Below are 127,193 nucleotides of genomic sequence, written 5' to 3' on the forward strand. Positions count from 1 at the left end.
GTTGAAAGTTTAATGCAGCAGTTTATGTGTCTAGTTGAAGCCAGCAGCTAATACCTGGTGCATTGGAAAAATGAAGAGGCCAGGAATAACTCTCAGAGGAAAAGAAGGTGTTCTGTGTCTCTGAGTGTGGTGCAAGCACCCTAAAGGAGCAGCCAAGGGAAGTGCTGAAAGCAGACCTGCTGTTCTTGTGCATGTTCCATTGCTGTTTCTGTGGGGTCCAGAGCCACCAGGGCAGCAGTGCCTCCGCAGCCCTGCTCCAGGAGACGTGGCCACCCTCCCCATGGTGGCCGCAGCTCTGCGGGCCCAGAGCTCTCTGTCAGGGGGCCTCAGTCACAGCACCTGGCCTGGGCAGCCGCGAGGGCCCGGGCTGGCAGCCAGCCCTGCCTCTGCCCCCTGCCCCTTATTGGCAGCAGCCAGACAACAGCTGTAGGGAAGGATGGATAAATATAATTATTAATAAATAATACAGCCAGGATGAGAACAGTCCTCTCTGCTAGCCGGACAATGCCCCTGCCTACGGATGGGTCCTGGGGTCAAGTGGACTGTTCCATCTCACCCCCCAAAATGTATGGTTCACCCCGCACCTGTAACCCTCCCCTGAAACATCAAGTGCATGTAACCCCATTGGCCCAAGCCTTGTTCCAGCCCACCTTGAAGCCCCCTGATAAGGGGGCTCTGAGGGGCCAGACGCTGTTTTGGAACTTCCCCTCCTCATGGAACTTCCCTCACCCTCTCAAGCCTCGCCACGTGCTGCGTCTGGCAGCTCAAAGCAGGACCTTTCTCCATCCCTAATAAACCTTATACCCCAAGAGCAGCCTTCAGAGATCTCTCGTCTCCATTCATCTAAACCGTCCTGGAGCCGGCAGCGCTCTCTACAAACAGCGCCTGCAGGGCTCCCCTGCCCACCGTGAAGGTGCTGGCACCAAATCCTGGCGCTGGCCCTGGAGGGGCAGAGGGCCGGCTGCTGCCCGGGGAGCCGCGGTGCCGCCCCGCAGCCCCGCCGGGCCGCGGCTCCATCGGCCCCGGCTGGGCCGCAGGAGCCTGGAGCAGAGCCCGCGCGGCTTCTGGGAAGGGAGCAGCATGTGCAGCACGGGCTGGTGCCCCTGGCTGCAGCACTGCACACGGACTGACTCCAGAATTCAGACCTTACAGAACATGGTTGCACAGTTACATTCACACAACAATAGATCTCTACAGCTTCAGGCAATCACACAGCAGGTTTTTGTTGCCACGTGGCAGGGTGCTAGACATGCTGCAGCCTTCTTCAAAGTGTCACCTTCAGAAGCTGCTCTGAGTAAGGCCACAAGAACAGCCATTTCAAGTCCGCACACACACATAGCCCAGCAGAGGAAAGACAGGAAGGGTCTGTTTATGATGTATTCCAGCAAAGGTTTATTGCATCCACCTGGCTGAAGGGATCAGGGACAAAGACCTGGCCATGTGCTCTGCACAAGGTTAAGCAGGGGTCAGTGGCCAATGGTCTGAGGGCACAGGGGCAGCACAAAGGGCAGAGCAAAGGGCATTGGCCTACAGGGAAGATGGGGCCGGCCACCAGGGATACCACAACCAATGAGGAAACAGGGAAAGGAAAAAATGCAAGAATTTGGGACACGGGGAAAGGAACTGGGGTGGATCCTGGTGTTGCAAGGCTCCATGGCAGAAGTCTTCTCTTTAAGCCTAGGTGGAGAGTCTATTGTATATTCTTCCAAGACAAGGCCCTTGGGATTTCCCAGAAGGGTTTAAAGCATTCCACAGGTTTTATATAGGAAGGGAGTGAACAAAAAGCACAATTTTCACATCCAAGGCAGACAAATGATATGGGAAAAATAATTTCCAGAAAGGAACCTTATCTCAAGAATTTATGATGCAGCTAACTGCCATGTGAATCAGTGAAAGCCCAGCTCCTTTACTTTTCAGCAGAAAATATTTCCACATGAAAACAAATACCACTGCTATTGTTAGTGCTGGAGCCCCCAGGATGATGTCATGCACAGCATACAGTACAGTTGGGTGATAAAATGCAGGGAGAGAAGAGCAGCAACCTCTCTGAATGTATCATAAGGACATAAAGCCTGCAGAGAGTATCCAAAGAGGGGAATGAAGATGATGAGGGGCCAGGAGGGGAAGCTGTATGAGGAACAGCTGAGGTCAATTGGCTTGTTCAGCTTGGAGAGAGGAGGAGGTCTCAGCATGACTGGCAGCTCTCTCCCAAAGGACAGCTCCAATCTCTGCTCTCTGTGACAGGGACAGCACCTGAGGGAGTGGCTGGAGCTGTGTCAGGGCAGGGTCAGGTGGAATTTTAGGAAAAGGTTTTCCCAGATGGTGCTGGCACACTGACCAGACGCCCTCAGGGAACGGGCACAGCCCCAGGCTGACAGAGCCCAAGGAACATTTGAACAATGCTCTCAGGGATGCATAGGATAGGACTGTTGGGATGTCTGTGCAGGACCAGGGGTTGGACTCCATGATCCTTGCAGGTCCTTTCCTCTGGTGAGTCTATGATTCCATGATTCCTAGACACTGGGAAGGAAGCTTGATACAATGCTTTGCCATGTAAATAAATGCTATTTGTAGTGCTTTCAGTTGGCTATGCTCTCAGCTATACAAAAAAAAAAAAAAAATAGTGACAGAATTCAGCTGCTATTTTAGACAGAAAGAGCCACCTCACCATATCAAGCACTGCTCTGTTTAAAGGTTCCAACAATCTCTTCTCCATTTCCAGCTGCAAACATCAGCAAACACACATTGGAAAAGTCAAATGAATTCCAACATTCCCAGAATACAAATTTTCATGATTGAAACCAAGGAAGGATTGCCCACAAAGCCTTAGAAACAGTTCCTAGATAAATTAATGTCTCTCCCATGCAGGGCTGTAATAGCTGAACTTCTGCACTGCTGAAAGGTTCCGGGTAGAGGGGGAACAAGTCCACAATGTTCCTTTACAGTCTGAAATAGGGATGCAGGGTTGGACCAAAGGCTTTCCTTGGGGGGATGATGCTGAAATCCACTACATTCTGGCACACCAGCATTCCAGACCCCAGCAGGTCTGACAGCCCGTGCAAGGAACAAGCAAGATCCAGCTACTACGGGGCAGAACAGGAAGGGAGATTGATTCATTCAGACATGCAATTAGTGCTTGAAGGGAACCCATGCACAGGTCCCTCCAAGTGAAATGGAAAAGCAAAGGGATTTTGGCAAGAGCAGCAGAACTCTTGGAAATAGGAGTGATTTGCAGCAGCAGCTTAACAAGGACTAATTGCTGCCACTGGACCTTAGGGCAGATGAGAAGATTTTGGGTAACACAGGAATCATGTCAGGAGATAAGCAGCCATCTCCAGTTTCACCACAACCTTGCAACAAGCAGAAAGGGCTGTTTGATCAACAAAAATAAAAATTGCAAGAAAATCCTGCTGACTCCTGCTGAGACATTGATACTCTGGTGCCTCCATTACCATCTGCTTGGGGGTTGCTGCCAGCTCTGAGCAATTATTCTTCATGAATTGGTACCTGTGTGAGCAACAGAAAGAATTGGTGAGTAGAACTCCCAGCCCACCTCAAGGCTTTGCTTTCATCCTCTCGACATCAGCTTGGGTGACTGGATGCCTTGTCCAGGGGAGGGTGTCCCTGCCCATGGCAGAGGGTGGAACTGGATGAGCTTTAAGGTCCCTTCCAACCCAAACCGCTCTGGGATTCTAGGATTCTTCTGAAGGCACTGCCATCCATCATGAGAGGTCCCTTTCCACAAGCTCCACCATAAACTACTGTCCCTTGTCCCAGGCTGCCCCCTGTATCTAATTACAACCTGTTTTCCAGCCACATTGCAGCTCCCTTTGATCAGCGCTGGCACTGTTTGAGCAGCACTGGACTAAATGGCCTCCAGAGTTCCACTATTTTACAGCCTATTTTTTAGGCAACTTGGAGTCCAGCACATCCCAGAAGCACCCAGGAACTGGTGATCCTTGTAGATTTTATTAGGTGGTTGCAAGTCATTCATGACTAAAAGGCACTCAGTTCAAGTGAATATCCAGTTCTCCCAGGAAAAGAGTGAGCGGACTGGGAAATGTTTGGCACAGGTTTAAGGTTTCTTGGACGAAACCACTCTGTGGAAGAAAGAGCCAAGCCGTAATGTCCGGGCTGATCAAGTTGTTCCAGATTATCCCATTCAACAGTTACACTTCTTAACCTGCTGTCTCTAAAGGTGACAGTGTTCTCTGCATCAATATTCTGTCTGCTTTTCACATCCCACTGTGGGACCCAAAACAATTCTTTCTTGAAACTGGAGGCAAAAGGACACAAGGCTGATGACCAGACACTCAAACTGGACCTGAGGCTTTGGGTCAGCTCCTCACACTGCAGCTTATTGTACAGGACACAGGAAGGCTACAGCAATCCAGCCTAATGCCCCACTTTGATAGTGGAAAAATAAACCTTACTCCTGCCCTCACTTCTGTCTTTTCTATTTGGATTGCCTGCTCTTCAGAGTTAAAAGATACCAAGGGTAAAGGATCCAGCACAGCAGCTCCTCAATTTCTAGAGGCCCTCCAACAAAAAGACAACTAAAATAACCTTGGGTTAGTCACAGTTATTCAGAGGCACGTGGCAAAACAAGGTATCTTAAACAGTGCCAAAAATTGATAGAAACCCCAGATAGAAAACTGTATTTTTCATAAAGAAAAACACAAATGAGGAAGAGAAGTTGGGTCTCGTTTCTTCCCCAGTATCAGACAATATGAATACAACCATCAACAATTAATACTAGCTCTTCTTTCAAAGACACACCAATTTAACACCACAAATGCTGGTAATTTTTTCAAGGCAGACAATGGATTTAAAGAGGGCTTACCCTGCTCCAGTAGCTGCTCTTGAATTTCAGTTCCACTTATTTAATTTTACTGGAAATCTCTTTCAGAAGGCCTTTCAAATCAGAGAGCTTAAAAAAAAAAAAAAAAGGAGGTTATTTTTGTAAAGTCCATCTAGCTGAAGGAATGCAATGCTAATGAGCAATGAAAGTAACAAGTAATTGCCTCTGCAAGTATTACACCAAATGCAAGAGTGCTCGAGAGGACAGTACCAAGTACAATGTTCATCAGGGCAATTAATGCAGCAAGCCCTGACGCCTCTATTTCAGCGAGTTAACCAGCAGTTACCAGACGAGAAAAGCAAGAGATGGGTATTTATTTTCAGGAGAGAATTAAGGTTAGCAGATCTCCTTTCAGTTTCAAGAGCAGCATCATACTCACTCACCACTTCCCCTTCAGTCTGGAAGCAAGCTATTATTTTGCAATCTAAATTATTTGACAGTAACCAAAAAAAAAATACTCTGAAGTATATGTGGGTCTTTTCACCTGAGCTTCCCAAAAAGTCTGTGCTTCATACCAAAGCCACTCCCCACTTCAGAGGCCAAACAGATAATTCAGTCAAGCCTCAGAAAATAACCATTGTGAACACACATACCCATTTCAACATCACAGTCATAAAAAATTATTTGTATGGCAATTCTCATAATGTGCTCTCTGGTATATGGGTAGCCTTATATTGCTTAATTACACCATGCCAACACCACCAGAAGCTAAACTTGACAGACACCTTTGGGACGGGGACATGTCAAGTGTGTGACACCCCTTCTTCCCACTGGCGTTTCATGGACCTGTTAGACAGCGGAATGTTGCAGTTTAAGATGGAAATTACTTCTGCTTTAGTCCATCCCACAAGGAATATTGAGAAACACTCCTCCAGTGCTAAGCAAGTGTCTTTGTTTCATTTCCCTGCACATTAGAAAGCTCTTGTGGCTTGGAAGGGATCTCACAGCTCATTTTTGGCTGCTCCAACCCCATCCAGCCTGGCTTTGGATACTTCCAGGGATCCAGGGGCAGCCACAGCTTCTCTGGGTACCCTGTTCCAGGGTGGGCCCAAACTCACAGCCAAGAATTTCTTCCCATTATCCCATCTAATCCTCCTCTCAGTTCAAAACCATTCCCTTCTGTCCTAATCACTACACGCCCTACACACTCCTATCTATGGAATCAAAAGAGCACAGTAAAAAAGCCCAATTAAAATGGGGTCCTGGTGACAGTGACAAAGACTGCACACAACTCTGGGAGTCTCATTTTCCTTGCCATGGCACACCCCCTGCTTTACCAGAGAGAATCACATTTCCCGGAGCAATCTGGGACAGAAGTACCTTTGCATCCAGTTGTCTGAATCGATGCACTATCCTAGAAGCAGAAGGAGAACATGAAGCAATGGGATCAGTCTGGATACCAAGGAAAACTTGGCTAATTACCACACCCCAACTCCCCCCAGTGCTCCATCCTCCCAGGGAGGCAGGGCTGCACGTGACTGGCATCATTTTTAGTACAAGTAAATTAACTAACATGCAAATTACTATTAGTAGGATGCTATTACATTTTCCTTCTCAAGACATTTTTGCTTCCAGTACCAAGGAAATGTTTTTGGTATTTGTTTGGCTTCTTATGCAATGCTGTTTGTCTCTGGGTAGTCTTAACCTAAACACTTATTTGTGGATGGCAATGTTGATGCCCACAGATATGGAAGGGTCTGGTTTTTCTTGTCCATTCCTATCAGCTCTCTCTGATTAAGAGAAATATTCAAGCTGCCAGAAGTTAGCAAAATTAAGCAATTATACAGAGCAGGTTTTGTTCTCTAGCAGTGTTCCGTTTTCTTGCTTTCTTTCAGTTTTTGTTGTTTTTTTTTTTCCTCTTAAACTGTTACTCTGAAAACAGTGAGACAGATCCCAAATGTTTCCATGAGCTGGCAGTCAAAGAAATATCCAAGCGTAAGTCTCCAAAGTTTCAAATACCATGATTCTAAAGACCATCTTCCCCTCCTCAGAGGTCTGCACAACTCATGCTACTAATTACACATCTCCATTTGGATTACTGCTGTGGGAATGTCTGAGATTCCAGGTCCAACAGTAAACATTCTCTGCTAAATGTAAAATCATAGAATTATTTGAGTTGGAAAAGATCAAGTCCAACCAATTCCACCACTAACTCAGGTCCCCAAGTGCCATATCCACACAGCTTTTAAATCCCCACGCCGAGATGGGGGTGCCACCACTGCCTTGGGCAGTCTGTTCCAGGGCTGGACAACCCTTTCCATAAAGAACTTTTTCCTAATATCCAGCCTAAACTAATGCTACAGCAAGAGTCAGCTGTGGCACTGCTTCCCATGATAAGATCTCAAAACACCATGGGAAGACTTTTTTTTTGTCTTCTCTTCAGCAAACAAAAAAAAGCACCATTTCACTTCAGAAATAAAAAGCACATTTATGCTGAGTTTATTTACTTACTCATTAGTTTGTAAACACCTAGAGCTGCTGAAAATGTGCCTTCACTAGAAATGTTCAAGAGAAAAGTAAGAGAATGAAGACAAAGATAGGCAGGCTTACTCTTCTGATGAATCATTTGCTTTTGTATTGATTTTGACAAGGTAATTTTCCTTCATGACAGCTTCCCATGCCAGGATTTCATTGTCCTCATTTCTTGAGCCTGGGAAATGTATTTGAAAGAAAAATACTTAATTTGTGTTCGAAAGCCAAGGTGCAAAGCGGCTGGGTCAGTGTGTGCATTCAGAGGTTAATGATTCCCTTCTCCACATCCTGAGCACTCACAGCCCCACTGCCCACCTGTGACTCAGCTCTCACAGATGTGACACTAACGCCTTTCACTGAATGCTCCTGGCAACCAGAGTCACTTAAAAACACAAAATACGAGCAAACATAAAACCCAAAACCCACCAAATAAGCAAACACAAAACCAACCCACAACCTTACAAGCTCCAGAAGTCTTTCTGTACTTTTTTTGAGTCTTGGTTAACACAGGTGCCTCTGCTTCAACAGGTACAGGATATTCTAGCAAGATCCCATCTGGGTTTGAGCTTTCCATTTGTTTCTACATTACCCCATATTGGATCATTAGGAGTAACACTTCTAAGGACCATGATATATGATTTTTGATTGAACTGAAACACTCCAGAATGATGAAGAATTGTCTTCTCTAAGAAGCATTTTATGATGGTGCTGTAAATTCAAGAGCTGATACAGAGGAGCCCACTTTGAGGCATCATAGTCTTCCAGGGTAATACTTCAGCATTTTGTCATGTTCCAAAAGGACACAATACACCACAGGGGTTTAAATAAAAAAATAAAATAAACTGAGACAGAAGAAGCCCCAGGCTGGTGAATGGATGAAGTCCCTTTCTTCCACCCAGTGCTCCTCTGACCTCACAAACCCCTCAGCTGTTCCCCCACAATCCAACAAGCATCTAAGCACTCAAATCCCAACCATTTCCATAAGAGTTAAAGGGGAAGGCAGGATTTTACCACAGTCAATACATCAGTGTGCTTCCTCTGCAGTTCTCAGTTCCTATCATCAGCAAAACCACAACCATTTTCTGGCTCTAATTAACTCTCCCATTCTTTCAGAGCTGCAACATCAACTGTGCATCATTTGAGCAGGAATTTCTGCTACCCAACAGCTTCCCCAGCAAGAAATCCACACAGCAATTTAGACAGCCAAAATGATTTAGTGCTAAACAATTTTATATGCCAAAGAAGGCCCTTCCTCCTAAACTGGTAACAAATCCAGCTTCTGCTGCAGGGCACCAGGCAGGTTACTGATGGATGGGAAAAAGCCTGTCAATTAATTCAATTTATTCTCTCTCAGCTGAGAAAACATCATATTTGCTGGAGAGGCAGGGGGGAAGGCTTGTTAAAACAATTCCTATCTGTGTCCCCCAACAGAAAAAGGAGAAATAGCTTGAGCATTGACTTGTCACATTTTTGAGGTGGTTTGGCTACATGGAAACTGTTTGTTCTCTTTCAGTCACTCCCTAGCAAGAAGAATGAATTACAAAAAAGCCAAACCCACAACCTTGCAAAGCTGAGAAACAGCATAAGCAGCCCTAAAGAGTTAGGATTAATCTGAAGTCTTAATGAGTTACACACACAAGGCAATTCTACATGGAAATGGCTTAGATAAGAGAGCACTGGATAAATATCACTTGAAAACTTGAATCTTACTGAAGAGATTTCCAGCAGCACAGTGGATTTGCATGACAGAGGTCTACATGGCCCTTGGAAATCTCCCAGCACAGCACAAAATGCCTGGAATAAGCACAGGATGCCACGTAGGAACTGCAATGCACCTGCTGCAGAGATGACTTTTGGTCAACAAGGAAAAATCCAACTCACAACAAATGGATGGCTCTTTGCTTTCTTTGTTACAGCAGCACTTGAAGCATTTCCTCAGCACCATGAATATGTAGGCAAAGATGACAAAGGGGAAGGGGATGGTCAGGCGACTGCAGTATTCCTGCACCAGGAAAAAGCGTTGGAACTTCCACACCTGGTCATTGTTCTCTTGCACTGATCCAACAGTGTAACTGATGGGAAAGAGAGAACACAACCAGGATGAGTTGGTCACCAAAGAGCTGCATCAGAGCCAACAACAGAGCATTCCTGTACTGTACCAGGGCATGGTTTTATAGTCACAGAATCCCAGAGTAGTTTGGCTTGGGAAGGACCTTAAAGCTCACCCCATTCCATCCCCTGCCATGGGCAGGGACACCTTCTATCATCCCAGGTTGTTCCAAGCCCCATCTAACCTGGCCTTGGACACTGCCAGGGATCCAGGGGCAGCCACAGCTGCTCTGGGCACCCTGTGCCAGGGCCTGCCCACCCTCACAGGGGACAATTCCTTCCCAGTATCCCATCCATCCATGCTCTCTGGCAGTGGAAGCCATTCCCTGTGTCCTGTCCCTCCATGCCTTATCCCCAGTTCCTCTCCAGCTCTCCTGGAGCCGCTTTAGTCCCTGCAAGGGGCTCTGAGCTCTCCCTGGAGCCTTTTTCTCCCCAGGTGAGCACCCTCAGCTCTCCTAGCCTGGCTCCATTCCCTTTGAGAATCTCCTCTGGACTCATTCCGGCAGCTCCATGTCCCTCTGATGTTAGGAGCCCTAGTCATTCTGAAGGTAGTAATTTTTATTAACCAGGAGGTTATTTAGTTTGTTCTCCTCCTTAGAGAGTAATTCACAAATGGGTGGAATTAAAACAGTAGGAAAAAAAACCCTTGAAGTTACAAATAAACAGGAAAATATATGAATAGGAAGAAAATACTCCATGTATTTTTACTACCTCAGCTCTAACCAGTCTTCTTCTAGCCTAGACACATGAGAACAGGATGCTTCTTCACAAGATATTGTGTCTTATTAACTGAGCAGATAACTGCTTTCTTAGGAAAAAGCCCAAACCTAAAATGAGAACACTTACAAGAAATTTAAAAGCTCCTGAGATTTATAGTAGACGTATTAAGGACACTGCAGGCACAGATCAAACCCACAGCACAAGGCACTGTATGGACCCTGCAAAGCAACAACCACAGGTGCAAGCAGCTCCCAGGCTGCCTGACCTTTCAGTGTGACATTAAGTGGCAGATGGATGCTCCCAAAATGCCTCTGCTCAGAGCCTAATGCACCTTTATGTGAGATAAATGCAAACCTTCACCTGGTGGAGATTCTCTTTTTGTGTAAAAGATAGATGCAACTGGTGAAAACTAGAGGGTTTTTTACTGGCATAACAGCATAAACCAGAGCATTTACCATCAGGTACTGTTAAAGTAAGTGTTCTAGCAAATATTAAAGGTTTTAGGGTAGAGCTGGCTTACTGCTGTATACTTTCCTTCATTGTTGAAAGGTACTTGCACCCTTCCTAGGGAGTATGAGCATGCTTGTCTCTCCCCAGGCACAGATATGCTTTACCTATCTTGGATGCCTTGCCAAAAATAGTATTTCTGATTTTCTTTAGATTCTAGGTCAGCCTGGGGAAGAGGGGTCAGAGCAGAACCTAAATCTGAGGTAATCTCAACTTACCACTCTCTAGCATCTCATCTCAGGCCAGGAAACACTGGCAGCGTCATTCAGCTGAGAGATGCTTTGAGCAGCACCAGGAGTCCTGTCAATACTCCTGTTGCCAAAGCAACTTCCTGCCAAGGTACCATCAAATCACAAAAATAAACTTGTGGTCCTCAAGAAGGCTGGTCAGAGGTTTTGAGTACTCTTGTCATGAGTGTAAAGCAGAAAAGGACAAGGGCTGGGAATGGGAACAGAGGCACAACACCAATCCAGCTGCATTCCCAAGTGAGACATGAAGGCAACACACCCCCAAAATCTGATATGAGGAACTTCCCATGATTAAATCAACTCTGTGCCACAGCTTGCAGAGGATGCAACAAAGATTTCTGGGAGAAGCTGAGGAAGACATTCCCTGACCTTGCTGGTCTAGAGGTGATGGCACTTCTCAAGACAAAGTCCTTTTGCATGTCCCAGGGGGATGTGGCCCATTGCCTGTGGTCTAAGTCAGAACAATAAATGGCAGGTCCATCAAATCAGTACCAGACTTATCCTCACCACACAGCTGCTCAGGTTAATAAAACCACAGTGTCCTGAAGAGTGATGATAACTCATTTACTCACTCTGCTGCTCAAGCAAGGTCACTTGTGCAGCAACTCACATTTCGGTAAGGCTCTGACCCAGCATCACCCCCTGTGATGGGTTTGCTGGGGTTTGCACCACACCCACAGTGCAGAGGATGCTTAGAGATGGAGGCAAAGGACAGGCAGCAATCCCTCCCCAGGACACTGCACCAGTTTCCCCCAGGCTGCTGTGACAGATGCAGAGGCGAGGCTTGGCTTCCTGCTGTTTTCCAGCACTCCAGTCTCTTCCCCAGAGCTATGTCAGTGCAGGGATGACCAGGAAGCCACGGCTCCTTCGTTACGTACCCGAACATGGCCACGAGCAGGTTGACCAGGAGGATGTTGGTGGAGAGCATGTAAATGCACACAAGGGGAATGGTGATCCACTCCGGGAAGCGGGGCTGGTTGTTGGCATCCAGCTCCACGCACAAGGGCTTGGACTCGTTCCCAGAAAAAGTGCAGTGGTCGAAGTTGTAGGTGGTACCTCAGAGAGGGGAGAGCAAACAGGGAGCTCCTCGTTCTGCTGGTCCTGCCCTCATCCCTCCATTTCTGCTCCCCGTTAGACTTGGAGGCAGGGGGCAAATGCAATTGGTACAAACAAAACTAGTGATAAAGTCCACAACCTGAGGATTCGAGGTATTGGTAGTAGTCCGGTTGAAATGATAGCTGCTCCTCTTGCAGTGGCTGATGAATTGCAGCTGAAGTGGTGATCTTTAGAAGGGTATAGTTTTCTCTGAAGATCTGGTGGCAGTGCAGCCGGTCTTCCTCTGCGCCGGGGCCGCCTCCGAGCTCCACCGCCGCCGCCTCACCGCGCTCCAGCCGCTTCTCTGGGAATCTTGCCGAAGGAGCTGCTTCTCTGGGAAATCCTGCAAAGAGAGAGAGCTGCTTCTCTGGGAATCCCGTAAAGAGAGAGAGAGCTACTTTGTCTCCAAAAAGGTACCACTTTATACAATAAAAGAGTGCTTGGCTTCCCCCTCTGGGTGGAGCATCTCACAATGGGATGATGTTAGGTTTACCAGCCCTGCAAGTGAGTCAGTCAATGGCCCATTAACAAACCATTACCTCTTCGGAGCAAACCATTGTTCTTGGAAGAAATAACAAACCTGCCCAACCTCCAACAGATGGCAAATAGAATACAAGCTTATCTTACAAACCAGGACAGTACTTTAAAATCTAAAACTCTAAACTATGCTCCACTTAGCTGAACATGTCTGCTTTAAAAGATAGATTCACATTCTCAATTCAAGCACCTAAGTTTGGAAGCCTTTTCCAAGGTCTCACATCAAATCCTGTAAATCTGAGGATTCTAAGCCTTCACTTACAGGCCCGAAGATCTGAGAATTCCTTGCATTTCGTTTTCCAACACTGATGGTGTTAGAGAGTGCCCAGGATCTGTTTTATAAGTCAGCTCTGGCAGGAACAAATTGGCTGCCTGAGGGCTGCTTGTGGCCTCTGACACCCAATTGCTCAGGGCTTCCCACTGCCCCAGTCCCTCCGGGTCTCCCCCAGCCCGGCCAACCTGCCCGGCAGCGGTGCTGCAGCCCCACAGGAGCTCCAGAGGAGCCCCACCAAGAGGCACCTCAGAGCCCTCAACCATCCAGCCAGCAACACACGGGCAGGAGGATACGGATGGCGCTTCCTGCCTGGGACAGGGCTTGTGGCCATCTCCAGGCACCGCTCTCGCAGGGATCCCTGCAGCTCTGGCCTTGCCCACCCGCTCTGTGGGCAGCAAAAGGCTTCAGCAGAGCCACCAAAGGCCAAGGGGCTTTTGGCCATTTTCCCTGCAACCCTGCATGCCTGGGCACCTTGCTGAGCACAAGCAAACTTTTCCCCCTTAAGGGCCTCAGGCCCCCTCTGCTTGCTGTGCTACTGAGCACAAGCACCCTTTTCACCCTTTCCTCCCACTTGCCCTGCAGACCCTGTGCAGCAAAGAATAGCTCTTGGGCATCTGCGTATTCTAACACATTCTTTATTTACTCAGGATAAAAAATGGAAGGGAAGAAAATAAACATCTTAGAGAAGAGGAAAATCCCACTGGCTCAGGTGGCCCCAAGAAAGAGAGCTTCCTGAATCAGCTCTCCTCCGAGCTCCAACAGTGCAGACATCCGAGCCCTGACAGACAAGGCCATGTCGTCCATTTCCGGCGCAGCTGATCTTGCATCTTCTGGAAGATGGAGTATCGCCCACACTGTATTGCCTGGAGGACATGCAGTGTTTGAAGTGCCAGCTCTAACACGGCAGTACTGACATCCTCTGTCAGACATTCAAGGGCTGCAAGAGAAAGGAACAGAGCCACGGTCAGATCCCGACTCTGCGGGGAGCCGAGGGGAGTCTCCCGTGCCAGGGCCATCCCAGCCAGCTCTTGCCATGGCCGGGAGGGATCAGGGACCAAGGGGATCAGCCCGAAGCTGCTGGCCACGAATCCCACACGTGTCCCTGAACTCTCTGTGTGCTCTACCTAGGAGAGCAGAGCTCTCCGCAGCCGGGGCAGGGCTTGCAGCTCGCCCCACAGCCCCCGCTGTCAGCCCGCTGCCCTCTCTCACCATTGCAGATCAGCTGGAGCTCTTCTTGCTGTCCCCTCAAGCTCCGCCCGGCCGTCCCTGGGAACACAGAGCCTGTCAGGCCCAGCGGCACAGCTCCTGCCAGCGGCGCTGCCAGCCCTGTGCCCACACGGCCTCCTGGCCCGGCAGGGCTCATCCCGGGCCCTGGCCGCTCGCTGCCGAACCCAGGGCACGGCTGCCAGAGGCGCCGGGCCCGGGTGGCGCTGCCGGGGCAGCAGGCGGGGCTGGGGCCGAGCTGCGGCGGGGCGGGGAGGGAGCCCGGGCTCGAGGCTCACCCATGAACCTGACGGCCGCCTCTCGCAGGGGCTCCTGTGGGCTCTCCAGGTAGGGCAGGGCTCGGCGCAGGAGCTCGGCCGCGCTGCTGCTGTCCTCTGCCAGCTGGAGAGAGCGGCAGCAGAGAAGGGTTGGCGCGGGCTCAGCCCCTGTGCCGGGTGCTCCCCGCGCCAGCCCCGGCCTCCCCTGCCCGCACAGCCCTGAGGCCCGGCCAGCAGCCGCTGGCGCCGGGCTCAGGAGGGGGCAGAGGGCCGGCTGCTGCCCGGGGAGCCGCGGTGCCGCCCCGCAGCCCCGCCGGGCCGCGAATCCATCGGCACCCGGCTGGGCCCGCAGGAGCCTGGAGCAGAGCCCGCGCGGCCTCGGGCTGCAGCAGCGGGCAGGGGCACAGCTGCCAGCCCGCACACCGAGCACCGCGCTCAGGGGCTTCTCCAGGCTGGGGCTGCGGCTTCCCCGCCCTTCTTACCAGGATCTCAATGAACCTCCATAGCTTCTCCTTCTTTACAGATTTTTCAAGATCTCTCCTCTTCAGGAATTTGGCCACACAAAGCAGCGTTTTCCAAGAAGCCTGGAGAAGAGCAGAAACATGGAAATGCCCCGCAGCCAAGGGCCCCCAGGATCAGCGTCTCTGTGCCAGGGCCTGTAGGAGGCTACAGCCCTCCAGGCACCAGGGCAGGAGGCAGCTGAGCCCCCTCCCAGGGGGACAGCAGCAGCCCTTGCGTCCTCACCTTTGCCACCTGCCAGTTCTCATCATGGCAGTGGAAGAAGAGTGGGAGCACACTGTGGCACACTTGTGCCTTCAGGTCCTTTCTTCCCTTTTCCAGTGGAAGATTCAGCAATGTTCTCAAGAGCAATATGGAGAGCAGCTGTACCTGGCTATTGTCCTGTGTGAAGAGATGAAAATAAGACCTCAGCATGGGCTGCAAAGGGCTCAGCTGGGCACAGGCCTGAAAATCCACAGGGCACCAAGTGTCCTGGCATCAGCCAGTGGCTGTGGCTGGGGGTACGGAGCCTTACATGGTCAAAGAGAGGCAGGAGGGACTCAGCCAGCTGCAGGACAGTGGGGCTGGGGATCCACATGTCCTTGTCCATGATTATAAAGTTGAGTACCATGACTGTTATCTTAACAATCTCTCCATCTGCATCCTGCAGGAGCTCCACAAGACGTTCAGTCAGGTTCCACATTTTTTTGGTCTGTGTAGAACACAAGTTTGTGAAAGGCAACTCTGCTGCCGCAGGGCCCAGAAGCCAAAGGCCTGTCCCGAAGCACTCGGGCAGCTGAAGCGGGAGGCAGGAGAGCTGGGAGCGGCTGTCCCAGCGGACGAAGCCCTACGCAGCCCAAGCGACAGCGTTCCCCAGCCCCACGCTGCCTGCATGGCTTCAGCTGCTGCCCCCTTCTCACCCTTGAGGGATCGTCAGTGAGCTTGAGAAGGGCCTTGAGTGCCAGGCAACGCTTCTCCCTGCACTCGCTCCACAGGTGCCTTGAGAAGATTTGCTGGACTCTGTCAGCATTGTGTTCACTCAACTCCAGGTGCTCAAGGACCTGAAAGGCACAGGGCAGTGACAGGGGACCCGGCTGGCAGGAGCCCAGAACCGCACAGGGCGGGGCCCAGGCAGCAGCACAGGGCGTGGGCACCGTCCCAGGCAGCTGCGGCTGCGAGAGGGCAGAGAGCTGGGAGGCAGCAGAGCCAGGCAGCGCTGGCCAACAGGCTCACCTCCACAATGAAGGCCAGGGCAGGCAGATCCCAGCGTGGCTTCTGTGAGCTGAGCAGCCGGAGCAGATAGTGAAAGATGCGGGAACATGAGGATATGGAGATGCAGGACATCTCCCTGTCAGGAGTAAAAGTCGCTTAATTAAGACTATGAGCCAGGGGAACAGACCTCTCCCCAGAACTAACTCACAGTGGTCTGATCATTCCCCAGCACACAGAAAGGAGAAATGGGCCATTAGGAAGGTGACTCTTTGTGGGCACCCTGCTCTCCCAACCTTCTCCAGTCTCCTTGGCTGTCCCTCAGTGACAAGGCCCTCTGGCCCCTGACCAAGGGACTGTGAAGGACACCCCAGACACAGAGCACAAATGCCAAGAGCAATGGGAAAGGGCTCCCACCTGGCCAGCAGACCCACAGCATAATGGTGGGTGTCAGCACAGAGCAGCGTGTCCCAGCCACGCTTGCGTTCCATTGACACCACCACATGCTCATACTGCTTTCGGCACAGCAGGGACTTCAGGGTTCTCACTGCAAACCTGAGTGCAGAGCAAAGCCCGGGTCACACTGGGAGCACTGGCTCCTGCCCTGTCCATGTGGCAGGAACAGAAGGACTGGGATGGAGCACCTGTTGGGGCTGGTAGCAAGGCTGTGTTCTTCCTGGCATCCCTTCCAAAAAGTATCAACCGCCTCTGACATCTCTTTGGTGCTGAAGAACACTTGGAAGAGCAGATGCACAAATAACTGCGGGAAATGCACCATCACTTTACGTGGGACACTGGGCTCCTGGAGGATCTTCCATATCACCACAGTTCCCTGCAAAGGACAAAGCCCCCCAAGACAGCGCTCAGTGCTGAGGTGTCTGTGTGACTGGGACCGAGCGTGGCAGGGAGAGGCCCAGAGAGACACAGGGGGAGCAGCAGGCCTGGTGGCCCTGCAGCTGTCCCTAGGCCAGCTTTCAAGCCAGTGCCTGAGGCAGGGAGATGCAGTGGGGGAAGGAGGATGGAGAGCTGTAGGACAGGCAGCCTTGTGGCCAGCAAAGGCCACTGGCAGAAACTCACAGCCAGGGCAAAGACACCCATTTTGTCCCCATCGGAGGTGCATGTGCTGTGCTCTGGCCAGCTCCCCAGCACATCCAGGAGTATCCGCTGTGCCAGCTCTGCAGTCCTGGGCGTGCACATGATGGTCTTCCACATGGCCATGGCAGCTCTGCAGGGTTAGAGCTCTGTCTCAGGGCATCTCAGACACAGCACCGTGGCCTGGGCATCTCTAGGGGCCCGGGTTGACTGCCGGCTCTGCCTTTGCCCACTGCCCCTCTCCAGCAGCAGCCAGGCAGCCTAGCCCTGTGGGGACAGGCCCCTGTGGGGCAACAAGGGAGCATGACAGCAGGCTCAGGGGTGACACGCCAGGGCTGGGAAAGGGAGCAGCCAGAGGGCCCTGAAACTCTTCTGTTGGTCAGACACCTGGCACAGGCTGTACAGGGCGATGGGTTGGGGTGAGCCCTGAGCCCTCTAGGCAGGTGGGCCCCTTACCTGTCACAGGATGGGGCCACACGCAGGAGTGTCATTACTGTGTCTTTTGGCTGCGCTTCTGTGAGATACAGCAGGGCGTTGTCCAGCCTGTGCTCAGCAGAATCATTGGCCATGAGCCACTGGTGGATGTATCTCACCATGGCAGGGACCTGGAGAAGGCACGGGGAGACTTGGAAAGCTGCCAGAGGGAGCAGTGTTCCCAGTGTCCCCAGAGAAGTGCTTCCCTTCCCACCGCACTGCGATGGCCTCAAAGGCTCACCAGTGGCCTCCTTAGGAGGCCAAGCAATTCCTGGGAGGACCAAACCCTGGCCACAGGCTGCTTACTTGCTTTGGATTGTAAAAACCTTCCTGTACAAGCAAATCCAGCAGGGCAGCACTGGTCTTGGTTTGGAAGATGGGCGAGTATGCTCTGAGCCCAGCGCCCCTGGCAATGTTCTCTTCCTGCCGAATTGTCTTGATGAATTTGCAAACGAGCTGAAGGAGAAGGGCAAAAAGCCATGGATGTTACATGGAGTGCTCCACACACGGTGCTCGGTGCTCGGCTGAGCAGTGACAGCAGGCCCAGCCCAGGTGGGGATGGCTTCAGGTACCTTTGCTGTTCTGTGGAAGCGGCCATGGTTGGGTTTCTGTTCTTGTGTCTGGTCCAGGGCTGCATCTGGCAAAGAGCGAGCGCAGCCAGGGCTGAGGGGCTGCAGGAGGGGCTGGAGAACACAGGCCCGCCCTGCGCTGCCGAGGCAGGGACAGCCCCAGGATGCCACAGGTGGATGGATCACGGCCACTGTGGGGTGTCTGCCAGGGCCCCTCTTCCGTCCTGTCCATGGGCACGTCCCCAAGGGATGGGATGGGATGGGATGGGGTGGGGTGTGATGGAGCCAAGCTGTCTGAAGGCACCAGCCCTGCGGCCTGGCTCTGCCACTTACCCTCCTGTGGTGGATGGAATGGCACCACCTCTTCAGTCTCCTGTGCTGGGGCAGCTGCAGGGCCGCCTTCTTCCTCCTCTACCCAGGTCAGCTTGGGCACTCTCAGGGCTCCCTGCCCCATGTCTCTGACCGGATTTCTGGCTACCCTCAGGAGAGATGCCTTGGAAAAATCTGGGGCACCAAGTCCCACGGTCTGCCCTCAAGGGCACCTGCAGAATTGAAGCCTTGGAAGGCCACAGCTCACCGAGTCCTGTGGTCTGGCCTCAAGGTGAGCTGCAAGAACTATGCCTCAGAAACACTCCGGGTTGGACAGGAATGAGCGCGCTGTGTGGGGGCTCCTCACAGCACCGCTCTGTCCCGTCCTCTCTGGTCGCCTGCTCCGAGCAGAGTGGCGTGCTCTTGCCACTTCCAGCTCCTATGTCAGCACGTGTCACAAAGGGCCCTTGGACACCGGGCTCCGTTCCATGCTGCACCGTGTCACGAAGGGCCCTTGGACACCCAGCTCCATTCCATGCTGCACCGTGTCACAAAGGGCCCTTGGACACCCGGCTCCATTCCATGCTGCACCGTGTCACGAAGGGCCCTTGGACACCCAGCTCCATTCCATGCTGCACCGTGTCACGAAGGGCCCTTGGACACCCAGCTCCATTCCATGCTGCATGTGTCACAAAGGGCCTTGCATACACTGCACCTGCCCTGGGGCCACCCCCTGCCCAGCCAAAGTGGCCCAGGTTGGCAGGAATCCCTGGCCCCAAGTGTCTGAGACAGCCCAACAGGATCTTTAGGAAGGGCTCAGACCATCAGCAAACGCTGCCCTGCTCTGCGGGCTCAGGGCAGCAGAAGCAGCCCCCAGGGCTGCCGACGAAGCCGCGCTGGGAAGGGCACGGGACCTTCCATGGAAGCTGCCACGGTCCATGGTCATCCTAAACCCATGGGTGTGGCACACACAAGGAACTGTGGCACAAGGAACTGTGGGCCAGGGCAGGAATGCTGCTCTGAGCCCTGGGGCCTGGGAACGCTGACACCAGCAGCTGTGGCAGAGTCCCCGCCCAAGCAGACCTGCCAGCCCCCGAGCCCTGGCAGGGCTGGTGCCCGTCTCCTGCCCCAGAGACCTGTGCCCCTGGGGCCTTTTGTGCCATAGGAAACCAAACCCACGTGCACTGGGGACTGTGCTCCTTCCTGCAGGGGCTGTTGGCAGGAACACCTGGAGGAACTGCTGGCAATGCTTGGTGTCTGTCAGATGATGTTGCTCTTCTCTAGAATTAATTTTTTTCATAGAAGGGATTAGCAGCAACACAAAAGCTCCAATAGCTAGTGAGATTCACAAGACAGAGATACAATCACGTCTCATTGGACTTTTCTGCACATTTTTAAAGCATTCTGGATTAAAAAAACAGCTGAGTTGAAAGTTTAATGCAGCAGTTTATGTGTCTAGTTGAAGCCAGCAGCTAATACCTGGTGCATTGGAAAAATGAAGAGGCCAGGAATAACTCTCAGAGGAAAAGAAGGTGTTCTGTGTCTCTGAGTGTGGTGCAAGCATCCTAAAGGAGCAGCCAAGGGAAGTGCTGAAAGCAGACCTGCTGTTCTTGTGCATGTTCCATTGCTGTTTCTGTGGGGTCCAGAGCCACCAGGGCAGCAGTGCCTCCGCAGCCCTGCTCCAGGAGACGTGGCCACCCTCCCCATGGTGGCCGCAGCTCTGCGGGCCCAGAGCTCTCTGTCAGGGGGGCCTCAGTCACAGCACCTGGCCTGGGCAGCCACGAGGGCCCGGGCTGGCAGCCAGCCCTGCCTCTGCCCCCTGCCCCTTATTGGCAGCAGCCAGACAACAGCTGTAGGGAAGGATGGATAAATATAATTATTAATAAATAATACAGCCAGGATGAGAACAGTCCTCTCTGCTAGCCGGACAATGCCCCTGCCTACGGATGGGTCCTGGGGTCAAGTGGACTGTTCCATCTCACCCCCCAAAATGTATGGTTCACCCCGCACCTGTAACCCTCCCCTGAAACATCAAGTGCATGTAACCCCATTGGCCCAAGCCTTGTTCCAGCCCACCTTGAAGCCCCCTGATAAGGGGGCTCTGAGGGGCCAGACGCTGTTTTGGAACTTCCCCTCCTCATGGAACTTCCCTCACCCTCTCAAGCCTCGCCACGTGCTGCGTCTGGCAGCTCAAAGCAGGACCTTTCTCCATCCCTAATAAACCTTATACCCCAAGAGCAGCCTTCAGAGATCTCTCGTCTCCATTCATCTAAACCGTCCTGGAGCCGGCAGCGCTCTCTACAAACAGCGCCTGCAGGGCTCCCCTGCCCACCGTGAAGGTGCTGGCACCAAATCCTGGCGCTGGCCCTGGAGGGGCAGAGGGCCGGCTGCTGCCCGGGGAGCCGCGGTGCCGCCCCGCAGCCCCGCCGGGCCGCGGCTCCATCGGCCCCGGCTGGGCCGCAGGAGCCTGGAGCAGAGCCCGCGCGGCTTCTGGGAAGGGAGCAGCATGTGCAGCACGGGCTGGTGCCCCTGGCTGCAGCACTGCACACGGACTGACTCCAGAATTCAGACCTTACAGAACATGGTTGCACAGTTACATTCACACAACAATAGATCTCTACAGCTTCAGGCAATCACACAGCAGGTTTTTGTTGCCACGTGGCAGGGTGCTAGACATGCTGCAGCCTTCTTCAAAGTGTCACCTTCAGAAGCTGCTCTGAGTAAGGCCACAAGAACAGCCATTTCAAGTCCGCACACACACATAGCCCAGCAGAGGAAAGACAGGAAGGGTCTATTTATGATGTATTCCAGCAAAGGTTTATTGCATCCACCTGGCTGAAGGGATCAGGGACAAAGACCTGGCCATGTGCTCTGCACAAGGTTAAGCAGGGGTCAGTGGCCAATGGTCTGAGGGCACAGGGGCAGCACAAAGGGCAGAGCAAAGGGCATTGGCCTACAGGGAAGATGGGGCAGGCCACCAGGGATACCACAACCAATGAGGAAACAGGGAAAGGAAAAAATGCAAGAATTTGGGACACGGGGAAAGGAACTGGGGTGGATCCTGGTGTTGCAAGGCTCCATGGCAGAAGTCTTCTCTTTAAGCCTAGGTGGAGAGTCTATTGTATATTCTTCCAAGGCAAGGCCCTTGGGATTTCCCGGAAGGGTTTAAAGCATTCCACAGGTTTTATATAGGAAGGGAGTGAACAAAAAGCACAATTTTCACATCCAAGGCAGACAAATGATATGGGAAAAATAATTTCCAGAAAGGAACCTTATCTCAAGAATTTATGATGCAGCTAACTGCCATGTGAATCAGTGAAAGCCCAGCTCCTTTACTTTTCAGCAGAAAATATTTCCACATGAAAACAAATACCACTGCTATTGTTAGTGCTGGAGCCCCCAGGATGATGTCATGCACAGCATACAGTACAGTTGGGTGATAAAATGCAGGGAGAGAAGAGCAGCAACCTCTCTGAATGTATCATAAGGACATAAAGCCTGCAGAGAGTATCCAAAGAGGGGAATGAAGATGATGAGGGGCCAGGAGGGGAAGCTGTATGAGGAACAGCTGAGGTCAATTGGCTTGTTCAGCTTGGAGAGAGGAGGAGGTCTCAGCATGACTGGCAGCTCTCTCCCAAAGGACAGCTCCAATCTCTGCTCTCTGTGACAGGGACAGCACCTGAGGGAGTGGCTGGAGCTGTGTCAGGGCAGGGTCAGGTGGAATTTTAGGAAAAGGTTTTCCCAGATGGTGCTGGCACACTGACCAGACGCCCTCAGGGAATGGGCACAGCCCCAGGCTGACAGAGCCCAAGGAACATTTGAACAATGCTCTCAGGGATGCATAGGATAGGACTGTTGGGATGTCTGTGCAGGACCAGGGGTTGGACTCCATGATCCTTGCAGGTCCTTTCCTCTGGTGAGTCTATGATTCCATGATTCCTAGGCACTGGGAAGGAAGCTTGATACAATGCTTTGCCATGTAAATAAATGCTATTTGTAGTGCTTTCAGTTGGCTATGCTCTCAGATATACAAAAAAAAAAAAAAAAAAAAATAGTGACAGAATTCAGCTGCTATTTTAGACAGAAAGAGCCACCTCACCATATCAAGCACTGCTCTGTTTAAAGGTTCCAACAATCTCTTCTCCATTTCCAGCTGCAAACATCAGCAAACACACATTGGAAAAGTCAAATGAATTCCAACATTCCCAGAATACAAATTTTCATGATTGAAACCAAGGAAGGATTGCCCACAAAGCCTTAGAAACAGTTCCTAGATAAATTAATGTCTCTCCCATGCAGGGCTGTAATAGCTGAACTTCTGCACTGCTGAAAGGTTCCGGGTAGAGGAGGAACAAGTCCACAATGTTCCTTTACAGTCTGAAAAAGGGATGCAGGGTTGGACCAAAGGCTTTCCTTGGGGGGATGATGCTGAAATCCACTACATTCTGGCACACCAGCATTCCAGACCCCAGCAGGTCTGACAGCCCGTGCAAGGAACAAGCAAGATCCAGCTACTACAGGGCAGAACAGGAAGGGAGATTGATTCATTCAGACATGCAATTAGTGCTTGAAGGAAACCCATGCACAGGTCCCTCCAAGTGAAATGGAAAAGCAAAGGGATTTTGGCAACAGCAGCAGAACTCTTGGAAATAGGAGTGATTTGCAACAGCAGCTTAACAAGGACTAATTGCTGCCACTGGACCTTAGGGCAGATGAGAAGATTTTGGGTAACACAGGAATCATGTCAGGAGATAAGCAGCCATCTCCAGTTTCACCACAACCTTGCAACAAGCAGAAAGGGCTGTTTGATCAACAAAAATAAAAATTGCAAGAAAATCCTGCTGACTCCTGCTGAGACATTGATACTCTGGTGCCTCCATTACCATCTGCTTGGGGGTTGCTGCCAGCTCTGAGCAATTATTCTTCATGAATTGGTACCTGTGTGAGCAACAGAAAGAATTGGTGAGTAGAACTCCCAGCCCACCTCAAGGCTTTGCTTTCATCCTCTCGACATCAGCTTGGGTGACTGGATGCCTTGTCCAGGGGAGGGTGTCCCTGCCCATGGCAGAGGGTGGAACTGGATGAGCTTTAAGGTCCCTTCCAACCCAAACCGCTCTGGGATTCTAGGATTCTTCTGAAGGCACTGCCATCCATCATGAGAGGTCCCTTTCCACAAGCTCCACCATAAACTACTGTCCCTTGTCCCAGGCTGCCCCCCTGTATCTAATTACAACCTGTTTTCCAGCCACATTGCAGCTCCCTTTGATCAGCGCTGGCACTGTTTGAGCAGCACTGGACTAAATGGCCTCCAGAGTTCCACTATTTTACAGCCTATTTTTTAGGCAACTTGGAGTCCAGCACATCCCAGAAGCACCCAGGAACTGGTGATCCTTGTAGATTTTATTAGGTGGTTGCAAGTCATTCATGACGAAAAGGCACTCAGTTCAAGTGAATATCCAGTTCTCCCAGGAAAAGAGTGAGCGGACTGGGGAATGTTTGGCACAGGTTTAAGGTCTCTTGGACGAAACCACTCTGTGGAAGAAAGAGCAAGGCCATAATGTCCGGGCTGATCAAGTTGTTCCAGATTATCCCATTCAACAGTTACACTTCTTAACCTGTTGTCTCTAAAGGTGACAGTGTTCTCTGCATGAATATTCTGTCTGCTTTTCACATCCCACTGTGGGACCCAAAACAATTCTTTCTTGAAACTGGAGGCAAAAGGACACAAGGCTGATGACCAGACACTCAAACTGGACCTGAGGCTTTGGGTCAGCTCCTCACACTGCAGCTTATTGTACAGGACACAGGAAGGCTACAGCAATCCAGCCTAATGCCCCACTTTGATAGTGGAAAAATAAACCTTACTCCTGCCCTCACTTCTGTCTTTTCTATTTGGATTGCCTGCTCTTCAGAGTTAAAAGATACCAAGGGTAAAGGATCCAGCACAGCAGATCCTCATTTTCTAGAGGCCTTCCAACACAAAGACAACTAAAATAACCTTGGGTTAGTCACAGTTATTCAGAGGCACGTGGGCAAAACAAGGTATCTTAAACAGTGCCAAAAATTGATAGAAACCCCAGATGGAAAACTGTATTTTTCATAAAGAAAAACACAAATGAGGAAGAGAAGTTGGGTCTCGTTTCTTCCCCAGTATCAGACAATATGAATACAACCATCAACAATTAATACTAGCTCTTCTTTCAAAGACACACCAATTTAACACCACAAATGCTGGTAACTTTTTCAAGGCAGACAATGGATTTAAAGAGGGCTTACCCTGCTCCAGTAGCTGCTCTTGAATTTCAGCTCCACTTATTTAATTTTACTGGAAATCTCTTTCAGAAGGCCTTTCAAATCAGAGAGCTTAAAAAAAAAAAAAAAAAAGAGGTTATTTTTGTAAAGTCCATCTAGCTGAAGGAATGCAATGCTAATGAGCAATGAAAGTAACAAGTAATTGCCTCTGCAAGTATTACACCAAATGCAAGAGTGCTCGAGAGGACAGTACCAAGTACAATGTTCATCAGGGCAATTAATGCAGCAAGCCCTGATGCCTCTATTTCAGCGAGTTAACCAGCAGTTACAAGAAGAGAGAAGCAAGAGATAGGTATTTATTTTCAGGAGAGAATTAAGGTTAGCAGATCTCCTTTCAGTTTCAAGAGCAGCATCACTAACCACAGACTCACTCACCACTTCCCTTTCAGTCTGGAAGCAAGCTATTATTTTGCAATCTAAATGATTTGACAGTAACCAAAAAAAGTACTCTGAAGTATATGTGGGTCTTTTCACCTGAGCTTCCCAAAAAGTCTGTGCTTCATACCAAAGCCACTCCCCACTTCAGAGGCCAAACAGATAATTCAGTCAAGCCTCAGAAAATAACCATTGTGAACACACATACCCATTTCAACATCACAGTCATAAAAAATTATTTGTATGGCAATTCTCATAATGTGCTCTCTGGTATATGGGTAGCCTTATATTGCTTAATTACACCATGCCAACACCACCAGAAGCTAAACTTGACAGACACCTTTGGGATGGGGACATGTCAAGTGTGTGACACCCCTTCTTCCCACTGGCGTTTCATGGACCTGTTAGACAGCGGAATGTTGCAGTTTAAGATGGAAATTACTTCTGCTTTAGTCCATCCCACAAGGAATATTGAGAAACACTCCTCCAGTGCTAAGCAAGTGTCTTTGTTTCATTTTCCTGCACATTAGAAAGCTCTTGTGGCTTGGAAGGGACCTCACAGCTCATTTTTGGCTGCTCCAACCCCATCCAGCCTGGCTTTGGATACTTCCAGGGATCCAGGGGCAGCCACAGCTTCTCTGGGTACCCTGTTCCAGGGTGGGCCCACCCTCACAGCCAAGAATTTCTTCCCATTATCCCATCTAATCCTCCTCTCAGTTCAAAACCATTCCCTTCTGTCCTAATCACTACACGCCCTACACACTCCTATCTATGGAATCAAAAGAGCACGGTAAAAAAGCCCAATTAAAATGGGGTCCTGGTGACAGTGACAAAGACTGCACACAACTCTGGGAGGCTCATTTTCCTTGCCATGGCACACCCCCTGCTTTACCAGAGAGAATCACATTTCCCGGAGCGATCTGGGACAGAAGTACCTTTGCATCCAGTTGTCTGAATCGATGCACCATCCTAGAAGCAGAAGGAGAACATGGAGCAATGGGATCAGTCTGGATACCAAGGAAAACTTGGCTAATTACCACACCCCAACTCCCCCCAGTGCTCCATCCTCCCAGGGAGGCAGGGCTGCACGTGACTGGCATCATTTTTAGTACAAGTACATTAACTAACATGCAAATTACTATTAGTAGGATGCTATTACATTTTCCTTCTCAAGACATTTTTGCTTCCAGTACCAAGGAAATGTTTTTGGTATTTGTTTGGCTTCTTACGCAATGCTGTTTGTCTCTGGGTAGTCTTAACCTAAACACTTATTTGTGGATGGCAATGTTCATGCCCACAGATATGGAAGGGTCTGGTTTTTCTTGTCCATTCCTATCAGCTCTCTCTGATTAAGAGAAATATTCAAGCTGCCAGAAGTTAGCAAAGTTAAGCAATCATACAGAGCAGGTTTTGTTCTTGAGCAGTGTTCCGTTTTCTTGTTTTCTTTCAGTTTTTGTTGTTTTTTTTTTCCTCTTATACTGTTACTCTGAAAACAGTGAGACAGATCCCAAAGATAATGTTTCCACGAGCTGGCAGTCAAAGAAATATCCAAGCGTAAGTCTCCAAAGTTTCAAATACCATGATTCTAAAGACCATCTTCCCCTCCTCAGAGGTCTCCACAACTCATGCTACTAATTACACATCTCCATTTGGATTACTGCTGTGGGAATGTCTGAGATTCCAGGTCCAACAGTAAACATTCTCTGCTAAATGTAAAATCATAGAATTATTTGAGTTGGAAAAGATCAAGTCCAACCAATTCCACCACTAACTCAGGTCCCCAAGTGCCATATCCACACAGCTTTTAAATCCCCACGCCGAGATGGGGGTGCCACCACTGCCTTGGGCAGTCTGTTCCAGGGCTGGACAACCCTTTCCATAAAGAACTTTTTCCTAATATCCAGCCTAAACTAATGCTACAGCAAGAGTCAGCTGTGGCACTGCTTCCCATGATAAGATCTCAAAACACCATGGGAAGACTTTTTTTTGTCTTCTCTTCAGCAGACAAAAAAGCACCATTTCACTTCAGAAATAAAAAGCACATTTATGCTGAGTTTATTTACTTACTCATTAGTTTGTAAACACCTAGAGCTGCTGAAAATATGCCTTCACTAGAAATGTTCAAGAGAAAAGTAAGAGAATGAAGACAAAGATAGGCAGGCTTACTCTTCTGATGAATCATTTGCTTTTGTATTGATTTTGACAAGGTAATTTTCCTTCATGACAGCTTCCCATGCCAGGATTTCATTGTCCTCATTTCTTGAGCCTGGGAAATGTATTTGAAAGAAGAATACTTAATTTGTGTTCGAAAGCCAAGGTGCAAAGCGGCTGGGTCAGTGTGTGCATTCAGAGGTTAATGATTCCCTTCTCCACATCCTGAGCACTCACAGCCCCACTGCCCACCTGTGACTCAGCTCTCACAGATGTGACACTAACGCCTTTCACTGAATGCTCCTGGCAACCAGAGTCACTTAAAAACACAAAATACGAGCAAACATAAAACCCAAAACCCACCAAATAAGCAAACACAAAACCAACCCACAACCTTACAAGCTCCAGAAGTCTTTCTGTACTTTTTTTGAGTCTTGGTTAACACAGGTGCCTCTGCTTCAACAGGTACAGGATATTCTAGCAAGATCCCATCTGGGTTTGAGCTTTCCATTTGTTTCTACATTACCCCATATTGGATCATTAGGAGTAACACTTCTAAGGACCATGATATATGATTTTTGATTGAACTGAAACACTCCAGAATGATGAAGAATTGTCTTCTCTAAGAAGCATTTTATGATGGTGCTGTAAATTCTGGAGTTGATACAGAGGAGCCCACTTTGAGGCATCAAAGACATCCAGGGTAATACTTCAGCATTTTGTCATGTTCCAAAAGGACACAATAAACCACAGGGGTTTAAATAAAAAAATAAAATAAACTGAGACAGAAGAAGCCCCAGGCTGGTGAATGGATGAAGTCCCTTTCTTCCACCCAGTGCTCCTCTGACCTCACAAACCCCTCAGCTGTTCCCCCACAATCCAACAAGCATCTAAGCACTCAAATCCCAACCATTTCCATAAGAGTTAAAGGGGAAGGCAGGATTTCACCACAGTCAATACATCAGTGTGCTTCCTCTGCAGTTCTCAGTTCCTATCATCAGCAAAACCACAACCATTTTCTGGCTCTAATTAACTCTCCCATTCTTTCAGAGCTGCAACATCAACTGTGCATCATTTGAGCAGGAATTTCTGCCACCCAACAGCTTCCCCAGCAAGAAATCCACACAGCAATTTAGACAGCCAAAATGATTTAGTGCTAAACAATTTTATATGCCAAAGAAGGCCCTTCCTCCTAAACTGGTAACAAATCCAGCTTCTGCTGCAGGGCACCAGGCAGGTTATTGATGAATGGGAAAAAGCCTGTCAATTAATTCAATTTATTCTCTCTCAGCTGAGAAAACATCATATTTGCTGGAGAGGCAGAGGGGAAGGCTTGTTAAAACAATTCCTATCTGTGTCCCCCAACAGAAAAAGGAGAAATAGCTTGAGAAATGACTTGTCACATTTTTGAGGTGGTTTGGCTACATGGAAACTGTTTGTTCTCTTTCAGTCACTCCCTAGCAAGAAGAATGAATTACAAAAAAGCCAAACCCACAACCTTGCAAAGCTGAGAAACAACATAAGCAGCCCTAAAGAGTTAGGATTAATCTGAAGTCTTAATGAGTTACACACACAAGGCAATTCTACATGGAAATGGCTTAGATAAGAGAGCACTGGATAAATATCACTTGAAAACTTGAATCTTACTGAAGAGATTTCCAGCAGCACAGTGGATTTGCATGACAGAGGTCTACATGGCCCTTGGAAATCTCCCAGCACAGCACAAAATGCCTGGAATAAGCACAGGATGCCACGTAGGAACTGCAATGCACCTGCTGCAGAGATGACTTTTGGGCAACAAGGAAAAATCCAACTCACAACAAATGGATGGCTCTTTGCTTTCTTTGTTACAGCAGCACTTGAAGCATTTCCTCAGCACCATGAATATGTAGGCAAAGATGACAAAGGGGAAGGGGATGGTCAGGCGACTGCAGTATTCCTGCACCAGGAAAAAGCGTTGGAACTTCCACACCTGGTCATTGTTCTCTTGCACTGATCCAACAGTGTAACTGATGGGAAAGAGAGAACACAACCAGGATGAGTTGGTCACCAAAGAGCTGCATCAGAGCCAACAACAGAGCATTCCTCTACTGTACCAGGGCATGGTTTTATAGTCACAGAATCCCAGAGTAGTTTGGCTTGGGAAGGACCTTAAAGCTCACCCCATTCCATCCCCTGCCATGGGCAGGGACACCTTCTATCATCCCAGGTTGTTCCAAGCCCCATCTAACCTGGCCTTGGACACTGCCAGGGATCCAGGGGCAGCCACAGCTGCTCTGGGCACCCTGTGCCAGGGCCTGCCCACCCTCACAGGGGACAATTCCTTCCCAGTATCCCATCCATCCATGCCCTCTGGCAGTGGAAGCCATTCCCTGTGTCCTGTCCCTCCATGCCTTATCCCCAGTTCCTCTCCAGCTCTCCTGGAGCTGCTTTAGTCCCTGCAAGGGGCTCTGAGCTCTCCCTGGAGCCTTTTTCTCCCCAGGTGAGCACCCTCAGCTCTCCTAGCCAGGCTCCATTCCCTTTGAGAATCTCCTCTGGACTCATTCCGGCAGCTCCATGTCCTTCTGATGTTAGGGGCCCTAGTCATTCTGAAGGTAGTCATTTTTATTAACCAGGAGGTTATTTAGTTTGTTCTCCTCCTTAGAGAGTAATTCACAAATGGGTGGAATTAAAACAGTAGGAAAAAAAAAACCTTGAAGTTACAAATAAACAGGAAAATATATGAATAGGAAGAAAATACTCCATGTATTTTTACTACCTCAGCTCTAACCAGTCTTCTTCTAGCCTAGACACATGAGAACAGGATGCTTCTTCACAAGATATTGTGTCTTATTAACTGAGCAGATAACTGCTTTCTTAGGAAAAAGCCCAAACCTAAAATGAGAACACTTACAAGAAATTTAAAAGCTCCTGAGATTTATAGTAGACGTATTAAGGACACTGCAGGCACAGATCAAACCCACAGCACAAGGCACTGTATGGACCCTGCAAAGCAACAACCACAGGTGCAAGCAGCTCCCAGGCTGCCTGACCTTTCAGTGTGACATTAAGTGGCAGATGGATGCTCCCAAAATGCCTCTGCTCAGAGCCTAATGCACCTTTATGTGAGATAAATGCAAACCTTCACCTGGTGGAGATTCTCTTTTTGTGTAAAAGATAGATGCAACTGGTGAAAACTAGAGGGTTTTTTACTGGCATAACAGCATAAACCAGAGCATTTACCATCAGGTACTGTTAAAGTAAGTGTTCTAGCAAATATTAAAGGTTTTAGGGTAGAGCTGGCTTACTGCTGTATACTTTCCTTCATTGTTGAAAGGTACTTGCACCCTTCCTAGGGAGTATGAGCATGCTTGTCTCTCCCCAGGCACAGATATGCTTTACCTATCTTGGATGCCTTGCCAAAAATAGTATTTCTGATTTTCTTTAGATTCTAGGTCAGCCTGGGGAAGAGGGGTCAGAGCAGAACCTAAATCTGAGGCATTCTCAACTTACCACTCTCTAGCATCTCATCTCAGGCCAGGAAACACTGGCAGCGTCATTCAGCTGAGAGATGCTCTTGAGCAGCACCAGGAGTCCTGTCAATACTCCTGTTGCCAAAGCAACTTCCTGCCAAGGTACCATCAAATCACAAAAATAAACTTGTGGTCCTCAAGAAGGCTGGTCAGAGGTTTTGAGTACTCTTGTCATGAGTGTAAAGCAGAAAAGGACAAGGGCTGGGAATGGGAACAGAGGCACAACACCAATCCAGCTGCATTCCCAAGTGAGACATGAAGGCAACACACCCCCAAAATCTGATATGAGGAACTTCCCATGATTAAATCAACTCTGTGCCACGGCTTGCAGAGGATACAACAAAGATTTCTGGGAGAAGCTGAGGAAGACATTCCTTGACCTTGCTGGTCTAGGGGTGATGGCACTTCTCAAGACAAAGTCCTTTTGCATGTCCCAGGGGGATGTGGCCCATTGCCTGTAGTCTAAGTCAGAACAATAAATGGCAGGTCCATCAAATCAGTACCAGACTTATCCTCACCACACAGCAGCTCAGGTTAATAAAACCACAGTGTCCTGAAGAGTGATGATAACTCATTTACTCACTCTGCTGCTCAAGCAAGTTCACTTGTGCAGCAACTCACATTTCGGTAAGGCTCTGACCCAGCATCACCCCCTGTGATGGGTTTGCTGGGGTTTGCACCACACCCACAGTGCAGAGGATGCTTAGAGATGGAGGCAAAGGACAGGCAGCAATCCCTCCCCAGGACACTGCACCAGTTTCCCCCAGGCTGCTGTGACAGATGCAGAGGCGAGGCTTGGCTTCCTGCTGTTTTCCAGCACTCCAGTCTCTTCCCCAGAGCTATGTCAGTGCAGGGATGACCAGGAAGCCACGGCTCCTTCATTACGTACCCGAACATGGCCACGAGCAGGTTGACCAGGAGGATGTTGGTGGAGAGCATGTAAATGCACACAAGGGGAATGGTGATCCACTCTGGGAAGCGGGGCTGGTTGTTGGCATCCAGCTCCACGCACAAGGGCTTGGACTCATTCCCAGAAAAAGTGCAGTGGTCGAAGTTGTAGGTGGTACCTCAGAGAGGGGAGAGCAAACAGTGAGCTCCTCGTTCTGCTGGTCCTGCTGATACAGGGACCTGACCTGTTCAGAACTACTTAAGGGTTAAATGACTAGAAAAGAATTAAGTGAAGAAAACATTATATGCCATGTATATGCACCAGTATCCTGTTATTCTAGACATTAGCAAACAGATGTAGAAACTTTGTCCTTGGCTATGTACTTTACTCTGATAAGCTTCCTGATTATATGTAAAGAATGCATACTCAGCAGATGGACTGTGGTCAGTTGAATAGGCCATATATCATAAAAGGAGGAAAAGATGGGGCCCAGAGCACAGAAAAACTACCACGCATGCTCGAGATAAAAGTTCAACTAGCGGACAGAGTGATGAAGACTATGGACGACCACCAGAGGACCCCTGACGACCACCGAAGACCACCCAAAGATGCAACTACGCTTGCGCATCCTTTTCTCGGAATAATCATGAATATATAAATGATTTTCAGGAATTGTAATGAATATGCATGTTTTAGTAAGATAAAGCACAGCTTTCTCAGCTGCACGGTGCACATGTTAGGAGGAGAGATCCCCCATGTGCCCAGCGCTGCAATAAAGAATATCTGCTGCCCGGATTGCTTCCGTCTTTGATTCAATTTGGCGAGCCAGGCAGGAGGACTCTCTGCTCGGCCGCGGGACCCGCTGGGAACAGGACTCCCTAGGGTACCCCCGGGATCTTCCCGGAGGGGCTCCTCGCCTCATTCGGATCACCGCGGGAGCAGACAAGAACTCCGTTCGCCCCGGCGGCACAGGTATTCTTTATTATTATTTGTTTGGGACCGGTCATTTGAATAAGCTCCCCACAGAGTGGGGTAGCGTTTGTTATACGATTGTATTTGGTTTTGGATAAGCTCCCCGCAGAGGTAGCGTTTGTTATACAATCGTATTTGGTTTTGAATAAGCTCCCCGCAGAGTTTGTGTTTGTTATACGATCGTATTTGGTTTTGGTCTACTACTTTGGTATATTAAGATATACACTTCTGAGTTAATGGTTTGGGAACTGTTTAACACGTACTGGGTTTGGTTGCTTATTTTTGGAATTATTCTGATTGTTGTTGGAATTTTGTGTTGCTGTAAAAAGTGTCCTGTTTGGTGTATAGTATAATGGGTGGACGACAGAGCGGGGGAATCGTGAAGAAGAGCCCTTTGGGTTGTATTTTAATGCATTGGAAGGAAATAGGTGGGACTCCTGGAGGGACGGTAAATAAGAAAACATTAATTAAATATTGTAACCAGTGGTAGCCTTTGTATAAGTTGGAAGATGGTGAGAAGTGGCCGTTCAATGGAACTTTGCAGTATAATACTTTGTTGCAGTTAATGTTGTTTTTAAGGCGAGAAGGAAAGTGAGATGAAGTGGGATATGCGGATATGTTTTTCACTTTGCGGAATCACCCTGAATGGCAGAAGGAATGTGGGATAAACGTAGCACCCCAAGATCCTTTGGTGTTAGCTATGGAAAAGGAACAGAGAAAGAATGGGACTAGGTTAAAACAGTGTTGTTCGGCTTGCAGTATAGGGCAAAGGTGTGTAAAACTTAAAGAAACAGAGGAAAAAATGGAAGATTATATTTCCCCACCCCAACGCCCTTCTCCCCCGGAAACCCCTCCCCCCCCTAGATCCCGACCTTCTACCTCATCAGATGAATCAGATAAAAGTAATCGCATAGAAGAATCTGGTGAGGCTGTCCCTGGAAAAATGAGCTTTTCTCCCATCACAGCTCGAACTCGGAGTAAAATGGGGCCGATAATTCAAGCCCCGTTGAGGCAAGCGATGGGAGCAACAGGACCCACCAGAATTAAGATTCCCTTTTCTATGAATGACTTGGATGTTTGGCGAGAAGTAGTGAAGGGATACCGAGATGATCCGGAAGGGGTGGCAAAACGATTTGAATTAATAGTTAAAAATCAGGATCCAGATTGGAAAGATATAGATTTGATGTTGGATGCCTTAACTGAAACAGAAAAACAATTAATAATTAAAAGTGCTCGTACACAAGTACAAATTCAAATCACGGCAGGAACCCTTCAGGGTACGGTCGAAACCCACGTCCCTAGAGATGACCCTAATTGGGACCCAAATGATGACCAAGATTACAGGCTACTTAAAAGATACCAAGAATGAATTAAGATTGGTATCGGGACGGCCGTACCGAAGGCAGTAAATTAGTCAAATTTATATGAAATCAAGCAAAACTCGGCAGAAACTCCTACGGAGTTTCTTGACAAATTACGGACTGCTATGAGAAAATATACCACCCTAGATCCCGCTTCTGATACAGGCAGACAACAGCTAGTTTCCTTATTTTTGGAGCAGTCATCAGAAGACATAAGGCGAAAACTCCAAAAGCTGAAAGAACCTGATATTAGGGAGTTAGAAAAGCTGCTAGAAGAAGCCTGGAGAATATATAGAAACCGAGAGGAGCAGGGCAAGTATAAGATGAGACAGGTAATTGCGGAAGCCACGGTGGCCGCATTGGAAAAGCAGAAAAGTAGAACTCAAAATAATAGAGAAAGGAGGCAGCGCCCAACCTTACAGTCAAATCAGTGTGCATACTATAAGGAGATAGAGCACTGGAAGGGGGAATGTCCTAAGTTGGCAAGAAAGCCCCCTTTGTTAGCCCAGATGGGCTCAGACCAGTGAAGAGGACCGGGGGAAACCACCCTAGCGGATCCCCTGGTTAAAATTGAGCTAAGGAAAAAGAAGAAAAAAATAGATTTCCTTGTTGATACCGGGGCTTCGTATTCGGTATTGAACCAACAATTAATGCCGAAAGACAAAGATTTTATCACTGTAATTGGAGCTACAGGACAAAGGGAAAAAGCTTATTTCCTTAAACCACTTAATTATCGGCTTGGAAAACAAATTGGAATTCATAGGTTTCTATATTTACCAAATTCCCCAAAGCCCTTGCTAGGGCGAGATTTGCTAGAACAACTTGAGGCGAAAATTGTTTTTCAGAAAGGGAAAATTGAATTTCAAATTCAAGAAGAACAATTGGTAGAAGTTTTGAGTCTAGCCTTAATACAAACTCAAAGCCATTCTGAAATACCTAGAGAGGTTCTGGACCCGGTATATCCAGGGGTTTGGGCCAGTGAAGTTCCGGGGAAAGCCAAAAATGCAAGCCCTGTCGTAATCAAGTTGAAACCAGGAGTAAAGCCGGTAAGAATTAAACAATATCCCTTAAGGTTAGAAGACAGGGAAGGAATCAAAAATATTATTAATCGATTTCTGCAATACAATTTGCTAACGGAATGCGAATCAGAATACAACACTCCGATTTTACCCGTTAAAAAGGCAGATGGAAAAAGTTATAGATTAGTACAAGACCTAAGGGCAATTAATAAAGTAGTTAAAGACATCCACCCGGTTGTAGCCAACCCATATACACTATTAACTAAATTCAGAGATACCTTACATTGGTTTACTGTACTGGATCTCAAAGATGCCTTCTTCTGTTTGCCGCTGGCCTCAGAAAGTCAGAAGCTATTTGCTTTTGAATGGGAAAATCCGGATTCAGGAAGAAAAACACAATTAACTTGGACAGTATTACCACAAGGATTTAAGAACAGCCCCACGATTTTTGGAAACCAGTTAGCTAAAGATTTGGAAAATTGGACTCCCCCAGATGGTAAAGGAGTCCTCGTGCAATATGTTGATGATCTTTTAGTAGCCACTGAGAACAGGGAAGAGTGTCTCTCATGGACTATAGAACTTCTCAATTTCCTAGGAATGAATGGATACAGAGTATCCCAACAAAAGGCTCAAATAGTGCAACAGCGAGTAACTTATTTAGGATTAGAAATTTCCAGAGGACAAAGAGAATTGGGAACTGAGCGAAAAGAGGCAATTTGTCGCACCCCGGAGCCCCAAACAGCCAAGGAATTGCGGACGTTCTTGGGAATGGCAGGTTGGTGCCGCTTATGGATATACAACTATGGTGTAATAGTTAAACCTCTATATGAACTGCTAAAGAAAACCCGACTTAAAATAGAATGGACGGCGGAGGCTCGAGCCGCCTTCAAGAAACTTAAAAAGGAACTGATGAGGGCTCCGGCCCTTGGCTTACCAGATGTCTCTAAACCCTTTTTATTATTCTCACATGAAAGACAGGGGATGGCACTTGGAGTATTAGCCCAAGAACTTGGCCCTTACAAGCGGGCAGTGGCGTACTTCTCCAAGCAGCTGGACGAGGTAAGCAAAGGATGGCCAGGATGCCTACGTGCAGTGGCGGCGGTTGTAATAAACATTCAAGAAGCACGCAAATTCACATTAGGGCAGAAGATAACGGTAATGGTTTCCCATACTGTCTCAGCTGTGTTAGAACAAAAAGGGAACCATTGGCTCTCCCCACAGAGATTTCTGAAATACCAAGCCATCATGGTAGAACAAGATGATATAGAAATAATTGTTACTAACATTATGAATCCAGCTTCTTTTCTCAGCGGTGCCCAAAGAGAACCACTGTCCCACGACTGCATAGAGACCATCGAAGCCACCTATTCGAGCCGTCCAGATCTCCAGGACACCCCTCTGGAAGACGCTGAAGACTCCTGGTACACAGATGGAAGCAGCTTTGTGAAACTGGGACAGCGGAGAGCGGGATATGCGATAACCACTACTCAAAAGGTAATCGAAGCCAACCCTCTTCCTGCAGGAACCTCGGCCCAGAAAGCAGAAATAGTGGCCCTTATAAGGGCACTAGAACTTGCAAAAGAAAAGAGAATAAATATTTGGACTGATTCAAAATATGCTTTCGGGGTGGTGCATGCGCATGGAGCAATTTAGAAAGAACGAAGACTGTTGAACACCCAGAAGAAACAGATCAAACATGCAGAAGAAATATTGAAATTATTGAAAGTGATTCAACTACCGGAAAAAGTAGCTATAATGCATTGCCGAGGACACCAAAAAGGTAACTCTGACCAAGAAATAAGAAATCGATTGGCTGATAGTGAGGCCAAGCGAGTGGCAGAGGAAGTTAAGGTATGTGCTTTGATACCAGACGGTAAACCAATTGATCTAGAACAGTCACCTAGATACTCAAAGGAAGATTTGAAATTGGCTAATGATCTAGGAGGTGAGCCCGGAACAAAGGGCTGGATACAGTTGAAAGAAGGTCGCATATTAGTTCCTTCTAATATTTTGTGGCCCCTAATACAAGCAGAACATAGAAAAACCCATTAAGGAGCAGATGCATTATACAAAGAAGTGACCAAAAGAATAGTAGGGCGAAATTTGTATACCACAATAAAACAGGTAACGCAGCAATGTGAAATATGTCAACGAAATAATCCAAACACAACTAGCAAAATAAAATTGGGAATGATAGATAAAGGAAACTGCCCTAGGCAACAATGGCAAATTGATTTTTCTGAGCTCCCCAGAAAAGGGGGGTATAGGTATCTTTTAATCCTGACAGACACTTTCACAGGATGGCCAGAAGCATATCCCTGCAGAACTAACAAAGCGCGAGAAGTGACTAAAGCGCTATTGAATGAAATAATTCCTCGTTTCGGAGTTCCATCGACAATATCCTCCGATCGAGGACCACATTTTAATGCTAAAATTGTTCAACAAGTAGGAAAAGCATTAGGAATAGACTAGCAGTTACATACCCCGTACAGACCCCAAGCAAGTGGCCAAGTTGAAAAGATGAATCATATGCTTAAACAACAGATAGCAAAGATTAGTCAGGAGGCAAATTTAACTTGGCCCCAAGCTTTACCATTGGCATTATTGAGAATAAGAATTAAACCTCGGACAAAGGAAAATTTAAGCCCTTTTGAGATATTATATGGGCGACCCTATCAACTTCAATTTAAGAGTGAAGAATTGGCACAAATTGGGGAAGGATATTTATTAGAATACATGAAAGCATTGCAGAGACAATTATCAGAAATACATAAAAATGTTTTGGGTACTAGAGTAAGAGAATTAGATCACCCCCTCCATGCCTTTGAACCTGGTGATTATGTATATGTTAAGAATTTTTCAGGACAACCCTTGGAGGAAAAGTGGAAAGGTCCATATCAAGTGCTGTTGACAACATTCACTGCGGTGAAGATTAAAGAACACCCAGCTTGGATTCACTACTCGAAAATAAAGAAGGCCCCTACGAAACCATGGACTGCTACTCCCGTAGGACCTACCAGATTGCGATTTTCCAGATTATCTTGACCTATGGGGGAGCCTGGGCACGGTGGGATTTGAATCTTCATCTTTCACTGACGGAAGGTATATCTCGAACTCTGAATAGAACTAATTGTTGGATATGTACACATATGCCTGAATACAGTGGAAAACAGATCTTGTTAATAGGCATCCCCATACCTGGTAATAATCCGTGGACGAGATATTGGGAGAATACCACCTGGGTAAATTATACACATAGAGCTCAGCCATTAAAAATTCATAACCCTCCAATTAAAAAATCTTACTATAAATGTGTGCAGAGGTGTAACCCACCTAAAGGATTAGATAAAGTTAGGAGTTGTAATAACGCCCTATATGTAGGAAATCAAACGGGTTGTAATAAAATAAAATATATCGGGTCCCCCACCTCTATTAATAGTACCCTCTGGCCAGTTCCAGAAGGAAAAGGATGGTATTGGCTGTGCAATGATACTGCATAGAAAGTATTACCTGAAAATTGGGTGGGAACATGCACCCTGGGAGCCGTAGTCCCAAACATAACTATACATAATCGTTTATCCGAAGGTTGGCTTCAAACACATATTCGAAGAATTAGACGGGAAGTAGAAAATCCCCTAATAAAAAGACAGAATGCATTTCATTCCTTTGCTAGATGGTTTCTCCCTTGGCTAGGGGTAAGCGAATTAGAAAAAGCTATAATAAATATTTCAGCAGTAGTAGAAGACATTGAAAATAAAACAATAGATGCAATTCAAGCACAGCAGATTGAGATAAATAGCCTTGCACAAGTAGTACAGCAAAATAAAATGGCTTTAGATTTATTATTGGCTTCACGAGGGAGGGTTTGTACCATTGTAAATACAAGTTGTTGTGTATACGTAGATCAGAATAATCGAATTGCTACAGATTTAAGTAAAATATGGAAACAGACTAAGATACTCCATGAAGTAACCAAGGATGACACCTCGTGGGGATTTGAAAAATTGTGGAAAGTCTTAACATCCTGGTTACCTAATTTAAATTGGTTAAAACAACTTTTTATTTCCGTAATACTTATAATATTGTTAATTATCATAGTCTGGGTTTTAATTAAGTAAGTCTTACTTTGTAACAAAGAAGCAACTAATGTTAGAAAATATAGACATGGAGGCGTAATATGATTGCAAAAGAATTTGCAATGGTTATAGAAAAGGGGGGACTTGATACAGGGACCTGACCTGTTCAGAACTACTTAAGGGTTAAATGACTAGAAAAGAATTAAGTGAAGAAAACATTATGTGCTATGTATATGCACCAGTATCCTGTTATTCTAGACATTAGCAAACAGATGTAGAAACTTTGTCCTTGGCTATATACTTTACTCTGATAAGCTTCCTTTACTCTGATAAGCTTCCTGATTATATGTAAAGAATGCATACTCAGCAGATGGACTGTGGTCAGTTGAATAGGCCATATATCATGAAAGGAGGAAAAGATGGGGCCCAGAGCACAGAAAAACTACCACGCATGCTCGAAATAAAAGTTCAACTAGCGGACAGAGTGATGAAGACTATGGACGACCACCAGAGGACCCCTGACGACCACCGAAGACCACCCAAAAATGCAACTACGCTTGCGCATCCTTATCTCGGAATAATCATGAATATGTAAATGATTTTCAGGAATTGTAATGAATATGCATGTTTTAGTAAGATAAAGCACAGCTTTCTCAGCTGCACGGTGCACATGTTAGGAGGAGAGATCCCCCATGTGCCCAGCGCTGCAATAAAGAATATCTGCTGCCCGGATTGCTTCCGTCTTTGATTCACTGCCCTCATCCCTCCATTCCTGCTCCCCGTTAGACTTGGAGGCAGGGGGCAAATGCAATTGGTACAAACAAAACTAGTGATAAAGTCCACAACCTGAGGATTCGAGGTATTGGTAGTAGTCCGGTTGAAATGATAGCTGCTCCTCTTGCAGTGGCTGATGAATTGCAGCTGAAGTGGTGATCTTTAGAAGGGTATAGTTTTCTCTGAAGATCTGGTGGCAGTGCAGCCGGTCTTCCTCTGCGCCGGGGCCGCCTCCGAGCTCCGCCGCCGCCGCCTCACCGCGCTCCAGCCGCTTCTCTGGGAATCTTGCCGAAGGAGCTGCTTCTCTGGGAAATCCCGCAAAGAGAGAGAGCTGCTTCTCTGGGAATCCCGTAAAGAGAGAGAGAGCTGCTTTGTCTCCAAAAAGGTACCACTTTATACAATAAAAGAGTGCTTGGCTTCCCCCTCTGGGTGGAGCATCTCACAATGGGATGATGTTACGTTTACCAGCCCTGCAAGTGAGTCAGTCAATGGCCCATTAACAAACCATTACCTCTTCAGAGCAAACCATCCTTCTTGGAAGAGATAACAAACCTCCCCAACCTCCAACAGATGGCAAATAGAATACAAGCTTATCTTACAAACCAGGACAGTACTTTAAAATCTAAAACTCTAAACTATGCTCCACTTAGCTGAACATGTCTGCTTTAAAAGATAGATTCACATTCTCAATTCAAGCACCTAAGTTTGGAAGCCTTTTCCAAGGTCTCACATCAAATCCTGTAAATCTGAGGATTCTAAGCCTTCACTTACAGGCCCGAAGATCTGAGAATTCCTTGTATTTCGTTTTCCAACACTGATGGTGTTAGAGAGTGCCCAGGATCTGTTTTATAAGTCAGCTCTGGCAGGAACAAATTGGCTGCCTGAGGGCTGCTTGTGGGCTCTGACACCCAATTGCTCAGGGCTTCCCACTGCCCCAGTCCCTCCGGGTCTCCCCCAGCCCGGCCAACCTGCCCGGCAGCGGTGCTGCAGCCCCACAGGAGCTCCAGAGGAGCCCCACCAAGAGGCACCTCAGAGCCCTCAACCATCCAGCCAGCAACACACGGGCAGGAGGACACGGATGGTGCTTCCTGCCTGGGACAGGGCTTGTGGCCATCTCCAGGCACCGCTCTCGCGGGGATCCCTGCAGCTCTGGCCTTGCCCACCCGCTCTGTGGGCAGCAAAAGGCTTCAGCAGAGCCACCAAAGGCCAAGGGGCTTTTGGCCATTTTCCCTGCAACCCTGCATGCCTGGGCACCTTGCTGAGCACAAGCAAACTTTTCCCCCTTAAGGGCCTCAGGCCCCCTCTGCTTGCTGTGCTACTGAGCACAAGCACCCTTTTCACCCTTTCCTCCCACTTGCCCTGCAGACCCTGTGCAGCAAAGAATAGCTCTTGGGCATCTGCGTATTCTAACACATTCTTTATTTACTCAGGATAAAAAATGGAAGGGAAGAAAATAAACATCTTAGAGAAGAGGAAAATCCCACTGGCTCAGGTGGCCCCAAGAAAGAGAGCTTCCTGAATCAGCTCTCCTCCGAGCTCCAACAGTGCAGACATCCGAGCCCTGACAGACAAGGCCATGTCGTCCATTTCCGGCGCAGCTGATCTTGCATCTTCTGGAAGATGGAGTATCGCCCACACTGTATTGCCTGGAGGACATGCAGTGTTTGAAGTGCCAGCTCTAACACGGCAGTACTGACATCCTCTGTCAGACATTCAAGGGCTGCAAGAGAAAGGAACAGAGCCACGGTCAGATCCCGACTCTGCGGGGAGCCGAGGGGAGTCTCCCGTGCCAGGGCCATCCCAGCCAGCTCTTGCCATGGCCGGGAGGGATCAGGGACCAAGGGGATCAGCCCGAAGCTGCTGGCCACGAATCCCACACGTGTCCCTGAACTCTCTGTGTGCTCTACCTAGGAGAGCAGAGCTCTCCGCAGCCGGGGCAGGGCTTGCAGCTCGCCCCACAGCCCCCGCTGTCAGCCTGCTGCCCTCTCTCACCATTGCAGATCAGCTGGAGCTCTTCTTGCTGTCCCCTCAAGCTCCGCCCGGCCGTCCCTGGGAACACAGAGCCTGTCAGGCCCAGCGGCACAGCTCCTGCCAGCGGCGCTGCCAGCCCTGTGCCCACACGGCCTCCTGGCCCGGCAGGGCTCATCCCGGGCCCTGGCCGCTCGCTGCCGAACCCAGGGCACGGCTGCCAGAGGCGCCGGGCCCGGGTGGCGCTGCCGGGGCAGCAGGCGGGGCTGGGGCCGAGCTGCGGCGGGGCGGGGAGGGAGCCCGGGCTCGTGGCTCACCCATGAACCTGAGGGCCGCCTCTCGCAGGGGCTCCTGTGGGCTCTCCAGGTAGGGCAGGGCCCGGCGCAGGAGCTCGGCCGCGCTGCTGCTGTCCTCTGCCAGCTGGAGAGAGCGGCAGCAGAGAAGGGTTGGCGCGGGCTCAGCCCCTGGGCCGGGCGCTCCCCGCGCCAGCCCCGGCCTCCCCTGCCCGCACTGCCCTGAGGCCCGGCCAGCAGCCGCCGGCGCCGGGCTCTGGAGGGGGCAGAGGGCCGGCTGCTGCCCGGGGAGCCGCGGTGCCGCCCCGCAGCCCTGCCGGGCAGCGAATCCATCGGCACCCGGCTGGGCCCGCAGGAGCCTGGAGCAGAGCCCGCGCGGCCTCGGGCTGCAGCAGCGGGCAGGGGCACAGCTGCCAGCCCGCACACCGAGCACCGCGCTCAGGGGGCTGCTCCAGGCTGAGGCTGCGGCCTCCCGGCCCTTCTTACCAGGATCTCAATGAACCTCCATAGCTTCTCCTTCTTTACAGATTTTTCAAGATCTCTCCTCTTCAGGAACTTTGCCGCACGAAGCAGCGTTTCCCGAGAAGCCTGGAGAAGAGCAGAAACATGGAAATGCCCCGCAGCCAAGGGCCCCCAGGATCAGCGTCTCTGTGCCAGGGCCTGGAGGAGGCTACAGCCCTCCAGGCACCAGGGCAGGAGGCAGCTGAGCCCCCTCCCAGGGGGACAGCAGCAGCCCTTGCGTCCTCACCTTTGCCACCTGCCAGTTCTCATCATGGCAGTGGAAGAAGAGTGGGAGCACACTGTGGCACACTTGTGCCTTCAGGGCCTTTCTTCCCTTTTCCAGTGGAAGATTCAGCAATGTTCTCAAGAGCAATATGGAGAGCAGCTGTACCTGGCTATTGTCCTGTGTGAAGAGATGAAAATAAGACCTCAGCATGGGCTGCAAAGGGCTCAGCTGGGCACAGGCCTGAAAATCCACAGGGCACCAAGTGTCCTGGCATCAGCCAGTGGCTGTGGCTGGGGGTACAGAGCCTTACATGGTCAAAGAGAGGCAGGAGGGACTCAGCCAGCTGCAGGACAGTGGGGCTGGGGATCCACATGTCCTTGTCCATGATTATAAAGTTGAGTACCATGACTGTTATCTTAACAATCTCTCCATCTGCATCCTGCAGGAGCTCCACAAGACGTTCAGTCAGGTTCCACATTTTTTTGGTCTGTGTAGAACACAAGTTTGTGAAAGGCAACTCTGCTGCCGCAGGGCCCAGAAGCCAAAGGCCTGTCCCGAAGCACTCGGGCAGCTGAAGCGGGAGGCAGGAGAGCTGGGAGTGGCTGTCCCAGCGGACGAAGCCCTACGCAGCCCAAGCAACAGCGTTCCCCAGCCCCACGCTGCCTGCATGGCTTCAGCTGCTGCCCCCTTCTCACCCTTGAGGGATCGTCAGTGAGCTTGAGAAGGGCCTTGAGTGCCAGGCAACGCTTCTCCCTGCACTCGCTCCACAGGTGCCTTGAGAAGATTTGCTGGACTCTGTCAGCATTGTGTTCACTCAACTCCAGGTGCTCAAGGACCTGAAAGGCACAGGGCAGTGACAGGGGACCCGGCTGGCAGGAGCCCAGAACCGCACAGGGCGGGCCCAGGCAGCAGCACAGGGCGTGGGCACCGTCCCAGGCAGCTGCGGCTGCGAGAGGGCAGAGAGCTGGGAGGCAGCAGAGCCAGGCAGCGCTGGCCAACAGGCTCACCTCCACAATGAAGGCCAGGGCAGGCAGATCCCAGCGTGGCTTCTGTGAGCTGAGCAGCCGGAGCAGATAGTGAAAGATGCGGGAACATGAGGATATGGAGATGCAGGACATCTCCCTGTCAGGAGTAAAAGTCGCTTAATTAAGACTATGAGCCAGGGGAACAGACCTCTCCCCAGAACTAACTCACAGTGGTCTGATCATTCCCCAGCACACAGAAAGGAGAAATGGGCCATTAGGAAGGTGACTCTTTGTGGGCACCCTGCTCTCCCAACCTTCTCCAGTCTCCTTGGCTGTCCCTCAGTGACAAGGCCCTCTGGCCCCTGACCACAGGGACTGTGAAGGACACCCCAGACACAGAGCACAAATGCTGAGAGCAATGGGAAAGGGGTCCCACCTGGCCAGCAGACCCACAGCATAATGGTGGGTGTCAGCACAGAGCAGCGTGTCCCAGCCACGCTTGCGTTCCATTGACACCACCACATGCTCATACTGCTTTCGGCACAGCAGGGACTTCAGGGTTCTCACTGCAAACCTGAGTGCAGAGCAAAGCCCGGGTCACACTGGGAGCACTGGCTCCTGCCCTGTCCATGTGGCAGGAACAGAAGGACTGGGATGGAGCACCTGTTGGGGCTGGTAGCAAGGCTGTGTTCTTCCTGGCATCCCTTCCAAAAAGTATCAACCGCCTCTGACATCTCTTTGGTGCTGAAGAACACTTGGAAGAGCAGATGCACAAATAACTGCGGGAAATGCACCATCACTTTACGTGGGACACTGGGCTCCTGGAGGATCTTCCATATCACCACAGTTCCCTGCAAAGGACAAAGCCCCCCAAGACAGCGCTCAGTGCTGAGGTGTCTGTGTGACTGGGACCGAGCGTGGCAGGGAGAGGCCCAGAGAGACACAGGGGGAGCAGTGGGCCTGGTGGCCCTGCAGCTGTCCCTAGGCCAGCTTTCAGGCCAGTGCCTGAGGCAGGGAGATGCAGTGGGGGAAGGAGGATGGAGAGCTGTGGGACAGGCAGCCTTGTGGCCAGCAAAGGCCACTGGCAGAAACTCACAGCCAGGGCAAAGACACCCATTTTGTCCCCATCGGAGGTGCATGTGCTGTGCTCTGGCCAGCTCCCCAGCACATCCAGGAGTATCCGCTGTGCCAGCTCTGCAGTCCTGGGCGTGCACATGATGGTCTTCCACATGGCCATGGCAGCTCTGCAGGGTTAGAGCTCTGTCTCAGGGCATCTCAGACACAGCACCATGGCGTGGGCATCTCTAGAGGCCTGGGTTGACTGCCGACTCTGCCTTTGCCCACTGCCCCTCTCCAGCAGCAGCCAGACAGCCCAGCCCTGTGGGGACAGGCCCCTGTGGGGCAACAAGGGAGCATGACAGCAGGCTCAGGGGTGACACGCCAGGGCTGGGAAAGGGAGCAGCCAGAGGGCCCTGAAACTCTTCTGTTGGTCAGACACCTGGCACAGGCTGTACAGGGCAATGGGTTGTGGTGAGCTGTGAGCCCTCTAGGCAGGTGGGCCCCTTACCTGTCACACGATGGGGCCACACGCAGGAGTGTCATTACTGTGTCTTTTGGCTGCGCTTCTGTGAGATACAGCAGGGCGTTGTCCAGCCTGTGCTCAGCAGAATCATTGGCCATGAGCCACTGGTGGATGTATCTCACCATGGCAGGGACCTGGAGAAGGCACGGGGAGACTTGGAAAGCTGCCAGAGGGAGCAGTGTTCCCAGTGTCCCCAGAGAAGTGCTTCCCTTCCCACCGCACTGCGATGGCCTCAAAGGCTCACCAGTGGCCTCCTTAGGAGGCCAAGCAATTCCTGGGAGGACCAAACCCTGGCCACAGGCTGCTTACTTGCTTTGGATTGTAAAAACCTTCCTGTACAAGCAAATCCAGCAGGGCAGCACTGGTCTTGGTTTGGAAGATGGGCGAGTATGCTCTGAGCCCAGCGCCCCTGGCAATGTTCTCTTCCTGCCGAATTGTCTTGATGAATTTGCAAACGAGCTGAAGGAGAAGGGCAAAAAGCCATGGATGTTACATGGAGTGCTCCACACACGGTGCTCGGCTGAGCAGTGACAGCAGGCCCAGCCCAGGTGGGGATGGCTTCAGGTACCTTTGCTGTTCTGTGGAAGCGGCCATGGTTGGGTTTCTGTTCTTGTGTCTGGTCCAGGGCTGCATCTGGCAAAGAGCGAGCGCAGCCAGGGCTGAGGGGCTGCAGGAGGGGCTGGAGAACACAGCCCCGCCCTGCGCTGCCGAGGCAGGGACAGCCCCAGGATGCCACAGGTGGATGGATCACGGCCACTGTGGGGTGTCTGCCCGGGCCCCTCTTCCGTCCTGTCCATGGGCACGTCCCCAAGGGATGGGATGGGATGGGATGGGGTGGGGTGTGATGGAGCCAAGCTGGCTGAAGGCACCAGCCCTGCGGCCTGGCTCTGCCACTTACCCTCCTGTGGTGGATGGAATGGCACCACCTCTTCAGTCTCTTGTGCTGGGGCAGCTGCAGGGCCGCCTTCTTCCTCCTCCACCCAGGTCAGCTTGGGCACTCTCAGGGCTCCCTGCCCCATGTCTCTGACCGGATTTCTGGCTACCCTCAGGAGAGATGCCTTGGAAAAATCTGGGGCACCAAGTCCCACGGTCTGCCCTCAAGGGCACCTGCAGAATTGAAGCCTTGGAAGGCCACAGCTCACCGAGTCCTGTGGTCTGGCCTCAAGGTGAGCTGCAAGAACTATGCCTCAGAAACACTCCGGGTTGGACAGGAATGAGCGCGCTGTGTGGGGGCTCCTCACAGCACCGCTCTGTCCCGTCCTCTCTGGTCGCCTGCTCTGAGCAGAGTGGCGTGCTCTTGCCACTTCCAGCTCCTATGTCAGCACGTGTCACAAAGGGCCCTTGGACACCGGGCTCCGTTCCATGCTGCACCGTGTCACGAAGGGCCCTTGGACACCCGGCTCCATTCCATGCTGCACCGTGTCACGAAGGGCCCTTGGACACCCAGCTCCATTCCATGCTGCACCGTGTCACGAAGGGCCTTGCATACACTGCACCTGCCCTGGGGCCACCCCCTGCCCACCCAAAGTGGCCCAGGTTGGCAGGAATCCCTGGCCCCAAGTGTCTGAGACAGCCCAACAGGATCTTTAGGAAGGGCTCAGACCATCAGCAAACGCTGCCCTGCTCTGCGGGCTCAGGGCAGCAGAAGGAGCCCCCAGGGCTGCTGACGAAGCCGCGCTGGGAAGGGCACGGGACCTTCCATGGAAGCTGCCACGGTCCATGGTCATCCTAAACCCATGGGTGTGGCACACACAAGGAACTGTGGCACAAGGAACTGTGGGCCAGGGCAGGAATTCTGCTCTGAGCCCTGGAGCCTGGGAACACTGACACCAGCAGCTGTGGCAGAGTCCCTGCCCAAGCAGACCTGCCAGCCCCCGAGCCCTGGCAGGGCTGGTGCCCGTCTCCTGCCCCAGAGACCTGTGCCCCTGGGGGCTTCTGTGCCATAGGAAACCAAACCCACGTGCACTGGGGACTGTGCTCCTTCCTGCAGGGGCTGTTGGCAGGAACACCTGGAGGAACTGCTGGCAATGCTTGGTGTCTGTCAGATGATGTTGCTCTTCTCTAGAATTAATTTTTTTCATAGAAGGGATTAGCAGCAACACAAAAGCTCCAATAGCTAGTGAGATTCACAAGACAGAGATACAATCACGTCTCATTGGACTTTTCTGCACATTTTTAAAGCATTCTGGATTAAAAAAACAGCTGAGTTGAAAGTTTAATGCAGCAGTTTATGTGTCTAGTTGAAGCCAGCAGCTAATACCTGGTGCATTGGAAAAATGAAGAGGCCAGGAATAACTCTCAGAGGAAAAGAAGGTGTTCTGTGTCTCTGAGTGTGGTGCAAGCACCCTAAAGGAGCAGCCAAGGGAAGTGCTGAAAGCAGACCTGCTGTTCTTGTGCATGTTCCATTGCTGTTTCTGTGGGGTCCAGAGCCACCAGGGCAGCAGTGCCTCCGCAGCCCTGCTCCAGGAGACGAGGCCACCCTCCCCATGGTGGCCGCAGCTCTGCGGGCCCAGAGCTCTCTGTCAGGGGGGCCTCAGTCACGGCACCTGGCCTGGGCAGCCGCGAGGGCCCGGGCTGGCAGCCAGCCCTGCCTCTGCCCCCTGCCCCTTATTGGCAGCAGCCAGACAACAGCTGTAGGGAAGGATGGATAAATATAATTATTAATAAATAATACAGCCAGGATGAGAACAGTCCTCTCTGCTAGCCGGACAATGCCCCTGCCTACGGATGGGTCCTGGGGTCAAGTGGACTGTTCCATCTCACCCCCCAAAATGTATGGTTCACCCCGCACCTGTAACCCTCCCCTGAAACATCAAGTGCATGTAACCCCATTGGCCCAAGCCTTGTTCCAGCCCACCTTGAAGCCCCCTGATAAGGGGGCTCTGAGGGGCCAGACGCTGTTTTGGAACTTCCCCTCCTCATGGAACTTCCCTCACCCTCTCGAGCCTCGCCACGTGCTGCGTCTGGCAGCTCAAAGCAGGACCTTTCTCCATCCCTAATAAACCTTATACCCCAAGAGCAGCCTTCAGAGATCTCTCGTCTCCATTCATCTAAACCGTCCTGGAGCCGGCAGCGCTCTCTACAAACAGCGCCTGCAGGGCTCCCCTGCCCACCGTGAAGGTGCTGGCACCAAATCCTGGCGCTGGCCCTGGAGGGGCAGAGGGCCGGCTGCTGCCCGGGGAGCCGCGGTGCCGCCCCGCAGCCCCGCCGGGCCGCGGCTCCATCGGCCCCGGCTGGGCCGCAGGAGCCTGGAGCAGAGCCCGCGCGGCTTCTGGGAAGGGAGCAGCATGTGCAGCACGGGCTGGTGCCCCTGGCTGCAGCACTGCACACGGACTGACTCCAGAATTCAGACCTTACAGAACATGGTTGCACAGTGACATTCACACAACAATAGATCTCTACAGCTTCAGGCAATCACACAGCAGGTTTTTGTTGCCACGTGGCAGGGTGCTAGACATGCTGCAGCCTTCTTCAAAGTGTCACCTTCAGAAGCTGCTCTGAGTAAGGCCACAAGAACAGCCATTTCAAGTCCGCACACACACATAGCCCAGCAGAGGAAAGACAGGAAGGGTCTATTTATGATGTATTCCAGCAAAGGTTTATTGCATCCACCTGGCTGAAGGGATCAGGGACAAAGACCTGGCCATGTGCTCTGCACAAGGTTAAGCAGGGGTCAGTGGCCAATGGTCTGAGGGCACAGGGGCAGCACAAAGGGCAGGGCAAAGGGCATTGGCCTACAGGGAAGATGGGGCCGGCCACCAGGGATACCACAACCAATGAGGAAACAGGGAAAGGAAAAAATGCAAGAATTTGGGACACGGGGAAAGGAACTGGGGTGGATCCTGGTGTTGCAATGCTCCATGGCAGAAGTCTTCTCTTTAAGCCTAGGTGGAGAATCTATTGTATATTCTTCCAAGGCAAGGCCCTTGGGATTTCCCAGAAGGGTTTAAAGCATTCCACAGGTTTTATATAGGAAGGGAGTGAACAAAAAGCACAATTTTCACATCCAAGGCAGACAAATGATATGGGAAAAATAATTTCCAGAAAGGAACCTTATCTCAAGAATTTATGATGCGGCTAACTGCCATGTGAATCAGTGAAAGCCCAGCTCCTTTATTTTTCAGCAGGAAATATTTCCACATGAAAACAAATACCACTGCTATTGTTAGTGCTGGAGCCCCCAGGATGATGTCATGCACAGCATACAGTACAGTTGGGTGATAAAATGCAGGGAGAGAAAAGCAGCAACCTCTCTGAATGTATCATATGGATATAAAACTTGCAGAGAGTATCCAAAGAGGGGAATGAAGATGATGAGGGGCCAGGAGGGGAAGCTGTATGAGGAACAGCTGAGGTCAATTGGCTTGTTCAGCTTGGAGAGAGGAGGTCTCAGCATGACTGGCAGCTCTCTCCCAAAGGACAGCTCCAATCTCTGCTCTCTGTGACAGGGACAGCACCTGAGGGAGTGGCTGGAGCTGTGTCAGGGCAGGGTCAGGTGGAATTTTAGGAAAAGGTTTTCCCAGATGGTGCTGGCACACTGACCAGACGCCCTCAGGGAATGGGCACAGCCCCAGGCTGACAGAGCCCAAGGAACATTTGAACAATGCTCTCAGGGATGCATAGGATAGGATTGTTGGGATGTCTGTGCAGGACCAGGGGTTGGACTCCATGATCCTTGCAGGTCCTTTCCTCTGGTGAGTCTATGATTCCATGATTCCTAGACACTGGGAAGGAAGCTTGATACAATGCTTTGCCATGTAAATAAATGCTATTTGTAGTGCTTTCAGTTGGCTATGCTCTCAGCTATACAAAAAAAAAAAAAAAAAAAAAAAATAGTGACAGAATTCAGATGCTATTTTAGACAGAAAGAGCCACCTCACCATATCAAGCACTGCTCTGTTTAAAGGTTCCAACAATCTCTTCTCCATTTCCAGCTGCAAACATCAGCAAACACACATTGGAAAAGTCAAATGAATTCCAACATTTCCAGAATACAAATTTTCATGATTGAAACCAAGGAAGGATTGCCCACAAAGCCTTAGAAACAGTTCCTAGATAAATTAATGTCTCTCCCATGCAGGGCTGTAATAGCTGAACTTCTGCACTGCTGAAAGGTTCCAGGTAGAGGGGGAACAAGTCCACAATGTTCCTTTACAGTCTGAAATAGGGATGCAGGGTTGGACCAAAGGCTTTCCTTGGGGGGATGATGCTGAAATCCACTACATTCTGGCACACCAGCATTCCAGACCCCAGGAGGTCTGACAGCCCGTGCAAGGAACAAGCAAGATCCAGCTACTACAGGGCAGAACAGGAAGGGAGATTGATTCATTCAGACATGCAATTAGTGCTTGAAGGAAACCCATGCACAGGTCCCTCCAAGTGAAATGGAAAAGCAAAGGGATTTTGGCAAGAGCAGCAGAACTCTTGGAAATAGGAGTGATTTGCAACAGCAGCTTAACAAGGACTAATTGCTGCCACTGGACCTTAGGGCAGATGAGAAGAGTTTGGGTAACACAGGAATCATGTCAGGAGATAAGCAGCCATCTCCAGTTTCACCACAACCTTGCAACAAGCAGAAAGGGCTGTTTGATCAACAAAAATAAAAATTGCAAGAAAATCCTGCTGACTCCTGCTGAGACATTGATACTCTGGTGCCTCCATTACCATCTGCTTGGGGGTTGCTGCCAGCTCTGAGCAATTATTCTTCATGAATTGGTACCTGTGTGAGCAACAGAAAGAATTGGTGAGTAGAACTCCCAGCCCACCTCAAGGCTTTGCTTTCATCCTCTCGACATCAGCTTGGGTGACTGGATGCCTTGTCCAGGGGAGGGTGTCCCTGCCCATGGCAGAGGGTGGAACTGGATGAGCTTTAAGGTCCCTTCCAACCTAAACCGCTCTGGGATTCTAGGATTCTTCTGAAGGCACTGCCATCCATCATGAGAGGTCCCTTTCCACAAGCTCCACCATAAACTACTGTCCCTTGTCCCAGGCTGCCCCCTGTATCTAATTACAACCTGTTTTCCAGCCACATTGCAGCTCCCTTTGATCAGCGCTGGCACTGTTTGAGCAGCACTGGACTAAATGGCCTCCAGAGTTCCACTATTTTACAGCCTATTTTTTAGGCAACTTGGAGTCCAGCACATCCCAGAAGCACCCAGGAACTGGTGATCCTTGTAGATTTTATTAGGTGGTTGCAAGTCATTCATGACTAAAAGGCACTCAGTTCAAGTGAATATCCAGTTCTCCCAGGAAAAGAGTGAGCGGACTGGGGAATGTTTGGCACAGGTTTAAGGTCTCTTGGACGAAACCACTCTGTGGAAGAAAGAGCCAGGCCGTAATGTCCGGGCTGATCAAGTTGTTCCAGATTATCCCATTCAACAGTTACACTTCTTAACCTGCTGTCTCTAAAGGTGACAGTGTTCTCTGCATCAATATTCTGTCTGCTTTTCACATCCCACTGTGGGACCCAAAACAATTCTTTCTTGAAACTGGAGGCAAAAGGACACAAGGCTGATGACCAGACACTCAAACTGGACCTGAGGCTTTGGGTCAGCTCCTCACACTGCAGCTTATTGTACAGGACACAGGAAGGCTACAGCAATCCAGCCTAATGCCCCACTTTGATAGTGGAAAAATAAACCTTACTCCTGCCCTCACTTCTGTCTTTTCTATTTGGATTGCCTGCTCTTCAGAGTTAAAAGATACCAAGGGTAATAGATCCAGCACAGCAGCTCCTCAATTTCTAGAGGCCCTCCAACAAAAAGACAACTAAAATAACCTTGGGTTAGTCACAGTTATTCAGAGGCACGTGGGCAAAACAAGGTATTTTAAACAGTGCCAAAAATTGATAGAAACCCCAGATGGAAAACTGTATTTTTCATAAAGAAAAACACAAATGAGGAAGAGAAGTTGGGTCTCGTTTCTTCCCCAGTATCAGACAATATGAATACAACCATCAACAATTAATACTAGCTCTTCTTTCAAAGACACACCAATTTAACACCACAAATGCTGGTAATTTTTTCAAGGCAGACAATGGATTTAAAGAGGGCTTACCCTGCTCCAGTAGCTGCTCTTGAATTTCAGTTCCACTTATTTAATTTTACTGGAAATCTCTTTCAGAAGGCCTTTCAAATCAGAGAGCTTAAAAAAAAAAAAAAAAGGAGGTTATTTTTGTAAAGTCCATCTAGCTGAAGGAATGCAATGCTAATGAGCAATGAAAGTAACAAGTAATTGCCTCTGCAAGTATTACACCCAATGCAAGAGTGCTCGAGAGGACAGTACCAAGTACAATGTTCATCAGGGCAATTAATGCAGCAAGCCCTGCTGCCTCTATTTCAGCGAGTTAACCAGCAGTTACCAGACGAGAAAAGCAAGAGATGGGTATTTATTTTCAGGAGAGAATTAAGGTTAGCAGATCTCCTTTCAGTTTCAAGAGCAGCATCACTAACCACATACTCACTCACCACTTCGCCTTCAGTCTGGAAGCAAGCTATTATTTTGCAATCTAAATGATTTGACAGTAACCAAAAAAAGTACTCTGAAGTATATGTGGGTCTTTTCACCTGAGCTTCTTAAAAAGTCTGTGCTTCATACCAAAGCCACTCCCCACTTCAGAGGCCAAACAGATAATTCAGTCAAGCCTCAGAAAATAACCATTGTGAACACACATACCCATTTCAACATCACAGTCATAAAAAATTATTTGTATGGCAATTCTCATAATGTGCTCTCTGGTATATGGGTAGCCTTATATTGCTTAATTACACCATGCCAACACCACCAGAAGCTAAACTTGACAGACACCTTTGGGACGGGGACATGTCAAGTGTGTGACACCCCTTCTTCCCACTGGCGTTTCATGGACCTGTTAGACAGCGGAATGTTGCAGTTTAAGATGGAAATTACTTCTGCTTTAGTCCATCCCACAAGGAATATTGAGAAACACTCCTCCAGTGCTAAGCAAGTGTCTTTGTTTCATTTTCCTGCACATTAGAAAGCTCTTGTGGCTTGGAAGGGATCTCACAGCTCATTTTTGGCGGCTCCAACCCCATCCAGCCTGGCTTTGGATACTTCCAGGGATCCAGGGGCAGCCACAGCTTCTCTGGGTACCCTGTTCCAGGATGGGCCCACCCTCACAGCCAAGAATTTCTTCCCATTATCCCATCTAATCCTCCTCTCAGTTCAAAACCATTCCCTTCTGTCCTAATCACTACATGCCCTACACACTCCTATCTATGGAATCAAAAGAGCACAGTAAAAAAGCCCAATTAAAATGGGGTCCTGGTGACAGTGACAAAGACTGCACACAACTCTGGGAGGCTCATTTTCCTTGCCATGGCACACCCCCTGCTTTACCAGAGAGAATCACATTTCCTGGAGCGATCTGGGACAGAAGTACCTTTGCATCCAGTTGTCTGAATCGATGCACCATCCTAGAAGCAGAAGGAGAACATGAAGCAATGGGATCAGTCTGGATACCAAGGAAAACTTGGCTAATTACCACACCCCAACTCCTCCCAGTGCTCCATCCTCCCAGGGAGGCAGGGCTGCACGTGACTGGCATCATTTTTAGTACAAGTAAATTAACTAACATGCAAATTACTATTAGTAGTATGCTATTACATTTTCCTTCTCAAGACATTTTTGCTTCCAGTACCAAGGAAATGTTTTTGGTATTTGTTTGGCTTCTTACGCAATGCTGTTTGTCTCTGGGTAGTCTTAACCTAAACACTTATTTGTGGATGGCAATGTTCATGCCCACAGATATGGAAGGGTCTGGTTTTTCTTGTCCATTCCTATCAGCTCTCTCTGATTAAGAGAAATATTCAAGCTGCCAGAAGTTAGCAAAGTTAAGCAATCATACAGAGCAGGTTTTGTTCTCGAGCAGTGCTCTGTTTTCTTGTTTTCTTTCAGTTTTTGTTGTTTTTTTTTTTTTTCCTCTTATACTGTTACTCAGAAAACAGTGAGACAGATCCCAAAGATAATGTTTCCACGAGCTGGCAGTCAAAGAAATATCCAAGCGTAAGTCTCCAAAGTTTCAAATACCATGATTTTAAAGACCATCTTCCCCTCCTCAGAGGTCTCCACAACTCATGCTACTAATTACACATCTCCATTTGGATTACTGCTGTGGGAATGTCTGAGATTCCAGGTCCAACAGTAAACATTCTCTGCTAAATGTAAAATCATAGAATTATTTGAGTTGGAAAAGATCGAGTCCAACCAATTCCACCACTAACTCAGGTCCCCAAGTGCCATATCCACACAGCTTTTAAATCCCCACGCCGAGATGGGGGTGCCACCACTGCCTTGGGCAGTCTGTTCCAGGGCTGGACAACCCTTTCCATAAAGAACTTTTTCCTAATATCCAGCCTAAACTAATGCTACAGCAAGAGTCAGCTGTGGCACTGCTTCCCATGATAAGATCTCAAAACACCATGGGAAGACTTTTTTTTGTCTTCTCTTCAGCAGACAAAAAAGCACCATTTCACTTCAGAAATAAAAAGCACATTTATGCTGAGTTTATTTACTTACTCATTAGTTTGTAAACACCTAGAGCTGCTGAAAATATGCCTTCACTAGAAATGTTCAAGAGAAAAGTAAGAGAATGAAGACAAAGATAGGCAGGCTTACTCTTCTGATGAATCATTTGCTTTTGTATTGATTTTGACAAGGTAATTTTCCTTCATGACAGCTTCCCATGCCAGGATTTCATTGTCCTCATTTCTTGAGCCTGGGAAATGTATTTGGAAGAAAAATACTTAATTTGTGTTCGAAAGCCAAGGTGCAAAGCGGCTGGGTCAGTGTGTGCATTCAGAGGTTAATGATTCCCTTCTCCACATCCTGAGCACTCACAGCCCCACTGCCCACCTGTGACTCAGCTCTCACAGATGTGACACTAACGCCTTTCACTGAATGCTCCTGGCAACCAGAGTCACTTAAAAACACAAAATACGAGCAAACATAAAACCCAAAACCCACCAAATAAGCAAACACAAAACCAACCCACAACCTTACAAGCTCCAGAAGTCTTTCTGTACTTTTTTTGAGTCTTGGTTAACACAGGTGCCTCTGCTTCAACAGGTACAGGATATTCTAGCAAGATCCCGTCTGGGTTTGAGCTTTCCATTTGTTTCTACATTACCCCATATTGGATCATTAGGAGTAACACTTCTAAGGACCATGATATATGATTTTTGATTGAACTGAAACACTCCAGAATGATGAAGAATTGTCTTCTCTAAGAAGCATTTTATGATGGTGCTGTAAATTCTGGAGTTGATACAGAGGAGCCCACTTTGAGGCATCGTAGTCTTCCAGGGTAATACTTCAGCATTTTGTCATGTTCCAAAAGGACACAATAAACCACAGGGGTTTAAATAAAAAAATAAAATAAACTGAGACAGAAAAAGCCCCAGGCTGGTGAATGGATGAAGTCCCTTTCTTCCACCCAGTGCTCCTCTGACCTCACAAACCCCTCAGCTGTTCCCCCACAATCCAACAAGCATCCCAACCATTTCCATAAGAGTTAAAGGGGAAGGCAGGATTTCACCACAGTCAATACATCAGTGTGCTTCCTCTGCAGTTCTCAGTTCCTATCATCAGCAAAACCACAACCATTTTCTGGCTCTAATTAACTCTCCCATTCTTTCAGAGCTGCAACATCAACTGTGCATCATTTGAGCAGGAATTTCTGCCACCCAACAGCTTCCCCAGCAAGAAATCCACGCAGCAATTTAGACAGCCAAAATGATTTAGTGCTAAACAATTTTATATGCCAAAGAAGGCCCTTCCTCCTAAACTGGTAACAAATCCAGCTTCTGCTGCAGGGCACCAGGCAGGTTACTGATGGATGGGAAAAAGCCTGTCAATTAATTCAATTTATTCTCTCTCAGCTGAGAAAACACTATATTTGCTGGAGAGGCAAGGGGGAAAGCTTGTTAAAACAATTCCTATCTGTGTCCCCCAACAGAAAAAGGAGAAATAGCTTGAGCATTGACTTGTCACATTTTTGAGGTGGTTTGCTCATTTGGCTACATGGAAACTGTTTGTTCTCTTTCAGTCACTCCCTAGCAAGAAGAATGAATTACAAAAAAAGCCAAACCCACAACCTTGCAAAGCTGAGAAACAGCATAAGCAGCCCTAAAGAGTTAGGATTAATCTGAAGTCTTAATGAGTTACACACACAAGGCAATTCTACATGGAAATGGCTTAGATAAGAGAGCACTGGATAAATATCACTTGAAAACTTGAATCTTACTGAAGAGATTTCCAGCAGCACAGTGGATTTGCATGACAGAGGTCTACATGGCCCTTGGAAATCTCCCAGCACAGCACAAAATGCCTGGAATAAGCACAGGATGCCACGTAGGAACTGCAATGCACCTGCTGCAGAGATGACTTTTGGGCAACAAGGAAAAATCCAACTCACAACAAATGGATGGCTCTTTGCTTTCTTTGTTACAGCAGCACTTGAAGCATTTCCTCAGCACCATGAATATGTAGGCAAAGATGACAAAGGGGAAGGGGATGGTCAGGCGACTGCAGTATTCCTGCACCAGGAAAAAGCGTTGGAACTTCCACACCTGGTCATTGTTCTCTTGCACTGATCCAACAGTGTAACTGATGGGAAAGAGAGAACACAACCAGGATGAGTTGGTCACCAAAGAGCTGCATCAGAGCCAACAACAGAGCATTCCTCTACTGTACCAGGGCATGGTTTTATAGTCGCAGAATCCCAGAGTAGTTTGGCTTGGGAAGGACCTTAAAGCTCACCCCATTCCATCCCCTGCCATGGGCAGGGACAACTTCTATCATCCCAGGTTGTTCCAAGCCCCATCTAACCTGGCCTTGGACACTGCCAGGGATCCAGGGGCAGCCACAGCTGCTCTGGGCACCCTGTGCCAGGGCCTGCCCACCCTCACAGGGGACAATTCCTTCCCAGTATCCCATCCATCCATGCCCTCTGGCAGTGGAAGCCATTCCCTGTGTCCTGTCCCTCCATGCCTTATCCCCAGTTCCTCTCCAGCTCTCCTGGAGCCGCTTTAGTCCCTGCAAGGGGCTCTGAGCTCTCCCTGGAGCCTTTTTCTCCCCAGGTGAGCACCCTCAGCTCTCCTAGCCTGGCTCCATTCCCTTTGAGAATCTCCACTGGACTCATTCTGGCAGCTCCATGTCCTTCTGATGTTAGGGGCCCTAGTCATTCTGAAGGTAGTCATTTTTATTAACCAGGAGGTTATTTAGTTTGTTCTCCTCCTTAGAGAGTAATTCGCAAATGGGTGGAATTAAAACAGTAGGAAAAAAAACCCTTGAAGTTACAAATAAACAGGAAAATATATGAATAGGAAGAAAATACTCCATGTATTTTTACTACCTCAGCTCTAACCAGTCTTCTTCTAGCCTAGACACATGAGAACAGGATGCTTCTTCACAAGATATTGTGTCTTATTAACTGAGCAGATAACTGCTTTCTTAGAAAAAAGCCCAAACCTAAAATGAGAACACTTACAAGAAATTTAAAAGCTCCTGAGATTTATAGTAGACGTATTAAGGACACTGCAGGCACAGATCAAACCCACAGCACAAGGCACTGTATGGACCCTGCAAAGCAACAACCACAGGTGCAAGCAGCTCCCAGGCTGCCTGACCTTTCAGTGTGACATTAAGTGGCAGATGGATGCTCCCAAAATGCCTCTGCTCAGAGCCTAATGCACCTTTATGTGAGATAAATGCAAACCTTCACCTGGTGGAGATTCTCTTTTTGTGTAAAAGATAGATGCAACTGGTGAAAACTAGAGGGTTTTTACTGGCATAACAGCATAAACCAGAGCATTTACCATCAGGTACTGTTAAAGTAAGTGTTCTAGCAAATATTAAAGGTTTTAGGGTAGAGCTGGCTTACTGCTGTATACTTTCCTTCATTGTTGAGAGGTACTTGCACCCTTCCTAGGGAGTATGAGCATGCTTGTCTCTCCCCAGGCACAGATATGCTTTACCTTGGATGCCTTGCCAAAAATAGTATTTCTGATTTTCTTTAGATTCTAGGTCAGCCTGGGGAAGAGGGCTCAGAGCAGAACCTAAATCTGAGGCATTCTCAACTTATCACTCTCTAGCATCTCATCTCAGGCCAGGAAACACTGGCAGCGTCATTCAGCTGAGAGATGCTCTTGAGCAGCACCAGGAGTCCTGTCAATACTCCTGTTGCCAAAGCAACTTCCTGCCAAGGTACCATCAAATCACAAAAATAAACTTGTGGTCCTCAAGAAGGCTGGTCAGAGGTTTTGAGTACTCTTGTCATGAGTGTAAAGCAGAAAAGGACAAGGGCTGGGAATGGGAACAGAGGCACAACACCAATCCAGCTGCATTCCCAAGTGAGACATGAAGGCAACACACCCCCAAAATCTGATATGAGGAACTTCCCATGATTAAATCAACTCTGTGCCACGGCTTGCAGAGGATGCAACAAAGATTTCTGGGAGAAGCTGAGGAAGACATTCCCTGACCTTGCTGGTCTAGAGGTGATGGCACTTCTCAAGACAAAGTCCTTTTGCATGTCCCAGGGGGATGTGGCCCATTGCCTGTGGTCTAAGTCAGAACAATAAATGGCAGGTCCATCAAATCAGTACCAGACTTATCCTCACCACACAGCAGCTCAGGTTAATAAAACCACAGTGTCCTGAAGAGTGATGATAACTCATTTACTCACTCTGCTGCTCAAGCAAGGTCACTTGGGCAGCAACTCACATTTCGGTAAGGCTCTGACCCAGCATCACCCCCTGTGATGGGTTTGCTGGGGTTTGCACCACACCCACAGTGCAGAGGACGCTTAGAGATGGAGGCAAAGGACAGGCAGCAATCCCTCCCCAGGACACTGCACCAGTTTCCCCCAGGCTGCTGTGACAGATGCAGAGGCGAGGCTTGGCTTCCTGCTGTTTTCCAGCACTCCAGTCTCTTCCCCAGAGCTATGTCAGTGCAGGGATGACCAGGAAGCCACGGCTCCTTCGTTACGTACCCGAACATGGCCACGAGCAGGTTGACCAGGAGGATGTTGGTGGAGAGCATGTAAATGCACACAAGGGGAATGGTGATCCACTCTGGGAAGCGGGGCTGGTTGTTGGCATCCAGCTCCACGCACAAGGGCTTGGACTCGTTCCCAGAAAAAGTGCAGTGGTCGAAGTTGTAGGTGGTACCTCAGAGAGGGGAGAGCAAACAGGGAGCTCTTCATTCTGCTGGTCCTGCCCTCATCCCTACATTCCTGCTCCCCGTTAGACTTGGAGGCAGGGGGCAAATGCAATTGGTACAAACAAAACTAGTGATAAAGTCCACAACCTGAGGATTCGAGGTATTGGTAGTAGTCCGGTTGAAATGATAGCTGCTCCTCTTGCAGTGGCTGATGAATTGCAGCTGAAGTGGTGATCTTTAGAAGGGTATAGTTTTCTCTGAAGATCTGGTGGCAGTGCAGCCGGTCTTCCTCTGCGCCGGGGCCGCCTCCGAGCTCCGCCGCCGCCGCCTCACCGCGCTCCAGCCGCTTCTCTGGGAATCTTGCCGAAGGAGCTGCTTCTCTGGGAAATCCCGCAAAGAGAGAGAGCTGCTTCTCTGGGAATCCCGTAAAGAGAGAGAGAGCTGCTTTGTCTCCAAAAAGGTACCACTTTATACAATAAAAGAGTGCTTGGCTTCCCCCTCTGGGTGGAGCATCTCACAATGGGATGATGTTACGTTTACCAGCCCTGCAAGTGAGTCAGTCAATGGCCCATTAACAAACCATTACCTCTTCGGAGCAAACCATTGTTCTTGGAAGAAATAACAAACCTGCCCAACCTCCAACAGATGGCAAATAGAATACAAGCTTATCTTACAAACCAGGACAGTACTTTAAAATCTAAAACTCTAAACTATGCTCCACTTAGCTGAACATGTCTGCTTTAAAAGATAGATTCACATTCTCAATTCAAGCACCTAAGTTTGGAAGCCTTTTCCAAGGTCTCACATCAAATCCTGTAAATCTGAGGATTCTAAGCCTTCACTTACAGGCCCGAAGATCTGAGAATTCCTTGCATTTCGTTTTCCAACACTGATGGTGTTAGAGAGTGCCCAGGATCTGTTTTATAAATCAGCTCTGGCAGGAACAAATTGGCTGCCTGAGGGCTGCTTGTGGCCTCTGACACCCAATTGCTCAGGGCTTCCCACTGCCCCAGTCCCTCCGGGTCTGCCCCAGCCCGGCCAACCTGCCCGGCAGCGGTGCTGCAGCCCCACAGGAGCTCCAGAGGAGCCCCACCAAGAGGCACCTCAGAGCCCTCAACCATCCAGCCAGCAACACACGGGCAGGAGGATACGGATGGCGCTTCCTGCCTGGGACAGGGCTTGTGGCCATCTCCAGGCACCGCTCTCGCAGGGATCCCTGCAGCTCTGGCCCTGCCCACCCGCTCTGTGGGCAGCAAAAGGCTTCAGCAGAGCCACCAAAGGCCAAGGGGCTTTTGGCCATTTTCCCTGCAACCCTGCATGCCTGGGCACCTTGCTGAGCACAAGCAAACTTTTCCCCCTTAAGGGCCTCAGGCCCCCTCTGCTTGCTGTGCTACTGAGCACAAGCACCCTTTTCACCCTTTCCTCCCACTTGCCCTGCAGACCCTGTGCAGCAAAGAATAGCTCTTGGGCATCTGCGTATTCTAACACATTCTTTATTTACTCAGGATAAAAAATGGAAGGGAAGAAAATAAATATCTTAGAGAAGAGGAAAATCCCACTGGCTCAGGTGGCCCCAAGAAAGAGAGCTTCCTGAATCAGCTCTCCTCCGAGCTCCAACAGTGCAGACATCCGAGCCCTGACAGACAAGGCCATGTCGTCCATTTCCGGCGCAGCTGATCTTGCATCTTCTGGAAGATGGAGTATCGCCCACACTGTATTGCCTGGAGGACATGCAGTGTTTGAAGTGCCAGCTCTAACACGGCAGTACTGACATCCTCTGTCAGACATTCAAGGGCTGCAAGAGAAAGGAACAGAGCCACGGTCAGATCCCGACTCTGCGGGGAGCCGAGGGGAGTCTCCCGTGCCAGGGCCATCCAAGCCAGCTCTTGCCATGGCCGGGAGGGATCAGGGACCAAGGGGATCAGCCCGAAGCTGCTGGCCACGAATCCCACACGTGTCCCTGAACTCTCTGTGTGCTCTACCTAGGAGAGCAGAGCTCTCCGCAGCCGGGGCAGGGCTTGCAGCTCGCCCCACAGCCCCCGCTGTCAGCCCGCTGCCCTCTCTCACCATTGCAGATCAGCTGGAGCTCTTCTTGCTGTCCCCTCAAGCTCCGCCCGGCCATCCCTGGGAACACAGAGCCTGTCAGCCCAGCGGCACAGCTCCTGCCAGCGGCGCTGCCAGCCCTGTGCCCACACGGCCTCCTGGCCCGGCAGGGCTCAGCCCGGGCCCTGGCCGCTCGCTGCCGAACCCAGGGCACGGCTGCCAGAGGCGCCGGGCCTGGGTGGCGCTGCCGGGGCAGCAGGTGGGGCTGGGGCCGAGCTGCGGCGGGGCGGGGAGGGAGCCCGGGCTCGCGGCTCACCCATGAACCTGAGGGCCGCCTCTCGCAGGGGTTCCTGTTGGCTCTCCAGGTAGGGCAGGGCCCGGCGCAGGAGCTCGGCCGCGCTGCTGCTGTCCTCTGCCAGCTGGAGAGAGCGGCAGCAGAGAAGGGTTGGCGCGGGCTCAGCCCCTGGGCCGGGCGCTCCCCGCGCCAGCCCCGGCCTCCCCTGCCCGCACAGCCCTGAGGCCCGGCCAGCAGCCGCTGGCGCCGGGCTCTGGATGGGGCAGAGGGCCGGCTGCTGCCCGGGGAGCCGCGGTGCCGCCCCGCAGCCCCGCCGGGCCGCGAATCCATCGGCACCCGGCTGGGCCCGCAGGAGCCTGGAGCAGAGCCCGCGCGGCCTCGGGCTGCAGCAGCGGGCAGGGGCACAGCTGCCAGCCCGCACACCGAGCACCGCGCTCAGGGGGCTTCTCCAGGCTGAGGCTGCAGGCTCCCAGCCCTCCTTACCAGGATCTCAATGAACCTCCATAGCTTCTCCTTCTTTACAGATTTTTCAAGATCTCTCCTCTTCAGGAATTTGGCCACACAAAGCAGCGTTTCCCGAGAAGCCTGGAGAAGAGCAGAAACATGGAAATGCCCTGCAGCCAAGGGCCCCCAGGATCAGCGTCTCTGTGCCAGGGCCTGGAGGAGGCTACAGCCCTCCAGGCACCAGGGCAGGAGGCAGCTGAGCCCCCTCCCAGGGGGACAGCAGCAGCCCTTGCGTCCTCACCTTTGCCACCTGCCAGTTCTCATCATGGCAGTGGAAGAAGAATGGGAGCACACTGTGGCACACTTGTGCCTTCAGGTCCTTTCTTCCCTTTTCCAGTGGAAGATTCAGCAATGTTCTCAAGAGCAATATGGAGAGCAGCTGTACCTGGCTATTGTCCTGTGTGAAGAGATGAAAATAAGACCTCAGCATGGGCTGCAAAGGGCTCAGCTGGGCACAGGCCTGAAAATCCACAGGGCACCAAGTGTCCTGGCATCAGCCAGTGGCTGTGGCTGGGGGTACGGAGCCTTACATGGTCAAAGAGAGGCAGGAGGGACTCAGCCAGCTGCAGGACAGTGGGGCTGTGGATCCACATGTCCTTGTCCATGATTATAAAGTTGAGTACCATGACTGTTATCTTAACAATCTCTCCATCTGCATCCTGCAGGAGCTCCACAAGACGTTCAGTCAGGTTCCACATTTTTTTGGTCTGTGTAGAACACAAGTTTGTGAAAGGCAACTCTGCTGCCGCAGGGCCCAGAAGCCAAAGGCCTGTCCCGAAGCACTCGGGCAGCTGAAGCGGGAGGCAGGAGAGCTGGGAGTGGCTGTCCCAGCGGACGAAGCCCTACGCAACCCAAGCAACAGCGTTCCCCAGCCCCACGCTGCCTGCATGGCTTCAGCTGCTGCCCCCTTCTCACCCTTGAGGGATCGTCAGTGAGCTTGAGAAGGGCCTTGAGTGCCAGGCAACGCTTCTCCCTGCACTCGCTCCACAGGTGCCTTGAGAAGATTTGCTGGACTCTGTCAGCATTGTGTTCACTCAACTCCAGGTGCTCAAGGACCTGAAAGGCACAGGGCAGTGACAGGGGACCCGGCCGGCAGGAGCCCAGAACCGCACAGGGCGGGGCCCAGGCAGCAGCACAGGGCGTGGGCACCGTCCCAGGCAGCTGCGGCTGCGAGAGGGCAGAGAGCTGGGAGGCAGCAGAGCCAGGCAGCGCTGGCCAACAGGCTCACCTCCACAATGAAGGCCAGGGCAGGCAGATCCCAGCGTGGCTTCTGTGAGCTGAGCAGCCGGAGCAGATAGTGAAAGATGCGGGAACATGAGGATATGGAGATGCAGGACATCTCCCTGTCAGGAGTAAAAGTCGCTTAATTAAGACTATGAGCCAGGGGAACAGACCTCTCCCCAGAACTAACTCACAGTGGTCTGGTCATTCCCCAGCACACAGAAAGGAGAAATGGGCCATTAGGAAGGTGACTCTTTGTGGGCACCCTGCTCTCCCAACCTTCTCCAGTCTCCTTGGCTGTCCCTCAGTGACAAGGCCCTCTGGCCCCTGACCAAGGGACTGTGAAGGACACCCCAGACACAGAGCACAAATGCTGAGAGCAATGGGAAAGGGGTCCCACCTGGCCAGCAGACCCACAGCATAATGGTGGGTGTCAGCACAGAGCAGCGTGTCCCAGCCACGCTTGCGTTCCATTGACACCACCACATGCTCATACTGCTTTCGGCACAGCAGGGACTTCAGGGTTCTCACTGCAAACCTGAGTGCAGAGCAAAGCCCGGGTCACACTGGGAGCACTGGCTCCTGCCCTGTCCATGTGGCAGGAACAGAAGGACTGGGATGGAGCACCTGTTGGGGCTGGTAGCAAGGCTGTGTTCTTCCTGGCATCCCTTCCAAAAAGTATCAACCGCCTCTGACATCTCTTTGGTGCTGAAGAACACTTGGAAGAGCAGATGCACAAATAACTGCGGGAAATGCACCATCACTTTACGTGGGACACTGGGCTCCTGGAGGATCTTCCATATCACCACAGTTCCCTGCAAAGGACAAAGCCCCCCAAGACAGCGCTCAGTGCTGAGGTGTCTGTGTGACTGGGACCGAGCGTGGCAGGGAGAGCCCCAGAGAGACACAGGGGGAGCAGCAGGCCTGGTGGCCCTGCAGCTGTCCCTAGGCCAGCTTTCAAGCCAGTGCCTGAGGAAGGGAGATGCAGTGGGGGAAGGAGGATGGAGAGCTGTGGGACAGGCAGCCTTGTGGCCAGCAAAGGCCACTGGCAGAAACTCACAGCCAGGGCAAAGACACCCATTTTGTCCCCATCGGAGGTGCATGTGCTGTGCTCTGGCCAGCGCCCCAGCACATCCAGGAGTATCCGCTGTGCCAGCTCTGCAGTCCTGGGCGTGCACATGATGGTCTTCCACATGGCCATGGCAGCTCTGCAGGGTTAGAGCTCTGTCTCAGGGATCTCAGACACAGCACCGTGGCCTGGGCGTCTCTAGGGGCCCGGGTTGACTGCCGGCTCTGCCTTTGCCCACTGCCCCTCCCCAGCAGCAGCCAGGCAGCCCAGCCCTGTGGGGACAGGGTCCTGTGGGGCAACAAGGGAGCATGACAGCAGGCTCAGGGGTGACACGCCAGGGCTAGGAAAGGGAGCAGCCAGAGGGCCCTGAAACTCTTCTGTTGGTCAGACACCTGGCACAGGCTGTACAGGGCGATGGGTTGTGGTGAGCTGTGAGCCCTCTAGGCAGGTGGGCCCCTTACCTGTCACAGGATGGGGCCACACGCAGGAGTGTCATTACTGTGTCTTTTGGCTGCGCTTCTGTGAGATACAGCAGGGCGTTGTCCAGCCTGTGCTCAGCAGAATCATTGGCCATGAGCCACTGGTGGATGTATCTCACCATGGCAGGGACCTGGAGAAGGCACGGGGAGACTTGGAAAGCTGCCAGAGGGAGCAGTGTTCCCAGTGTCCCCAGAGAAGTGCTTCCCTTCCCACCGCACTGCGATGGCCTCAAAGGCTCACCAGTGGCCTCCTTAGGAGGCCAAGCAATTCCTGGGAGGACCAAACCCTGGCCACAGGCTGCTTACTTGCTTTGGATTGTAAAAACCTTCCTGTACAAGCAAATCCAGCAGGGCAGCACTGGTCTTGGTTTGGAAGATGGGCGAGTATGCTCTGAGCCCAGCACCCCTGGCAATGTTCTCTTCCTGCCGAATTGTCTTGATGAATTTGCAAACGAGCTGAAGGAGAAGGGCAAAAAGCCATGGATGTTACATGGAGTGCTCCACACACGGTGCTCGGTGCTCGGCTGAGCAGTGACAGCAGGCCCAGCCCAGGTGGGGATGGCTTCAGGTACCTTTGCTGTTCTGTGGAAGCGGCCATGGTTGGGTTTCTGTTCTTGTGTCTGGTCCAGGGCTGCATCTGGCAAAGAGCGAGCGCAGCCAGGGCTGAGGGGCTGCAGGAGGGGCTGGAGAACACAGCCCCGCCCTGCGCTGCCGAGGCAGGGACAGCCCCAGGATGCCACAGGTGGATGGATCACGGCCACTGTGGGGTGTCTGCCCGGGCCCCTCTTCCGTCCTGTCCATGGGCACGTCCCCAAGGGATGGGATGGGATGGGATGGGGTGGGGTGTGATGGAGCCAAGCTGGCTGAAGGCACCAGCCCTGCGGCCTGGCTCTGCCACTTACCCTCCTGTGGTGGATGGAATGGCACCACCTCTTCAGTCTCCTGTGCTGGGGCAGCTGCAGGGCCGCCTTCTTCCTCCTCTACCCAGGTCAGCTTGGGCACTCTCAGGGCTCCCTGCCCCATGTCTCTGACCGGATTTCTGGCTACCCTCAGGAGAGATGCCTTGGAAAAATCTGGGGCACCAAGTCCCACGGTCTGCCCTCAAGGGCACCTGCAGAATTGAAGCCTTGGAAGGCCACAGCTCACCGAGTCCTGTGGTCTGGCCTCAAGGTGAGCTGCAAGAACTATGCCTCAGAAACACTCCGGGTTGGACAGGAATGAGCGCGCTGTGTGGGGGCTCCTCACAGCACCGCTCTGTCCCGTCCTCTCTGGTCGCCTGCTCTGAGCAGAGTGGCGTGCTCTTGCCACTTCCAGCTCCTATGTCAGCATGTGTCACAAAGGGCCCTTGGACACCGGGCTCCGTTCCATGCTGCACCGTGTCACGAAGGGCCCTTGGACACCCAGCTCCATTCCATGCTGCACCGTGTCACAAAGGGCCCTTGGACACCCGGCTCCATTCCATGCTGCACCGTGTCACGAAGGGCCCTTGGACACCCAGCTCCATTCCATGCTGCACCGTGTCACAAAGGGCCTTGCATACACTGCACCTGCCCTGGGGCCACCCCCTGCCCAGCCAAACTGGCCCAGGTTGGCAGGAATCCCTGGCCCCAAGTGTCTGAGACAGCCCAACTGGATCTTTAGGAAGGGCTCAGACCATCAGCAAACGCTGCCCTGCTCTGCGGGCTCAGGGCAGCAGAAGGAGCCCCCAGGGCTGCCGACGAAGCCACGCTGGGAAGGGCACGGGACCTTCCATGGAAGCTGCCACGGTCCATGGTCATCCTAAACCCATGGGTGTGGCACACACAAGAAACTGTGGCACAAGGAACTGTGCGCCAGGGCAGGAATGCTGCTCTGAGCCCTGGAGCCTGGGAACGCTGACACCAGCAGCTGTGGCAGAGTCCCTGCCCAAGCAGACCTGCCAGCCCCCGAGCCCTGGCAGGGCTGGTGCCCGTCTCCTGCCCCAGAGACCTGTGCCCCTGGGGGCTTCTGTGCCATAGGAAACCAAACCCACGTGCACTGGGGACTGTGCTCCTTCCTGCAGGGGCTGTTGGCAGGAACACCTGGAGGAACTGCTGGCAATGCTTGGTGTCTGTCAGATGATGTTGCTCTTCTCTAGAATTAATTTTTTTCATAGAAGGGATTAGCAGCAACACAAAAGCTCCAATAGCTAGTGAGATTCACAGGACAGAGATACAATCACGTCTCGTTGGACTTTTCTGCACATTTTTAAAGCATTCTGGATTAAAAAAACAGCTGAGTTGAAAGTTTAATGCAGCAGTTTATGTGTCTAGTTGAAGCCAGCAGCTAATACCTGGTGCATTGGAAAAATGAAGAGGCCAGGAATAACTCTCAGAGGAAAAGAAGGTGTTCTGTGTCTCTGAGTGTGGTGCAAGCACCCTAAAGGAGCAGCCAAGGGAAGTGCTGAAAGCAGACCTGCTGTTCTTGTGCATGTTCCATTGCTGTTTCTGTGGGGTCCAGAGCCACCAGGGCAGCAGTGCCTCCGCAGCCCTGCTCCAGGAGACGTGGCCACCCTCCCCATGGTGGCCGCAGCTCTGCGGGCCCAGAGCTCTCTGTCAGGGGGGCCTCAGTCACAGCACCTGGCCTGGGCAGCCGCGAGGGCCCGGGCTGGCAGCCAGCCCTGCCTCTGCCCCCTGCCCCTTATTGGCAGCAGCCAGACAACAGCTGTAGGGAAGGATGGATAAATATAATTATTAATAAATAATACAGCCAGGATGAGAACAGTCCTCTCTGCTAGCCGGACAATGCCCCTGCCTACGGATGGGTCCTGGGGTCAAGTGGACTGTTCCATCTCACCCCCCAAAATGTATGGTTCACCCCGCACCTGTAACCCTCCCCTGAAACATCAAGTGCATGTAACCCCATTGGCCCAAGCCTTGTTCCAGCCCACCTTGAAGCCCCCTGATAAGGGGGCTCTGAGGGGCCAGACGCTGTTTTGGAACTTCCCCTCCTCATGGAACTTCCCTCACCCTCTCAAGCCTCGCCACGTGCTGTGTCTGGCAGCTCAAAGCAGGACCTTTCTCCATCCCTAATAAACCTTATACCCCAAGAGCAGCCTTCAGAGATCTCTCGTCTCCATTCATCTAAACCGTCCTGGAGCCGGCAGCGCTCTCTACAAACAGCGCCTGCAGGGCTCCCCTGCCCACCGTGAAGGTGCTGGCACCAAATCCTGGCGCTGGCCCTGGAGGGGCAGAGGGCCGGCTGCTGCCCGGGGAGCCGCGGTGCCGCCCCGCAGCCCCGCCGGGCCGCGGCTCCATCGGCCCCGGCTGGGCCGCAGGAGCCTGGAGCAGAGCCCGCGCGGCTTCTGGGAAGGGAGCATCATGTGCAGCACGGGCTGGTGCCCCTGGCTGCAGCACTGCACATGGACTGACTCCAGAATTCAGACCTTACAGAACATGGTTGCACAGTGACATTCACACAACAATAGATCTCTACAGCTTCAGGCAATCACACAGCAGGTTTTTGTTGCCACCTGGCAGGGTGCTAGACATGCTGCAGCCTTCTTCAAAGTGTCACCTTCAGAAGCTGCTCTGAGTAAGGCCACAAGAACAGCCATTTCAAGTCCGCACACACACATAGCCCAGCAGAGGAAAGACAGGAAGGGTCTATTTATGATGTATTCCAGCAAAGGTTTATTGCATCCACCTGGCTGAAGGGATCAGGGACAAAGACCTGGCCATGTGCTCTGCACAAGGTTAAGCAGGGGTCAGTGGCCAATGGTCTGAGGGCACAGGGGCAGCACAAAGGGCAGAGCAAAGGGCATTGGCCTACAGGGAAGATGGGGCCGGCCACCAGGGATACCACAACCAACGAGGAAACAGGGAAAGGAAAAAATGCAAGAATTTGGGACACGGGGAAAGGAACTGGGGTGGATCCTGGTGTTGCAAGGCTCCATGGCAGAAGTCTTCTCTTTAAGCCTAGGTGGAGAGTCTATTGTATATTCTTCCAAGGCAAGGCCCTTGGGATTTCCCGGAAGGGTTTAAAGCATTCCACAGGTTTTATATAGGAAGGGAGTGAACAAAAAGCACAATTTTCACATCCAAGGCAGACAAATGATATGGGAAAAATAATTTCCAGAAAGGAACCTTATCTCAAGAATTTATGATGCAGCTAACTGCCATGTGAATCAGTGAAAGCCCAGCTCCTTTACTTTTCAGCAGGAAATATTTCCACATGAAAACAAATACCACTGCTATTGTTAGTGCTGGAGCCCCCAGGATGATGTCATGCACAGCATACAGTACAGTTGGGTGATAAAATGCAGGGAGAGAAGAGCAGCAATCTCTCTGAATGTATCATAAGGACATAAAGCCTGCAGAGAGTATCCAAAGAGGGGAATGAAGATGATGAGGGGCCAGGAGGGGAAGCTGTATGAGGAACAGCTGAGGTCAATTGGCTTGTTCAGCTTGGAGAGAGGAGGAGGTCTCAGCATGACTGGCAGCTCTCTCCCAAAGGACAGCTCCAATCTCTGCTCTCTGTGACAGGGACAGCACCTGAGGGAGTGGCTGGAGCTGTGTCAGGGCAGGGTCAGGTGGAATTTTAGGAAAAGGTTTTCCCAGATGGTGCTGGCACACTGACCAGACGCCCTCAGGGAATGGGCACAGCCCCAGGCTGACAGAGCCCAAGGAACATTTGAACAATGCTCTCAGGGATGCATAGGATAGGATTGTTGGGATGTCTGTGCAGGACCAGGGGTTGGACTCCATGATCCTTGCAGGTCCTTTCCTCTGGTGAGTCTATGATTCCATGATTCCTAGACACTGGGAAGGAAGGTTGATACAATGCTTTGCCATGTAAATAAATGCTATTTGTATTGCCTTCAGTTGGCTATGCTCTCAGCTATACCAAAAAAAAAAAAAAAAAAAATAGTGACAGAATTCAGCTGCTATTTTAGACAGAAAGCGCCACCTCACCATATCAAGCACTGCTCTGTTTAAAGGTTCCAACAATCTCTTCTCCATTTCCAGCTGCAAACATCAGCAAACACACATTGGAAAAGTCAAATGAATTCCAACATTCCCAGAATACAAATTTTCATGATTGAAACCAAGGAAGGATTGCCCACAAAGCCTTAGAAACAGTTCCTAGATAAATTAATGTCTCTCCCATGCAGGGCTGTAATAGCTGAACTTCTGCACTGCTGAAAGGTTCCGGGTAGAGGGGGAACAAGTCCACAATGTTCCTTTACAGTCTGAAATAGGGATGCAGGGTTGGACCAAAGGCTTTCCTTGGGGGGATGATGCTGAAATCCACTACATTCTGGCACACCAGCATTCCAGACCCCAGCAGGTCTGACAGCCCGTGCAAGGAACAAGCAAGATCCAGCTACTACAGGGCAGAACAGGAAGGGAGATTGATTCATTCAGACATGCAATTAGTGCTTGAAGGAAACCCATGCACAGGTCCCTCCAAGTGAAATGGAAAAGCAAAGGGATTTTGGCAACAGCAGCAGAACTCTTGGAAATAGGAGTGATTTGCAACAGCAGCTTAACAAGGACTAATTGCTGCCACTGGACCTTAGGGCAGATGAGAAGATTTTGGGTAACACAGGAATCATGTCAGGAGATAAGCAGCCATCTCCAGTTTCACCACAACCTTGCAACAAGCAGAAAGGGCTGTTTGATCAACAAAAATAAAAATTGCAAGAAAATCCTGCTGACTCCTGCTGAGACATTGATACTCTGGTGCCTCCATTACCATCTGCTTGGGGGGTGCTGCCAGCTCTGAGCAATTATTCTTCATGAATTGGTACCTGTGTGAGCAACAGAAAGAATTGGTGAGTAGAACTCCCAGCCCACCTCAAGGCTTTGCTTTCATCCTCTCGACATCAGCTTGGGTGACTGGATGCCTTGTCCAGGGGAGGGTGTCCCTGCCCATGGCAGAGGGTGGAACTGGATGAGCTTTAAGGTCCCTTCCAACCCAAACCGCTCTGGGATTCTAGGATTCTTCTGAAGGCACTGCCATCCATCATGAGAGGTCCCTTTCCACAAGCTCCACCATAAACTACTGTCCCTTGTCCCAGGCTGCCCCCCTGTATCTAATTACAACCTGTTTTCCAGCCACATTGCAGCTCCCTTTGATCAGCGCTGGCACTGTTTGAGCAGCACTGGACTAAATGGCCTCCAGAGTTCCACTATTTTACAGCCTATTTTTTAGGCAACTTGGAGTCCAGCACATCCCAGAAGCACCCAGGAACTGGTGATCCTTGTAGATTTTATTAGGTGGTTGCAAGTCATTCATGACTAAAAGGCACTCAGTTCAAGTGAATATCCAGTTCTCCCAGGAAAAGAGTGAGCGGACTGGGGAATGTTTGGCACAGGTTTAAGGTCTCTTGGACGAAACCACTCTGTGGAAGAAAGAGCAAGGCCGTAATGTCCGGGCTGATCAAGTTGTTCCAGATTATCCCATTCAACAGTTACACTTCTTAACCTGCTGTCTCTAAAGGTGACAGTGTTCTCTGCATCAATATTCTGTCTGCTTTTCACATCCCACTGTGGGACCCAAAACAATTCTTTCTTGAAACTGGAGGCAAAAGGACACAAGGCTGATGACCAGACACTCAAACTGGACCTGAGGCTTTGGGTCAGCTCCTCACACTGCAGCTTATTGTACAGGACACAGGAAGGCTACAGCAATCCAGCCTAATGCCCCACTTTGATAGTGGAAAAATAAACCTTACTCCTGCCCTCACTTCTGTCTTTTCTATTTGGATTGCCTGCTCTTCAGAGTTAAAAGATACCAAGGGTAATAGATCCAGCACAGCAGCTCCTCAATTTCTAGAGGCCCTCCAACAAAAAGACAACTAAAATAACCTTGGGTTAGTCACAGTTATTCAGAGGCACGTGGGCAAAACAAGGTATTTTAAACAGTGCCAAAATTTGATAGAAACCCCAGATGGAAAACTGTATTTTTCATAAAGAAAAACACAAATGAGGAAGAGAAGTTGGGTCTCGTTTCTTCCCCAGTATCAGACAATATGAATACAACCATCAACAATTAATACTAGCTCTTCTTTCAAAGACACACCAATTTAACACCACAAATGCTGGTAATTTTTTCAAGGCAGACAATGGATTTAAAGAGGGCTTACCCTGCTCCAGTAGCTGCTCTTGAATTTCAGTTCCACTTATTTAATTTTACTGGAAATCTCTTTCAGAAGGCCTTTCAAATCAGAGAGCTTAAAAAAAAAAAAAAAAAAAAAGAGGTTATTTTTGTAAAGTCCATCTAGCTGAAGGAATGCAATGCTAATGAGCAATGAAAGTAACAAGTAATTGCCTCTGCAAGTATTACACCAAATGCAAGAGTGCTCGAGAGGACAGTACCAAGTACAATGTTCATCAGGGCAATTAATGCAGCAAGCCCTGCTGCCTCTATTTCAGCAAGTTAACCAGCAGTTACCAGACGAGAAAAGCAAGAGATGGGTATTTATTTTCAGGAGAGAATTAAGGTTAGCAGATCTCCTTTCAGTTTCAAGAGCAGCATCATACTCACTCACCACTTCCCTTTCAGTCTGGAAGCAAGCTATTATTTTGCAATCTAAATGATTTGACAGTAACCAAAAAAAGTACTCTGAAGTATATGTGGGTCTTTTCACCTGAGCTTCTTAAAAAGTCTGTGCTTCATACCAAAGCCACTCCCCACTTCAGAGGCCAAACAGATAATTCAGTCAAGCCTCAGAAAATAACCATTGTGAACACACATACCCATTTCAACATCACAGTCATAAAAAATTATTTGTATGGCAATTCTCATAATGTGCTCTCTGGTATATGGGTAGCCTTATATTGCTTAATTACACCATGCCAACACCACCAGAAGCTAAACTTGACAGACACCTTTGGGACGGGGACATGTCAAGTGTGTGACACCCCTTCTTCCCACTGGCGTTTCATGGACCTGTTAGACAGCGGAATGTTGCAGTTTAAGATGGAAATTACTTCTGCTTTAGTCCATCCCACAAGGAATATTGAGAAACACTCCTCCAGTGCTAAGCAAGTGTCTTTGTTTCATTTCCCTGCACATTAGAAAGCTCTTGTGGCTTGGAAGGGATCTCACAGCTCATTTTTGGCTGCTCCAACCCCATCCAGCCTGGCTTTGGATACTTCCAGGGATCCAGGGGCAGCCACAGCTTCTCTGGGTACCCTGTTCCAGGGTGGGCCCACCCTCACAGCCAAGAATTTCTTCCCATTATCCCATCTAATCCTCCTCTCAGTTCAAAACCATTCCCTTCTGTCCTAATCACTACATGCCCTACACACTCCTATCTATGGAATCAAAAGAGCACAGTAAAAAAGCCCAATTAAAATGGGGTCCTGGTGACAGTGACAAAGACTGCACACAACTCTGGGAGGCTCATTTTCCTTGCCATGGCACACCCCCTGCTTTACCAGAGAGAATCACATTTCCCGGAGCAATCTGGGACAGAAGTACCTTTGCATCCAGTTGTCTGAATCGATGCACTATCCTAGAAGCAGAAGGAGAACATGAAGCAATGGGATCAGTCTGGATACCAAGGAAAACTTGGCTAATTACCACACCCCAACTCCCCCCAGTGCTCCATCCTCCCAGGGAGGCAGGGCTGCACGTGACTGGCATCATTTTTAGTACAAGTAAATTAACTAACATGCAAATTACTATTAGTAGGATGCTATTACATTTTCCTTCTCAAGACATTTTTGCTTCCAGTACCAAGGAAATGTTTTTGGTATTTGTTTGGCTTCTTACGCAATGCTGTTTGTCTCTGGGTAGTCTTAACCTAAACACTTATTTGTGGACGGCAATGTTCATGCCCACAGATATGGAAGGGTCTGTTTTTTCTTGTCCATTCCTATCAGCTCTCTCTGATTAAGAGAAATATTCAAGCTGCCAGAAGTTAGCAAAGTTAAGCAATCATACAGAGCAGGTTTTGTTCTCTAGCAGTGTTCCGTTTTCTTGCTTTCTTTCAGTTTTTGTTGGTTTTTTTTTTTCCTCTTAAACTGTTACTCTGAAAACAGTGAGACAGATCCCAAATGTTTCCATGAGCTGGCAGTCAAAGAAATATCCAAGCGTAAGTCTCCAAAGTTTCAAATACCATGATTCTAAAGACCATCTTCCCCTCCTCAGAGGTCTCCACAACTCATGTTACTAATTACACATCTCCATTTGGATTACTGCTGTGGGAATGTCTGAGATTCCAGGTCCAACAGTAAACATTCTCTGCTAAATGTAAAATCATAGAATTATTTGAGTTGGAAAAGATCGAGTCCAACCAATTCCACCACTAACTCAGGTCCCCAAGTGCCATATCCACACAGCTTTTAAATCCCCACGCCGAGATGGGGGTGCCACCACTGCCTTGGGCAGTCTGTTCCAGGGCTGGACAACCCTTTCCATAAAGAACTTTTTCCTAATATCCAGCCTAAACTAATGCTACAGCAAGAGTCAGCTGTGGCACTGCTTCCCATGATAAGATCTCAAAACACCATGGGAAGACTTTTTTTTGTCTTCTCTTCAGCAAACAAAAAAAAGCACCATTTCACTTCAGAAATAAAAAGCACATTTATGCTGAGTTTATTTACTTACTCATTAGTTTGTAAACACCTAGAGCTGCTGAAAATGTGTCTTCACTAGAAATGTTCAAGAGAAAAGTAAGAGAATGAAGACAAAGATAGGCAGGCTTACTCTTCTGATGAATCATTTGCTTTTGTATTGATTTTGACAAGGTAATTTTCCTTCATGACAGCTTCCCATGCCAGGATTTCATTGTCCTCATTTCTTGAGCCTGGGAAATGCATTTGAAAGAAAAATACTTAATTTGTGTTCGAAAGCCAAGGTGCAAAGCGGCTGGGTCAGTGCGTGCATTCAGAGGTTAATGATTCCCTTCTCCACATCCTGAGCACTCACAGCCCCACTGCCCACCTGTGACTCAGCTCTCACAGATGTGACACTAACGCCTTTCACTGAATGCTCCTGGCAACCAGAGTCACTTAAAAACACAAAATACGAGCAAACATAAAACCCAAAACCCACCAAATAAGCAAACACAAAACCAACCCACAACCTTACAAGCTCCAGAAGTCTTTCTGTACTTTTTTTGAGTCTTGGTTAACACAGGTGCCTCTGCTTCAACAGGTACAGGATATTCTAGCAAGATCCCATCTGGGTTTGAGCTTTCCATTTGTTTCTACATTACCCCATATTGGATCATTAGGAGTAACACTTCTAAGGACCATGATATATGATTTTTGATTGAACTGAAACACTCCAGAATGATGAAGAATTGTCTTCTCTAAGAAGCATTTTATGATGGTGCTGTAAATTCCGGAGTTGATACAGAGGAGCCCACTTTGAGGCATCATAGTCTTCCAGGGTAATACTTCAGCATTTTGTCATGTTCCAAAAGGACACAATACACCACAGGGGTTTAAATAAAAAAATAAAATAAACTGAGACAGAAAAAGCCCCAGGCTGGTGAATGGATGAAGTCCCTTTCTTCCACCCAGTGCTCCTCTGACCTCACAAACCCCTCAGCTGTTCCCCCACAATCCAACAAGCATCTAAGCACTCAAATCCCAACCATTTCCATAAGAGTTAAAGGGGAAGGCAGGATTTTACCACAGTCAATACATCAGTGTGCTTCCTCTGCAGTTCTCAGTTCCTATCATCAGCAAAACCACAACCATTTTCTGGCTCTAATTAACTCTCCCATTCTTTCAGAGCTGCAACATCAACTGTGCATCATTTGAGCAGGAATTTCTGCTACCCAACAGCTTCCCCAGCAAGAAATCCACACAGCAATTTAGACAGCCAAAATGATTTAGTGCTAAACAATTTTATATGCCAAAGAAGGCCCTTCCTCCTAAACTGGTAACAAATCCAGCTTCTGCTGCAGGGCACCAGGCAGGTTATTGATGGATGGGAAAAAGCCTGTCAATTAATTCAATTTATTCTCTCTCAGCTGAGAAAACACTATATTTGCTGGAGAGGCAGGGGGGAAGGCTTGTTAAAACAATTCCTATCTGTGTCCCCCAACAGAAAAAGGAGAAATAGCTTGAGCATTGACTTGTCACATTTTTGAGGTGGTTTGCTCATTTGGCTACATGGAAACTGTTTGTTCTCTTTCAGTCACTCCCTAGCAAGAAGAATGAATTACAAAAAAGCCAAACCCACAACCTTGCAAAGCTGAGAAACAGCATAAGCAGCCCTAAAGAGTTAGGATTAATCTGAAGTCTTAATGAGTTACACACACAAGGCAATTCTACATGGAAATGGCTTAGATAAGAGAGCACTGGATAAATATCACTTGAAAACTTGAATCTTACTGAAGAGATTTCCAGCAGCACAGTGGATTTGCATGACAGAGGTCTACATGGCCCTTGGAAATCTCCCAGCACAGCACAAAATGCCTGGAATAAGCACAGGATGCCACGTAGGAACTGCAATGCACCTGCTGCAGAGATGACTTTTGGGCAACAAGGAAAAATCCAACTCACAACAAATGGATGGCTCTTTGCTTTCTTTGTTACAGCAGCACTTGAAGCATTTCCTCAGCACCATGAATATGTAGGCAAAGATGACAAAGGGGAAGGGGATGGTCAGGCGACTGCAGTATTCCTGCACCAGGAAAAAGCGTTGGAACTTCCACACCTGGTCATTGTTCTCTTGCACTGATCCAACAGTGTAACTGATGGGAAAGAGAGAACACAACCAGGATGAGTTGGTCACCAAAGAGCTGCATCAGAGCCAAGAACAGAGCATTCCTCTACTGTACCAGGGCATGGTTTTATAGTCACAGAATCCCAGAGTAGTTTGGCTTGGGAAGGACCTTAAAGCTCACCCCATTCCATCCCCTGCCATGGGCAGGGACAACTTCTATCATCCCAGGTTGTTCCAAGCCCCATCTAACCTGGCCTTGGACACTGCCAGGGATCCAGGGGCAGCCACAGCTGCTCTGGGCACCCTGTGCCAGGGCCTGCCCACCCTCACAGGGGACAATTCCTTCCCAGTATCCCATCCATCCATGCCCTCTGGCAGTGGAAGCCATTCCCTGTGTCTTGTCCCTCCATGCCTTATCCCCAGTTCCTCTCCAGCTCTCCTGGAGCCGCTTTAGTCCCTGCAAGGGGCTCTGAGCTCTCCCTGGAGCCTTTTTCTCCCCAGGTGAGCACCCTCAGCTCTCCTAGCCTGGCTCCATTCCCTTTGAGAATCTCCACTGGACTCATTCTGGCAGCTCCATGTCCTTCTGATGTTAGGAGCCCTAGTCATTCTGAAGGTAGTCATTTTTATTAACCAGGAGGTTATTTAGTTTGTTCTCCTCCTTAGAGAGTAATTCGCAAATGGGTGGAATTAAAACAGTAGGAAAAAAAACCCTTGAAGTTACAAATAAACAGGAAAATATATGAATAGGAAGAAAACACTCCATGTATTTTTACTACCTCAGCTCTAACCAGTCTTCTTCTAGCCTAGACACATGAGAACAGGATGCTTCTTCACAAGATATTGTGTCTTATTAACTGAGCAGATAACTGCTTTCTTAGGAAAAAGCCCAAACCTAAAATGAGAACACTTACAAGAAATTTAAAAGCTCCTGAGATTTATAGTAGACGTATTAAGGACACTGCAGGCACAGATCAAACCCACAGCACAAGGCACTGTATGGACCCTGCAAAGCAACAACCACAGGTGCAAGCAGCTCCCAGGCTGCCTGACCTTTCAGTGTGACATTAAGTGGCAGATGGATGCTCCCAAAATGCCTCTGCTCAGAGCCTAATGCACCTTTATGTGAGATAAATGCAAACCTTCACCTGGTGGAGATTCTCTTTTTGTGTAAAAGATAGATGCAACTGGTGAAAACTAGAGGGTTTTTTTACTGGCATAACAGCATAAACCAGAGCATTTACCATCAGGTACTGTTAAAGTAAGTGTTCTAGCAAATATAAAAGGTTTTAGGGTAGAGCTGGCTTACTGCTGTATACTTTCCTTCATTGTTGAGAGGTACTTGCACCCTTCCTAGGGAGTATGAGCATGCTTGTCTCTCCCCAGGCACAGATATGCTTTACCTTGGATGCCTTGCCAAAAATAGTATTTCTGATTTTCTTTAGATTCTAGGTCAGCCTGGGGAAGAGGGGTCAGAGCAGAACCTAAATCTGAGGCATTCTCAACTTATCACTCTCTAGCATCTCATCTCAGGCCAGGAAACACTGGCAGAGTCATTCAGCTGAGAGATGCTCTTGAGCAGCACCAGGAGTCCTGTCAATACTCCTGTTGCCAAAGCAACTTCCTGCCAAGGTACCATCAAATCACAAAAATAAACTTGTGGTCCTCAAGAAGGCTGGTCAGAGGTTTTGAGTACTCTTGTCGTGAGTGTAAAGCAGAAAAGGACAAGGGCTGGGAATGGGAACAGAGGCACAACACCAATCCAGCTGCATTCCCAAGTGAGACATGAAGGCAACACACCCCCAAAATCTGATATGAGGAACTTCCCATGATTAAATCAACTCTGTGCCACGGCTTGCAGAGGATGCAACAAAGATTTCTGGGAGAAGCTGAGGAAGACATTCCCTGACCTTGCTGGTCTAGAGGTGATGGCACTTCTCAAGACAAAGTCTTTTTGCATGTCCCAGGGGGATGTGGCCCATTGCCTGTGGTCTAAGTCAGAACAATAAATGGCAGGTCCATCAAATCAGTACCAGACTTATCCTCACCACACACAGCAGCTCAGGTTAATAAAACCACAGTGTCCTGAAGAGTGATGATAACTCATTTACTCACTCTGCTGCTCAAGCAAGGTCACTTGGGCAGCAACTCACATTTCGGTAAGGCTCTGACCCAGCATCACCCCCTGTGATGGGTTTTCTGGGGTTTGCACCACACCCACAGTGCAGAGGATGCTTAGAGATGGAGGCAAAGGACAGGCAGCAATCCCTCCCCAGGACACTGCACCAGTTTCCCCCAGGCTGCTGTGACAGATGCAGAGGCGAGGCTTGGCTTCCTGCTGTTTTCCAGCACTCCAGTCTCTTCCCCAGAGCTATGTCAGTGCAGGGATGACCAGGAAGCCACGGCTCCTTCGTTACGTACCCGAACATGGCCACGAGCAGGTTGACCAGGAGGATGTTGGTGGAGAGCATGTAAATGCACACAAGGGGAATGGTGATCCACTCCGGGAAGCGGGGCTGGTTGTTGGCATCCAGCTCCACGCACAAGGGCTTGGACTTGTTCCCAGAAAAAGTGCAGTGGTCGAAGTTGTAGGTGGTACCTCAGAGAGGGGAGAGCAAACAGTGAGCTCCTCGTTCTGCTGGTCCTGCCCTCATCCCTCCATTCCTGCTCCCCGTTAGACTTGGAGGCAGGGGGCAAATGCAATTGGTACAAACAAAACTAGTGATAAAGTCCACAACCTGAGGATTCGAGGTATTGGTAGTAGTCCGGTTGAAATGATAGCTGCTCCTCTTGCAGTGGCTGATGAATTGCAGCTGAAGTGGTGATCTTTAGAAGGGTATAGTTTTCTCTGAAGATCTGGTGGCAGTGCAGCCGGTCTTCCTCTGCGCCGGGGCCACCTCCGAGCTCCGCCGCCGCCGCCTCACCGCGCTCCAGCCGCTTCTCTGGGAATCTTGCCGAAGGAGCTGCTTCTCTGGGAAATCCCGCAAAGAGAGAGAGCTGCTTCTCTGGGAATCCCGTAAAGAGAGAGAGAGCTGCTTTGTCTCCAAAAAGGTACCACTTTATACAATAAAAGAGTGCTTGGCTTCCCCCTCTGGGTGGAGCATCTCACAATGGGATGGTGTTACGCTACCAGCCCTGCAAGTGAGTCAGTCAATGGCCCATTAACAAACCATTACCTCTTCGGAGCAAACCATTGTTCTTGGAAGAAATAACAAACCTGCCCAACCTCCAACAGATGGCAAATAGAATAGAAGCTTATCTTACAAACCAGGACAGTACTTTAAAATCTAAAACTCTAAACTATGCTCCACTTAGCTGAACATGTCTGCTTTAAAAGATAGATTCACATTCTCAATTCAAGCACCTAAGTTTGGAAGCCTTTTCCAAGGTCTCACATCAAATCCTGTAAATCTGAGGATTCTAAGCCTTCACTTACAGGCCCGAAGATCTGAGAATTCCTTGCATTTCGTTTTCCAACACTGATGGTGTTAGAGAGTGCCCAGGATCTGTTTTATAAGTCAGCTCTGGCAGGAACAAATTGGCTGCCTGAGGGCTGCTTGTGGCCTCTGACACCCAATTGCTCAGGGCTTCCCACTGCCCCAGTCCCTCCGGGTCTCCCCCAGCCCGGCCAACCTGCCCGGCAGCGGTGCTGCAGCCCCACAGGAGCTCCAGAGGAGCTCCACCAAGAGGCACCTCAGAGCCCTCAACCATCCAGCCAGCAACACACGGGCAGGAGGACACGGATGGTGCTTCCTGCCTGGGACAGGGCTTGTGGCCATCTCCAGGCACCGCTCTCGCAGGGATCCCTGCAGCTCTGGCCTTGCCCACCCGCTCTGTGGGCAGCACAAAGGCTTCAGCAGAGCCACCAAAGGCCAAGGGGCTTTTGGCCATTTTCCCTGCAACCCTGCATGCCTGGGCACCTTGCTGAGCACAAGCAAACTTTTCCCCCTTAAGGGCCTCAGGCCCCCTCTGCTTGCTGTGCTACTGAGCACAAGCACCCTTTTCACCCTTTCCTCCCACTTGCCCTGCAGACCCTGTGCAGCAAAGAATAGCTCTTGGGCATCTGCGTATTCTAACACATTCTTTATTTACTCAGGATAAAAAATGGAAGGGAAGAAAATAAATATCTTAGAGAAGAGGAAAATCCCACTGGCTCAGGTGGCCCCAAGAAAGAGAGCTTCCTGAATCAGCTCTCCTCCGAGCTCCAACAGTGCAGACATCCGAGCCCTGACAGACAAGGCCATGTCGTCCATTTCCGGCGCAGCTGATCTTGCATCTTCTGGAAGATGGAGTATCGCCCACACTGTATTGCCTGGAGGACATGCAGTGTTTGAAGTGCCAGCTCTAACACGGCAGTACTGACATCCTCTGTCAGACATTCAAGGGCTGCAAGAGAAAGGAACAGAGCCACGGTCAGATCCCGACTCTGCGGGGAGCCGAGGGGAGTCTCCCGTGCCAGGGCCATCCCAGCCAGCTCTTGCCATGGCCGGGAGGGATCAGGGACCAAGGGGATCAGCCCGAAGCTGCTGGCCACGAATCCCACACGTGTCCCTGAACCCTCTGTGTGCTCTACCTAGGAGAGCAGAGCTCTCCGCAGCCGGGGCAGGGCTTGCAGCTCGCCCCACAGCCCCCGCTGTCAGCCCGCTGCCCTCTCTCACCATTGCAGATCAGCTGGAGCTCTTCTTGCTGTCCCCTCAAGCTCCGCCCGGCCATCCCTGGGAACACAGAGCCTGTCAGCCCAGCGGCACAGCTCCTGCCAGCGGCGCTGCCAGCCCTGTGCCCACACGGCCTCCTGGCCCGGCAGGGCTCATCCCGGGCCCTGGCCGCTCGCTGCCGAACCCAGGGCACGGCTGCCAGAGGCGCCGGGCCCGGGTGGCGCTGTCGGGGCAGCAGGCGGGGCTGGGGCCGAGCTGCGGCGGGGCGGGGAGGGAGCCCGGGCTCGAGGCTCACCCATGAACCTGAGGGCCGCCTCTCGCAGGGGCTCCTGTGGGCTCTCCAGGTAGGGCAGGGCCCGGCGCAGGAGCTCGGCCGCGCTGCTGCTGTCCTCTGCCAGCTGGAGAGAGCGGCAGCAGAGAAGGGTTGGCGCGGGCTCAGCCCCTGGGCCGGGCGCTCCCCGCGCCAGCCCCGGCCTCCCCTGCCCGCACTGCCCTGAGGCCCGGCCAGCAGCCGCAGGCGCCGGGCTCTGGAGGGGGCAGAGGGCCGGCTGCTGCCCGGGGAGCCGCGGTGCCGCCCCGCAGCCCCGCCGGGCCGCGAATCCATCGGCACCCGGCTGGGCCCGCAGGAGCCTGGAGCAGAGCCCGCGCGGCCTCGGGCTGCAGCAGCGGGCAGGGGCACAGCTGCCAGCCCGCACACCGAGCACCGCGCTCAGGGGACTTCTCCAGGCTGAGGCTGCGGCCTCCCAGCCCTCCTTACCAGGATCTCAATGAACCTCCATAGCTTCTCCTTCTTTACAGATTTTTCAAGATCTCTCCTCTTCAGGAATTTGGCCACACAAAGCAGCGTTTTCCAAGAAGCCTGGAGAAGAGTAGAAACATGGAAATGCCCCGCAGCCAAGGGCCCCCAGGATCAGCGTCTCTGTGCCAGGGCCTGGAGGAGGCTACAGCCCTCCAGGCACCAGGGCAGGAGGCAGCTGAGCCCCCTCCCAGGGGGACAGCAGCAGCCCTTGCGTCCTCACCTTTGCCACCTGCCAGTTCTCATCATGGCAGTGGAAGAAGAGCGGGAGCACACTGTGGCACACTTGTGCCTTCAGGGCCTTTCTTCCCTTTTCCAGTGGAAGATTCAGCAATGTTCTCAAGAGCAATATGGAGAGCAGCTGTACCTGGCTATTGTCCTGTGTGAAGAGATGAAAATAAGACCTCAGCATGGGCTGCAAAGGGCTCAGCTGGGCACAGGCCTGAAAATCCACAGGGCACCAAGTGTCCTGGCATCAGCCAGTGGCTGTGGCTGGGGGTACAGAGCCTTACATGGTCAAAGAGAGGCAGGAGGGACTCAGCCAGCTGCAGGACAGTGGGGCTGGGGATCCACATGTCCTTGTCCATGATTATAAAGTTGAGTACCATGACTGTTATCTTAACAATCTCTCCATCTGCATCCTGCAGGAGCTCCACAAGACGTTCAGTCAGGTTCCACATTTTTTTGGTCTGTGTAGAACACAAGTTTGTGAAAGGCAACTCTGCTGCCGCAGGGCCCAGAAGCCAAAGGCCTGTCCCGAAGCACTCGGGCAGCTGAAGCGGGAGGCAGGAGAGCTGGGAGCGGCTGTCCCAGCGGACGAAGCCCTACGCAGCCCAAGCGACAGCGTTCCCCAGCCCCACGCTGCCTGCATGGCTTCAGCTGCTGCCCCCTTCTCACCCTTGAGGGATCGTCAGTGAGCTTGAGAAGGGCCTTGAGTGCCAGGCAACGCTTCTCCCTGCACTCGCTCCACAGGTGCCTTGAGAAGATTTGCTGGACTCTGTCAGCATTGTGTTCACTCAACTCCAGGTGCTCAAGGACCTGAAAGGCACAGGGCAGTGACAGGGGACCCGGCTGGCAGGAGCCCAGAACCGCACAGGGCGGGGCCCAGGCAGCAGCACAGGGCGTGGGCACCGTCCCAGGCAGCTGCGGCTGCGAGAGGGCAGAGAGCTGGGAGGCAGCAGAGCCAGGCAGCGCTGGCCAACAGGCTCACCTCCACAATGAAGGCCAGGGCAGGCAGATCCCAGCGTGGCTTCTGTGAGCTGAGCAGCCGGAGCAGATAGTGAAAGATGCGGGAACATGAGGATATGGAGATGCAGGACATCTCCCTGTCAGGAGTAAAAGTCGCTTAATTAAGACTATGAGCCAGGGGAACAGACCTCTCCCCAGAACTAACTCACAGTGGTCTGGTCATTCCCCAGCACACAGAAAGGAGAAATGGGCCATTAGGAAGGTGACTCTTTGTGGGCACCCTGCTCTCCCAACCTTCTCCAGTCTCCTTGGCTGTCCCTCAGTGACAAGGTCCTCTGGCCTCTGACCAAGGGACTGTGAAGGACACCCCAGACACAGAGCACAAATGCTGAGAGCAATGGGAAAGGGGTCCCACCTGGCCAGCAGACCCACAGCATAATGGTGGGTGTCAGCACAGAGCAGCGTGTCCCAGCCACGCTTGCGTTCCATTGACACCACCACATGCTCATACTGCTTTCGGCACAGCAGGGACTTCAGGGTTCTCACTGCAAACCTGAGTGCAGAGCAAAGCCCGGGTCACACTGGGAGCACTGGCTCCTGCCCTGGCCATGTGGCAGGAACAGAAGGACTGGGATGGAGCACCTGTTGGGGCTGGTAGCAAGGCTGTGTTCTTCCTGGCATCCCTTCCAAAAAGTATCAACCGCCTCTGACATCTCTTTGGTGCTGAAGAACACTTGGAAGAGCAGATGCACAAATAACTGCGGGAAATGCACCATCACTTTACGTGGGACACTGGGCTCCTGGAGGATCTTCCATATCACCACAGTTCCCTGCAAAAGACAAAGCCCCCCAAGACAGCGCTCAGTGCTGAGGTGTCTGTGTGACAGGGCCCGAGCGTGGCAGAGAGAGGCCCAGAGAGACACAGGAGGAGCAGTGGGCCTGGTGGCCCTGCAGCTGTCCCTAGTCCAGCTTTCAGGCCAGTGCCTGAGGAATGGAGATGCAGTGGGGGAAGGAGGATGGAGAGCTGTGGGACAGGCAGCCTTGTGGCCAGCAAAGGCCACTGGCAGAAACTCACAGCCAGGGCAAAGACACCCGTTTTGTCCCCATCGGAGGTGCATGTGCTGTGCTCTGGCCAGCGCCCCAGCACATCCAGGAGTATCCGCTGTGCCAGCTCTGCAGTCCTGGGCGTGCACATGATGGTCTTCCACATGGCCATGGCAGCTCTGCAGGGTTAGAGCTCTGTCTCAGGGCATCTCAGACACAGCACCGTGGCCTGGGTATCTCTAGGGGCCCGGGTTGACTGCCGGCTTGCCTTTGCTCACTGCCCCTCTCCAGCAGCAGCCAGGCAGCCCAGCCCTGTGGGGACAGGCCCCTGTGGGGCAACAAGGGAGCATGACAGCAGGCTCAGGGGTGACATGCCAGGGCTGGGAAAGGGAGCAGCCAGAGGGCCCTGAAACTCTTCTGTTGGTCAGACACCTGGCACAGGCTGTACAGGGCGATGGGTTGTGGTGAGCTGTGAGCCCTCTAGGCAGGTGGGCCCCTTACCTGTCACAGGATGGGGCCACACGCAGGAGTGTCATTACTGTGTCTTTTGGCTGCGCTTCTGTGAGATACAGCAGGGCGTTGTCCAGCCTGTGCTCAGCAGAATCATTGGCCATGAGCCACTGGTGGATGTATCTCACCATGGCAGGGACCTGGAGAAGGCACGGGGAGACTTGGAAAGCTGCCAGAGGGAGCAGTGTTCCCAGTGTCCCCAGAGAAGTGCTTCCCTTCCCACCGCACTGCGATGGCCTCAAAGGCTCACCAGTGGCCTCCTTAGGAGGCCAAGCAATTCCTGGGAGGACCAAACCCTGGCCACAGGCTGCTTACTTGCTTTGGATTGTAAAAACCTTCCTGTACAAGCAAATCCAGCAGGGCAGCACTGGTCTTGGTTTGGAAGATGGGCGAGTATGCTCTGAGCCCAGCACCCCTGGCAATGTTCTCTTCCTGCCGAATTGTCTTGATGAATTTGCAAACGAGCTGAAGGAGAAGGGCAAAAACCCATGGATGTTACATGGAGTGCTCCACACACGGTGCTCGGTGCTCGGCTGAGCAGTGACAGCAGGCCCAGCCCAGGTGGGGATGGCTTCAGGTACCTTTGCTGTTCTGTGGAAGCGGCCATGGTTGGGTTTCTGTTCTTGTGTCTGGTCCAGGGCTGCATCTGGCAAAGAGCGAGCGCAGCCAGGGCTGAGGGGCTGCAGGAGGGGCTGGAGAACACAGCCCAGCCCTGCGCTGCCGAGGCAGGGACAGCCCCAGGATGCCACAGGTGGATGGATCACGGCCACTGTGGGGTGTCTGCCCGGGCCCCTCTTCCGTCCTGTCCATGGGCACGTCCCCAAGGGATGGGATGGGATGGGATGGGGTGGGGTGTGATGGAGCCAAGCTGGCTGAAGGCACCAGCCCTGCGGCCTGGCTCTGCCACTTACCCTCCTGTGGTGGATGGAATGGCACCACCTCTTCAGTCTCCTGTGCTGGGGCAGCTGCAGGGCCGCCTTCTTCCTCCTCTACCCAGGTCAGCTTGGGCACTCTCAGGGCTCCCTGCCCCATGTCTCTGACCGGATTTCTGGCTACCCTCAGGAGAGATGCCTTGGAAAAATCTGGGGCACCAAGTCTCACGGTCTGCCCTCAAGGGCACCTGCAGAATTGAAGCCTTGGAAGGCCACAGCTCACCGAGTCCTGTGGTCTGGCCTCAAGGTGAGCTGCAAGAACTATGCCTCAGAAACACTCCGGGTTGGACAGGAATGAGCGCGCTGTGTGGGGGCTCCTCACAGCACCGCTCTGTCCCGTCCTCTCTGGTCGCCTGCTCTGAGCAGAGTGGCGTGCTCTTGCCACTTCCAGCTCCTATGTCAGCACGTGTCACAAAGGGCCCTTGGACACCGGGCTCCGTTCCATGCTGCACCGTGTCACGAAGGGCCCTTGGACACCCAGCTCCATTCCATGCTGCACCGTGTCACGAAGGGCCCTTGGACACCGGGCTCCGTTCCATGCTGCACCGTGTCACGAAGGGCCCTTGGACACCCAGCTCCATTCCATGCTGCATGTGTCACAAAGGGCCTTGCATACACTGCACCTGCCCTGGGGCCACCCCCTGCCCACCCAAAGTGGCCCAGGTTGGCAGGAATCCCTGGCCCCAAGTGTCTGAGACAGCCCAACAGGATCTTTAGGAAGGGCTCAGACCATCAGCAAACGCTGCCCTGCTCTGCGGGCTCAGGGCAGCAGAAGGAGCCCCCAGGGCTGCCGACAAAGCCACGCTGGGAAGGGCATGGGACCTTCCATGGAAGCTGCCACGGTCCATGGTCATCCTAAACCCATGGGTGTGGCACACACAAGGAACTGTGGCACAAGGAACTGTGGGCCAGGGCAGGAATTCTGCTCTGAGCCCTGGAGCCTGGGAACACTGACACCAGCAGCTGTGGCAGAGTCCCTGCCCAAGCAGACCTGCCAGCCCCCGAGCCCTGGCAGGGCTGGTGCCCGTCTCCTGCCCCAGAGACCTGTGCCCCTGGGGGCTTTGTGCCAGAGGGGGCCACAGCCACGTGCACTGGGGACTGTGCTCCTTCCTGCAGGGGCTGTTGGCAGGAACACCTGGAGGAACTGCTGGCAATGCTTGGTGTCTGTCAGATGATGTTGCTCTTCCCTAGAATTAATTTTTTTCATAGAAGGGATTAGCAGCAACACAAAAGCTCCAATAGCTAGTGAGATTCACAAGACAGAGACACAGTCACGTCTCATTGGACTTTTCTGCACATTTTTAAAGCATTCTGGATTAAAAAAACAGCTGAGTTGAAAGTTTAATGCAGCAGTTTATGTGTCTAGTTGAAGCCAGCAGCTAATACCTGGTGCATTGGAAAAATGAAGAGGCCAGGAATAACTCTCAGAGGAAAAGAAGGTGTTCTGTGTCTCTGAGTGTGGTGCAAGCACCCTAAAGGAGCAGCCAAGGGAAGTGCTGAAAGCAGACCTGCTGTTCTTGTGCATGTTCCATTGCTGTTTCTGTGGGGTCCAGAGCCACCAGGGCAGCAGTGCCTCCGCAGCCCTGCTCCAGGAGACGTGGCCACCCTCCCCATGGTGGCCGCAGCTCTGCGGGCCCAGAGCTCTCTGTCAGGGGGGCCTCAGTCACAGCACCTGGCCTGGGCAGCCGCGAGGGCCCGGGCTGGCAGCCAGCCCTGCCTCTGCCCCCTGCCCCTTATTGGCAGCAGCCAGACAACAGCTGTAGGGAAGGATGGATAAATATAATTATTAATAAATAATACAGCCAGGATGAGAACAGTCCTCTCTGCTAGCCGGACAATGCCCCTGCCTACGGATGGGTCCTGGGGTCAAGTGGACTGTTCCATCTCACCCCCCAAAATGTATGGTTCACCCCGCACCTGTAACCCTCCCCTGAAACATCAAGTGCATGTAACCCCATTGGCCCAAGCCTTGTTCCAGCCCACCTTGAAGCCCCCTGATAAGGGGGCTCTGAGGGGCCAGACGCTGTTTTGGAACTTCCCCTCCTCATGGAACTTCCCTCACCCTCTCAAGCCTCGCCACGTGCTGCGTCTGGCAGCTCAAAGCAGGACCTTTCTCCATCCCTAATAAACCTTATACCCCAAGAGCAGCCTTCAGAGATCTCTCGTCTCCATTCATCTAAACCGTCCTGGAGCCGGCAGCGCTCTCTACAAACAGCGCCTGCAGGGCTCCCCTGCCCACCGTGAAGGTGCTGGCACCAAATCCTGGCGCTGGCCCTGGAGGGGCAGAGGGCCGGCTGCTGCCCGGGGAGCCGCGGTGCCGCCCCGCAGCCCCGCCGGGCCGCGGCTCCATCGGCCCCGGCTGGGCCGCAGGAGCCTGGAGCAGAGCCCGCGCGGCTTCTGGGAAGGGAGCAGCATGTGCAGCACGGGCTGGTGCCCCTGGCTGCAGCACTGCACACGGACTGACTCCAGAATTCAGACCTTACAGAACATGGTTGCACAGTTACATTCACACAACAATAGATCTCTACAGCTTCAGGCAATCACACAGCAGGTTTTTGTTGCCACCTGGCAGGGTGCTAGACATGCTGCAGCCTTCTTCAAAGTGTCACCTTCAGAAGCTGCTCTGAGTAAGGCCACAAGAACAGCCATTTCAAGTCCACACACACACATAGCCCAGCAGAGGAAAGACAGGAAGGGTCTATTTATGATGTATTCCAGCAAAGGTTTATTGCATCCACCTGGCTGAAGGGATCAGGGACAAAGACCTGGCCATGTGCTCTGCACAAGGTTAAGCAGGGGTCAGTGGCCAATGGTCTGAGGGCACAGGGGCAGCACAAAGGGCAGAGCAAAGGGCATTGGCCTACAGGGAAGATGGGGCTGGCCACCAGGGATACCACAACCAATGAGGAAACAGGGAAAGGAAAAAATGCAAGAATTTGGGACACGGGGAAAGGAACTGGGGTGGATCCTGGTGTTGCAAGGCTCCGTGGCAGAAGTCTTCTCTTTAAGCCTAGGTGGAGAGTCTATTGTATATTCTTCCAAGACAAGGCCCTTGGGATTTCCCGGAAGGGTTTAAAGCATTCCACAGGTTTTATATAGGAAGGGAGTGAACAAAAAGCACAATTTTCACATCCAAGGCAGACAAATGATATGGGAAAAATAATTTCCAGAAAGGAACCTTATCTCAAGAATTTATGATGCAGCTAACTGCCATGTGAATCAGTGAAAGCCCAGCTCCTTTATTTTTCAGCAGGAAATATTTCCACATGAAAACAAATACCACTGCTATTGTTAGTGCTGGAGCCCCCAGGATGATGTCATGCACAGCATACAGTACAGTTGGGTGATAAAATGCAGGGAGAAAAGAGCAGCAACCTCTCTGAATGTATCATATGGATATAAAACTTGCAGAGAGTATCCAAAGAGGGGAATGAAGATGATGAGGGGCCAGGAGGGGAAGCTGTATGAGGAACAGCTGAGGTCAATTGGCTTGTTCAGCTTGGAGAGAGGAGGAGGTCTCAGCATGACTGGCAGCTTTCTCCCAAAGGACAGCTCCAATCTCTGCTCTCTGTGACAGGGACAGCACCTGAGGGAGTGGCTGGAGCTGTGTCAGGGCAGGGTCAGGTGGAATTTTAGGAAAAGGTTTTCCCAGATGGTGCTGGCACACTGACCAGATGCCCTCAGGGAATGGGCACAGCCCCAGGCTGACAGAGCCCAAGGAACATTTGAACAATGCTCTCAGGGATGCATAGGATAGGATTGTTGGGATGTCTGTGCAGGACCAGGGGTTGGACTCCATGATCCTTGCAGGTCCTTTCCTCTGGTGAGTCTATGATTCCATGATTCCTAGACACTGGGAAGGAAGCTTGATACAATGCTTTGCCATGTAAATAAATGCTATTTGTAGTGTTTTCAGCTGGCTATGCTCTCAGCTATACAAAAGAAAAAAAAAAAAAATAGTGACAGAATTCAGATGCTATTTTAGACAGAAAGAGCCACCTCACCATATCAAGCACTGCTCTGTTTAAAGGTTCCAACAATCTCTTCTCCATTTCCAGCTGCAAACATCAGCAAACACACATTGGAAAAGTCAAATGAATTCCAACATTCCCAGAATACAAATTTTCATGATTGAAACCAAGGAAGGATTGCCCACAAAGCCTTAGAAACAGTTCCTAGATAAATTAATGTCTCTCCCATGCAGGGCTGTAATAGCTGAACTTCTGCACTGCTGAAAGGTTCCGGGTAGAGGAGGAACAAGTCCACAATGTTCCTTTACAGTCTGAAATAGGGATGCAGGGTTGGACCAAAGGCTTTCCTTGGGGGGATGATGCTGAAATCCACTACATTCTGGCACACCAGCATTCCAGACCCCAGCAGGTCTGACAGCCCGTGCAAGGAACAAGCAAGATCCAGCTACTACAGGGCAGAACAGGAAGGGAGATTGATTCATTCAGACATGCAATTAGTGCTTGAAGGAAACCCATGCACAGGTCCCTCCAAGTGAAATGGAAAAGCAAAGGGATTTTGGCAAGAGCAGCAGAACTCTTGGAAATAGGAGTGATTTGCAACAGCAGCTTAACAAGGACTAATTGCTGCCACTGGACCTTAGGGCAGATGAGAAGATTTTGGGTAACACAGGAATCATGTCAGGAGATAAGCAGCCATCTCCAGTTTCACCACAACCTTGCAACAAGCAGAAAGGGCTGTTTGATCAACAAAAATAAAAATTGCAAGAAAATCCTGCTGACTCCTGCTGAGACATTGATACTCTGGTGCCTCCATTACCATCTGCTTGGGGGGTGCTGCCAGCTTCAAGCAATTATTCTTCATGAATTGGTACCTGTGTGAGCAACAGAAAGAATTGGTGAGTAGAACTCCCAGCCCACCTCAAGGCTTTGCTTTCATCCTCTCGACATCAGCTTGGGTGACTGGATGCCTTGTCCAGGGGAGGGTGTCCCTGCCCATGGCAGAGGGTGGAACTGGATGAGCTTTAAGGTCCCTTCCAACCCAAACCGCTCTGGGATTCTAGGATTCTTCTGAAGGCACTGCCATCCATCATGAGAGGTCCCTTTCCACAAGCTCCACCATAAACTACTGTCCCTTGTCCCAGGCTGCCCCCCTGTATCTAATTACAACCTGTTTTCCAGCCACATTGCAGCTCCCTTTGATCAGCGCTGGCACTGTTTGAGCAGCACTGGACTAAATGGCCTCCAGAGTTCCACTATTTTACAGCCTATTTTTTAGGCAACTTGGAGTCCAGCACATCCCAGAAGCACCCAGGAACTGGTGATCCTTGTAGATTTTATTAGGTGGTTGCAAGTCATTCATGACTAAAAGGCACTCAGTTCAAGTGAATATCCAGTTCTCCCAGGAAAAGAGTGAGCGGACTGGGGAATGTTTGGCACAGGTTTAAGGTCTCTTGGACGAAACCACTCTGTGGAAGAAAGAGCCAGGCCGTAATGTCCGGGCTGATCAAGTTGTTCCAGATTATCCCATTCAACAGTTACACTTCTTAACCTGCTGTCTCTAAAGGTGACAGTGTTCTCTGCATCAATATTCTGTCTGCTTTTCACATCCCACTGTGGGACCCAAAACAATTCTTTCTTGAAACTGGAGGCAAAAGGACACAAGGCTGATGACCAGACACTCAAACTGCACCTGAGGCTTTGGGTCAGCTCCTCACACTGCAGTTTATTGTACAGGACACAGGAAGGCTACAGCAATCCAGCCTAATGCCCCACTTTGATAGTGGAAAAATAAACCTTACTCCTGCCCTCACTTCTGTCTTTTCTATTTGGATTGCCTGCTCTTCAGAGTTAAAAGATACCAAGGGTAATAGATCCAGCACAGCAGCTCCTCAATTTCTAGAGGCCCTCCAACAAAAAGACAACTAAAATAACCTTGGGTTAGTCACAGTTATTCAGAGGCAAGCGAGCAAAACAAGGTATTTTAAACAGTGCCAAAAATTGATAGAAACCCCAGATGGAAAACTGTATTTTTCATAAAGAAAAACACAAATGAGGAAGAGAAGTTGGGTCTCGTTTCTTCCCCAGTATCAGACAATATGAATACAACCATCAACAATTAATACTAGCTCTTCTTTCAAAGACACACCAATTTAACACCACAAATGCTGGTAATTTTTTCAAGGCAGACAATGGATTTAAAGAGGGCTTACCTTGCTCCAGTAGCTGCTCTTGAATTTCAGCTCCACTTATTTAATTTTACTGGAAATCTCTTTCAGAAGGCCTTTCAAATCAGAGAGCTTAAAAAAAAAAAAAAAGAGGAGGTTATTTTTGTAAAGTCCATCTAGCTGAAGGAATGCAATGCTAATGAGCAATGAAAGTAACAAGTAATTGCCTCTGCAGGTATTTCACCCAATGCAAGAGTGCTCGAGAGGACAGTACCAAGTACAATGTTCATCAGGGCAATTAATGCAGCAAGCCCTGATGCCTCTATTTCAGCGAGTTAACCAGCAGTTACCAGACGAGAAAAGCAAGAGATGGGTATTTATTTTCAGGAGAGAATTAAGGTTAGCAGATCTCCTTTCAGTTTCAAGAGCAGCATCATACTCACTCACCACTTCCCCTTCAGTCTGGAAGCAAGCTATTATTTTGCAATCTAAATTATTTGACAGTAACCAAAAAAAGTACTCTGAAGTATATGTGGGTCTTTTCACCTGAGCTTCCCAAAAAGTCTGTGCTTCATACCAAAGCCACTCCCCACTTCAGAGGCCAAACAGATAATTCAGTCAAGCCTCAGAAAATAACCATTGTGAACACACATACCCATTTCAACATCACAGTCATAAAAAATTATTTGTATGACAAAACTCATAATGTGCTCTCTGGTATATGGGTAGCCTTATATTGCTTAATTACACCATGCCAACACCACCAGAAGCTAAACTTGACAGACACCTTTGGGACGGGGACATGTCAAGTGTGTGACACCCCTTCTTCCCACTGACGTTTCATGGACCTGTTAGACAGCGGAATGTTGCAGTTTAAGATGGAAATTACTTCTGCTTTAGTCCATCCCACAAGGAATATTGAGAAGCACTCCTCCAGTGCTAAGCAAGTGTCTTTGTTTCATTTCCCTGCACATTAGAAAGCTCTTGTGGCTTGGAAGGGATCTCACAGCTCATTTTTGGCTGCTCCAACCCCATCCAGCCTGGCTTTGGATACTTCCAGGGATCCAGGGGCAGCCACAGCTTCTCTGGGTACCCTGTTCCAGGGTGGGCCCACCCTCACAGCCAAGAATTTCTTCCCATTATCCCGTCTAATCCTGCTCTCAGTTCAAAACCATTCCCTTCTGTCCTAATCACTACATGCCCTACACACTCCTATCTATGGAATCAAAAGAGCACAGTAAAAAAGCCCAATTAAAATGGGGTCCTGGTGACAGTGACAAAGACTGCACACAACTCTGGGAGGCTCATTTTCCTTGCCATGGCACACCCCCTGCTTTACCAGAGAGAATCACATTTCCCGGAGCGATCTGGGACAGAAGTACCTTTGCATCCAGTTGTCTGAATCGATGCACTATCCTAGAAGCAGAAGGAGAACATGAAGCAATGGGATCAGTCTGGATACCAAGGAAAACTTGGCTAATTACCACACCCCAACTCCCCCCAGTGCTCCATCCTCCCAGGGAGGCAGGGCTGCACGTGACTGGCATCATTTTTAGTACAAGTAAATTAACTAACATGCACATTACTATTAGTAGGATGCTATTACATTTTCCTTCTCAAGACATTTTTGCTTCCAGTACCAAGGAAATGTTTTTGGTATTTGTTTGGCTTCTTATGCAATGCTGTTTGTCTCTGGGTAGTCTTAACCTAAACACTTATTTGTGGATGGCAATGTTCATGCCCACAGATATGGAAGGGTCTGGTTTTTCTTGTCCATTCCTATTAGCTCTCTCTGATTAAGAGAAATATTCAAGCTGCCAGAAGTTAGCAAAGTTAAGCAATCATACAGAGCAGGTTTTGTTCTCTAGCAGTGTTCCGTTTTCTTGCTTTCTTTCAGTTTTTGTTGGTTTTTTTTTTTCCTCTTAAACTGTTACTCTGAAAACAGTGAGACAGATCCCAAATGTTTCCACGAGCTGGCAGTCAAAGAAATATCCAAGCGTAAGTCTCCAAAGTTTCAAATACCATGATTCTAAAGACCATCTTCCCCTCCTCAGAGGTCTCCACAACTCATGTTACTAATTACACATCTCCATTTGGATTACTGCTGTGGGAATGTCTGAGATTCCAGGTCCAACAGTAAACATTCTCTGCTAAATGTAAAATCATAGAATTATTTGAGTTGGAAAAGATCGAGTCCAACCAATTCCACCACTAACTCAGGTCCCCAAGTGCCATATCCACACAGCTTTTAAATCCCCACGCCGAGATGGGGGTGCCACCACTGCCTTGGGCAGTCTGTTCCAGGGCTGGACAACCCTTTCCATAAAGAACTTTTTCCTAATATCCAGCCTAAACTAATGCTACAGCAAGAGTCAGCTGTGGCACTGCTTCCCATGATAAGATCTCAAAACACCATGGGAAGACTTTTTTTTGTCTTCTCTTCAGCAAACAAAAAAAAGCACCATTTCACTTCAGAAATAAAAAGCACATTTATGCTGAGTTTATTTACTTACTCATTAGTTTGTAAACACCTAGAGCTGCTGAAAATGTGCCTTCACTAGAAATGTTCAAGAGAAAAGTAAGAGAATGAAGACAAAGATAGGCAGGCTTACTCTTCTGATGAATCATTTGCTTTTGTATTGATTTTGACAAGGTAATTTTCCTTCATGACAGCTTCCCATGCCAGGATTTCATTGTCCTCATTTCTTGAGCCTGGGAAATGTATTTGAAAGAAAAATACTTAATTTGTGTTTGAAAGCCAAGGTGCAAAGCGGCTGGGTCAGTGTGTGCATTCAGAGGTTAATGATTCCCTTCTCCACATCCTGAGCACTCACAGCCCCACTGCCCACCTGTGACTCAGCTCTCACAGATGTGACACTAACGCCTTTCACTGAATGCTCCTGGCAACCAGAGTCACTTAAAAACACAAAATACGAGCAAACATAAAACCCAAAACCCACCAAATAAGCAAACACAAAACCAACCCACAACCTTACAAGCTCCAGAAGTCTTTCTGTACTTTTTTTGAGTCTTGGTTAACACAGGTGCCTCTGCTTCAACAGGTACAGGATATTCTAGCAAGATCCCATCTGGGTTTGAGCTTTCCATTTGTTTCTACATTACCCCATATTGGATCATTAGGAGTAACACTTCTAAGGACCATGATATATGATTTTTGATTGAACTGAAACACTTCAGAATGATGAAGAATTGTCTTCTCTAAGAAGCATTTTGTGGTGGTGCTGTAAATTCAAGAGCTGATACAGAGGAGCCCACTTTGAGGCATCAAAGACATCCAGGGTAATACTTCAGCATTTTGTCATGTTCCAAAAGGACACAATAAACCACAGGGGTTTAAATAAAAAAATAAAATAAACTGAGACAGAAGAAGCCCCAGGCTGGTGAATGGATGAAGTCCCTTTCTTCCACCCAGTGCTCCTCTGACCTCACAAACCCCTCAGCTGTTCCCCCACAATCCAACAAGCATCTAAGCACTCAAATCCCAACCATTTCCATAAGAGTTAAAGGGGAAGGCAGGATTTTACCACAGTCAATACATCAGTGTGCTTCCTCTGCAGTTCTCAGTTCCTATCATCAGCAAAACCACAACCATTTTCTGGCTCTAATTAACTCTCCCATTCTTTCAGAGCTGCAACATCAACTGTGCATCATTTGAGCAGGAATTTCTGCCACCCAACAGCTTCCCCAGCAAGAAATCCACGCAGCAATTTAGACAGCCAAAATGATTTAGTGCTAAACAATTTTATACGCCAAAGAAGGCCCTTCCTCCTAAACTGGTAACAAATCCAGCTTCTGCTGCAGGGCACCAGGCAGGTTACTGATGGATGGGAAAAAGCCTGTCAATTAATTCAATTTATTCTCTCTCAGCTGAGAAAACACTATATTTGCTGGAGAGGCAAGGGGGAAAGCTTGTTAAAACAATTTCTATCTGTGTCCCCCAACAGAAAAAAGATAAATAGCTTGAGCATTGACTTGTCACATTTTTGAGGTGGTTTGCTCATTTGGCTACATGGAAACTGTTTGTTCTCTTTCAGTCACTCCCTAGCAAGAAGAATGAATTACAAAAAAAGCCAAACCCACAACCTTGCAAAGCTGAGAAACAGCATAAGCAGCCCTAAAGAGTTAGGATTAATCTGAAGTCTTAATGAGTTACACACACAAGGCAATTCTACATGGAAATGGCTTAGATAAGAGAGCACTGGATAAATATCACTTGAAAACTTGAATCTTACTGAAGAGATTTCCAGCAGCACAGTGGATTTGCATGACAGAGGTCTACATGGCCCTTGGAAATCTCCCAGCACAGCACAAAATGCCTGGAATAAGCACAGGATGCCATGCAGGAACTGCAATGCACCTGCTGCAGAGATGACTTTTGGGCAACAAGGAAAAATCCAACTCACAACAAATGGATGGCTCTTTGCTTTCTTTGTTACAGCAGCACTTGAAGCATTTCCTCAGCACCATGAATATGTAGGCAAAGATGACAAAGGGGAAGGGGATGGTCAGGCGACTGCAGTATTCCTGCACCAGGAAAAAGCGTTGGAACTTCCACACCTGGTCATTGTTCTCTTGCACTGATCCAACAGTGTAACTGATGGGAAAGAGAGAACACAACCAGGATGAGTTGGTCACCAAAGAGCTGCATCAGAGCCAGCAACAGAGCATTCCTCTACTGTACCAGGGCATGGTTTTATAGTCACAGAATCCCAGAGTAGTTTGGCTTGGGAAGGACCTTAAAGCTCACCCCATTCCATCCCCTGCCATGGGCAGGGACACCTTCTATCATCCCAGGTTGTTCCAAGCCCCATCTAACCTGGCCTTGGACACTGCCAGGGATCCAGGGGCAGCCACAGCTGCTCTGGGCACCCTGTGCCAGGGCCTGCCCACCCTCACAGGGGACAATTCCTTCCCAGTATCCCATCCATCCATGCCCTCTGGCAGTGGAAGCCATTCCCTGTGTCCTGTCCCTCCATGCCTTATCCCCAGTTCCTCTCCAGCTCTCCTGGAGACGCTTTAGTCCCTGCAAGGGGCTCTGAGCTCTCCCTGGAGCCTTTTTCTCCCCAGGTGAGCACCCTCAGCTCTCCTAGCCTGGCTCCATTCCCTTTGAGAATCTCCTCTCATTCCGGCAGCTCCATGTCCTTCTGATGTTAGGGGCCCTAGTCATTCTGAAGGTAGTCATTTTTATTAACCAGGAGGTTATTTAGTTTGTTCTCCTCCTTAGAGAGTATTTCGCAAATGGGTGGAATTAAAACAGTAGGAAAAAAAACCCTTGAAGTTACAAATAAACAGGAAAATATATGAATAGGAAGAAAATACTCCATGTATTTTTACTACCTCAGCTCTAACCAGTCTTCTTCTAGCCTAGACACATGAGAACAGGATGCTTCTTCACAAGATATTGTGTCTTATTAACTGAGCAGATAACTGCTTTCTTAGAAAAAAGCCCAAACCTAAAATGAGAACACTTACAAGAAATTTAAAAGCTCCTGAGATTTATAGTAGACGTATTAAGGACACTGCAGGCACAGATCAAACCCACAGCACAAGGCACTGTATGGACCCTGCAAAGCAACAACCACAGGTGCAAGCAGCTCCCAGGCTGCCTGACCTTTCAGTGTGACATTAAGTGGCAGATGGATGCTCCCAAAATGCCTCTGCTCAGAGCCTAATGCACCTTTATGTGAGATAAATGCAAACCTTCACCTGGTGGAGATTCTCTTTTTGTGTAAAAGATAGATGCAACTGGTGAAAACTAGAGGGTTTTTTTACTGGCATAACAGCATAAACCAGAGCATTTACCATCAGGTATTGTTAAAGTAAGTGTTCTAGCAAATATTAAAGGTTTTAGGGTAGAGCTGGCTTACTGCTGTATACTTTCCTTCATTGTTGAAAGGTACTTGCACCCTTCCTAGGGAGTATGAGCATGCTTGTCTCTCCCCAGGCACAGATATGCTTTACCTTGGATGCCTTGCCAAAAATAGTATTTCTGATTTTCTTTAGATTCTAGGTCAGCCTGGGGAAGAGGGGTCAGAGCAGAACCTAAATCTGAGGCATTCTCAACTTATCACTCTCTAGCATCTCATCTCAGGCCAGGAAACACTGGCAGCGTCATTCAGCTGAGAGATGCTCTTGAGCAGCACCAGGAGTCCTGTCAATACTCCTGTTGCCAAAGCAACTTCCTGCCAAGGTACCATCAAATCACAAAAATAAACTTGTGGTCCTCAAGAAGGCTGGTCAGAGGTTTTGAGTACTCTTGTCATGAGTGTAAAGCAGAAAAGGACAAGGGCTGGGAATGGGAACAGAGGCACAACACCAATCCAGCTGCATTCCCAAGTGAGACATGAAGGCAACACACCCCCAAAATCTGATATGAGGAACTTCCCATGATTAAATCAACTCTGTGCCACAGCTTGCAGAGGATGCAACAAAGATTTCTGGGAGAAGCTGAGGAAGACATTCCCTGACCTTGCTGGTCTAGAGGTGATGGCACTTCTCAAGACAAAGTCCTTTTGCATGTCCCAGGGGGATGTGGCCCATTGCCTGTGGTCTAAGTCAGAACAATAAATGGCAGGTCCATCAAATCAGTACCAGACTTATCCTCACCACACAGCTGCTCAGGTTAATAAAACCACAGTGTCCTGAAGAGTGATGATAACTCATTTACTCACTCTGCTGCTCAAGCAAGGTCACTTGGGCAGCAACTCACATTTCGGTAAGGCTCTGACCCAGCATCACCCCTGTGATGGGTTTGCTGGGGTTTGCACCACACCCACAGTGCAGAGGATGCTTAGAGATGGAGGCAAAGGACAGGCAGCAATCCCTCCCCAGGACACTGCACCAGTTTCCCCCAGGCTGCTGTGACAGATGCAGAGGCGAGGCTTGGCTTCCTGCTGTTTTCCAGCACTCCAGTCTCTTCCCCAGAGCTATGTCAGTGCAGGGATGACCAGGAAGCCACGGCTCCTTCGTTACGTACCCGAACATGGCCACGAGCAGGTTGACCAGGAGGATGTTGGTGGAGAGCATGTAAATGCACACAAGGGGAATGGTGATCCACTCCGGGAAGCGGGGCTGGTTGTTGGCATCCAGCTCCACGCACAAGGGCTTGGACTTGTTCCCAGAAAAAGTGCAGTGGTCGAAGTTGTAGGTGGTACCTCAGAGAGGGGAGAGCAAACAGGGAGCTCCTCGTTCTGCTGGTCCTGCCCTCATCCCTCCATTCCTGCTCCCCGTTAGACTTGGAGGCAGGGGGCAAATGCAATTGGTACAAACAAAACTAGTGATAAAGTCCACAACCTGAGGATTCGAGGTATTGGTAGTAGTCCGGTTGAAATGATAGCTGCTCCTCTTGCAGTGGCTGATGAATTGCAGCTGAAGTGGTGATCTTTAGAAGGGTATAGTTTTCTCTGAAGATCTGGTGGCAGTGCAGCCGGTCTTCCTCTGCGCCGGGGCCGCCTCCGAGCTCCGCCGCCGCCGCCTCACCGCGCTCCAGCCGCTTCTCTGGGAATCTTGCCGAAGGAGCTGCTTCTCTGGGAAATCCCGCAAAGAGAGAGAGCTGCTTCTCTGGGAATCCCGTAAAGAGAGAGAGAGCTGCTTTGTCTCCAAAAAGGTACCACTTTATACAATAAAAGAGTGCTTGGCTTCCCCCTCTGGGTGGAGCATCTCACAATGGGATGATGTTAGGTTTACCAGCCCTGCAAGTGAGTCAGTCAATGGCCCATTAACAAACCATTACCTCTTCGGAGCAAACCATTGTTCTTGGAAGAAATAACAAACCTGCCCAACCTCCAACAGATGGCAAATAGAATACAAGCTTATCTTACAAACCAGGACAGTACTTTAAAATCTAAAACTCTAAACTATGCTCCACTTAGCTGAACATGTCTGCTTTAAAAGATAGATTCACATTCTCAATTCAAGCACCTAAGTTTGGAAGCCTTTTCCAAGGTCTCACATCAAATCCTGTAAATCTGAGGATTCTAAGCCTTCACTTACAGGCCCGAAGATCTGAGAATTCCTTGCATTTCCTTTTCCAACACTGATGGTGTTAGAGAGTGCCCAGGATCTGTTTTATAAGTCAGCTCTGGCAGGAACAAATTGGCTGCCTGAGGGCTGCTTGTGGCCTCTGACACCCAATTGCTCAGGGCTTCCCACTGCCCCAGTCCCTCCGGGTCTCCCCCAGCCCGGCCAACCTGCCCGGCAGCGGTGCTGCAGCCCCACAGGAGCTCCAGAGGAGCCCCACCAAGAGGCACCTCAGAGCCCTCAACCATCCAGCCAGCAACACACGGGCAGGAGGATACGGATGGCGCTTCCTGCCTGGGACAGGGCTTGTGGCCATCTCCAGGCACCGCTCTCGCAGGGATCCCTGCAGCTCTGGCCTTGCCCACCCGCTCTGTGGGCAGCAAAAGGCTTCAGCAGAGCCACCAAAGGCCAAGGGGCTTTTGGCCATTTTCCCTGCAACCCTGCATGCCTGGGCACCTTGCTGAGCACAAGCAAACTTTTCCCCCTTAAGGGCCTCAGGCCCCCTCTGCTTGCTGTGCTACTGAGCACAAGCACCCTTTTCACCCTTTCCTCCCACTTGCCCTGCAGACCCTGAGCAGCAAAGAATAGCTCTTGGGCATCTGCGTATTCTAACACATTCTTTATTTACTCAGGATAAAAAATGGAAGGGAAGAAAATAAACATCTTAGAGAAGAGGAAAATCCCACTGGCTCAGGTGGCCCCAAGAAAGAGAGCTTCCTGAATCAGCTCTCCTCCGAGCTCCAACAGTGCAGACATCCGAGCCCTGACAGACAAGGCCATGTCGTCCATTTCCGGCGCAGCTGATCTTGCATCTTCTGGAAGATGGAGTATCGCCCACACTGTATTGCCTGGAGGACATGCAGTGTTTGAAGTGCCAGCTCTAACACGGCAGTACTGACATCCTCTGTCAGACATTCAAGGGCTCCAAGAGAAAGGAACAGAGCCACGGTCAGATCCCGACTCTGCGGGGAGCCGAGGGGAGTCTCCCGTGCCAGGGCCATCCCAGCCAGCTCTTGCCATGGCCGGGAGGGATCAGGGACCAAGGGGATCAGCCCGAAGCTGCTGGCCACGAATCCCACACGTGTCCCTGAACTCTCTGTGTGCTCTACCTAGGAGAGCAGAGCTCTCCGCAGCCGGGGCAGGGCTTGCAGCTCGCCCCACAGCCCCCGCTGTCAGCCCGCTGCCCTCTCTCACCATTGCAGATCAGCTGGAGCTCTTCTTGCTGTCCCCTCAAGCTCCGCCCGGCCATCCCTGGGAACACAGAGCCTGTCAGCCCAGCGGCACAGCTCCTGCCAGCGGCGCTGCCAGCCCTGTGCCCACAAGGCCTCCTGGCCCGGCAGGGCTCAGCCCGGGCCCTGGCCGCTCGCTGCCGAACCCAGGGCACGGCTGCCAGAGGCGCCGGGCCCGGGTGGCGCTGCCGGGGCAGCAGGCGGGGCTGGGGCCGAGCTGCGGCGGGGCGGGGAGGGAGCCCGGGCTCGAGGCTCACCCATGAACCTGACGGCCGCCTCTCGCAGGGGCTCCTGTGGGCTCTCCAGGTAGGGCAGGGCCCGGCGCAGGAGCTCGGCCGCGCTGCTGCTGTCCTCTGCCAGCTGGAGAGAGCGGCAGCAGAGAAGGGTTGGCGCGGGCTCAGCCCCGGGGCCGGGCGCTCCCCGCGCCAGCCCCGGCCTCCCCTGCCCGCACTGCCCTGAGGCCCGGCCAGCAGCCGCTGGCGCCGGGCTCTGGAGGGGGCAGAGGGCCGGCTGCTGCCCGGGGAGCCGCGGTGCCGCCCCGCAGCCCCGCCGGGCCGCGAATCCATCGGCACCCGGCTGGGCCCGCAGGAGCCTGGAGCAGAGCCCGCGCGGCCTCGGGCTGCAGCAGCGGGCAGGGGCACAGCTGCCAGCCCGCACACCGAGCACCGCGCTCAGGGGGCTTCTCCAGGCTGCGGCTGCGGCCTCCCGGCCCTTCTTACCAGGATCTCAATGAACCTCCATAGCTTCTCCTTCTTTACAGATTTTTCAAGATCTCTCCTCTTCAGGAATTTGGCCACACAAAGCAGCGTTTCCCGAGAAGCCTGGAGAAGAGCAGAAACATGGAAATGCCCCGCAGCCAAGGGCCCCCAGGATCAGCGTCTCTGTGCCAGGGCCTGGAGGAGGCTACAGCCCTCCAGGCACCAGGGCAGGAGGCAGCTGAGCCCCCTCCCAGGGGGACAGCAGCAGCCCTTGCGTCCTCACCTTTGCCACCTGCCAGTTCTCATCATGGCAGTGGAAGAAGAGTGAGAGCACACTGTGGCACACTTGTGCCTTCAGGTCCTTTCTTCCCTTTTCCAGTGGTAGATTCAGCAATGTTCTCAAGAGCAATATGGAGAGCAGCTGTACCTGGCTATTGTCCTGTGTGAAGAGATGAAAATAAGACCTCAGCATGGGCTGCAAAGGGCTCAGCTGGGCACAGGCCTGAAAATCCACAGGGCACCAAGTGTCCTGGCATCAGCCAGTGGCTGTGGCTGGGGGTATGGAGCCTTACATGGTCAAAGAGAGGCAGGAGGGACTCAGCCAGCTGCAGGACAGTGGGGCTGGGGATCCACATGTCCTTGTCCATGATTATAAAGTTGAGTACCATGACTGTTATCTTAACAATCTCTCCATCTGCATCCTGCAGGAGCTCCACAAGACGTTCAGTCAGGTTCCACATTTTTTTGGTCTGTGTAGAACACAAGTTTGTGAAAGGCAACTCTGCTGCCGCAGGGCCCAGAAGCCAAAGGCCTGTCCCGAAGCACTCGGGCAGCTGAAGCGGGAGGCAGGAGAGCTGGGAGCGGCTGTCCCAGCGGACGAAGCCCTACGCAGCCCAAGCGACAGCGTTCCCCAGCCCCACGCTGCCTGCATGGCTTCAGCTGCTGCCCCCTTCTCACCCTTGAGGGATCGTCAGTGAGCTTGAGAAGGGCCTTGAGTGCCAGGCAACGCTTCTCCCTGCACTCGCTCCACAGGTGCCTTGAGAAGATTTGCTGGACTCTGTCAGCATTGTGTTCACTCAACTCCAGGTGCTCAAGGACCTGAAAGGCACAGGGCAGTGACAGGGGACCCGGCTGGCAGGAGCCCAGAACCGCACAGGGCGGGGCCCAGGCAGCAGCACAGGGCGTGGGCACCGTCCCAGGCAGCTGCGGCTGCGAGAGGGCAGAGAACTGGGAGGCAGCAGAGCCAGGCAGCGCTGGCCAACAGGCTCACCTCCACAATGAAGGCCAGGGCAGGCAGATCCCAGCGTGGCTTCTGTGAGCTGAGCAGCCGGAGCAGATAGTGAAAGATGCGGGAACATGAGGATATGGAGATGCAGGACATCTCCCTGTCAGGAGTAAAAGTCGCTTAATTAAGACTATGAGCCAGGGGAACAGACCTCTCCCCAGAACTAACTCACAGTGGTCTGGTCATTCCCCAGCACACAGAAAGGAGAAATGGGCCATTAGGAAGGTGACTCTTTGTGGGCACCCTGCTCTCCCAACCTTCTCCAGTCTCCTTGGCTGTCCCTCAGTGACAAGGCCCTCTGGCCCCTGACCAAGGGACTGTGAAGGACACCCCAGACACAGAGCACAAATGCTGAGAGCAATGGGAAAGGGGTCCCACCTGGCCAGCAGACCCACAGCATAATGGTGGGTGTCAGCACAGAGCAGCGTGTCCCAGCCACGCTTGCGTTCCATTGACACCACCACATGCTCATACTGCTTTCGGCACAGCAGGGACTTCAGGGTTCTCACTGCAAACCTGAGTGCAGAGCAAAGCCCGGGTCACACTGGGAGCACTGGCTCCTGCCCTGGCCATGTGGCAGGAACAGAAGGACTGGGATGGAGCACCTGTTGGGGCTGGTAGCAAGGCTGTGTTCTTCCTGGCATCCCTTCCAAAAAGTATCAACCGCCTCTGACATCTCTTTGGTGCTGAAGAACACTTGGAAGAGCAGATGCACAAATAACTGCGGGAAATGCACCATCACTTTACGTGGGACACTGGGCTCCTGGAGGATCTTCCATATCACCACAGTTCCCTGCAAAGGACAAAGCCCCCCAAGACAGCACTCAGTGCTGAGGTGTCTGTGTGACTGGGACCGAGCGTGGCAGGGAGAGGCCCAGAGAGACACAGGAGGAGCAGTGGGCCTGGTGGCCCTGCAGCTGTCCCTAGGCCAGCTTTCAAGCCAGTGCCTGAGGCAGGGAGATGCAGTGGGGAAAGGAGGATGGAGAGCTGTGGGACAGGCAGCCTTGTGGCCAGCAAAGGCCACTGGCAGAAACTCACAGCCAGGGCAAAGACACCCGTTTTGTCCCCATCGGAGGTGCATGTGCTGTGCTCTGGCCAGCTCCCCAGCACATCCAGGAGTATCCGCTGTGCCAGCTCTGCAGTCCTGGGCGTGCACATGATGGTCTTCCACATGGCCATGGCAGCTCTGCAGGGTTAGAACTCTGTCTCAGGGCATCTCAGACACAGCACCGTGGCCTGGGTATCTCTAGGGGCCCGGGTTGACTGCCGGCTTGCCTTTGCTCACTGCCCCTCTCCAGCAGCAGCCAGGCAGCCCAGCCCTGTGGGGACAGGCCCCTGTGGGGCAACAAGGGAGCATGACAGCAGGCTCAGGGGTGACATGCCAGGGCTGGGAAAGGGAGCAGCCAGAGGGCCCTGAAACTCTTCTGTTGGTCAGACACCTGGCACAGGCTGTACAGGGCGATGGGTTGTGGTGAGCTGTGAGCCCTCTAGGCAGGTGGGCCCCTTACCTGTCACAGGATGGGGCCACACGCAGGAGTGTCATTACTGTGTCTTTTGGCTGCGCTTCTGTGAGATACAGCAGGGCGTTGTCCAGCCTGTGCTCAGCAGAATCATTGGCCATGAGCCACTGGTGGATGTATCTCACCATGGCAGGGACCTGGAGAAGGCACGGGGAGACTTGGAAAGCTGCCAGAGGGAGCAGTGTTCCCAGTGTCCCCAGAGAAGTGCTTCCCTTCCCACCGCACTGCGATGGCCTCAAAGGCTCACCAGTGGCCTCCTTAGGAGGCCAAGCAATTCCTGGGAGGACCAAACCCTGGCCACAGGCTGCTTACTTGCTTTGGATTGTAAAAACCTTCCTGTACAAGCAAATCCAGCAGGGCAGCACTGGTCTTGGTTTGGAAGATGGGCGAGTATGCTCTGAGCCCAGCACCCCTGGCAATGTTCTCTTCCTGCCGAATTGTCTTGATGAATTTGCAAACGAGCTGAAGGAGAAGGGCAAAAAGCCATGGATGTTACATGGAGTGCTCCACACACGGTGCTCGGTGCTCGGCTGAGCAGTGACAGCAGGCCCAGCCCAGGTGGGGATGGCTTCAGGTACCTTTGCTGTTCTGTGGAAGCGGCCATGGTTGGGTTTCTGTTCTTGTGTCTGGTCCAGGGCTGCATCTGGCAAAGAGCGAGCGCAGCCAGGGCTGAGGGGCTGCAGGAGGGGCTGGAGAACACAGCCCCACCCTGCGCTGCCGAGGCAGGGACAGCCCCAGGATGCCACAGGTGGATGGATCACGGCCACTGTGGGGTGTCTGCCCGGGCCCCTCTTCCGTCCTGTCCATGGGCACGTCCCCAAGGGATGGGATGGGATGGGATGGGGTGGGGTGTGATGGAGCCAAGCTGGCTGAAGGCACCAGCCCTGCGGCCTGGCTCTGCCACTTACCCTCCTGTGGTGGATGGAATGGCACCACCTCTTCAGTCTCCTGTGCCCGGGCAGCTGCAGGGCCGCCTTCTTCCTCCTCTACCCAGGTCAGCTTGGGCACTCTCAGGGCTCCCTGCCCCATGTCTCTGACCGGATTTCTGGCTACCCTCAGGAGAGATGCCTTGGAAAAATCTGGGGCACCAAGTCCCACGGTCTGCCCTCAAGGGCACCTGCAGAATTGGAGCCTTGGAAGGCCACAGCTCACCGAGTCCTGTGGTCTGGCCTCAAGGTGAGCTGCAAGAACTATGCCTCAGAAACACTCCGGGTTGGACAGGAATGAGCGCGCTGTGTGGGGGCTCCTCACAGCACCGCTCTGTCCCGTCCTCTCTGGTCGCCTGCTCTGAGCAGAGTGGCGTGCTCTTGCCACTTCCAGCTCCTATGTCAGCACGTGTCACAAAGGGCCCTTGGACACCGGGCTCCGTTCCATGCTGCACCGTGTCACGAAGGGCCCTTGGACACCGGGCTCCATTCCATGCTGCACCGTGTCACGAAGGGCCCTTGGACACCGGGCTCCGTTCCATGCTGCATGTGTCACAAAGGGCCTTGCACACACTGCCACCTGCCCTGGGGCCACCCCCTGCCCACTCAAAGTGGCCCAGGTTGGCAGGAATCCCTGGCCCCAAGTGTCTGAGACAGCCCAACAGGATCTTTAGGAAGGGCTCAGACCATCAGCAAACGCTGCCCTGCTCTGCGGGCTCAGGGCAGCAGAAGCAGCCCCCAGGGCTGCCGACGAAGCCGTGCTGGGAAGGGCATGGGACCTTCCATGGAAACTGCCACGGTCCATGGTCATCCTAAACCCATGGGTGTGGCATACACAAGGAACTGTGGCACAAGGAACTGTGGGCCAGGGCAGGAATGCTGCTCTGAGCCCTGGGGCCTGGGAACGCTGACACCAGCAGCTGTGGCAGAGTCCCTGCCCATGCAGACCTGCCAGCCCCCGAGCCCTGGCAGGGCTGGTGCCCGTCTCCTGCCCCAGAGACCTGTGCCCCTGGGGGCTTCTGTGCCATAGGAAACCAAACCCACGTGCACTGGGGACTGTGCTCCTTCCTGCAGGGGCTGTTGGCAGGAACACCTGGAGGAACTGCTGGCAATGCTTGGTGTCTGTCAGATGATGTTGCTCTTCTCTAGAATTAATTTTTTTCATAGAAGGGATTAGCAGCAACACAAAAGCTCCAATAGCTAGTGAGATTCACAAGACAGAGATACAATCACGTCTCATTGGACTTTTCTGCACATTTTTAAAGCATTCTGGATTAAAAAAACAGCTGAGTTGAAAGTTTAATGCAGCAGTTTATGTGTCTAGTTGAAGCCAGCAGCTAATACCTGGTGCATTGGAAAAATGAAGAGGCCAGGAATAACTCTCAGAGGAAAAGAAGGTGTTCTGTGTCTCTGAGTGTGGTGCAAGCACCCTAAAGGAGCAGCCAAGGGAAGTGCTGAAAGCAGACCTGCTGTTCTTGTGCATGTTCCATTGCTGTTTCTGTGGGGTCCAGAGCCACCAGGGCAGCAGTGCCTCCGCAGCCCTGCTCCAGGAGACGTGGCCACCCTCCCCATGGTGGCCGCAGCTCTGCGGGCCCAGAGCTCTCTGTCAGGGGGCCTCAGTCACAGCACCTGGCCTGGGCAGCCGCGAGGGCCCGGGCTGGCAGCCAGCCCTGCCTCTGCCCCCTGCCCCTTATTGGCAGCAGCCAGACAACAGCTGTAGGGAAGGATGGATAAATATAATTATTAATAAATAATACAGCCAGGATGAGAACAGTCCTCTCTGCTAGCCGGACAATGCCCCTGCCTACGGATGGGTCCTGGGGTCAAGTGGACTGTTCCATCTCACCCCCCAAAATGTATGGTTCACCCCGCACCTGTAACCCTCCCCTGAAACATCAAGTGCATGTAACCCCATTGGCCCAAGCCTTGTTCCAGCCCACCTTGAAGCCCCCTGATAAGGGGGCTCTGAGGGGCCAGACGCTGTTTTGGAACTTCCCCTCCTCATGGAACTTCCCTCACCCTCTCAAGCCTCGCCACGTGCTGCGTCTGGCAGCTCAAAGCAGGACCTTTCTCCATCCCTAATAAACCTTATACCCCAAGAGCAGCCTTCAGAGATCTCTCGTCTCCATTCATCTAAACCGTCCTGGAGCCGGCAGCGCTCTCTACAAACAGCGCCTGCAGGGCTCCCCTGCCCACCGTGAAGGTGCTGGCACCAAATCCTGGCGCTGGCCCTGGAGGGGCAGAGGGCCGGCTGCTGCCCGGGGAGCCGCGGTGCCGCCCCGCAGCCCCGCCGGGCCGCGGCTCCATCGGCCCCGGCTGGGCCGCAGGAGCCTGGAGCAGAGCCCGCGCGGCTTCTGGGAAGGGAGCAGCATGTGCAGCACGGGCTGGTGCCCCTGGCTGCAGCACTGCACACGGACTGACTCCAGAATTCAGACCTTACAGAACATGGTTGCACAGTTACATTCACACAACAATAGATCTCTACAGCTTCAGGCAATCACACAGCAGGTTTTTGTTGCCACGTGGCAGGGTGCTAGACATGCTGCAGCCTTCTTCAAAGTGTCACCTTCAGAAGCTGCTCTGAGTAAGGCCACAAGAACAGCCATTTCAAGTCCGCACACACACATAGCCCAGCAGAGGAAAGACAGGAAGGGTCTGTTTATGATGTATTCCAGCAAAGGTTTATTGCATCCACCTGGCTGAAGGGATCAGGGACAAAGACCTGGCCATGTGCTCTGCACAAGGTTAAGCAGGGGTCAGTGGCCAATGGTCTGAGGGCACAGGGGCAGCACAAAGGGCAGAGCAAAGGGCATTGGCCTACAGGGAAGATGGGGCCGGCCACCAGGGATACCACAACCAACGAGGAAACAGGTAAAGGAAAAAATGCAAGAATTTGGGACACGGGGAAAGGAACTGGGGTGGATCCTGGTGTTGCAAGGCTCCATGGCAGAAGTCTTCTCTTTAAGCCTAGGTGGAGACTCTATTGTATATTCTTCCAAGACAAGGCCCTTGGGATTTCCCAGAAGGGTTTAAAGCATTCCACAGGTTTTATATAGGAAGGGAGTGAACAAAAAGCACAATTTTCACATCCAAGGCAGACAAATGATATGGGAAAAATAATTTCCAGAAAGGAACCTTATCTCAAGAATTTATGATGCAGCTAACTGCCAAGTGAATCATTGAAAGCCCAGCTCCTTTACTTTTCAGCAGAAAATATTTCCACATGAAAACAAATACCACTGCTATTGTTAGTGCTGGAGCCCCCAGGATGATGTCATGCACAGCATACAGTACAGTTGGGTGATAAAATGCAGGGAGAGAAGAGCAGCAACCTCTCTGAATGTATCATAAGGACATAAAGCCTGCAGAGAGTATCCAAAGAGGGGAATGAAGATGATGAGGGGCCAGGAGGGGAAGCTGTATGAGGAACAGCTGAGGTCAATTGGCTTGTTCAGCTTGGAGAGAGGAGGAGGTCTCAGCATGACTGGCAGCTCTCTCCCAAAGGACAGCTCCAATCTCTGCTCTCTGTGACAGGGACAGCACCTGAGGGAGTGGCTGGAGCTGTGTCAGGGCAGGGTCAGGTGGAATTTTAGGAAAAGGTTTTCCCAGATGGTGCTGGCACACTGACCAGACGCCCTCAGGGAATGGGCACAGCCCCAGGCTGACAGAGCCCAAGGAACATTTGAACAATGCTCTCAGGGATGCATAGGATAGGATTGTTGGGATGTCTGTGCAGGACCAGGGGTTGGACTCCATGATCCTTGCAGGTCCTTTCCTCTGGTGAGTCTATGATTCCATGATTCCTAGGCACTGGGAAGGAAGCTTGATACAATGCTTTGCCATGTAAATAAATGCTATTTGTAGTGCCTTCAGTTGGCTATGCTCTCAGCTATACCAAAAAAAAAAAAAATAAATAAATAGTGACAGAATTCAGCTGCTATTTTAGACAGAAAGAGCCACCTCACCATATCAAGCACTGCTCTGTTTAAAGGTTCCAACAATCTCTTCTCCATTTCCAGCTGCAAACATCAGCAAACACACATTGGAAAAGTCAAATGAATTCCAACATTCCCAGAATACAAATTTTCATGATTGAAACCAAGGAAGGATTGCCCACAAAGCCTTAGAAACAGTTCCTAGATAAATTAATGTCTCTCCCATGCAGGGCTGTAATAGCTGAACTTCTGCACTGCTGAAAGGTTCCGGGTAGAGGGGGAACAAGTCCACAATGTTCCTTTACAGTCTGAAATAGGGATGCAGGGTTGGACCAAAGGCTTTCCTTGGGGGGATGATGCTGAAATCCACTACATTCTGGCACACCAGCATTCCAGACCCCAGCAGGTCTGACAGCCCGTGCAAGGAACAAGCAAGATCCAGCTACTACAGGGCAGAACAGGAAGGGAGATTGATTCATTCAGACATGCAATTAGTGCTTGAAGGAAACCCATGCACAGGTCCCTCCAAGTGAAATGGAAAAGCAAAGGGATTTTGGCAATAGCAGCAGAACTCTTGGAAATAGGAGTGATTTGCAACAGCAGCTTAACAAGGACTAATTGCTGCCACTGGACCTTAGGGCAGATGAGAAGAGTTTGGGTAACACAGGAATCATGTCAGGAGATAAGCAGCCATCTCCAGTTTCACCACAACCTTGCAACAAGCAGAAAGGGCTGTTTGATCAACAAAAATAAAAATTGCAAGAAAATCCTGCTGACTCCTGCTGAGACATTGATACTCTGGTGCCTTCATTACCATCTGCTTGGGGGTTGCTGCCAGCTCTGAGCAATTATTCTTCATGAATTGGTACCTGTGTGAGCAACAGAAAGAATTGGTGAGTAGAACTCCCAGCCCACCTCAAGGCTTTGCTTTCATCCTCTCGACATCAGCTTGGGTGACTGGATGCCTTGTCCAGGGGAGGGTGTCCCTGCCCATGGCAGAGGGTGGAACTGGATGAGCTTTAAGGTCCCTTCCAACCCAAACCGCTCTGGGATTCTAGGATTCTTCTGAAGGCACTGCCATCCATCATGAGAGGTCCCTTTCCACAAGCTCCACCATAAACTACTGTCCCTTGTCCCAGGCTGCCCCCCTGTATCTAATTACAACCTGTTTTCCAGCCACATTGCAGCTCCCTTTGATCAGCGCTGGCACTGTTTGAGCAGCACTGGACTAAATGGCCTCCAGAGTTCCACTATTTTACAGCCTATTTTTTAGGCAACTTGGAGTCCAGCACATCCCAGAAGCACCCAGGAACTGGTGATCCTTGTAGATTTTATTAGGTGGTTGCAAGTCATTCATGACTAAAAGGCACTCAGTTCAAGTGAATATCCAGTTCTCCCAGGAAAAGAGTGAGCGGACTGGGGAATGTTTGGCACAGGTTTAAGGTCTCTTGGACGAAACCACTCTGTGGAAGAAAGAGCCAGGCCGTAATGTCCGGGCTGATCAAGTTGTTCCAGATTATCCCATTCAACAGTTACACTTCTTAACCTGCTGTCTCTAAAGGTGACAGTGTTCTCTGCATCAATATTCTGTCTGCTTTTCACATCCCACTGTGGGACCCAAAACAATTCTTTCTTGAAACTGGAGGCAAAAGGACACAAGGCTGATGACCAGACACTCAAACTGGACCTGAGGCTTTGGGTCAGCTCCTCACACTGCAGCTTATTGTACAGGACACAGGAAGGCTACAGCAATCCAGCCTAATGCCCCACTTTGATAGTGGAAAAATAAACCTTACTCCTGCCCTCACTTCTGTCTTTTCTATTTGGATTGCCTGCTCTTCAGAGTTAAAAGATACCAAGGGTAAAGGATCCAGCACAGCAGCTCCTCAATTTCTAGAGGCCCTCCAACAAAAAGACAACTAAAATAACCTTGGGTTAGTCACAGTTATTCAGAGGCACGTGGGCAAAACAAGGTATTTTAAACAGTGCCAAAAATTGATAGAAACCCCAGATGGAAAACTGTATTTTTCATAAAGAAAAACACAAATGAGGAAGAGAAGTTGGGTCTCGTTTCTTCCCCAGTATCAGACAATATGAATACAACCATCAACAATTAATACTAGCTCTTCTTTCAAAGACACACCAATTTAACACCACAAATGCTGGTAATTTTTTCAAGGCAGACAATGGATTTAAAGAGGGCTTACCCTGCTCCAGTAGCTGCTCTTGAATTTCAGTTCCACTTATTTAATTTTACTGGAAATCTCTTTCAGAAGGCCTTTCAAATCAGAGAGCTTAAAAAAAAAAAAAAAAAAAAGGAGGTTATTTTTGTAAAGTCCATCTAGCTGAAGGAATGCAATGCTAATGAGCAATGAAAGTAACAAGTAATTGCCTCTGCAAGTATTACACCAAATGCAAGAGTGCTCGAGAGGACAGTACCAAGTACAATGTTCATCAGGGCAATTAATGCAGCAAGCCCTGATGCCTCTATTTCAGCGAGTTAACCAGCAGTTACCAGACGAGAAAAGCAAGAGATGGGTATTTATTTTCAGGAGAGAATTAAGGTTAGCAGATCTCCTTTCAGTTTCAAGAGCAGCATCATACTCACTCACCACTTCCCCTTCAGTCTGGAAGCAAGCTATTATTTTGCAATCTAAATGATTTGACAGTAACCAAAAAAAGTACTCTGAAGTATATGTGGGTCTTTTCACCTGAGCTTCCCAAAAAGTCTGTGCTTCATACCAAAGCCACTCCCCACTTCAGAGGCCAAACAGATAATTCAGTCAAGCCTCAGAAAATAACCATTGTGAACACACATACCCATTTCAACATCACAGTCATAAAAAATTATTTGTATGGCAATTCTCATAATGTGCTCTCTGGTATATGGGTAGCCTTATATTGCTTAATTACACCATGCCAACACCACCAGAAGCTAAACTTGACAGACACCTTTGGGACGGGGACATGTCAAGTGTGTGACACCCCTTCTTCCCACTGGCGTTTCATGGACCTGTTAGACAGCGGAATGTTGCAGTTTAAGATGGAAATTACTTCTGCTTTAGTCCATCCCACAAGGAATATTGAGAAACACTCCTCCAGTGCTAAGCAAGTGTCTTTGTTTCATTTTCCTGCACATTAGAAAGCTCTTGTGGCTTGGAAGGGATCTCACAGCTCATTTTTGGCGGCTCCAACCCCATCCAGCCTGGCTTTGGATACTTCCAGGGATCCAGGGGCAGCCACAGCTTCTCTGGGTACCCTGTTCCAGGGTGGGCCCACCCTCACAGCCAAGAATTTCTTTCCATTATCCCATCTAATCCTCCTCTCAGTTCAAAACCATTCCCTTCTGTCCTAATCACTACACGCCCTACACACTCCTATCTATGGAATCAAAAGAGCACGGTAAAAAAGCCCAATTAAAATGGGGTCCTGGTGACAGTGACAAAGACTGCACACAACTCTGGGAGGCTCATTTTCCTTGCCATGGCACACCCCCTGCTTTACCAGAGAGAATCACATTTCCCGGAGCAATCTGGGACAGAAGTACCTTTGCATCCAGTTGTCTGAATCGATGCACTATCCTAGAAGCAGAAGGAGAACATGAAGCAATGGGATCAGTCTGGATACCAAGGAAAACTTGGCTAATTACCACACCCCAACTCCCCCCAGTGCTCCATCCTCCCAGGGAGGCAGGGCTGCACGTGACTGGCATCATTTTTAGTACAAGTACATTAACTAACATGCAAATTACTATTAGTAGGATGCTATTACATTTTCCTTCTCAAGACATTTTTGCTTCCAGTACCAAGGAAATGTTTTTGGTATTTGTTTGGCTTCTTACGCAATGCTGTTTGTCTCTGGGTAGTCTTAACCTAAACACTTATTTGTGGATGGCAATGTTCATGCCCACAGATATGGAAGGGTCTGGTTTTTCTTGTCCATTCCTATCAGCTCTCTCTGATTAAGAGAAATATTCAAGCTGCCAGAAGTTAGCAAAGTTAAGCAATCATACAGAGCAGGTTTTGTTCTTGAGCAGTGTTCCGTTTTCTTGTTTTCTTTCAGTTTTTGTTGTTTTTTTTTTTCCTCTTATACTGTTACTCTGAAAACAGTGAGACAGATCCCAAAGATAATGTTTCCACGAGCTGGCAGTCAAAGAAATATCCAAGCGTAAGTCTCCAAAGTTTCAAATACCATGATTCTAAAGACCATCTTCCCCTCCTCAGAGGTCTCCACAACTCATGCTACTAATTACACATCTCCATTTGGATTACTGCTGTGGGAATGTCTGAGATTCCAGGTCCAACAGTAAACATTCTCTGCTAAATGTAAAATCATAGAATTATTTGAGTTGGAAAAGATCGAGTCCAACCAATTCCACCACTAACTCAGGTCCCCAAGTGCCATATCCACACAGCTTTTAAATCCCCACGCCGAGATGGGGGTGCCACCACTGCCTTGGGCAGTCTGTTCCAGGGCTGGACAACCCTTTCCATAAAGAACTTTTTCCTAATATCCAGCCTAAACTAATGCTACAGCAAGAGTCAGCTGTGGCACTGCTTCCCATGATAAGATCTCAAAACACCATGGGAAGACTTTTTTTGTCTTCTCTTCAGCAGACAAAAAAGCACCATTTCACTTCAGAAATAAAAAGCACATTTATGCTGAGTTTATTTACTTACTCATTAGTTTGTAAACACCTAGAGCTGCTGAAAATGTGCCTTCACTAGAAATGTTCAAGAGAAAAGTAAGAGAATGAAGACAAAGATAGGCAGGCTTACTCTTCTGATGAATCATTTGCTTTTGTATTGATTTTGACAAGGTAATTTTCCTTCATGACAGCTTCCCATGCCAGGATTTCATTGTCCTCATTTCTTGAGCCTGGGAAATGTATTTGAAAGAAAAATACTTAATTTGTGTTCGAAAGCCAAGGTGCAAAGCGGCTGGGTCAGTGTGTGCATTCAGAGGTTAATGATTCCCTTCTCCACATCCTGAGCACTCACAGCCCCACTGCCCACCTGTGACTCAGCTCTCACAGATGTGACACTAATGCCTTTCACTGAATGCTCCTGGCAACCAGAGTCACTTAAAAACACAAAATACGAGCAAACATAAAACCCAAAACCCACCAAATAAGCAAACACAAAACCAACCCACAACCTTACAAGCTCCAGAAGTCTTTCTGTACTTTTTTTGAGTCTTGGTTAACACAGGTGCCTCTGCTTCAACAGGTACAGGATATTCTAGCAAGATCCCATCTGGGTTTGAGCTTTCCATTTGTTTCTACATTACCCCATATTGGATCATTAGGAGTAACACTTCTAAGGACCATGATATATGATTTTTGATTGAACTGAAACACTCCAAAATGATGAAGAATTGTCTTCTCTAAGAAGCATTTTATGATGGTGCTGTAAATTCCAGAGTTGATACAGAGGAGCCCACTTTGAGGCATCATAGTCTTCCAGGGTAATACTTCAGCATTTTGTCATGTTCCAAAAGGACACAATAAACCACAGGGGTTTAAATAAAAAAATAAAATAAACTGAGACAGAAGAAGCCCCAGGCTGGTGAATGGATGAAGTCCCTTTCTTCCACCCAGTGCTCCTCTGACCTCACAAACCCCTCAGCTGTTCCCCCACAATCCAACAAGCATCCCAACCATTTCCATAAGAGTTAAAGGGGAAGGCAGGATTTTACCACAGTCAATACATCAGTGTGCTTCCTCTGCAGTTCTCAGTTCCTATCATCAGCAAAACCACAACCATTTTCTGGCTCTAATTAACTCTCCCATTCTTTCAGAGCTGTAACATCAACTGTGCATCATTTGAGCAGGAATTTCTGCCACCCAACAGCTTCCCCAGCAAGAAATCCACGCAGCAATTTAGACAGCCAAAATGATTTAGTACTAAACAATTTTATACGCCAAAGAAGGCCCTTCCTCCTAAACTGGTAACAAATCCAGCTTCTGCTCCAGCACAGCACAAAATGCCTGGAATAAGCACAGGATGCCACGTAGGAACTGCAATGCACCTGCTGCAGAGATGACTTTTGGGCAACAAGGAAAAATCCAACTCACAACAAATGGATGGCTCTTTGCTTTCTTTGTTACAGCAGCACTTGAAGCATTTCCTCAGCACCATGAATATGTAGGCAAAGATGACAAAGGGGAAGGGGATGGTCAGGCGACTGCAGTATTCCTGCACCAGGAAAAAGCGTTGGAACTTCCACACCTGGTCATTGTTCTCTTGCACTGATCCAACAGTGTAACTGATGGGAAAGAGAGAACACAACCAGGATGAGTTGGTCACCAAAGAGCTGCATCAGAGCCAGCAACAGAGCATTCCTCTACTGTACCAGGGCATGGTTTTATAGTCACAGAATCCCAGAGTAGTTTGGCTTGGGAAGGACCTTAAAGCTCACCCCATTCCATCCCCTGCCATGGGCAGGGACACCTTCTATCATCCCAGGTTGTTCCAAGCCCCATCTAACCTGGCCTTGGACACTGCCAGGGATCCAGGGGCAGCCACAGCTGCTCTGGGCACCCTGTGCCAGGGCCTGCCCACCCTCACAGGGGACAATTCCTTCCCAGTATCCCATCCATCCATGCCCTCTGGCAGTGGAAGCCATTCCCTGTGTCCTGTCCCTCCATGCCTTATCCCCAGTTCCTCTCCAGCTCTCCTGGAGCCGCTTTAGTCCCTGCAAGGGGCTCTGAGCTCTCCCTGGAGCCTTTTTCTCCCCAGGTGAGCACCCTCAGCTCTCCTAGCCTGGCTCCATTCCCTTTGAGAATCTCCTCTGGACTCATTCTGGCAGCTCCATGTCCTTCTGATGTTAGGGGCCCTAGTCATTCTGAAGGTAGTCATTTTTATTAACCAGGAGGTTATTTAGTTTGTTCTCCTCCTTAGAGAGTAATTCGCAAATGGGTGGAATTAAAACAGTAGGAAAAAAAACCCTTGAAGTTACAAATAAACAGGAAAATATATGAATAGGAAGAAAACACTCCATGTATTTTTACTACCTCAGCTCTAACCAGTCTTCTTCTAGCCTAGACACATGAGAACAGGATGCTTCTTCACAAGATATTGTGTCTTATTAACTGAGCAGATAACTGCTTTCTTAGAAAAAAGCCCAAACCTAAAATGAGAACACTTACAAGAAATTTAAAAGCTCCTGAGATTTATAGTAGACGTATTAAGGACACTGCAAGCACAGATCAAACCCACAGCACAAGGCACTGTATGGACCCTGCAAAGCAACAACCACAGGTGCAAGCAGCTCCCAGGCTGCCTGACCTTTCAGTGTGACATTAAGTGGCAGATGGATGCTCCCAAAATGCCTCTGCTCAGAGCCTAATGCACCTTTATGTGAGATAAATGCAAACCTTCACCTGGTGGAGATTCTCTTTTTGTGTAAAAGATAGATGCAACTGGTGAAAACTAGAGGGTTTTTTTACTGGCATAACAGCATAAACCAGAGCATTTACCATCAGGTACTGTTAAAGTAAGTGTTCTAGCAAATATTAAAGGTTTTAGGGTAGAGCTGGCTTACTGCTGTATACTTTCCTTCATTGTTGAAAGGTACTTGCACCCTTCCTAGGGAGTATGAGCATGCTTGTCTCTCCCCAGGCACAGATATGCTTTACCTATCTTGGATGCCTTGCCAAAAATAGTATTTCTGATTTTCTTTAGATTCTAGGTCAGCCTGGGGAAGAGGGGTCAGAGCAGAACCTAAATCTGAGGCATTCTCAACTTATCACTCTCTAGCATCTCATCTCAGGCCAGGAAACACTGGCAGAGTCATTCAGCTGAGAGATGCTCTTGAGCAGCACCAGGAGTCCTGTCAATACTCCTGTTGCCAAAGCAACTTCCTGCCAAGGTACCATCAAATCACAAAAATAAACTTGTGGTCCTCAAGAAGGCTGGTCAGAGGTTTTGAGTACTCTTGTCATGAGTGTAAAGCAGAAAAGGACAAGGGCTGGGAATGGGAACAGAGGCACAACACCAATCCAGCTGCATTCCCAAGTGAGACATGAAGGCAACACACCCCCAAAATCTGATATGAGGAACTTCCCATGATTAAATCAACTCTGTGCCACGGCTTGCAGAGGATGCAACAAAGATTTCTGGGAGAAGCTGAGGAAGACATTCCCTGACCTTGCTGGTCTAGAGGTGATGGCACTTCTCAAGACAAAGTCCTTTTGCATGTCCCAGGGGGATGTGGCCCATTGCCTGTGGTCTAAGTCAGAACAATAAATGGCAGGTCCATCAAATCAGTACCAGACTTATCCTCACCACACAGCAGCTCAGGTTAATAAAACCACAGTGTCCTGAAGAGTGATGATAACTCATTTACTCACTCTGCTGCTCAAGCAAGGTCACTTGTGCAGCAACTCACATTTCGGTAAGGCTCTGACCCAGCATCACCCCCTGTGATGGGTTTGCTGGGGTTTGCACCACACCCACAGTGCAGAGGATGCTTAGAGATGGAGGCAAAGGACAGGCAGCAATCCCTCCCCAGGACACTGCACCAGTTTCCCCCAGGCTGCTGTGACAGATGCAGAGGCGAGGCTTGGCTTCCTGCTGTTTTCCAGCACTCCAGTCTCTTCCCCAGAGCTATGTCAGTGCAGGGATGACCAGGAAGCCACGGCTCCTTCGTTACGTACCCGAACATGGCCACGAGCAGGTTGACCAGGAGGATGTTGGTGGAGAGCATGTAAATGCACACAAGGGGAATGGTGATCCACTCTGGGAAGCGGGGCTGGTTGTTGGCATCCAGCTCCACGCACAAGGGCTTGGACTTGTTCCCAGAAAAAGTGCAGTGGTCGAAGTTGTAGGTGGTACCTCAGAGAGGGGAGAGCAAACAGTGAGCTCCTCGTTCTGCTGGTCCTGCCCTCATCCCTCCATTCCTGCTCCCCGTTAGACTTGGAGGCAGGGGGCAAATGCAATTGGTACAAACAAAACTAGTGATAAAGTCCACAACCTGAGGATTCGAGGTATTGGTAGTAGTCCGGTTGAAATGATAGCTGCTCCTCTTGCAGTGGCTGATGAATTGCAGCTGAAGTGGTGATCTTTAGAAGGGTATAGTTTTCTCTGAAGATCTGGTGGCAGTGCAGCCGGTCCTCCTCTGCGCCGGGGCCGCCTCCGAGCTCCGCCGCCGCCGCCTCACCGCGCTCCAGCCGCTTCTCTGGGAATCTTGCCGAAGGAGCTGCTTCTCTGGGAAATCCCGCAAAGAGAGAGAGCTGCTTCTCTGGGAATCCCGTAAAGAGAGAGAGAGCTGCTTTGTCTCCAAAAAGGTACCACTTTATACAATAAAAGAGTGCTTGGCTTCCCCCTCTGGGTGGAGCATCTCACAATGGGATGATGTTAGGTTTACCAGCCCTGCAAGTGAGTCAGTCAATGGCCCATTAACAAACCATTACCTCTTCGGAGCAAACCATTGTTCTTGGAAGAAATAACAAACCTGCCCAACCTCCAACAGATGGCAAATAGAATACAAGCTTATCTTACAAACCAAGACAGTACTTTAAAATCTAAAACTCTAAACTATGCTCCACTTAGCTGAACATGTCTGCTTTAAAAGATAGATTCACATTCTCAATTCAAGCACCTAAGTTTGGAAGCCTTTTCCAAGGTCTCACATCAAATCCTGTAAATCTGAGGATTCTAAGCCTTCACTTACAGGCCCGAAGATCTGAGAATTCCTTGCATTTCGTTTTCCAACACTGATGGTGTTAGAGAGTGCCCAGGATCTGTTTTATAAGTCAGCTCTGGCAGGAACAAATTGGCTGCCTGAGGGCTGCTTGTGGCCTCTGACACCCAATTGCTCAGGGCTTCCCACTGCCCCAGTCCCTCCGGGTCTCCCCCAGCCCGGCCAACCTGCCCGGCAGCGGTGCTGCAGCCCCACAGGAGCTCCAGAGGAGCCCCACCAAGAGGCACCTCAGAGCCCTCAACCATCCAGCCAGCAACACACGGGCAGGAGGATACGGATGGCGCTTCCTGCCTGGGACAGGGCTTGTGGCCATCTCCAGGCACCGCTCTCGCAGGGATCCCTGCAGCTCTGGCCTTGCCCACCCGCTCTGTGGGCAGCAAAAGGCTTCAGCAGAGCCACCAAAGGCCAAGGGGCTTTTGGCCATTTTCCCTGCAACCCTGCATGCCTGGGCACCTTGCTGAGCACAAGCAAACTTTTCCCCCTTAAGGGCCTCAGGCCCCCTCTGCTTGCTGTGCTACTGAGCACAAGCACCCTTTTCACCCTTTCCTCCCACTTGCCCTGCAGACCCTGTGCAGCAAAGAATAGCTCTTGGGCATCTGCGTATTCTAACACATTCTTTATTTACTCAGGATAAAAAATGGAAGGGAAGAAAATAAATATCTTAGAGAAGAGGAAAATCCCACTGGCTCAGGTGGCCCCAAGAAAGAGAGCTTCCTGAATCAGCTCTCCTCCGAGCTCCAACAGTGCAGACATCCGAGCCCTGACAGACAAGGCCATGTCGTCCATTTCCGGCGCAGCTGATCTTGCATCTTCTGGAAGATGGAGTATCGCCCACACTGTATTGCCTGGAGGACATGCAGTGTTTGAAGTGCCAGCTCTAACACGGCAGTACTGACATCCTCTGTCAGACATTCAAGGGCTGCAAGAGAAAGGAACAGAGCCACGGTCAGATCCCGACTCTGCGGGGAGCCGAGGGGAGTCTCCCGTGCCAGGGCCATCCCAGCCAGCTCTTGCCATGGCCGGGAGGGATCAGGGACCAAGGGGATCAGCCCGAAGCTGCTGGCCACGAATCCCACACGTGTCCCTGAACTCTCTGTGTGCTCTACCTAGGAGAGCAGAGCTCTCCGCAGTCGGGGCAGGGCTTGCAGCTCGCCCCACAGCCCCCGCTGTCAGCCCGCTGCCCTCTCTCACCATTGCAGATCAGCTGGAGCTCTTCTTGCTGTCCCCTCAAGCTCCGCCCGGCCGTCCCTGGGAACACAGAGCCTGTCAGCCCAGCGGCACAGCTCCTGCCAGCGGCGCTGCCAGCCCTGTGCCCACAAGGCCTCCTGGCCCGGCAGGGCTCAGCCCGGGCCCTGGCCGCTCGCTGCCGAACCCAGGGCACGGCTGCCAGAGGCGCCGGGCCCGGGTGGCGCTGCCGGGGCAGCAGGCGGGGCTGGGGCCGAGCTGCGGCGGGGCGGGGAGGGAGCCCGGGCTCGCGGCTCACCCATGAACCTGACGGCCGCCTCTCGCAGGGGCTCCTGTGGGCTCTCCAGGTAGGGCAGGGCCCGGCGCAGGAGCTCGGCCGCGCTGCTGCTGTCCTCTGCCAGCTGGAGAGAGCGGCAGCAGAGAAGGGTTGGCGCGGGCTCAGCCCCTGGGCCGGGCGCTCCCCGCGCCAGCCCCGGCCTCCCCTGCCCGCACTGCCCTGAGGCCCGGCCAGCAGCCGCTGGCGCCGGGCTCTGGAGGGGCAGAGGGCCGGCTGCTGCCCGGGGAGCCGCGGTGCCGCCCCGCAGCCCCGCCGGGCCGCGAATCCATCGGCACCCGGCTGGGCCCGCAGGAGCCTGGAGCAGAGCCCGCGCGGCCTCGGGCTGCAGCAGCGGGCAGGGGCACAGCTGCCAGCCCGCACACCGAGCACCGCGCTCAGGGGGCTGCTCCAGGCTGAGGCTGCGGCCTCCCGGCCCTCCTTACCAGGATCTCAATGAACCTCCATAGCTTCTCCTTCTTTACAGATTTTTCAAGATCTCTCCTCTTCAGGAATTTGGCCACACAAAGCAGCGTTTCCCGAGAAGCCTGGAGAAGAGCAGAAACATGGAAATGCCCCGCAGCCAAGGGCCCCCAGGATCAGCGTCTCTGTGCCAGGGCCTGGAGGAGGCTACAGCCCTCCAGGCACCAGGGCAGGAGGCAGCTGAGCCCCCTCCCAGGGGGACAGCAGCAGCCCTTGCGTCCTCACCTTTGCCACCTGCCAATTCTCATCATGGCAGTGGAAGAAGAGTGGGAGCACACTGTGGCACACTTGTGCCTTCAGGTCCTTTCTTCCCTTTTCCAGTGGAAGATTCAGCAATGTTCTCAAGAGCAATATGGAGAGCAGCTGTACCTGGCTATTGTCCTGTGTGAAGAGATGAAAATAAGACCTCAGCATGGGCTGCAAAGGGCTCAGCTGGGCACAGGCCTGAAAATCCACAGGGCACCAAGTGTCCTGGCATCAGCCAGTGGCTGTGGCTGGGGGTACAGAGCCTTACATGGTCAAAGAGAGGCAGGAGGGACTCAGCCAGCTGCAGGACAGTGGGGCTGGGGATCCACATGTCCTTGTCCATGATTATAAAGTTGAGTACCATGACTGTTATCTTAACAATCTCTCCATCTGCATCCTGCAGGAGCTCCACAAGACGTTCAGTCAGGTTCCACATTTTTTTGGTCTGTGTAGAACACAAGTTTGTGAAAGGCAACTCTGCTGCCGCAGGGCCCAGAAGCCAAAGGCCTGTCCCGAAGCACTCGGGCAGCTGAAGCGGGAGGCAGGAGAGCTGGGAGTGGCTGTCCCAGCGGACGAAGCCCTACGCAGCCCAAGCGACAGCGTTCCCCAGCCCCACGCTGCCTGCATGGCTTCAGCTGCTGCCCCCTTCTCACCCTTGAGGGATCGTCAGTGAGCTTGAGAAGGGCCTTGAGTGCCAGGCAACGCTTCTCCCTGCACTCGCTCCACAGGTGCCTTGAGAAGATTTGCTGGACTCTGTCAGCATTGTGTTCACTCAACTCCAGGTGCTCAAGGACCTGAAAGGCACAGGGCAGTGACAGGGGACCCGGCTGGCAGGAGCCCAGAACCGCACAGGGCGGGGCCCAGGCAGCAGCACAGGGCGTGGGCACCGTCCCAGGCAGCTGCGGCTGCGAGAGGGCAGAGAACTGGGAGGCAGCAGAGCCAGGCAGCGCTGGCCAACAGGCTCACCTCCACAATGAAGGCCAGGGCAGGCAGATCCCAGCGTGGCTTCTGTGAGCTGAGCAGCCGGAGCAGATAGTGAAAGATGCGGGAACATGAGGATATGGAGATGCAGGACATCTCCCTGTCAGGAGTAAAAGTCGCTTAATTAAGACTATGAGCCAGGGGAACAGACCTCTCCCCAGAACTAACTCACAGTGGTCTGGTCATTCCCCAGCACACAGAAAGGAGAAATGGGCCATTAGGAAGGTGACTCTTTGTGGGCACCCTGCTCTCCCAACCTTCTCCAGTCTCCTTGGCTGTCCCTCAGTGACAAGGCCCTCTGGCCCCTGACCAAGGGACTGTGAAGGACACCCCAGACACAGAGCACAAATGCCAAGAGCAATGGGAAAGGGGTCCCACCTGGCCAGCAGACCCACAGCATAATGGTGGGTGTCAGCACAGAGCAGCGTGTCCCAGCCACGCTTGCGTTCCATTGACACCACCACATGCTCATACTGCTTTCGGCACAGCAGGGACTTCAGGGTTCTCACTGCAAACCTGAGTGCAGAGCAAAGCCCGGGTCACACTGGGAGCACTGGCTCCTGCCCTGTCCATGTGGCAGGAACAGAAGGACTGGGATGGAGCACCTGTTGGGGCTGGTAGCAAGGCTGTGTTCTTCCTGGCATCCCTTCCAAAAAGTATCAACCGCCTCTGACATCTCTCTGGTACTGAAGAACACTTGGAAGAGCAGATGCACAAATAACTGCGGGAAATGCACCATCACTTTACGTGGGACACTGGGCTCCTGGAGGATCTTCCATATCACCACAGTTCCCTGCAAAGGACAAAGCCCCCCAAGACAGCACTCAGTGCTGAGGTGTCTGTGTGACTGGGACCGAGCGTGGTAGGGAGAGGCCCAGAGAGACACAGGGGGAGCAGCAGGCCTGGTGATCCTGCAGCTGTCCCTAGGCCAGCTTTCAGGCCCTGAGGCAGGGAGATGCAGTGGGGGAAGGAGGATGGAGAGCTGTGGGACAGGCAGCCTTGTGGCCAGCAAAGGCCACTGGCAGAAACTCACAGCCAGGGCAAAGACACCCATTTTGTCCCCATCGGAGGTGCATGTGCTGTGCTCTGGCCAGCGCCCCAGCACATCCAGGAGTATCCGCTGTGCCAGCTCTGCAGTCCTGGGCGTGCACATGATGGTCTTCCACATGGCCATGGCAGCTCTGCAGGGTTAGAGCTCTGTCTCAGGGCATCTCAGACACAGCACCGTGGCCTGGGCGTCTCTAGAGGCCCGGGTTGACTGCCGGCTCTGCCTTTGCCCACTGCCCCTCTCCAGCAGCAGCCAGGCAGCCCAGCCCTGTGGGGACAGGCCCCTGTGGGGCAACAAGGGAGCATGACAGCAGGCTCAGGGGTGACACGCCAGGGCTGGGAAAGGGAGCAGCCAGAGGGCCCTGAAACTCTTCTGTTGGTCAGACACCTGGCACAGGCTGTACAGGGCAATGGGTTGTGGTGAGCTGTGAGCCCTCTAGGCAGGTGGGCCCCTTACCTGTCACAGGATGGGGCCACACGCAGGAGTGTCATTACTGTGTCTTTTGGCTGCGCTTCTGTGAGATACAGGAGGGCGTTGTCCAGCCTGTGCTCAGCAGAATCATTGGCCATGAGCCACTGGTGGATGTATCTCACCATGGCAGGGACCTGGAGAAGGCACGGGGAGACTTGGAAAGCTGCCAGAGGGAGCAGTGTTCCCAGTGTCCCCAGAGAAGTGCTTCCCTTCCCACCGCACTGCGATGGCCTCAAAGGCTCACCAGTGGCCTCCTTAGGAGGCCAAGCAATTCCTGGGAGGACCAAACCCTGGCCACAGGCTGCTTACTTGCTTTGGATTGTAAAAACCTTCCTGTACAAGCAAATCCAGCAGGGCAGCACTGGTCTTGGTTTGGAAGATGGGCGAGTATGCTCTGAGCCCAGCACCCCTGGCAATGTTCTCTTCCTGCCGAATTGTCTTGATGAATTTGCAAACGAGCTGAAGGAGAAGGGCAAAAAGCCATGGATGTTACATGGAGTGCTCCACACACGGTGCTCGGTGCTCGGCTGAGCAGTGACAGCAGGCCCAGCCCAGGTGGGGATGGCTTCAGGTACCTTTGCTGTTCTGTGGAAGCGGCCATGGTTGGGTTTCTGTTCTTGTGTCTGGTCCAGGGCTGCATCTGGCAAAGAGCGAGCGCAGCCAGGGCTGAGGGGCTGCAGGAGGGGCTGGAGAACACAGCCCCGCCCTGCGCTGCCGAGGCAGGGACAGCCCCAGGATGCCACAGGTGGATGGATCACGGCCACTGTGGGGTGTCTGCCCGGGCCCCTCTTCCGTCCTGTCCATGGGCACGTCCCCAAGGGATGGGATGGGATGGGATGGGGTGGGGTGTGATGGAGCCAAGCTGGCTGAAGGCACCAGCCCTGCGGCCTGGCTCTGCCACTTACCCTCCTGTGGTGGATGGAATGGCACCACCTCTTCAGTCTCCTGTGCCCGGGCAGCTGCAGGGCCGCCTTCTTCCTCCTCTACCCAGGTCAGCTTGGGCACTCTCAGGGCTCCCTGCCCCATGTCTCTGACCGGATTTCTGGCTACCCTCAGGAGAGATGCCTTGGAAAAATCTGGGGCACCAAGTCCCACGGTCTGCCCTCAAGGGCACCTGCAGAATTGGAGCCTTGGAAGGCCACAGCTCACCGAGTCCTGTGGTCTGGCCTCAAGGTGAGCTGCAAGAACTATGCCTCAGAAACACTCCGGGTTGGACAGGAATGAGCGCGCTGTGTGGGGGCTCCTCACAGCACCGCTCTGTCCCGTCCTCTCTGGTCGCCTGCTCTGAGCAGAGTGGCGTGCTCTTGCCACTTCCAGCTCCTATGTCAGCACGTGTCACAAAGGGCCCTTGGACACCGGGCTCCGTTCCATGCTGCACCGTGTCACGAAGGGCCCTTGGACACCGGGCTCCATTCCATGCTGCACCGTGTCACGAAGGGCCCTTGGACACCGGGCTCCGTTCCATGCTGCATGTGTCACAAAGGGCCTTGCACACACTGCCACCTGCCCTGGGGCCACCCCCTGCCCACTCAAAGTGGCCCAGGTTGGCAGGAATCCCTGGCCCCAAGTGTCTGAGACAGCCCAACAGGATCTTTAGGAAGGGCTCAGACCATCAGCAAACGCTGCCCTGCTCTGCGGGCTCAGGGCAGCAGAAGCAGCCCCCAGGGCTGCCGACGAAGCCGTGCTGGGAAGGGCATGGGACCTTCCATGGAAACTGCCACGGTCCATGGTCATCCTAAACCCATGGGTGTGGCATACACAAGGAACTGTGGCACAAGGAACTGTGGGCCAGGGCAGGAATGCTGCTCTGAGCCCTGGGGCCTGGGAACGCTGACACCAGCAGCTGTGGCAGAGTCCCTGCCCATGCAGGCCTGCCAGCCCCCGAGCCCTGGCAGGGCTGGTGCCCGTCTCCTGCCCCAGAGACCTGTGCCCCTGGGGGCTTCTGTGCCATAGGAAACCAAACCCACGTGCACTGGGGACTGTGCTCCTTCCTGCAGGGGCTGTTGGCAGGAACACCTGGAGGAACTGCTGGCAATGCTTGGTGTCTGTCAGATGATGTTGCTCTTCTCTAGAATTAATTTTTTTCATAGAAGGGATTAGCAGCAACACAAAAGCTCCAATAGCTAGTGAGATTCACAAGACAGAGATACAATCACGTCTCATTGGACTTTTCTGCACATTTTTAAAGCATTCTGGATTAAAAAAACAGCTGAGTTGAAAGTTTAATGCAGCAGTTTATGTGTCTAGTTGAAGCCAGCAGCTAATACCTGGTGCATTGGAAAAATGAAGAGGCCAGGAATAACTCTCAGAGGAAAAGAAGGTGTTCTGTGTCTCTGAGTGTGGTGCAAGCACCCTAAAGGAGCAGCCAAGGGAAGTGCTGAAAGCAGACCTGCTGTTCTTGTGCATGTTCCATTGCTGTTTCTGTGGGGTCCAGAGCCACCAGGGCAGCAGTGCCTCCGCAGCCCTGCTCCAGGAGACGTGGCCACCCTCCCCATGGTGGCCGCAGCTCTGCGGGCCCAGAGCTCTCTGTCAGGGGGCCTCAGTCACAGCACCTGGCCTGGGCAGCCGCGAGGGCCCGGGCTGGCAGCCAGCCCTGCCTCTGCCCCCTGCCCCTTATTGGCAGCAGCCAGACAACAGCTGTAGGGAAGGATGGATAAATATAATTATTAATAAATAATACAGCCAGGATGAGAACAGTCCTCTCTGCTAGCCGGACAATGCCCCTGCCTACGGATGGGTCCTGGGGTCAAGTGGACTGTTCCATCTCACTCCCCAAAATGTATGGTTCACCCCGCACCTGTAACCCTCCCCTGAAACATCAAGTGCATGTAACCCCATTGGCCCAAGCCTTGTTCCAGCCCACCTTGAAGCCCCCTGATAAGGGGGCTCTGAGGGGCCAGACGCTGTTTTGGAACTTCCCCTCCTCATGGAACTTCCCTCACCCTCTCAAGCCTCGCCACGTGCTGCGTCTGGCAGCTCAAAGCAGGACCTTTCT

At 51.0% G+C, this 127,193-nt stretch overlaps 6 protein-coding genes, 5 long non-coding RNA genes and 1 pseudogene across 18 annotated transcripts; 1 reads left to right on the forward strand and 11 right to left on the reverse strand.

The window, feature by feature from the left end:
* Positions 1-1,368: 1,368 nt before the first annotated feature.
* On the reverse strand, positions 1,369-11,982 carry LOC144246661 (transient receptor potential cation channel subfamily M member 8-like). Its single transcript, XM_085585515.1, has 6 exons — positions 11,796-11,982; positions 9,215-9,405; positions 7,412-7,511; positions 6,182-6,215; positions 4,844-4,930; positions 1,369-3,507 (listed from the first exon to the last, which is right to left on the reverse strand). Exons 1-5 carry the CDS (start codon positions 11,843-11,845, stop codon positions 4,880-4,882), a joined length of 426 nt encoding a protein of 141 aa, XP_085441641.1. The 5' UTR covers positions 11,846-11,982; the 3' UTR covers positions 1,369-3,507; positions 4,844-4,879.
* Positions 11,983-13,440: 1,458 nt separating this feature from the next.
* Positions 13,441-14,382, reverse strand: LOC146766962 (uncharacterized). Its single transcript, XR_014956634.1, has 3 exons — positions 14,326-14,382; positions 14,033-14,089; positions 13,441-13,760 (listed from the first exon to the last, which is right to left on the reverse strand). It is a non-coding gene; the product is annotated as an uncharacterized LOC146766962 (long non-coding RNA).
* A 9,729-nt stretch (positions 14,383-24,111) lies between these two features.
* Positions 24,112-32,210, reverse strand: LOC144246720 (transient receptor potential cation channel subfamily M member 8-like). The gene is made up of 4 exons (XM_085584733.1): positions 32,204-32,210; positions 31,695-31,872; positions 29,112-29,302; positions 24,112-27,408 (listed from the first exon to the last, which is right to left on the reverse strand). The coding sequence occupies exons 1-4, from the start codon at positions 32,208-32,210 to the stop codon at positions 27,305-27,307; spliced, it is 480 nt and encodes a 159-aa protein (XP_085440859.1). The 3' UTR covers positions 24,112-27,304.
* Positions 32,211-36,027: 3,817 nt separating this feature from the next.
* Positions 36,028-39,164, forward strand: LOC144246721 (uncharacterized; annotated as a pseudogene).
* A 2,132-nt stretch (positions 39,165-41,296) lies between these two features.
* On the reverse strand, positions 41,297-41,966 carry LOC146766963 (uncharacterized). Its single transcript, XR_014956635.1, has 2 exons — positions 41,889-41,966; positions 41,297-41,616 (listed from the first exon to the last, which is right to left on the reverse strand). It is a non-coding gene; the product is annotated as an uncharacterized LOC146766963 (long non-coding RNA).
* Positions 41,967-49,006: 7,040 nt separating this feature from the next.
* Positions 49,007-61,084, reverse strand: LOC144246722 (transient receptor potential cation channel subfamily M member 8-like). Its single transcript, XM_077785226.2, has 6 exons — positions 61,042-61,084; positions 59,443-59,620; positions 56,866-57,056; positions 55,068-55,167; positions 53,833-53,866; positions 49,007-52,574 (listed from the first exon to the last, which is right to left on the reverse strand). Exons 1-6 carry the CDS (start codon positions 61,082-61,084, stop codon positions 52,524-52,526), a joined length of 597 nt encoding a protein of 198 aa, XP_077641352.1. The 3' UTR covers positions 49,007-52,523.
* Position 61,085: 1 nt separating this feature from the next.
* LOC144246662 (uncharacterized) lies at positions 61,086-61,834 on the reverse strand. Its single transcript, XR_013340329.2, has 2 exons — positions 61,680-61,834; positions 61,086-61,407 (listed from the first exon to the last, which is right to left on the reverse strand). It is a non-coding gene; the product is annotated as an uncharacterized LOC144246662 (long non-coding RNA).
* Positions 61,835-68,849: 7,015 nt separating this feature from the next.
* On the reverse strand, positions 68,850-79,768 carry LOC144246723 (transient receptor potential cation channel subfamily M member 8-like). 5 transcript variants are annotated; one of them, XR_014956830.1, is made up of 6 exons: positions 79,294-79,768; positions 76,713-76,903; positions 74,902-75,001; positions 72,737-73,705; positions 72,332-72,418; positions 68,850-70,993 (listed from the first exon to the last, which is right to left on the reverse strand). XR_014956830.1 is itself a non-coding variant. In XM_085585518.1 (6 exons), the coding sequence occupies exons 1-5, from the start codon at positions 79,341-79,343 to the stop codon at positions 72,368-72,370; spliced, it is 426 nt and encodes a 141-aa protein (XP_085441644.1). In that variant the 5' UTR covers positions 79,344-79,766; the 3' UTR covers positions 68,850-70,993; positions 72,332-72,367. The 5 variants fall into 5 exon arrangements, 3 of the variants coding, with proteins under 3 accessions (XP_085441644.1, XP_085441643.1, XP_085441642.1); XM_085585518.1 differs by having other exon boundaries at positions 73,672-73,705; positions 79,294-79,766; XM_085585517.1 differs by having other exon boundaries at positions 68,850-71,587; positions 73,672-73,705; positions 79,294-79,766.
* A 1,168-nt stretch (positions 79,769-80,936) lies between these two features.
* On the reverse strand, positions 80,937-81,660 carry LOC144246663 (uncharacterized). Its single transcript, XR_013340330.2, has 2 exons — positions 81,531-81,660; positions 80,937-81,258 (listed from the first exon to the last, which is right to left on the reverse strand). It is a non-coding gene; the product is annotated as an uncharacterized LOC144246663 (long non-coding RNA).
* A 7,038-nt stretch (positions 81,661-88,698) lies between these two features.
* LOC144246724 (transient receptor potential cation channel subfamily M member 8-like) lies at positions 88,699-100,668 on the reverse strand. 2 transcript variants are annotated; one of them, XM_085585519.1, is made up of 6 exons: positions 99,131-100,663; positions 96,558-96,748; positions 94,746-94,845; positions 93,516-93,549; positions 92,179-92,265; positions 88,699-90,840 (listed from the first exon to the last, which is right to left on the reverse strand). In XM_085585519.1, exons 1-5 carry the CDS (start codon positions 99,178-99,180, stop codon positions 92,215-92,217), a joined length of 426 nt encoding a protein of 141 aa, XP_085441645.1. In that variant the 5' UTR covers positions 99,181-100,663; the 3' UTR covers positions 88,699-90,840; positions 92,179-92,214. The 2 variants fall into 2 exon arrangements, with proteins under 2 accessions (XP_085441645.1, XP_077641354.2); XM_077785228.2 differs by lacking the exons at positions 88,699-90,840; positions 92,179-92,265 and having other exon boundaries at positions 92,281-93,549; positions 99,131-100,668.
* Positions 100,669-100,775: 107 nt separating this feature from the next.
* On the reverse strand, positions 100,776-101,547 carry LOC146766964 (uncharacterized). The gene is made up of 2 exons (XR_014956636.1): positions 101,368-101,547; positions 100,776-101,095 (listed from the first exon to the last, which is right to left on the reverse strand). It is a non-coding gene; the product is annotated as an uncharacterized LOC146766964 (long non-coding RNA).
* Positions 101,548-108,489: 6,942 nt separating this feature from the next.
* On the reverse strand, positions 108,490-118,884 carry LOC144246664 (transient receptor potential cation channel subfamily M member 8-like). Of its 3 annotated transcripts, none has more exons than XM_085585522.1 (6): positions 118,426-118,884; positions 115,843-116,033; positions 114,545-114,644; positions 113,314-113,347; positions 111,974-112,060; positions 108,490-110,635 (listed from the first exon to the last, which is right to left on the reverse strand). In XM_085585522.1, exons 1-5 carry the CDS (start codon positions 118,473-118,475, stop codon positions 112,010-112,012), a joined length of 426 nt encoding a protein of 141 aa, XP_085441648.1. In that variant the 5' UTR covers positions 118,476-118,884; the 3' UTR covers positions 108,490-110,635; positions 111,974-112,009. The 3 variants fall into 3 exon arrangements, with proteins under 3 accessions (XP_085441648.1, XP_085441647.1, XP_085441646.1); XM_085585521.1 differs by having other exon boundaries at positions 108,490-111,229; XM_085585520.1 differs by having other exon boundaries at positions 108,490-112,060.
* Positions 118,885-127,193: the final 8,309 nt, after the last annotated feature.

The sequence above is a fragment of the Lonchura striata genome, chromosome 7 (assembly GCF_050655825.1).
Source record: "Lonchura striata isolate lonStrDom1 chromosome 7, ASM5065582v1, whole genome shotgun sequence".
In the NCBI taxonomy this organism is placed as follows: domain Eukaryota; kingdom Metazoa; phylum Chordata; class Aves; order Passeriformes; family Estrildidae; genus Lonchura; species Lonchura striata.

Excerpts from the sequence above, each read along its gene's own strand:
- LOC144246661 (XM_085585515.1), bottom strand. The coding sequence starts at position 11,845 with ATGCTCTCCACCAACATCCTCCTGGTCAACCTGCTCGTGGCCATGTTC. Across the intron at positions 7,512-9,214 it reads CAAAGAGCCATCCATTTGTT|GCTCAAGAAATGAGGACAAT; the intron begins GTGAGTTGGATT and ends TACATTTCCCAG. Across the intron at positions 4,931-6,181 it reads TCAGACAACTGGATGCAAAG|CTCTCTGATTTGAAAGGCCT; the intron begins GTACTTCTGTCC and ends TTTTTTTTTAAG.
- LOC144246720 (XM_085584733.1), bottom strand. Across the intron at positions 29,303-31,694 it reads CTGCTCGTGGCCATGTTCGG|TTACACTGTTGGATCAGTGC; the intron begins GTACGTAATGAA and ends CTTTCCCATCAG. Across the intron at positions 27,409-29,111 it reads CAAAGAGCCATCCATTTGTT|GCTCAAGAAATGAGGACAAT; the intron begins GTGAGTTGGATT and ends TACATTTCCCAG.
- LOC144246722 (XM_077785226.2), bottom strand. The coding sequence starts at position 61,084 with ATGCCCAAGAGCTATTCTTTGCTGCACAGGGTCTGCAGGGCAA. Across the intron at positions 57,057-59,442 it reads CTGCTCGTGGCCATGTTCGG|TTACACTGTTGGATCAGTGC; the intron begins GTACGTAACGAA and ends CTTTCCCATCAG. Across the intron at positions 55,168-56,865 it reads CAAAGAGCCATCCATTTGTT|GCTCAAGAAATGAGGACAAT; the intron begins GTGAGTTGGATT and ends TACATTTCCCAG.
- LOC144246723 (XM_085585518.1), bottom strand. The coding sequence starts at position 79,343 with ATGCTCTCCACCAACATCCTCCTGGTCAACCTGCTCGTGGCCATGTTC. Across the intron at positions 75,002-76,712 it reads CAAAGAGCCATCCATTTGTT|GCTCAAGAAATGAGGACAAT; the intron begins GTGAGTTGGATT and ends TGCATTTCCCAG. Across the intron at positions 72,419-73,671 it reads TCAGACAACTGGATGCAAAG|CTCTCTGATTTGAAAGGCCT; the intron begins GTACTTCTGTCC and ends TTTTTTTTTAAG.
- LOC144246724 (XM_077785228.2), bottom strand. The coding sequence starts at position 99,180 with ATGCTCTCCACCAACATCCTCCTGGTCAACCTGCTCGTGGCCATGTTC. Across the intron at positions 94,846-96,557 it reads CAAAGAGCCATCCATTTGTT|GCTCAAGAAATGAGGACAAT; the intron begins GTGAGTTGGATT and ends TACATTTCCCAG. Across the intron at positions 93,550-94,745 it reads GCAAATGATTCATCAGAAGA|GATAGTGCATCGATTCAGAC; the intron begins GTAAGCCTGCCT and ends TTCTGCTTCTAG.
- LOC144246664 (XM_085585522.1), bottom strand. The coding sequence starts at position 118,475 with ATGCTCTCCACCAACATCCTCCTGGTCAACCTGCTCGTGGCCATGTTC. Across the intron at positions 116,034-118,425 it reads CTGCTCGTGGCCATGTTCGG|TTACACTGTTGGATCAGTGC; the intron begins GTACGTAACGAA and ends CTTTCCCATCAG. Across the intron at positions 112,061-113,313 it reads TCAGACAACTGGATGCAAAG|CTCTCTGATTTGAAAGGCCT; the intron begins GTACTTCTGTCC and ends TTTTTTTTTAAG.